The following is a 142,037-nucleotide window of genomic DNA, read 5'->3' on the forward strand; positions in this document are numbered from 1 at the left end:
ATGAGTTTTTTTTGTTTGGCATAAATGAATTATACGACATTTAAGTGTTTGTGTAAGTGTATTATAACTTAAATACAAAAATAAGTTGGGTTCCATAGCCTTAGAAGAAGCTTTCATGTGCACCACACGGTGGCCTTTGCAGCAAGAAGACCCAGGTTTGAACGAGGGCCTTTCTGCATAGAAAACCTTGGGTTTTCTCTGGGTTCTTCTGTTTCCTCCCACAGGGCAAAAACACGCAGATTTGGGGATTGGGCAAATTGAACACTCGAATTGTCTGCTTCCTGAGTTTTGTTCAGTTGAAGCAAACCGCGGCCGACGATTTTAGGTGGACCGGAGTTCGCTTCTTTGGTGAAGTGCATTCGGGGAATTCACCAGACTTTCCAAGCAAACGAACGGACTGGTGTGAAGGCACCCTGTGTGGTCCAGGGTTGTACCACGTATCAAAAGTTTGGGGAAAAACTGCTCAGATGAAGCAAATTAAGAGGATTACAAGTGACATGGGTTAGTACAAAGGTCTGTAGCATGTACTGTGCGTAGGGTTAGTTTCACTTCACAGTGTTACATGAAAACATGGATCATGTTTTGTTGCATGCTGAAAATAAACCCAGTGTGACATTTAGCCTGAGCCCATGTGATACTTGCTATGTGTGTGATTCAGGTTTACCAAAGCCATTTGTGAAACTCCTGTAACGCAGCCTGTCCATGAGATTTCCCCTCGTGGTGATGGAGCGTCACATCAGTATTGAGTTCCACGCGGCTTCACTGAAGAGAAGCGTGTGGACTAACACAGAGTTTCCCCCTCTACTTCAAGCCGTCTTTTACTCCCAACTATAAATAGGGGATTCTAAGTCGGCGTCAGACAAAGAGACAGTCGACAAAAACAAACACCAATTTTCTCGAGCCTGAATGGTGTGTGTTTTTTGTTTTTTTTAGCACGGCAGTGTGGCCGAGAACCCAGAAGAGCAAACACCAGAAGTCAAGCAAGAAATAAAAGAAAATGAAAGAAAGAAAGAAAGAAATCACATGAGAGAGAAAGAAAATAAACACGAAGCTTTAAAAACACTTCATGGATAAAAATTGTTCTCAAGACCACACTAAAATCAGATTATATCTCCCCTCAAATAGAACCAATGGGACGTTTTAATGGATTTTTCCTTTAAACGGTGTGTGTGTTAGTGTGTGTGTGTGTGTGTGTGTGTGTGCATAATGTTTATGTTGAACAGCCCACCTCTCTCTCTCCCAGTGCTATCTCTGTTTGAGAGATATTTTCAGCTGTGGGGCGAGAGAAATAGGTAATCTCCCTCATGTCACATTCACAGGGAGAGAGGGGGGGAAAAAAACATGTTCGGTGCTTTTTTTCCTCTCTCCCTTCTTTAATAGAGATGTTTAAAACACTGCGTAGGTGCATGGTGAAGCACTCCGGTTCACGCGGGGAGCCGCATAAAATTGCATGACAGTAATTACACAGATTAAATGCGACCTTCCACCAAATAGCAGGACAGAATGACGCACCGAGCCGACTCAACCTGCGCGCACTAATTATTTCTATATCTTAGTCCTCCTCTTCCCAAATGTATCACTGGTCTCCACTTTGATCTTGCAGAATGTTCTCTGGTAACATCCTCGAGTGCAGATTGAAATCTAATTTGATTTTATTACAAAAAAACAAAAACAAAAAACTAAATCATTACATTGTTTTATGTGTTGACCAGCGAGGATGAAGTGCAGCCCCTGCAGAGAGTCAGATGGGTTTTGAAACACTTGAAGGCAACTGCAAGAAAGTGCTGAACATACAGTAGTAAATGGATGCACTGATGGTGTAAATCAGTCCCCGGGGATCCTAATGCATGACAGCAGTAGTTTATAAACTGTCATGTTCTGTTTTTAATGAAAATAAAGATGGATGTTCAGTGACTCCTGAGTGTAAAATTAAACTCTACGGTCTCAAAAAAAAAGAAACCATTCCCCTGAAAGTGTGTATCCAGCTCTTGCCTTTAGCCTTCTCTGTCTGGAAACTCGGCCGACAAGTTATCGCCTTATTTCTTCAGGTTCCTGGAGGTTTGAAACGTGAAATAGAGACGTCTGGTGGTTGCGGAAGCCTCGAGGAGGTGGTGAGACCTTAACTCAGTGTGGTAATAATGTGCGGAGACTCCTCTTCAGTACGTTTAACGACACAGCTGACCTCAGGGACTCTGCAGTCGCTTTCAAGAACAAGCGTATTAACGGTGCACACAAGGCTCAGTGCAAAGTTAAATCAGCGAGAAAAGGAGGTTATTTGCAGTCGTCTGTTCCCCGTTCAGCCTTTAGATCGCTCCGGTGATGTCAAACCCTGGAGGAACACGGACTGTTTGGTCTTCTCTTCAAACAAATCAGCTCTAGTCATTAAAAAACAAGCTTTTACGAAACTTAGGCTTCGAGCAAAAATGAAAGGCCACCTCTCTCTAGAACATTAGGAGATCGTTGGCTCGTCTGCTCACCGGTACGAGTAAACGTGTTCACATCGCCCTGATACTGGCCCCACTCCACTGGTTATAGTACAGACTTTAAAATCTGATTGTTTGTTTTCAAATCCTTAAATAGGCTGGCACCTATAAGTCCCCATAAGACCAGACAAAAGACCATGACCTCTGGAGACTTTTGTGTGTGTGTGTGTGTGTGTTTTATTGTGTGGTCTACAGCAGCAGACAATAGAAATAAGGCTTTTCTATACCAGAGGAGAAATAAGAATGTTTATGAACTCAGAGTAAAGTGTTCATTTAAAGTGTTCAAGAATTAGTTATCGATTGGCCAAGAAAGTCAGACTTTAGTGAAACCTCCCACAGTCCAAAAACCTGCAGATTTGGGGCAAATTGGACACTCGAGATTGACTGTTTCAGTTCCTTAATCACAAAGGCAAGGAAGAGTCACGTAAGGGGTTTCACATTTATTTCCACATCCCTTGATGTTCCAGGTTGTGGACGACGATCTATTGATTATACATAAGTAACATCAAAAAATCTCTACACCAAACCTAGCACTTATCTTATCTATCTATCAAAGCTGTCAAAGGTATCAAAGGGTCCACAATACCCTTTATCTTATAAAAAATAACATCAAAGGTCCTCAAAGGCTGAAGGCCAACAGTTAACTGTTCACAAATTACGCCGTAACAAGTGATCTAAGGAATTAGATTTGTGTCAATATTTTCAAACAACACTTTTCATGAAGCACAAATACATGTAATCATTCAAAAATATTGTATTTTACTGAAAAACAACTTCCAGTAGAGCCTGTGAGCCTGAGTAAAGACCTTAGATTGATATTGATTTCCTCATTAAACACTGGGCAAAAGTTTTTCAAGTACTTCTTTTTTTTAAAGGTGAAAGTGGAGTTCAGAAATGAACGAGTGAAGCAGCAAAATGTCCCTCAGGTTTTGTTTGAACTGACTTCAGTGAGAGTGGAAAAATAATCTCACTTACAGGCTATCTGTCTTACAGGCTGATACAGTCGAGCGGTGAGAGTTTGGAGACATGAATTCAGCAAGTATGAATATTAAAAAAAAAAGTCACTGGAGTAGCTTATTTATTCATGTTTTCACCCATTAATGTATGGGAAGGCATTGCTTTGAATGGTAATTTAGTGTTTGGTGCAGCGTGAGCGTCTTGACTGCTTTGATCAGACGCTGAAAATAACACGCCTCGCGTTTCCACCAGGCACATTTCTCCAGAAGGAACACGGCCACTGAAAGCTGTGCTCGCTGATGGCTTCAAACGACTTGTTAAAAGCAGAGTCTTGTTAAAGGAGCCTGGGTTTATTTAGAAATCAATCTGAGGGTTTTCTCGCAAATTCATTTAATTAGGAGGTTATAAACAGCAACAGCTACGCTGGGGACTTTGGCCAGCAACGTAAAATAATCTACGACCGCGTCTGCTCACTGTCTGGCACGGGTTCTTCCGTTCTTTACCCACAGTCACTGAGCTCGTGCCCTTTGCCGACGACACAATGGCTCACAAAGAACACATTACAGTGCATCATCCATGTTCTGGTGGCCTCGTGTCACTTGTGCTGATTAATGTATGGTCGTCTAATTAAAGAAATTGGCCTTGAGAGACCTCTGATGATTGTGTCATCCAGAGACGAAGATATTTTACGAGGCGGAACAGCCTTGACGCATTAATGATGACACTTGACTCAGGAGAGCAGGTCGTTAAAAAATAACAATATTTAGCGAGGACGTCACCAGACTTATGCTGCCTCGGCGGTGGAACTCTTAAAAGTGCTTTAACTACGCTGCAACGTTTGACGACGTAAATGTCTGTTATAGTTAGAGCTAATGCGAAAGTTTCAGATCATATAAGAGCGTATGACTCACTGTTGAGAGAAAGCAAACTGTCAAGACAGGAGAACAAGACGAGACAAGAGAAGACAAGAGAACAAGACAAGGGAAGACAAGACAGGAGAAGACAAGACAAGAGAAGAGAACAGGACAGGAGAACAAGACACGAGAACACGAGAAGACAAGACAAAATAAGAGAAGACAAGACAGGAGAACAGGAGAACACGAGAAGACAAGAGAAGAAGACAAGAGAAGAAAACAAGAGAAGACAAGAGAAGACAAGTGAACAAAACAAAAGAAGACAAGGCAGGAGAAGACAAACGAGAAGACAAGACAAGAAAGACAAGACAAGAGAAGACAAGAGAACAAGACAAGGAAGACAAGACAGAGAAGACAAGACAAAAGAAGACAAGAGAACAGGACAGGAGACAAGACAAGACAAGAGAACAGAGAAGACAAGACAAGAGAAGACAAGAGAACAAAACAAGAGAAGACAAGACAGGAGAACAAGACAAGACAAGAGAACACGAGAAGACAAGAGAAGAAGACAAGAAACAAACAAGACAAGAGAAGACAAGTGAACAAAACAAAAGAAGACAAGGCAGGAGAACAAGACAAGACAAGAGAACACAAGAAGACAAGACAAAGACAGAGAAGACAAGACAAGACAATACAAGACAAGACAAGACAGGAGAACAGGAGAACAAGAGAACACGAGAAGATAAGAGAGGACAAGACAGGAGAACAAGACAAGAGAAGACAAGTGAACAAAAAACAAGAGAAGACAAGACAGAGAACAAGACAAGACAAGAGAAGACAAGAGAACAAGACCAGAGAAGACAAGACAAGAGAACTAGAGAAGACAAGACAAGACAAGACAAGACAAGACAAGACAAGACAAGACTGGAGAAGACAAGACAAGACAAGAGGCTTTGAATTGAATGGACCAACATAAGATGGTATCCATCTACTCATGTAACTCTCTGCCAAAAAGATGATTTCCCAAAATGATTCAATAATGACACGATCAAAGAAAGTAAAAAGATCCTAGAGTGGGTCAGCCTTAGCTTATAGAGCCTGTCAAGACATAGTTATTCACTTTAATTGAATTGTATTTAGGTCAATTTTGTGGAGAAACTAAACTGAAGAGCAGAAACTCTATTTAAACAGGAAGAAACCAAAGCTCACGAACCTCCACTTACAACACAATCATTCACCTTAAAACCACATATAGACACAACTGGTTAATTACTGGGTTTAAGAGGTTTCGGGATCTTCCAGACGGACTTCCTGTAGTTTCCTCCTCTGATTACAGCCGAGCTCGGCCACAGACATTTCTGACTCTTTGATTTGTTTATCAGCGCGTTAGACAAACGCCGCTGCTCGCGACAGCTGTTTATTCTGGGCTACTTTATTTCAGTCCACCCTCACAAACAGTTGTCCCCACTCTCTCAACATTCACTAACACAGGCGCTGACTGCCACAGTGGCTTTGGCCTTGTGCCGGCATGTTGTGCAGGGGTCTGCAACCTTTACTATGAAGAGACATTATTTTGTCCCTTCTCCTGCCAAAGAAATGTCATCTGGAGCCATAAAAATCAAGATATTTTTATATGTATCTATATCTATATATATATAGATATATCTATATATATGTAGATATGCTATACCTATATAAAAAACATAGTTTGTTGCATGAATGGAATCTACAGAGTACAAAATGAAAACTGTTGACATTCCATTACCTCTTTGATATAAATACTGAAAAGTGGTTTGGATTTTACATAGTTCATGCTTGAGAAGACCTGCTGGCAGAGTTATGTGGATCCAAAGATGGGGCAGGACTCTTTAATGTGTACTTCTTCACGTACAAATGATTTCATTTAAATATTTTTAAAAGAAGACTAAAAAACGTATCTTTTTACTCTAGCCTTCAACTAGCTCCTTTTTAATTCCACACATTTATTTGCATGTTTAGTTTATTTCTAAGTTAAAACAACAGGGTTTTTACTTTTTGGCTTTAGACTTTTCCTTTTTATTCCACCCTGTGTTGTGTTTTATTTGCATTTTTAAGTTTATTTTAAAGTTAAAATATGGTTTTTACTTTTTGACTTTAGACTTTTCCTTTTTATTCCACCCTGTGTTGTGTTTTATTTTGCATTTTAAGTTTATTTTAAAGTTAAAATATGGTTTTTACTTCTCTTTTGACTTTAGACTTTTCCTTTTATCTCCACCCTGTGTTGTTTTTATTTGCATTTTAAGTTGGTTAAAATATGATTTTTACTTTTTGGCTTTTAGGAATTTTCCTTCTTTTTATTCCACCCTGTGTTGTGTTTTATTTGCATTTTTAATTTATTTTAAAGTTAAAAATATGCTTTTACTTTTGGCTTTAGACTTTTCCTTTTTATTCCACCCTGTGTTGTGTTTTATTTGCATTTTTAAGTTTATTTTAAAGTTAAAACATGGTTTTTACTTTTTGACTTTAGACTTTTCCTTTTTATTCCACCCTGTGTTGTGTTTTATCTGTGTTGTGTTTACATTTCAAAACACAAGTTGTTATTAGAAAGAAATATTAAACCACTTTTGTGTATTTATAGCCTACATCCCAAATGACAACCGCGCACTTTGCAGAGGCGTCGAAGAGCCACACGCGGCCCCGGAGCCGCAGGTTGCAGACCCCTCCTCTGGGCCAATCAGCGCAACAACAGGTGAAACATGTAATGTAATGTAATGTAATGAAAGGTCGGTTACGGCTAGGCCCCCCCTGCATAAAGCCCCACAAGACAGATGGAGCGTGATGATAGTCTATACGACGGAGCTGACATTAAAACTTACGAGGAGTCACGGAGGCGATGGAGATGTCAAACTGTGATGAAATGCTGTGTCCTTGTCTTTTGTGCTCAGGGGTAATTAAACTCCCTTAGCCCCATTTGTCCTCTCCCCCCCTGCATGGGTCACTGTGAGCGAATACAGACGGATGGCAACGCGGAGATCAATCTGCCATCCATCTCCTGGAGGAGAAAAAAAAAAGAAAAAGAAATATGACACAGTCGAGTGAGACAGCAAACGGAAGAGAAGTGACAGGAATATAATGTAGTAGCAAGATTGTTTCTCTCTGCGTGACGGCGTCAGATCAAAGCTGCAGGCAGCGAACACAGCGTCGCTGCAGAGGAGTATTTACATAGTCATTAGAGCGCGAGGATGTGTTCAGTCTGAGGAGAGGCAGAAGAAGGGGGAGGATCGGATCATCCGTCTCTACTGTTTTTAAGGAGACTGTGTGTGTGTGTGTGTGTGTGTGAGTCAGTGGGAGAGCAGAGCTACTGTGTTTGCAGAAGGCGACGCCTCATCATGACAAAGACAGATATAGATCGTTTGTGTCTCAGTGAAAGTTCAATGAAAGTAGAACGATTGCTTTCTGATAGCAATCCCATTTCCCTCTGAAAATAACTGCACATGATCACTGCAGCATCCCTCACTCATGTTCTGGTCACATGACGGTCACAAGTAAAAATTCTGAAATTGGCTCAGATATGTACCCTTGACCATTCTAATTCTACACAATATATCATAGAATATTATAATACATAGATTAATGTTTATATGAAATCAGTCAAAAACTGTTGCAGACTTGTCCGTCCTCTTCCCGCGTTGTATATTATCCTTAACGTGCCTCTGCTGCTGTATCAGCCCGAGAAGCAGCAGCAACAACATCAATCATCAGCTCTTTTATTTCTCTCACCACTTAGTTATTGTCTCATCTCTTTGGTCCTTTTCCTTTTCTTTTTGGACACGAGGAGCCTTTATCGCTTCACGCACCTTTAAAAGTTTTCAACGTGGTTCCAGACTTTCTTTTTTTTTTAAAAGTACCTTCCTGGATATCTTTATTAGCCCAATAAAACGGCGTGGATTTGTAGCAGCGGTAAATGCTTGCGTCCATCGAGGAGGAGCTGGCTGTAATAGCCCATTTCCCTGGAGAGCAAACGAGGTCATTAATAAGAAGTCACACAGAATGGGCAACAGCATCCGTCCTCTTTGCCAATAATGAGAGAGCGCACACGTACCTTTGCCCGTGTTTCTGCCGTCGAGTGCGGCGATGATTTATGAGCTGCAGAACAGGACTAATGAAAACAACATGCAACTGTGATGAATGAAGACGCTATAGTTAATGCTTGGGATCACGCCGTCTTATTTTATTTTATTTTATTTTTCCCTACACTCGCCACCAAAATTGATACGAGACGAGGGACTAGACGAGCCGCAATGCATGCTGGTCCTGAGCACGCACACAGGTTTGAGGCGGTAAATAAAATGCTGTCAATTCCGAGTAAAACGCGCGGGCAAGGTTGACAAAGGGCTCGGTGGGTTTTTATTGTTGTTAAGTGCTCGCATTGGTAATGGCCTCAAGCTCCGGCAGGCAGCCACAGCGTGACTCCCTTCACCCACCTTCAGGTAAGATTTTAATGAGCCTAACCTCCTTTTATTTCAGCCGGGGGCTGAAAATATAACGAAGAAGAAAAAGGTGAGCGCGACCTGGGAAATATGAAGTCTGAGGAGCAAAGGTGCTCTGCTGCACTGCACATAAAGGGCACATGTGGCCATTGATGGATGTGTGCCTCGTTAGAAGAGGAAAACGCCGTCGTGGGAGTTTGGTTTTGTCTGATTAATTGCACGTCAGTTCACAATCTTTACTTTGACTACATGTATTGAAAATAAATAAATAAATAAATAAATAAATCTTGCACACAGGATTTATACCATGAGGAGGAGCCTAAACCCAACCATCCATCCATCCATTTTCTACCCCTTTATCCTCCACATGAGGGTCACGGGGGGGGCGCTGTGTACACGCGGCACTGATACAGACAAACAACCACCCACTCTCACACTTACAGTCACAACTTAGAGTGTCCATTTGACCTCATCGCCAAATCTGCATGTTCAAGACCCGCGTTCCAACCGGGTCTTGAACCCGGGTCAAAGCCAAATACTAATCTTAGCAGCACTGAGATTTAAGAAAATGGTTTGTTTTTTTAAGTTGACCGTTATAGAGCAGCCACCGATCCATGGATTCCCGTTTTCTGCCATTTAAGACGGAGCCAAGAGCTTCAGATGAAATTATTTTTGTCGTATCAAGTCAAATGAAAGCAGCGTAAGGCGTCGTGGCTCGTCGTTCTTTGCAGAAAGCTGCATAAACACGAGGAAACTAAACCGAGAAGAGCCTCACAAATCAGAGTCAGCCAGTGTGAATACATGCGTACACTCAACCGTCCAGATCTAAGACATAAGAGTCAAATCCCAACACTGGAGACCTTTGGCAGAAACACTACAGGATTTTCTTCTGGATTAAACAAAACAATACTGGATAGTCTGTTCTTAAATACAGTGGATGTGGCACAAAAAAACAGTAACCAGCTGGGATTATACTGTAGTTTTATCACTTTGTAGAAGCATGATGTCAGCAGTAAGGATGCAGGCCTTGTCCCGCAGCCTTCTTCTAAACAAGATGTCAACACCACTGAAAAACAAAATGTCTGTTTCTTCATTTTTCCAAAACGTGGCCATTGCTCTGAGTGTCGGTGTGACAGATTCCGGGCGAGCGATACTTTATATTCCTCCTTGTCTAGAAGGAGTCGTAGTAGCAGCAGTCGGCGCTTGGAAAACTATGACCTGGGTGAACGAGGATCTACACACGACGCATTCCCCTCCTTGTTGTGGTTCAACAAGAGGTGACGGAAAGTTTGAACCGTTTGAAGCATAGAGCTTGAAATTGGATAAAAAGAAGAATATTCACTCTCTGTCAAGTGCATAACATATCTTCCAAACCGTGATCACATGAACAGCTTAAGTGGAGACAAAGCAAGCGCTTTATTGAGTTCATTACTGAAGCACAGGTCCAGGCGCACTCTGTGCAAAGTGTTTCTGACTAAAATGTCAAGTTATGACTCCAGCATTACGTGCTAATGAGAAGCGGTCAAACTCAACGATGCCTCGGTCACTGCGTCGCCGAGTCCAGAAGGCGGCGACGTGTGAAAACCTTCACTGTGACCTTTTAGACGTCAGTGGTGGTCAGTTGTCATTAGGGCAGCTTCCATTCCTCCACACTGATCAGAGCAGGGAAGCGTCGTCCTCGTGCCAAATAATGATCAGAGCCGGGGGGGGGGTGTTCCCAGGAGCAGATGGAGATTAAAGGTCTTGCTTGTTGTAAAGGTAGAGGTGAGTGAGCTTGTTCGTTTTCCCCCTCGAAACATGTGTTTCCATTCGGGGGGGGAATTCTCATAAGAGGGGAATTAAGACCCAACAATCTGTTCACGAAGCCATTTCCTCAACCTCTAACCACAAGGACACGAGTCAAAGACGAAACACATACATCAAAGCTCTCCATTTGTTTCTTTGGGAAGTAGATTTCATTTTCATAAGTAACAGCCTCCAGAGGCGGCGATGTTTTATATTTTATAAGGGTAATAAATTTAAGTCTGGTGCACTCACTGCGATCAAGACTGGAGTGTGAAGTATGGCTGACACACACACACACACACACACACACACACACACGTACTGTGCGCCATATAAGAAAGAGACGTAGAGAATGAGGAAGAAAGAGAGAGAGAGGTATTTTAATCCAGGAGAGGTCAGCTGGAAGACTCTTACATTGCACTGCCCACACACTCCTACACGCACAACATCGCTACAAGCAAAAGGCCACGACTAAAACGAATCTCCAGTCTGAGATGCAAACAACAAGCAGAATATCCTCAACCAAAATAGACGAAAATGTGCGCGCTTTCGTTCATTTACATAATCCAATCCTGCAATTATACCTTTAATGCACGCCAGGACTGATCTCTTTATAAAGACACTCGATATTGTTAAAACGTTATAATCAGTGTCGTATCACAACATTTTTTTTGGCCTCAGATCCTAAATGAGCTCGCTCCATATCTTTAGGTCATTCCAATGAACATTTAACTTGTATCTGGCTGGACAGTGTCCAGACAATGAAAGTCGCACAAGAGAGAATAAATGACTCATGGAATGTTTATTCTCAGGATCAAATAGAGAAAATACAGAATATCCCGGTATTTTCTTTCCTATTACTTGTCTGACTGAATGAGACCAAGCTCGCCGTCAGTGACAGACGCCACTTGTCGATGTTTGAGAGCCTCAGGTCCCGCACAGGTCACCTCGTCCAGAAAGATGACACTATGTGGATGGACGCTGAGCCACTTCTTTAGAAACTCCATCTTCTCGTCACACACCCAGGGGTTTCCCGCCAAGGTCACCTGGAAAGAGGAACCCCTCTCACCCAGAAAACCCGAGGGAAGACACTGCAGCTGATTCTGATTCAGCAGCAGGAGTTCAAGGCGTTGCAGACCCTGCAGGAGGTCTGTCGGCAGACCTTTGAGTCGATTCTCCTGCAGGAACAACTTGGAGAGCTTCGGGGTGTGGGTGAAAGTCGTCGGTTGCAGGGAGATTATTTTGTTGCCGGCGAGGTTCAGCGTCTCCAGGCGGCGCAGGTTTTTCAGGGCATCGGCTTGAAGCTCCTGCACGTTGTTGTCGCTCAAATCCAAGCTCTGGAGGCGAGGCACCTTCAGGTGTAGACCAGATGGGATGGAACTTAAGCGGTTTCCTGACAGGTCCAGCAAAATCAAGCTGCCGTTGACGGAGAACCACTCGACATCCATTTCTTCGATCAGATTGTTCTTCAGCACCAGATCACGGAGCGAGCCGTGGGCGAAGACATTTGGAGGGAGACGAACCAGCCGATTGCCGGTGAGGTCCAACGTGTTCAGGTGAGGAACACCCTTCAGAAGATCCGCAGGGAGGCTTGTGAGGTTGTTGTGATAGAGCTGGAGCTTGTGTAAAAGGGGCACGGCGCTCAGATGATGGGCCGTCACGGTGCTCAGACCCGTGGACCGGATGGACAGTTGAGTGGCGTTGGGAGACAAACCGTCTGCGGGGAAACTGGTGAGGGAGCTTTGGCTGCAGACAACCTGCGACTGTTGTAAAGAGCAGGAGCACAGGACTGGACAGGAGGGGGCGCTGTGTTTGAGGGAACTGCATTCAGCGAGTGCAGTGAAGGTCAGGAGCAGCCACGGGTTCATCTTTGAACACTGTTCGAGAGGAAAAAAACAGAGGTTATATTATATATATGTTCTAGTCTGATGAACTCGTTCAACTGTAAATATCGTGATCTAAAATGCGTCGTCTTACCTGATAGACAAAGCCGGACTCCTTCTGTTTTGAACCCTGAATTCCTTTTGAACAGAGTTGAGTAGATTTGTTCCCGAAAACCAACGAGTCAGGACAAAATGTTGCAAAAGTCAAACAAAACCTAAGCAAACAAACTACTTTTTTTTTTTTCTGTGCTTTGATAAGACGTTAGCCCACAAAAATCAATATTTCTTTTCATTTATTTCTGAATAAAGAGTCCATACAGGAGTGTACCCAATTTCCAAATTCAATTTATTTCACTTTTGTACGCACACTGATGGACAACTCACTGTTCAAACACTTCACTGGTTCATATTCATAAAGTTTATGAAATGTGTCAACGTCTCAACGCTAAGTTAACGTTATACTCACATGTATTACATGTAGAATAGTGTGATCTTTTCACAATAACAAAAAAAAGACACATTCTTGTGTACTTCACTCACCATTTTTTTTATTGACCATATCAAGGAACAATCAAATAAGGATGTTAGGACTGAAGATTGAGTTCACTTTCAGTCAGTGACATTACCGAGCGTCCTGATAAGGCCTGAGGTTTGGCACACGTTATGGTCTCTGGCAGGAAAGCCTTCTTGCTGTTCTTCTGAAGCCACCTCCACAGATACTCCACCTTCCCGTCGCACAGCCAGGGGTTGGAGGTCAGGTCCAGTCCCTCGTCGTCCAGGGAGGTCAGCCGGTCCAGCGAACCTGGCGGGACGTGACTCAGCTGGTTGTCGTCCAGCGTCAGGGCTCTGAGCTCGCTCAGCTGCTGGAAAAGGTTTTGCGGGAGTTTGCTGAGCTTGTTGCGGGACAGGAACAGATAGGTGAGGTTGCGGGTGCTCTGGAACACGGACGCATGCAGGGCGTCCAGCTTGTTGTCCTGCAGGTTCAGCCTCTCCAGTTTGCTCAGCCGATTGAAGGAGTTGGCGGGGATCGCCTCCATGTGGTTGTTGGACAGGTCAAGATTCTCAAGGAGTGGCAGCCTCTGGAGCAAAGCAGCGGGGGCCTTTCGTATATGGTTTCCAGACAAGTCCAGCCACGTGAGACTGCTGTTGTCAGGCAGCCACTCGGCGTCCACTTTCTCAATCAGGTTATTCTTCAGCACCAGGCTGTGGAGCGGGGCGTGGCTGAAGACGTCCGCAGGCAGGTCAGAGATTTTGTTTCCCGTGAGGTCCACGGTGTTGAGGTGACGGACGCCCCTGAGGAGGTCGGAGGAAAGGTGCTGCAGGTGGTTGCTGTACACGTGGAGCCCCTGCAGCAGGGGTGTGGCGTTGAGATGCCTTTCAGCGATGGACGTGATGTTTGTGAACTGGATGGTCAGCATGGTGGTGTTCAGTGGGAGACCCTCGGAGGGAAACTCCGGCAGAGGAACCTCGTTGCACACCACCTCAGCTCTTCTGGAGTAGCACTTGCATAGAGCCGGGCAGGACAGAGACACGGGGCACAAACATGCCAACCAGAGGAAAGACAGAGCAGCCCAGGCTTTCATTGCTAGGAAACAGGGAAGAAGAAACACGGAGGGTTCAAATATGACGTGGACAAGATCTGCAAAGCAAATAAAACGAGTGCAGTAAGTGACATCAGAAAACTTACTCTCTCCGTTTTTGTAGCTCCTTCCAGATTCAGAGAAGCTCACTTGCAGATACTTTTTGAGTCATCTGGGGCCCAGAATCCCCCACAATGTAATCATTACATATAAAGTAAACACGACTCGTCACTATGCAAATGTTTAAGAACACACGATTACAACAGACAGGCCAGAACAAGCATCCAGTACAAGAGGGGGAACGTGATTAATCATGATTAAATACTTCACGTTTAAAAATGACAGATTTCTTTTTTTAATTTGGACACATGTGCACATGCTTCAATAACTTTGATCATTTGGTACTTTGGATTCTTCTTCCATGGGGAGGAGGTGAGAAGAGATCCTGAGGGAAAAAGAAGTATAAAAGCATTATCATCAGTTTTAAAAGTAACTTTATGCATTTTTTAATGCAAAAAAATGTGACTTGTCATGATAAAAAGTGCTCCAGGACACAAAGGCAGTGGAAATGCTGCATCAAGCAGTGGTGGAAGAAGTAATAATTCAAAAATGTTAAATAACTCCATGACAAAGTGCATTTAAACACAAACTATTCTTAAAAAATACCATATATGAAAGATGAATGAGTTTTAATTACTATAGTACAACGGATTCATTGTATGGTTAAAAGTTAGTGTTGTGTATTCAATAACAGTAACTCACCCTGGGTTTGATTTATAAGCAAATGGGCTATAGTCCAATATTTACTGTACCTCTGAAATGACATTGTAAAGATTTGATCTGTCATGATAAATACCTTATTCATGACAGTGCTGGACCCGCTTTGACACTTTGCTGCCGTGACAAGGCTTGGAAACATTATTATTATTATTATTATTATGGAGAAAATGACTCAGTGGCCAGTTACAGGGAATCTGACGTACAGAGGAGTCAGGAGAACATTTAGTGGTATCACCTCTACTGAGTATCACCCCGGTGTTTATCTAAATTACACTTATATATAATTTATTATATTTCAGAAATACGGTAACAAAATGTTCTGCATGAAAATGTCTTACAGTAAATTATTGTTAGTTAGTTACAGTCTCACATTGTAATATGGGTGGGAATCACGGGTTACCTCACGATACGATACATGAGCCACGATACCAATAATATCACGATACAAAAGTTCAGTGAAAATCAGGATAAGTTACGTATATGTGGGAAAAAAGGATTAATGAACTACATCTTTGACACCTGACAAAACGATACGATACATGATACATGGTCCACGATACTAATATCACGACACGACGATTCTGTCAAAATCGATATATTGTGAGACAATCATACGGCGATACGTCACGATATCTGTCTAACTGAAGAAAACAAAAACTTTAATGTATCGTATCGCACGAGCAAGGATGACGATATATCACAAAATCAAAACATTTTGTATATTATAAAATTATTACTAATGTATTAATGTTAATTAATGTTAATTCTAACCGTCTGCCATCTTTAAGTTTAATTTTTCACATATTCTTATGACAAGACCTCAATATAAACGGCCATCAGCCATCTTTCCAAGTTCCCCCAAGTTGCCAGGCATTTGGGCCAAATACACTATCTCAGACCTGGCACGCTGCTCGCCAGAATCTGCGATGACACTCACTCACTGTCCACATGTTAGACATTGTCTAAGTTCTCCTCAGACCTGAGCCGTCTTTGAACCCATCACTGACTCCAATGGTTCCATCATTGGTCGTGTCACCTGATAATCAAAAATCTCTGTAACAAATTCAAAATTCAAACATTTTTTACATACTTTCTATTACTACCTGACAATTCAGGATGAAATGTACATTCTAAAAGACTACGTAGGGATAGAAAAGAATCACTTAGCATGCACAGTGACGAGGAGGCGTGGCAGGAGACGGCGTGAAGTGTGAAACCTGAGGTCACCGTGGTCACTACAGTACAGTAGGTTTCATCCTCGCTGATGGAAGAAAATGGATTAGCAGATTTTAAACAGATGGGCAACATGATGAACCGTCGTGCATTATGTATGATGAGTGCCAGTTAGCTTTAGGCTGTTCTGAAAAATTTATTTCACTCATGCCCACTACACTGAGATACAGACACACACACTATGTCCAAATATAGTCCAAATCTCCTGAAATAAGAATATAGCAAGATATAATGTAGATACAATGCAAAACTTTGAAATTACAAAATTACCTTTAATTGGATTTTTTAGCGTAAATAAAAACGAATTAATCATACCATGGGTCACAGATTTTATTTGAATTTGTCATGGACGTTAAGAATAAACAACACAATTATTTCTGTTTAATTCACATTATTTTGCCATGTCTTGTTAGGATCTATCACGTGTAATTAGATATGTTCAAAAAAAAAAAAAAATCAGCATGATGTAAAATCTTTCATCCATAAAAATAAAACATAAATCATAATATACTATGAGCTACACAGTTTCTGTGTATAAAACACAGACAGACCTGTTAATATGTACATATGTCCACACACACACACACACACACACGCCTGATCACACGTCACAAAGTGACTCACTGCATCCGATAGAACAACTAACTTGCCGTAATTATTATAAAATAAGGCTTCTTTTTTTTCCAATCATACAGACGTGTTCTCTTTTTTTATCATGTTTTTTTTTATGTTTCATTGTGATGAGATTATGTTCCATTTTTTCCTCCTGGTAACAAAGTGACAAAAAAAAAAATCAGTTTCCCAGTTCTCATGACGACAGCCAGTTTGTGTCCACCGTTAGCGACGTCGACTCATTATTTGCTTATTATTTATTTTTTTCAGTCTTTCAGTCAGTCTTTCATCAGCCAGGGTTAACTGTGAAAAAGAGAGAGAGAAATGAAAATCTGGGATGTTACAACAACAACAACAAGACTTCAAAGTCTCGCCCACGCACACACACACACAGAATCCACACAGAAGGAAGATTTCCACACGATGCACACGATGAGTACAACAACAAAAAAGCACAGTCAGGCAATAATCTCAGTCTGTATGTTTGTAAAAAAAAATTGTTTTTTTTTTTTTGTTTCACAAACATCCACAACAAGATTTATTCTTGAATAAAGTGCAGACGGCACGTGTTGGTAAAACATCAACCTTATTCTGGCAACATCGAGAAACAAAAAAACACACCCAGGCTGCAAATTTTAGAAACCACAGAGAAAAACAACATGCTTCTGGTTTCATCTTCTAAAAAACAACTGAAAACTGCAAACATATGAACACACACACACGCACACAGGATCCATGCAGAGGTGCGGTTACCCGCTGTCACCCCTGCCCCCCCCCCACATCTTTCATTTCATCAGAAGAACAAATCGTCGTCGTCATTCTCGACGTCGTCCAGCGACCAACTCCAATCGTTCAGGCCAAACTCAAGCAATCTGTAACAGTAACGAAGGTCAACGAGACGTCAGGGGGCTTTTATAGGGGAGGGGTAATTCTGACCACATTCACCAGGGGGCAGTACAGAGCTGTGAGTAGTTTCATGAGTGACTAATAAGGCCTGTGGTCAGACCCGGGTATTAACATCCGTCCTCAGTGATCTGATCTCATGTGGACATTGAGCTGCATCGTGTACAGTACAGGTGTGTGTGTGTGTGTGTGTGTGTGTGTGTGTGTGTGTGTGACAGCAAAAGAAAATAAAAAAGAATGAAAGCTCTACTTTAGCTGCTGTGACATAAAATAACAGTAATCATTTCCTGTGCAATACTTGTAATTATAGTGTTCTGTGGTCGGATTGTGGTCACATGCTTAATCCACCTCTGACTGTGGTTCCTTTGATCAGATCACTCAATCAATCAGTGCAGATGTTAATACCAGGTCTGAATGTGGTATAAATGTCGCTTGTTAGAAATGAGGTTTAACAGGCACAAAAACAACAGTGTTACAGCAGGCGCACACACACACACACACACACACACACACACACACACAAAGCTCTACTACTTACAGTCTCCCAGCATGAGAGATGTTAGGAAAGGTGGGGGGTCAGAAGTGGAAAGGTCAGGAGTCAGTGGAAGATGATGCGGAGCATGGGGCCAGAGCTGAGGGGATGAGAGTGAGTGTGTGGCTGAGAGAGAGAGAAGAGTCTGACAGGCGAGTGTCACAGTTGGTCACAGAATCTGTAAGTAACACTCGCGCCGATGGTGATTAGTGCTGTATTCTAATCAACGGGGCGACAACTGATGCTGCACGAGGAGCCACTTTACAGCGTTAATGCTGCACAGACTCACACACAGACTCACACACAGACTCACACACAGACTCACACACAGACTCACACACAGACTCACACACAGACACACACACACACACACACAGCACAGACTCACACACAGACATACAGACTCACACAGACTCACACACAGACTCACACACAGACTCACACACAGACTCACACACAGATTTACATACAGACTCACATACAGACTCACACACAGCTGAGGCAAATGTTCAAAGCAAGACATTGACAGTCAGCTGCACGTTTAAGCCACATTTAACTACATAGGGAATCAGCCACATTAAGATTATACCAGATTAGCAGCCACATCATTCAAACGTGATTCAAATCGGATTCTTTACAGATCAGATTTGATGGTTTACATTAATAATTACTCGTGCCTTGCATGTGGATACAGATGGGACGATGCTTAACACAATACAGTCATTTTAGAACATTATAATGAACTATGAAGCTGTCAACAACACATTTGTGCTGAGTCATTCCAAAGACATAACTGTCCAACTGTGTGACTAATATGATTCTCCCACAAAAGAGGAAATAAACAGCCAAAACGTGACTCAGCTAAAAGGTTTTTGCTGAATAATTTGCAGATTTTTACAGTGAAGCATGCAAACATAGGATTTCTTGGATTGTATCAGATTTTAAACGCAGCCGTCCTCTCTAAAAGGTCATCGACGCGGGACATAAAGTAGGTCAAATCATTCATCACCCGTGAGGAAAACACGATCTATTGCAGTGAATTGTGTATAAAATTGTATCAACAAAAAAAGCCACACGGATTCTGATTTGGATGTTTCTCATTCGCGTCGCACGGCCACATGTTCAAGTGACACACATGTGATTTGAAAATAAGCATTCACGATCATATTACTGTGTCCAAAACGGCACCGCAACGTCGGACATGAGTCACCACAGCCTGGTAATCTGAACGCAGCTTTGGTTTGGCACAGAGTGTTCTGTCCACAAAATGACTGACACCATTGTCTAGCCCAGTTCTGGCTGAGTTTGCTGACAGTTAGCTCTGCCGAGATGAATTGGCAATAACAGCTTTCTCCACCACTCCCCTCCCCAAAAAAAGGCGCACGGCGACAAATCTGATGACATCAGGTCATTTCCCTTAGAGGACAGCTGTGGCTGTGTGTTGCACACGCACAAAAAGTTGCTTTCGCACTTGGACGCTTCACTCATTAGCCACAGTTAGGCACATGACACAGAGATCAACACAGTTCAAAGTCCCTGTCATGTCTGATAGAGCTGATGAGCAGAAAAAGATAAGAGGACCCAAACGGGCAGACGCTAGATCATGAATGTGGCTCAATATTAGCTCAGACTTTTTTGTACTTGACCCAAAGTTATTTGTGGCCGCTGATCACCACAGTTTGTCATGTGACGGTGACAGAAAATGCATCCACTCAATGAAATGCTGAAAGTAGAAAGCACAACTGAACTGTTGATACTTATAATAGAGTATGTTTTTGTTTTTGTTAAAAATGTCAATAGCAAAAGGCATTTTCTTTTTAAATCATGTTTTCTCCCCCAGCCTTTTGTACCAGATCAGAAACTATTAAAGATCATTAAATTAAATTAAATTAAATTAAATAAAATAAAATTACAAATGTGTAAGTGGACAAAAAAGGCCCAAAGGATTAATGAACTACACAGGGTACCTCACGATACTCGGCCCACGATACCAATAATCAATATATTACGAGACAATCATATAGCGCATAGTGCATCACGATATCTGAAGAAAATAGAAAACTGTGAAAAGTTAAAAGTGCATGAAGTCTATGTGTTGAACGTGGACGACATCTCTTAACGTAGCTTTCTCTGCCGTTATCCCGCTGTAAACTCAGCCAGGTAACTTCCACCCAAGTTTCCCTCATTCATTTGAGCAGAGGAGACATGAAGTAGTGACATCCAGCGTTAATTTGTTAAATAAAACATCGATATTTGCCCTGGCGTATGGATTATCGTATTGCACGAGGAAGGACGGTGATATATCACCAAATTGAATCAAATATTCAGCATTCGATACCATTTTCCTAACAGGCTTTATTTGATTATGCTTTATTAATACACTAAAATAGCAAATATAGACAATATGTAGTGGTTTTGAAAGAAATAACCTTGAAAAAACAAGCCCCGTCACTAGTGCCATTAAGAGTGTGGGCTGCTTTGTTACCTGGTCTTCCCTGACGACGACTGCTGTCTGCTGCTGGGCTGGATCTTGATGGCTCCGCGGTGCGCCGACATGCGGGGCGAACTCCTGGGTGACCCGCGCGGCGAAATCCGAGGCGAGGACCGCGAGGTGGCGTCAGGCGGGCTGTTTTGCGCGGCAGAGGGAGGACTCATCGTCTGGTGCTTCCTCGGGATGCGCTTGAGCAGGTGACTGACCCAGCGCTGCTGCTCCGCCTGAGAGTTGGCCAGCAGGAGCAGCTCTTTGGCGGTGGACATGTCGTAGTTCACTGTCGGAGGACGAAAACAAACTTTATTGTACAATGATCGAAAGGACAGACACATAAAAAGTCTAAGCTCCAAATGAACGCTGCGTCTAGAAGACCAGTCCGAGGACACTGACCCTTGCAGGGTACGATCACTTCCTCCTTTCGGTCCAGGTGGTCTTTGTGGCACTTGGTGTGGCAGCGGCGGCACTCGAGGGCCGGCGGGGGTTTGAACACGTGCCACAGCGGCCGAGTGCACGCCTCGCAGCTTGAGGGGAAGTGGTAGAGAGTCGGGATGAACTCGTGGCCCTTGTGGCTGAAGTAGGACGGGCGGTCGCCGAATGGCGTGGGCTCCACGACGACGTCCACATCCCGCTTGCTCTCACCTTCGTTGGCGTACAAAATCTGCAGAGAACGGACATGGGCGTTTGATTATTTTGCTTTGATCGTTTTATTCATGATGTATATGTATGTATATTTAAAAAAGAATTTACCTGGAATATTCTTGGTATTTCTTTGGCTTCTGCACGGTAAACATCCGTTTGAGTGACAGGCCGGGCGTGGAAAAGCTTACTGTGGGAGGAGGACTCGGGTCAACGAGTGTAATCAGTGCGACAGCTACAGACGGTTTTAAGATGTTGTAACTGCAGAGAATGACTTTAAACAGCGATCATTTACAATTTACTGACTCGTGCTTGCCCTATTTTCTTGTTGAGATTGTACCAGTTGTGTTTAGTAGTGAAGTTCATTTCAATAAAAGCACGAATGAATGACGGTAAATTATAGTTTTACTGACTTCTAACCTAGTAGTGAAAATCAAATGAATTTTTGATTTGCTTTTCTTCATTTAAACGTATATTAAAATGCTTTTTAATGCTTTTTAACTTTCACACAAAAATCCAGACTTTTCAAGGTTTGGAAACCAGCGTTTTTTTTCACCCCTTGACTATTATATGGAAATGTGATTTTGCTCTTTAACTACTGAATCATCATTATTATGTGTTTTAAAATGACTCACTCAATGTCCAGGGTCATAAAAGGATTGGCCAGCTCTCGGTCCTGCTCACTGTTATAGAAGAGGATCTTTTTACTGCTCACTACTACAAACTGTGAAAGACAAACAAAACAAAAAAAAACAGTCAGAAGGGGAAAATGACTCATTAGCAGTGGAAGTTACAAAGAAAAACAAACAAAAATTACCTTTTTGTCCCAGCCGAAACGCTTTGTGTGCTTGGTAGGAAGTGAAATCCAGCCCTCCAGCCTGGAGTCTAGTTTGCGGGGGAAAAAGAAAACAGGAAGATGTCAACACAAAGACGAGAAAACAGCTTTTAATCATGTGGGAGAAAATCTTGACATTTCATTTTCATCACTCAGAACATAAATGATCCCCCTCGTTAAAAAGCAAAAGACGCTCTGTTCTTTGTCTTTGCAACACTAATGGACTAGAAAAGGCTTCTGAAAAATCATCTCAGCAAGTGTGAACAAGTATTAAAAAAAATAGAAGAATAATCCACACAAAGCCCTTCACTCTGTATGAAATCTTTTACAGCAGAATACATTTTCAAAAAAAAAAACAGCATCGGCACCATGCTGTGAGCGTTCTCGTGTCCAGTGAACACAGAAAAGGATTAAAGCGCAGCAGAGACAGAGTCAACACGGCAGAGGGATTAACTGCAGCTTCACAGCGTCCAAACCACGGCGCTGGGTTATTTCTTTTCAAACGGAGCAGATGAGAATATTAAAATAATTCAAGGGACGGGTGAATGTGTCCAACGCGTGGGTTCCCAAACAAGGCGTCCCATGACTCCAGAGCATTTTTCAACAAAAGTGAATATGAAACAGATAAAATGAGCTGAAAGATTTGGGAAACGCTTTCTGACATACATGATTTCCACATGACTGAGATCAAAGTCTGTATTCATGCTGTACAATACTCTTCCGTAAGAATGCGATGTTAAAGATATGAAGTGTATATGTTTAATTTTATGTAATTTATAATGAACAACAATGAACATTTTCCAAACTGCATTATAGCAAATTGCAGTTCCAATTTTTCAGCCTTAACAGGAAGTTTAATTTAGCTGTAACTGTTCTAAAAATACGTAAGTCAGATTTCAAATAAAGACCACAAAAATAACAAATATACTCTCTACTTTCCGAAAAAGGACAGACAACAGATGTTAGGAGTCTGCGTTACTTTGGGAGTCAGTTGCTAAACGTTTTTTTAGAGCTTCTGTTGTTAGGGTCAAGTGCAGTTTTAATGGTTTTAAGCTCATGCAGGATCACCTGCAGGTTCAGGTTCAGGTTCAGGCTCGGGAGCCTGCTCGTAGGTGAGGGCCAGTGGACGTTGGCCCTGCTCCAAGTGCCTGTCATACTCGTCTTCATCCTCAGAGTCGGAGTCAAAGAGAGGACGAGCCGAGTGAAGGTTAGGGCGCGTGTCGATGCAGACAGATTTGTGCGTGCGCTGGTAGGTGAAGGACATTGACTCTGAAGTGTGAGAGTGAGTAATGCGCACTGTGCCGGACCACGTAGAGGGAAGAGTAGGAGAAGGAAGAAGGAGGGGAAAGGAAGAGGGGAAAAAAAAGGTCAAACACTATCAGCCTGGAAGACAAAGAGACTTGAACTGAAAACAAAGGAAACAGGAGGAATTCAGGAAGACAGCAGGAAGAGGACGTCTGCATGCAGAAGTGTACGCGTTTAGAAAACTTGGCGTTCAAACGTCGGTGTCAGATCAGTGCCGCGACGGGGGTGAGATTTTGCGAGAGCGACCTACCTGGGTATCCGTCACCCATGTCCAGGTCGTTGCCACTGCTGATGCTGGTGGAGTCCATGGAGTGGACACTGAGGGACGTGATTTGACACCGGAGCTGCTCGATGTCGCTGTCTTTGCTGTCCAACGCCATCTGAAGCTCCAAACGCCCCTGGCTCTCTTCTGCGATGCACTGAGGGACGGACACGAAACGGCCTTTTAACTCACGTTAAGCATAAAGTCTTACATAGAAGCTGAGTTAGAGGAAGGACTTTCATTAAAACCCCAAAAGGTCACTGCGAAGAACTGAAGGCGTCTTTACATTGAACACAACATTATGCGTCATCATTTCTCGTCCTTCCATCTGCACGTTGCTACATAATGTGTATTTTAATAAATAATGAATGCTAACAAAGCAGAAACACAGGCTGTATATTTGTATTCAAATGTGTTTTTTTTCTTGTTTTTTTCCATCAGTGTGTGGGCGTACTGACCGCCTGCATCTCCGTCATCTCTTTCTGGTATTTAATAATGGTGCTGTTGAGTTTCTCCTTCTCGGCTCTCAGCTCCAGCTGCAGCTTCCTGTTCTCCTTCTCCTTCCTGTGCACCTCGGTGTCCATGCTGCGGTGGCCTCCGCGCACCGTCTCCCTCCTCCGGTTCATCACCTCCGCCAGCTTGTTGATAGCCTGAGAGCGAGACGGCGACATTGACACTTTACAAAGACCTTTTTTTATTGATGAATATAAGGTGTGCACAAAGGGGGAAGCCCTGCAGCAGCAAGTGTCAGTGATGCTGCAGGGTGGATCTTTATTCTTTGAGCCCAGAGTTCACACAGAAGCCTGAAGCTGAAAATCATTCTTAACAAGAAATGATGTAATAACAGTTGTCTGTGTATGTATGTAAAAAAAAAATATATATATATATTTATTCCAGGCTATTTTAGACCTGTGTAGGCGCCCAGACACACACCTGAATCTTCAGTGTCCTTTCATTCTGCAGCTGCTTTTCGTACGACAGTTTCAGGGAGTTCATGTGCTTCTCCTCCTCCTTGGCGTTCTGGAGTTCTGTAAAAAAAAGTGGCAGGAAATGGAAATTGACTCGTACATTTTTACCCTAATGTGAGTTTTACTGATGTAATGCATCACTCATGGCACCAATTTATAGACACTCTTTTTTTTTTTTGTTAACAGCCTTCTCCTGATGAATCATGTAGATGTGAGACAGCTTTTTGACACATCTTCCTGTGCCTAATGAAATGTCATTTCTGTTTCAAAAAAAAAATCTGCCTTCTGCTGTGCTCATTAACACACAGTGACACTCACGCTGCTGCATTTCTTTCAGCTGGTTGTTGAGCTCCTCTTTCTCGCCGGCCAGGTTGGCGACGTCCACTGTCAGAGTGCGGTTGGACTCTTCCAGCTGTAGGGGAGGGGGGGGAGACAGGGAGAGAGAGGTGAGCCTCATTTGGTGCAAACAACAGCAAACAAGTCGTCTTTTTTATTTCTGTAGCAGATACGGGATGAATAACAGAGAGAGTCGGTCCCCAATTCTGTCTCCAGTTTTGTTCTTGCCTGGTCAGAGTTCAACACGAAACCTGCAGCTGAAATTTAATAGGGTGTAACTTGATATCGCCTGGCGTAAAAAAGAAAAAAACACAACCCCATAACAACTCACTTTTTAACAGGTTGATATTTATATGTGGGCCTTGAGCCGGTGACAGTAATCTACTGGATAATCAACCGTTTTAAAAGTTCCCTGTGGAGCTTTTTGACCGAGTGGCTTCTTGTATTCTAGACTTTTTACACTAACTGACTGTAAGTGGCAATACATTGTCAACAACATAAAGAAAAGAAGAACAAATGCACATACAAGTCAGCAGAAGCTAGAAAAATAATGATATGGTTGGTTTTCCTCAGCCTCTCTCTGTATTTACACTGTAGATTTACACTCAAGGCAAAGTGGAAAAGTTGTTCAACAAAAAAAATATGACAAAATATGACAAATATGACTATAATAATAATAATAATAACAATAAATCAGCAATGATTCACGCTTTTTGATCTCGCTTGCCACTTTATTTCAGTCATCAAGTTGTGCCTTTTTATTCTTCTCTGGTGATCCAGGGTTCTCGCCAGTGCAGTTGAGCATAGGGGGCCCCTACGCTGTGATTTCGATCCCCACGCAGTGTTTTTGGCCCCTACCCTGTGTTTCAACCGGCGTAGGGTGGCTTTTCTGTTGTTTTTTTTCCCTTTTTGAATCATTACCGTCGTAATAATAGCGTTACTAAATCTGGCCCTCGAAATGTAGGAAATAGTGTTTCAGAGGGTTTTAAATTTCTAAATTCCCCCCCCGGGACCCCCCTACAATACTCTAAGTCCTCCCTAAGATATTCATTCATTCATTCATTGTTCTTTCGAGGGTTTAGGGTAGTTTTAGTTTTAACATTTCCTTTTGGTAAATTATGGTTCCACTTATGATTACTTATGACTTATAAAATAAACAAAAAAAGAAAGTGGTGCTTCGGATATGGTGTGATTGGGGAGTGACGTCTCCTGATAATAATATTTTAGGATTTAAGGAAACTTGAAGCGTTTTGGCCTTGAGGAGCCAAAGAACCTTTGAGTAAGAAACACTGAATTATTTGTAGAGTACCGTCACATGGCCAGGACAATGGGACTCACCGAGCTGATGGTGGCCTCCTTGTCCGCGAGCTCCTGCTTGTGTCGTGCCATCATGTCTTTGATCTCCAGCTCCTTCATGATTTTCTCCTTCTCCAGGTCAGAGTATTGCTCCTCGGCGATGGAGCGAGCCAGCTGCTCGGAGTCAGCCTTGGTCAAACTGGCCTCCAGCTGTGTCGTCAGGGAATCCCTGCGGGGAGGAAAGCACGGCGGTTTTATCACCTCATTAAACTGGGGGGGGGGAATCTGACCCTAATGCCAATCAGAAACTGACTTCCATACACTGTGGACATACATCACCATTTTCATGAGCTTGTTTTGTGACTGAATGCCATTACAGCAAAGTGGGGAGTGAGCGAGCATCACTGGGCCGCTTGTCCACGGCAATCTGGGAACGATGCTAATCTGCTTAAACTTCTCTTGTGCAGTGAAAGGTCATAGTCTGCGTTTTGGCAGTGGGATGAATCCACAGAGGCCAAACAGCATTGATCTGGGACGCCTGTTTCAAGTACTGATAAAACAAGGACTTGCTTCGTTGTTCCTCTCCGTCACTGACATTTAACTCGAACAAAACATAGCATATTATGTGAGCTGTCAGCGTTATAATCCCGCAGGATTCCTCAGTTTGTCGGCTGTAAATGCTGGATTAAATCCTGTTGCCTTGCTTTTATGACTTCCACACTACTCAGTGTTTTCCAGAGTGGACTGAGACGGAAGTGAATGCAAACTAATAACCGCAATTACCTCTCCTCCTCATACTGTGCCAGTCGCTGCTGTGCCTGTTTGAACATCTTATTCCTCTCATCGCACTCCTCCTTCAGCTCTCGTATCTGGGTCTTGTACAGAGTCTTGACAGAGGGGGAAACACGTTCACTTGTTTAAATATCTCATTTTATGCTGCATGACATGATTCTTGACCAAAAAAAAAAAAAAAAGAATTACTGTGAAATATTGCTCTGCTTCCAATTGGTCCTTTAGTTCCTTCAGCTGGCTGTCAGCCTCCTGCTTCTCCCTGAAACGGTGCCAGAAAGCTGTCAGTCATAGCTCTGAGCCGGCGCACAGCCCGAGCCAGAGCACTTTGCAGAAATCAAACATAATAAATATGATTCAGCACAAAAACCCGCCGTCGGTTTTTACAAAAAAAACCTGGTGTGTGTGTGTGTGTGTGTGTATGTGTGTGTCTGACCTGCGTTGCTCCTGGTTCTGTTTCTCCAGGATCTGCTTCATGTCGAGCAGATGGTTGACCTCCTGTTTGAGCTGCTTCTCGGAGGAGCGGAGCACCGACACCTGCTGGTTCTGCATCTTCAGCTCGCTCTGGCTCAGGCTGCGCTTGTGAATCTCCTGCTCCAGCCGTAAACTCAGGTTCTTCACCTGCACAGAGGAGAAGTGTTTACTCTGTACACGACCTAGAAATGTGCATTAAAAGCTCTCTGAACACAGACGTTATTTTATAAATATAAGCTAGAAACCTTTGATCACTCTCTGTACGACCAAATTATTGACATTGTTTAATTAAAAATGGTCAAGCAGTGCTTTATTATAGTGTATTATCAAGAGACTTCACAGGTGCCTGGTGTGTTCCAATTAAAATATGTCTTAAAGTGGCCAAGAACGACTGAAATCAAGATGCAGCGGTTCAGGATTTAAAGTGAATGTTGGCACAGATTAAAAACGATTCACAGTTACAGCTAAAATTACGACGGACACACCTCCTCAGACAGTTTCTCCTTCTGCGCCTGCAGAGCGTCCAGCTTGTGCTGCACCTGCTTGTAGTCGCAGTCCAGAAGTGAGTAATCCTTCTCCAGCTCCAGCAGTCTGCTCTCCACCTGCAGCTTGGCGCTGCGCTCCTCCTGCAGCGTGGACTCCACCTCTGGACCAAAGAAAACCCACAGGAGAGGCCAGTCTGTTACAGCTTCTCTGTCAACTCCCTTACAAAAAGGCCCCGCTGTCCAAGGTGCGATCCATCGATGGGACCGCCACCTTCTTTCATTTCCAGGTTCCACACTTTCACTGACTTTCATGACGGATAAAACTTCCTTCTCCCTTTTGTTTACTGTCACGGTTTGACATTTTAATTAAAGAAAAAAAGTAGTCACTACTCACAGTGGGTTAAAAACTGCTCAAGCAGTACTCGCTATTAGTATATTATCAAGAGACTTCCTGACTGGCGTGTGTGTTTCCTGCTACAATATGTCTCAGAGTGGATGAGAATGACTGAACTCGAGACAGTGATGCATGATTTAACCCCTCTCACTCATTGAAATACTTGCAAATTCAAAAGTTCAACCCTGGAGTGTTACTGGAGGATATAAAAGGGACTTTTCTCCTTTTGTTACTTTTTTCAAAAAGTACCATGGAAGGTTCTATATATTGTTCCCGTCTGTGAGTATGTACTGTATATATATATATAAGAATATACAGTACAACGACAAACACAAATTAAGTGAAAGGAACATTATCGTAGGAGAATGCAGGAGAAGACCAGGCCTTTATGCTGGATCTCTGCTGATTGGCTGCGTGAAATCCATGTCCATTTATCCATGATGTCTGTGGAAGTTACCAAATTGCCCGGTTAAGGGTTAAAGTGAATGTCGGGCCAAGTGGGGAGCCAATGAATTACTTCCAAACCTCCCTACTTCCTGTGAACCTGCTCTGACCACACCCATCCTCAATGAAACCCAGCATTTGTGTGAGGTGAGGTCATTTTGAGTCTTTTTTTAGTCAATTTAGTTAAAGCTAGGGTTGTTTTTTTTGTTAAAAATCCTCCACTAACTGACCTGCCTACCTGTGCGCACCCTGACTGTGTTGCAGTTAGAGGCATATGCCACTAAAGCAGAGGCGCCAGCCAGACATTAGTGAGCGAGTCACATAAACAGAAAACAACTTCCAATGTTTTCGTGGTAGAGCTTTGATAAGAGAGCCAATGGGAGTAGGAGGTGACGTATCCCTTACGTTTCATACTGAAATGTAACCTGGAACTGTTTAGCTCTTCCAAACAACCCTCGCTTGAAACGACCAAACATTTACTGATGCTTTAATTCACTCTTCCGCCATGTCCAAACACCCTCTCCTGCTGCTCACTCACCTTTTAAAGCCTCAGACTTTGCCTCCTCGATGGACTCGTAGGTCTTGTTCTTATCAGTGAGCTTGGCTTTGGTGGTTTTGTGCTCGGCCTCCTCCTGCTCCAGAGTCTGCTGCAGTGACTTCATCTTGAACGTCAGGTCGATCTCTTGGTTGCTCTTTTCCTACAGAGTTGGATATATTAGGTTTCGGGAGAACGTTCCCTCATTTATATTCACAGAACTTACTATATGGCAGTGGCGAGAGGAAAATGCACAACATGCAAGCTCGAAATGTCAAGTTTTTTTCCAGGGAGAACACGCCGCGAGCCAACTCGAACTTCACAACTGGAAATTACGGATTAGAGGTGACAACCAACCTTGTCGAGGTCGTTGAGTTTCTCTTGTAGCTGCTTCTTGTCAGACTTGACCCGGGATATGGACGACTTCAGCTCTTTCATGTCTTCTTCCAGACCAGAGATACGTCCTAGGAACAAGAATTAAGGAGACAAGTCAAGGATAGGAGACAAAAATGGAAAGAAAATGTGATGAAAATGCACCTGAACGAAGCTTCAGAGACATTCTCTAATGCATGAAAACATTTCACTACATGTTTATTTTCCCTTTGAGTGACTCCACCCATGTGGAGAGAAAAACACACGCACGCACACACACACACACACACACACACGAGGCATCGCAGCAAACAGGCAGCGTCGTTGTTCCGACGCGTCCCCTCTGACCTCAACTGAGCGCGTTAAAGTTTCCTTTAACAGCGACTCACCATCGCTGGCTCCGCTCCACCTTTGGCTTTTATAGCCTCTCGCTCTCTCCGCCGTTTGAACAGATGTTTCCACCTATGATCAGATATTTCCCGGGGCCTGGTCCAAAGAAACTGATTCACATCTAATACCTTGTCCGGCCTCGAGCTCCGAGTTGTGTAATGCCGTTTCTTTCTGCTTTGGAGGAGATGTTTACTGCAGTGACTGTGAGCTGGTTTTATTATCTGCAGCCACTGCAGTGAATTAACCTTTCCCACTGGCAAACTCTCACCTGTTAACACTTGAATTAGGATTAAAAATAAAGGTTATTATTGAAGTGAATCTGTATTTTCTGTTTTGACTGTACCCACTCTAGTCTGGACGACCACTCGAAGCTGCTTTACACTACAGTTTTGCCACTCACCCATTCACACAGCCATCAGGAGCAACACGTCTTGCATATAGGCCATGTGTACAAATACACGTATACATTTTAGACGTATATGGACAAAATGTGTAGAAATAATAGAACTTAACTCGTGGCAAAAGTTTCCCAAACTCTTTCTGGCTCCAACCCACAAAATAATGGGGCCAGAGACTTGGGAGCCCCATTATCCCAAAACACATAAAACACATCATTATGTTTAACGTGCTGCTGTAAATTGACCTGCTCCAAATAACGCTCAGCGATCAATCTGTCATTATTACCTCGAGGGTCACACTCGGAAAGAGAATGGACTTTTTTTTACTTCAACTTACTTCAGGTTTTATTTTTTGGTGACGACTGTGGCTTTAGATAATGTTCTTATTGCGTCGCGCACTGTGGCTGTAACAGAGTGCTGAAATGTTAAAAACATAATGCACGACAGTGTGGTTCTCTCCTTCGAACAACTTCTCCACAAGAACATGGTGTTGTCATAACAGACGATGGCGTCTCACCCTGCAGGTCACTAATAGTTTCCGTCTTGACGTTGCCGTCTCTCCTCTCCTTGTCCAGCTCGCCCTGCAGCCCCATCAGCTGCTTCTCCAGCTCCATCTTGCCGTTTTCCAACTGGCCGCACTTCTCCTGCATCTCCCTGAGGCTCGCCTCCAGACCCTGCGCCTGTTTTTGCACCTCCTCTTGACTCCTCTTCAGCCGCGCCGCTGCCTCCTGCTCGGCCTGAAGAACGGCGTTGGTCTCCTCGAGCTGCGGACGAGAACGAGATATGATGCTTCTTTTTGTCCCCCAAATGCAAATGTGGGTCAATTCAGCAGCAACATTAAAGACAGTTAATGAGGGAAGAGCAAAAAGAATAATGAAAACAACTGAATATGAATGATTAAAGGGTACGAAACAGCGCTGCTTTAAGAAATAAAGATTAGTACAAGAAAGACAAAAGCTACGTTAAAAGCTTCCAGTTACCTGTTTCTGCAGTTGGATGTTTTTCTCACTGGATATCTGGGAATTCTGGTTCCTCTTCCTAAGATCTTCTAGCTGGTCCCTGAGGTTGTTCACTGATACATAAAGAAAAAGAAAGAAATCAGCATTTGGTACAGCATGAGTCAGCCACAGAAACACGGCATGTAGACATACAGTATATTAACACCTAACCCTTTAACACAGGTGAGTCAAACTGTATATATATATATATATATATATATATATATATATATTTATATATATACATATAAGATTCTGAGTCTGAAAATGATTATATTTTAAGATTATGAAAAAAAGAGGCAAAAAATGGGAACTATGCACAGACGTTTTTCCAACTCTCTCCTCTCTGGTGACGAAGACGCTGATTTGTCGGCTGCCTGCAACAGCACGAGTGAAATTACCGTAATAACCACATGTTGGCTTTGAATTCCAACTCCTCTGCTTTTTTAATACTTCAAATCTTCAAAACCAAACATCAGCTTCTTTGCAGGTACAGTATATCAGACATACTTCAGTTCTTATCTTTTATCTAGACAGGATTTTTTTTCCTTCCCAGTGCTTACATTCATTCTCCAGGCTGCGCTTCCTGTCCGTTTCGATCTCCACCTTGCGCAGGTTCTCGGCGCTCTGGTGCTGCAGCAGCGCTCGCTCTCTCTCCAGTTGCCTCAGCGAGGCCTCGACTCTCTGCCGGCTGTTCATCTAGTCGGGGAGAGATTCCCAGTGCAACGTGAGGAGAATGAAACCAGACGTGATTTATCATTCCTGCTGCCTGGATGAAATGCATTTCATCCGTTCTCGCTTTAACGCTTACCTCCTTATCTAAGTCTTTGACCAGTTTGTCTAAACGGTTGGTTGCATTTCTGCGGGGGGAAAAAAAAGGAAAAAAAAAGAACAGTTTCATTACAGACTCATATCCATAGTTCACTTCATTCAGAGGAGCTCGTCTGTTCTGCGTTCATGATCATGCTCCGGCTTGTTTCATTTATATGCAAATTTAAAATAACATTGACTCAAAATGTGCGCACACTCAATTTCTCAAACCAAACATGAGGAATGGGCTTTTGTCAACTTATTGTCTTACTGATGCAACATAGTGGAAGTCACCTTCCACTATGGATGTTTCTGTTTAAGTTACATTATTAATGACACAAAAGTGGATTCATTGAAATGACACTGTTAGAGGAGCAATTAGGTTTCTTAAAGGAATACTTCACCGATTTGCATTTAGCTTTGTACTAGAATAGAGGCAGTATTTTTTTTTAAATTGTGCTTCCCAACCTGAGTCAAGAAATATCTTCATTCTTTTCTTTGGTCCTGTTAGTGTAACTGTTAGCAAAGATGGCGGACACCTGTAGGGGGACCTCATTCCCAGAATGTAAACAGTGTCCGCCATCTTTGCTAACAGCTAAGCTAACAGGACCAAGTGTCACTGGTGGCCACGTAACAAAGAAAGGAATGAAGATATTTCTCAATTTAGGGGAAATTGAGGTTGGGAAGCACACTTTTTAAAAAATACTACCACTATTCTAGTAATACAAAACTAAATGCAAATCAGTGAAGTGTTCCTTTAGCCCTTTAACACAGAGTGCACCAAGGATGACACATTAGCGCAAGTGCACTTTGCATTACCATAATTATGCAGCAGTTTGTGCTATCGGAAAAATTCCAACTGTTTCTGACAGCTGAGAAGTTGCACATTAAAGCCAGAGTGTGGTTATTATGGTAATTTCAGTTGCGCTAGAGCAGGAAGCCTGCAAATCAGCATCTTTGACACCAGAGAGGAGAGAGTTGGAAAAATGCCTGTACATAGTTTCCATTTTTTGGCATGTTTTTGGACATTAAGACAAAAAAATCAAACAAATGTTACTTTAAATATGTGTTATATTGTTCAAATTTCAAATTGAACATGCAAATCTGGTGTTCATGTACAACTACAGTTTTTTTAATAAAACATTTTGTTTTCCTTCATTTTAAATTGTTAATACACTATTTTATCATGCAGTAAATTGTAAATAACTGGCAGATATTGAAAGTTATTCTGGGAAAAATGTGCATTTTCAGGACATTTTATGGTTTAAAAAAGCAAAGAAAGTCCAGGCAGACATTTTAAAGGGTGTTAAAGGGTTAAACCCAGAGTTTGGCTGATGAGTTGCTTAACTAGACGCTTTGTAAGGACAATAAATTCAGCAAAACATTTTTGTGCAGTTAACAGTGACACTGTGTGTGTGCGTGTGTGTGTTTTGTGCGAGTGAATTATCCAACCGCACCTGAACTTGTGCTCCAGCTCATCTTTGGCCTGCATCTCATGGTCGAGATTCTCCTCCAGCTGACAAAGCTTTTTATGAAGCTGCTCGCACAAAAGCAGACAAAAAATAAATACAGTTACTGTACCACTCTTACTCTTAACACTATGCCCATGCCACACAAAGACACCCACCTCTTTCTTACTGCAGGATTCTTTATCCTCAGAGTTTTCTTTGTAGTTCTCGATGTCCTCCACAGAGACGCTGTTACTTCCCTTCAGCAGCCTGAGAGGGAGAGGACATGAGAGGAGACGTGAGTGTTTATATCTGGGTTCACCTGAGGTGAAGGAAGGAATGGATTTTCAGCATTTACAATATCACAACATACAATGCAAACATTTGAATCTCTCCTTTCTGATGCAGGGTCAGGATACAATATGACAGGAATACAGTACAAGGCTCACGATCACAGTAATATACAGCAATTCTGTGATGACTGGCATTTTGAAGGACAATCGTATAACGATATTTTGGCAGTATTTGTCCAAATGAAGAATAAACAATAGCCCAATAAAAGTTAAAGAGCAGGATTTGGAGGTCATGTTCCTTTGATGACTGTCCATTATCAGTGATGCTTGTGAGTCTTACAATATCTAGCACCAATGTGTTGATAATCATATCAATACGAGCCAAGATGACGATATACTGTATAAATACTTTGACTTTATGGTCTTCTTTGAGGAAAAAAAAAACTTTGGGCTGTGAATATCATCGCATGACTGCAGAATCTGAGGCCATTTTTACAAGCGCTTGTATCCTTTATGACTGTTTCTGCAGGGTGAAAACAATTCCTCTCAAAAAAATTCCTAAATTAGTGGGGTAAAGATGCAGCGTATGTACAATCCAAGGAAGCTTGCGGGCAAACTTTTGATCATCTGCCCATAATGTATTCATCTCTATCTTTGGACTTTAGCTGGATTAGTTTAAACCTGGAGAGCAAACACAGCCCTGTAGGTTAAAATACTGATGACTGAAGCACTATATAACATCACACAGGTGCTGCTTTTTTTGTTTTTAATTTCTCCTTCTTATTCAAACTGGTCTTCCTAAGAAGCAGACGGCAGTCAGAGGGCCTGCCAGAACAAGGCAGCAGTGTGGAACTTAAAACAGGGATACAGTGTGTGACTGCTGCACGGCTGTATTAAAGGTACGGACGTGACGTGGTCTTGAATTTAAAGCACAACACTGCCCTTTAACTCGTTTCCTGAGTCTAGAGGCCCCGGTAAAACACCAAAACAGGACATTTCTGCTAAGATCCAAATACTGCTAATAAAAGTCTAGTGTTTTTTAACATCAGGCACAAAGTAAAATGTTCAGAAAAAGAATAAATAACTCACTGGTTCTCCTTGAAGTATGTGAAGCCGATGAATGGTAGCTGGTTGCCCACAAAGGCTCTGGGTGGAGGAAAGGTCTCAGCATCTCTTTTATCTTCCTCGATGTCGTCAAAGTTAGTGGTGTCTATGTCACTGCTCAGCTCCGGCACAACTGGAGCCACAGCTGGAAGACAGAAGGAGAGTGTCATGGAGTGAAAGTGGAGGAGGAGGAGGTGCAAAGCAGGAGGAGTTGAGGGCAAAGAGAGAGATGACGTTCTGTGTAACCTGTGCTAAAGGTATTTAGGTTTAAAATACTTTAAAAATAACAACCCATTAACAGTGAATATCCATTTTTCTTTCACTAATGTTTAATGTACTTTTTTTCTTTTTTTAACCAACCTCTGGAGGTGCTTGGAGCTGGAGCAAGCTTTCTGCAGGTTGGCGTGAGGCTAACACCACTCCTTTTCCCACACAGAGCTCGCATTGTGCCCCAAACACAGTTCCTTTCAAAAAACGAGGCCTGGACGCGCCAGGAGAGACCGCTTCCTCCACTCGTTCCTCGCACTTTTAAAAGGTCTGCACCACTGGCGCGCTAAAGAATGTGTCAACGGGCCAATCAGATAAAACGAAGCTAGTCCCTCGTCTCCTATAAATACTTCCTAATTAAGCAAAAACAAGCAGCCATTACGGATCAACTTCCCAGACCAATGCAATTCTGGATCTGAGCAAAGAGCTTATTACAGCGGTTGGTCGAGACACAACCCTCAGCATGACAAATGTGACTCAAACATGGCGGCGAACATTCGGGGAGAGATCAAGCACAGGCATGAAACAAATGAGGGGGAAATAAAAAAGAAGAGGCACAAGGAGAAAAAAAGCCAAACTGCGGTGAGACGGAGAGACACAGAGCGCTCTGTGGAGGCCCTTGTGGCACGACTTCCCAGCATGCTCTCTGATAGCGGGCGGCTAATGACAGGCAGCCGTGGCCACAGTGAGAGTGAAAGAGCGGGAGCGAGCCTCCAAACCGGGGCGCCCCTCTCATTAAACCGGTCCACGCAGCCCGCACTGCCCTGCCCCGCCCACCACTACGGGGGGGCACTGCTGCTTCTGCTTCCCATCCCATCCATCCATCATACATCCATCCATCCTCCTCTTCCCTCAACAATCCCATCACTTAATGAGCGTTATATGTATTAAGGCAAAAGAGGGCCCACCCCACCAACTTCCTGTTTCACAGCCACACACTCCGGGGAGCAATGTCACTTCTGAAGTGAAAAATGGGACGATGTGGGATGCCAGAATGGGAAGAGCATCCTGTTTTGAGCGTTTGTGTGGACGTGCACATGCAAAAACATGAAGAGCGCGCCGGGGCAGCACAGCAGTGGCACTGCGGTGGTTTCATGTTGCAGGCTGCCAAGCTCTGATCAGACGTCGTGTGTGTGTGTGTGTTGTTGTTTTAATCAGAGCCAGGTGAAGCCGAGAGACAGAGTGGCACAGAAACAGAGCCTGCGTGCAATTATACACAGACAGAGGTCCTGTTTGTGAGCCAAACACACTCCCTCCCTATGTTTTCCTTTCTTCTTTTATTTTCATCTTTCCTTCCTACCTAGATGCCTAATCTGAGATGTGATGTATATAAGGGGAGCTTGAGGCAGCACGTGTGCTAACGATGCTGCGTTTAAATGAATACATTTAATTATAAACTTAAAGAGTTGTATTTTGGCTTCTTTTTTGTGTCATCTTTATTTACTTATCACTGTTGTTAAGGTTTCTCTTTTCTATACATATTCTATAATTAGGATGTGTTGCTTTTATTATCTAATTTATCCTACAAATATGAAAATCACTATTATGGTTTTTAATCTCAGCTAAATTGACATATTTAACTATTCTTTATTTAATCCAGACAAACGTTTACTTGCTAGCATGGATGACGCATGTCTAATCAAGTGAAGTGACGTTATCCATGATATTTTATTTTTGTCAAAAGCTCATGGATCACGTTGCTCTGTGCAGCAGCATCCACCCATGCACTGCAGACATCAGTGGGAAAGCATCATGGAGAGCATGTGGACCATATATGGAGCCTTCATGGCTCAGGAGGTATGAAAAACAAGGCTGAAATGTAACAGATCTGCAGAGGAATGAGCTGATGGTGATAAGAAGCAGAGGAAAAGCAACAAGAAACAAGAAATGAAGTCACATGACCAGAGAAGGACACAGGTTAAATGTGTACCTGCACTGTGGAAAGAGAAATGTCACAAGCATGAGGACACACTCACTCTCTCTGATGTTGTCAAAGTTCCACTGGTCGTTCTTGAAGAAGGGATGACATTTGATCTCCTCCACTCCGGTGCGGCCTAAGCGGACCGTCCTGCACACAGCAGCAGAACCAAGACTGTGAGGTGAGCGCCGCTCACGCCAAAAACACAAAACACACCCCGCTCCACCCTCTCCACCCACCGTCATTACCAAACATGTCATCCCCAAAACACAGGGCAGAGTGAAGTGACCACTCGGCACTGACCACGCTGACCAACACGAAGAGCCGTATGACCACGAGTGGACACTGGATACGCCTTAAAAAAAAACCTCCTCTAATCATGAGATTATTTAGATCCAGGAGGGAGTGATGGTGGCAGGATCAGAGCGCAGGAGGCATCATCACCAAATCTGACTGCCTGACGTGCTGCCTTCCCCTGCATCTGCCCCTGCTTCTGCCCCTGCTTCTTTTTTTTCTACTTAAGACTTTGAAAGACACTTTCTTTCTCTTTCTCGCCTCCACCACTGGGTACACGGCTGGAGGGGTGCGGCAGTTTAGGCTTGCCACGTGTGGGACATTCCACATCCAGCCAAGAGGAGGAAGAGAGTGCAGGGGTGGGGAGGAAGAAGAAGAAAGAAATAAAAAAAAACAAAAAAAGGGGAGAGTTTTTAAACCCCCACCAACCAAAAAGACGTGCAACTCAGCCAGACTGACAACAGGCTGAGTCCCAGGAAAGCTGTGGGGCAAGCTAAGGAGAAAGTTACAGCAGCAAAATGAAATGGAAGGATGGAGAAATGGAAAGTGGCACTGAGAACAGGAGGAAGACGAAATGTATAATACGGGGTGATGAAAAACATGTGAGGGAGAAGGAAAGTAGAGGTGCTTTCAGGAGTTATTTGACAAGGAGGAGTGAAAGTGACAGGGCATGATGTGGGTTAAGTGGGGGGGATGATACACATGTGAGTGTGCATGAATAGCTACGCACACACACACACACACACACACACACACACACACACACACACACACACACACACACACACACACACACACACACACACACACACACACACACACACACACACACACACACACACACACGAGATTCTGCCTGTGGTGAGAGAATAGTGCGTAAGACGGTGAATCAACGGTGAGCAACAGTGAAAGGCTGCTCTGTACTGAAGCAGAAGGGGCCTGTGTTTGAGTTCTCCATGGAGGAGGAGGAGGGGCTACCAATGTAAACAGGAAGTAGTTTCTTCCAGGGGCTTGGGTCCAGAATGTGACCCACATTCCTACACCCAGCCATGTAAAAATGACCTTTGATACTTTTATTTGGCAGAGATTGAACATAAAACAATAATGTGTTCAAGTTTTTACAATACAACAATAATGTATGAACTAAAGATCTGAACCAAGAGCTCAGGCACACCTTGAGCTGAGTGACATCTCCATTCATTCTAATGAAATCCAGGCACTGTAGTTTATTTTTGACTCAGTCCCCACACATTGAAAAATACACACAAGCACTAAAAATGTGTTGAATCTGCATTTCTTTTAAATACCATTATGCCAAAATGGTTAAATTACAAGGTGAGTGCTCACAATGTAGTTTCCCAACTGTACGGTTTGGCTATAAAAGAAAAAGGACGACCAAAACGTGGCCGACTTGCCCTAAACTGTGAAATGCTTTAAATTCTTGCTGAGGCCCAAAACCCACAATTGTTGGCTTTTATTGCAACAAAAAGAAAAAGTGCCAACATGCAGACCTGTCAGTGAGGAAGGCACAGACGAGGTTTCTGGCATCCTGAGACATCTCCACATCGTCGGGGAAGACGAGGGTGTTCTTGTGGTTCATGATCTTCCCGTAGGTTCCCACCAAAGACTCGGCGTAGAAGGGCGTTTCACCTTAAGAAGCACAAGTCGCGCCACAGTTACGGCCCCTCGGAGTATTTCAGATGATATAATAGTGAGACAACACAAATTGGGGCCACTTACCAACAAATAACTCATAGATAAATACACCGACAGACCACCAGTCACATTCCCGGCCGTAGTAACCGTCGCCCCCCTGAGACTGGAGCACCTCTGGGGAGATGTAATCTGGCGTGCCTACGGCTGTGTCACAGCGTACCATTCCCGTCTGCAGACACAAACATGCACAGGATAAACTACAGAGAAGAAAGCAAGAATACAGCAGAAAAGATAGTGGTGCTTGGATATAAAAGTACTAAAGTACTAAAAGGCACCATTGCCACATTTCTTACGAGTATAAAACTGTTAAAAGCTAAAAGCACAACAATAAAACACACTGTGGTGTACTTTGTTGTTGTAACTTTCCTGTATAAAGTGTCAGTCTAGAGCAACTTTTTTGACTCCAAGAGACAAAACATTGTCTACCGGCAGATTTTTCCACGAGCCTCAATGTTTGGATCCACTTGTGAAACAGCTATTTTTAAATTGCTGTGGTACAAACAAAAAGGTGGAAAAACACTTCCTGGCTCACAGCAGCAGAGCCAGAACCTCTGCTGTGATGTGAACTGATAGTTTAGCACAACGACGACGGGGACATTTTAGAAAACAACCTGATGCAAGAGTGCGGCAGTGAGCTTGCACTTCACGGTTTGAACACTGGGTGGTGCACTAGAACCAGGAAAAAAAAACCCTGAAATGTCAAGGAGCCGTTTTCCTTTAAAGCCCTTAGATCTCGGTCCACAACCCACCGAGTCCATCTTCATGCACGTGCCAAAGTCGGCCAGTTTGAGGTGTCCGTGTTGGTCCAGCAGCATGTTGTCCGGTTTCACGTCCCGGTGGATGAAGCCCATGGAGTGGATGGTGTCCAGTGCCATCACCACTTCGGCCGTGTAAAAGCGCGCCCACTTCTCGGGCATGTCGTAGTTCATGGTGAGCGTGACCAGGTCGCCGCCGGGCATGAACTCCATCACCATGTAGAGGTGACTGTCGTCTTGGAAGGAACAGCACAGCTAGGAGACAAAAAAAACAATTATCTGCGGACGATCTGTGTTCATTTCGAAGACAACACATGATTTTTATCTCCTGTGACAGCGTTACGAAACCAAGCTGTACCTTATATTTTTGATTTATGACACTGTGGGTGTGTCTGTCATTAGAAAAAGATTAAGACTAGATATTTTGTGGGATGAGAGTGGGTGTATTATGTAATTTTATATATTAAAACCTAGAATTTAGCGCATGGATTCGACACCTTTTATGATACCGATACCACAATCTTGAGTATCGACCGACGCCAGTGTTAGTCTGATACAGTCATTTTAGACCATTTATGAACTGTGAAGCTGTGAACAACACATTTGTGCCGAGTCATTTCAAGGACACAATTCTGTGACTGTCCAGCAAATATTGTATAGAAATGAATAAACATGACTCAGCAGTCTGATTTTGACCTGAATCGACCACTACCTTTTACCCTTTAGCAATTTGATATTAAATAGAGAGAATTGTGACATGTATGTTAAGAATCTGCTCTTTTATGCCACCCTGTGTTGTATCTAACTGTTTTATTTGCATCTTTTGTTTTTATTTCAAAGTTAAAGTCATGTTTTTACTTTTTGACTGAAAACTTTTCCTCTTCATTCCACCCTGTGTTGTGTTTTATCGTTGTATTTGCTTTTATTTCATTTTCCTTTTATTGTGAAAGGTGCTATATAAATGTTATAAAAGTTTATTATCAATGTTGTTATTGTTGTTATAATTATAATGCATGCTCAACGGTGTGAAGGTTTTATTGTTTCGTCTTTATCACCAGTGTATTTCTGTTCTGTTCAGGGTTTTTCTCACTGTGTATTTAATGCTCCGGTGCATATTCTACACAACAAAATCTGGAATAATCCACACTGTGCATTTAGTTTTTTTTTTTCTGCATATATTTTACAAGACAAGACATACAAATCCATCTTCTTCATAACCGTATTTTTAATGTGTGTCGTATTATTGTGTCAAACTGTTGTTCACCTTTAAAGCTGATGTGATTTTATATAAATATTATTAAATGTTCTTAAAAATTAGCTCACAGTCAAATTTAGGATGGAAAAAGAGAAAAACAGGGTTTTTAAGGATTTACTTTTATGCATTTCTATCACCTGTATTTGTTTCCTACATTTACGGACAATTATTTGCGGCTTTACGCGATTGCTTATTTCAGTTAACCCCATTTCATAATTGGAAATGTTTCGCTTCGCTATGCTGAACAAGGGAAAGAAGCAAAATAAAAGGTCTATGATAACGACTAACACGGTGGGTGTGTCCGAAAGAGCCTGAGTGTGATGGAGTAAATGCTTTTCTCTACGTTCATATGCAAAAACGGAAACTGGATTAGACCGCGGCGCACACCTGAACCACCCAGGGGCTGTTGGAGAACGCCATGATGTGCCTCTCCTCCCAGAAGAAGGCCGAGTCGGACCGCTTGATCATCTCAAACTTGCTGAGCTGCTTCATGGCGTAAACCTTGTGCGAGGCCTTGTGACGGACCTGTCGGCGTGCAAACACAGACAACATGACATGTCAGATAAGGCCGCAAGGACAACAAGAACGGGACTGTGAGAATGTCACTGGGACAAATGAAAGCGAGAGAGAAGGATGAGACAGAGGCAGCAGCAGCAGCAGCGAGGGGAATCCATAATTATAGGACACACCCAGAGAGAAACATGCTTACACACGATTTCAAGCACAAACACGGCAAAGCCCCCATCCCTCCCCCCAGCGCACACACACACACACACACACACACACCCCCACACACCAGACTTCTTCACACTGAGCCTGTCCAGGCTTGTTCTGTCAGCAAGACGCTCGGCAGAAACCAGGCACGAGCTCCCGTCAGTGTGCAAGACAAACATGTGGAAAAACTGGAATTTTACAAGGAAATATCACTTCACTTAATCCCTTCTTTCAAACCCACAGTCGCTTCCACTGGTGGGGAAAGATGCTAATTATATGTGAAATATAAATATATATATATGATACTTTTTTTTTTTTACTTTCACATATCGTTGCTCCCTCTAGTGGTTTATATTTCTGTGGTTTATATTTCTAAACATCCATTTAGAATCAAACCCCCAACACTGCTGATTATGCATGAAAAGAGAGGAAGAGGAGGGGGGGTGGCGTCAGTCACACAGAGGAGATTATCTCACCAGCTTCACTTCTCCATACGCTCCTCTCCCGATCAACTTCACTTTCTCAAAGTCTTCAAGCTTCACCTGGAGCTCTCGCAGCTGATTCAAGGCCTTTTCATCTACAGGAGAGACACACACACACACAAAATACCATGGTGACGCAAAGGTCAAAGGTCAGCATTCTCTGCATTATCTGCTGGATCAGTGTGAGAGATCACTGACCATGTCGTGTCAAGACAGTTTCATACGACACAATAGAACGTGTGGAGTTTAAAACAAGTGGTTTCTTGGTCCCAGAAATAAATGATGAAGGAAGGAAAAGTCACCGGGGAGTCGTCATTACTCAGCCCCAACACCGATAGAAGTTGATCTCTTTATAATTAAACCGTGACAACAAACAAACGTATCCACCTCTTTCCTACAGAATCCTACAGCACTTACATCGGCTCAGGAAGGCCTCGATGTTTTTGTTTTTCCGCAGAGCAGGATAGTTCAAGTCATTCGCCAGCGCGTTCAAGGAATCCTGGACGAGAGAAAAACACAGATTACAAAACATCCAGAGTGGATTAAAGGAACATTTATTGTAGCCTTTGCTCATTTGGTACATAAACTACACTCATATCATTGCTTAGTTTGTATGAATTTGTCTTGGAGTCACGGAAATTGTAATTATGTTCCAAATGCATTTTTGTTTGTTTAGTTTTACTTTATGCAAACTGAGAGAAAGGAAGGACGGAAGGATTTCTTTTGCTCCAAAAACTAAATAAATCATTAAAACAAAACAAAACATTGGAGAACATCATAATTTCCAGGTTTGGTAAACGCTGATCAATATTTTTCAACATTTTCGGACATTTCACGGACCAAACAGTTAATCAATGAATGGAGAAAAAACGACAGCTTAATGAGATGAGATGTTACAGCAGCAAAGAGTAAAGATAATAACATCAAGGAATATACAAATCGAAAAATATCAAAGATAAAGATAATGAACAAATAGGATAGTATACATAATAAAGACAGTAACCAGAATATATACAGAATGGGCATAATATCAGCTGATTATCATGATAAAATGTTAGATAATATTAGGTAAAAGCTAAATACACCATTTAATTGTGATTCTTTACTAACATCTGACGCAAAAACAGTGAATATCAATTATGTGGTTTGCGTTTTATAAACTAAACCTTTGTTATGTTGATACTGAAGAAAATGATATCGTGATACAAACTGCTGTTGAATTATTGCCCAGCCCTAGATGCAAGGAAGGAAGGAAGGAAGGAAGGGAGAAAGGAAGGAGGGAAGGAACTACATGATTGTGAACTATTACCCTAAAGGAAACACGAGTGGCAGAGAACATGAGGCTGCTCAAGTGCCCGTTTAGCCAAGTTTGAACAATGAGGTGCCGTTGAAAAGACGCAACAAAGTCACACACATCAACAACAAAAAGCAGTCACATGACACCGTTACGGCCTCCCCCTGCACATGAACGGCCTCATCTACACCCACTGCAGCCACAACAAGGGGGGAAAAAAACACTTTCACAGCTCAGCACAGAGGAGCACGGGCAGCATCAGACATGTCATCGTTGCTCTAAACCAGCGGTGTCGAGTTTCAACAAGAACTAAAACGTCTCTGTGACCTCAACGTACGAGGACGGCAGGGCAGTGTAGCAGGTGGTGGTGGGGAGGGGGGGAGACCTTCACTTCTCTTCCCCAAAAACAGGGGGTCAGTTGGAGACATGGTGTGAGTGGGTGGACGGCGACATGTGGAACAATTCTGCACCTTTAAATAGCGGCAGTGAGGAGAGATGCCCCCACCGACTCAGATGAGTGGAAAAAAAAAAAGGCTCAGAAGCTATTGTGGGACAAACAGCTTATAGGTCTGGACTCAGCTGCGGACCACTTCAGGGTCCGGATCACTTTACACCACGTGTGTGCGCGTGAGAGAGAGTTTTCAGTCCTGGTGAACTCGTACGTAAACCGTCTCTAATTCAAACCTGTAATAAAATGACAAACTTTACTACTAAAAAATATGAAATATCTGATCAAACAAACACTGTATTTGCAAAAATGTCCCTTTATATTGGTTTCTGTGCCGGGTCATTTTTGTTATTGCACCTCTCTTTGCCATCCGACATTAAAAGCGCCTGTGACATGTGCAAATGAGCGATGGGACTCAAATGTGTTTTAAAATAAAAAAAAAACAAGGTTTCATTCATTTCAAATGTTTTCCAATCCAGAAAATCCTATATATATATATCGCATGCTTCACTATGCACAGACTGTAAAAATGTAAAGAAAAATCAGCAAAAGGGCATTTTAGCTGAGTCATGTTTGGAGTCACAGTTGGAGAATTGTGTCTTTGAAATGACTCAGTACAAATGTGTTCATTAACAGCTCCATACGTTCATAAAAATGGTCTAAAACGACTGTATTGGACTAATGTGAGTATCGGTAGATACTCGAGTTTGTGATATCGGAATCAGACACAAAAAAGTGGTATGGTCCGACCCCTGGCCCTGGTCGCACCATATCACATGAAATGGAACAGCACCTTAGAGATGCAAGCCGTCATGGGGAAGACTCGTCTCTCTGCAGATAAATAGCCGCTCTGTTACAAACTAACGACGCCTCAGAAATATCTGTTCACAACCACATTACACAGCGGGTAATATTGCACATAAAAAAAAAAAGTTGCTTATTTTAACCATAAAACGGCCAGAAAATGTCCTGTGAGAAAGTGCTTTTGCCCATCTTTTCCCCATAATAACCTCCAACTTCCTGGCAGTTATTTACAATTTCCTACATGCTCAAATACTGTTTTCCATTAAAAATTGATTTCGAATTGAAAAAAGTCAGATTGCACGTGTATCACGGTATAAAACATATTATCAATAACATGTGTTTGAGTCTTTGTCTCTCAATGTGCAAAGACAGGCCCAAAAAAATGGAAACTATGCACAGGCGTTGTTTCCAACTCTGTCCTCTCCGCCGACAAAGACGCTAATTCTCCAGCTTCCGGAACGAAATTACCGTAATAACCACATGTTGTCTTTGGCAACTTCTCAGCTGTCAGAAAGCGTTGGATTTTTTTTCCCGTGACGACAGTGATGCAAATGGGGATTCTAAGCTTTGCCTTGACGAACAATTTAATGTTTTAACACAGAATCGCCTGACGGAGCTTTTCCTCCTTGTTGTCAGGGATTTCCCCATTCAGGGAGACTTTAATTCATCCATTCATGTTACGAATACTCTAATGCCAGCAGGGAAGCGGCGGCGGTGGTGGAGGGAGGAGGGTGTTCCAATTTATGTGAACAGATAAGTGGGGTCATTGTAAATTTGATGGAAATGTGACAGTCTGAGTTTTTATTTTTTAAGATTCATGCACATGAGGCGGTTGGGATAAGAAGAACAATCCCCAATGAGCAGTATGAATGAGGAAGTAACTAATGTGGATTACAGTCACAAGTATCCAGATATAAATCAGTGTAATCTGTCTGTCTGTCTGTCTGTCTGTGTGAGTTTCATGTCAACAACAGCACGCATCAGACTAAAAAAACAATCCTTCATTGTTAGTCACGATGCTCGTGCTCTCGGCCCGTGTTTCCTACCGACATTTATTAAGGACAGTTGGTGTGTTGGTGCCTTTCTGATTTTCTGGAATCTGGACAAATCTGAACATGACTCTGTCGGCACGGTGCTCTGTGTGTGTCTGGTATTCCTTGTGTTGTGGGGACCCTAAATCTGCTAACACACTCACATTATGGGGACAAAAAATCAAGTTCCCGTAACGTAAATGATTACGTTTTAAGGTGAAGACATGTTTTAAAAGTTAGGCTGAGGTTAAGGGCACTAGTAATTAGGGTTAAGGTTACAGTAAGCAACCAGGAAATGAATGTAAGTGAATGCAATGTCCTCTGAAGTCATGGAAACCAGCATGTGTGTGTGTGTGTGTGTTCCCTCAGCACCCTTAACAACACTTCCCACCTACTCCTCTCTGAGCCGACACAGTCACATTCGGAACAAATGGAGGTGTCCTGACTGCGTGACACGGTAAAAATGTTTCTGCTATTTAAAAAACTGTTCTTGACGAGAAAGAGGCCGTCCCCCGTTACAAAGTACCTGCCTCGAATTGTTTCCTCCACTTCCCGACTTCCTAAACTATGCATTGCCTTGTACAACACTTGATCTGCACAGGTAGGTCATACATTCTTTACAGAGGAGTTGTCTCGTTCCTGTGACGTGTGTTTGCCGTCAGTCATTACACGTTTGGTTTCAGACATACAGAGAGAGAAACTCTGTGAAGTTTATAATAACTGGCATATTTGAGGCATTTTTTCAATGAGTGATTAGTGAAAAAGGGCAAATGGGGGATTAATTATATCCCATCTGTCTCTGTGGGCTCAAAAAAACAGCTATAAATGCACCAGTGATCCTCTTTTATATTGCATTACGGTGTTTAATAAGGTTATTATCTACTGCCTGTGCTTTGTCATAAGTTATGGCGTTTTATCATGAAAAGATCTGTAATGTCACAACTAGTTATTTTACCAGTCTTATTTAAATTCTCTAACCAGGAAATGCTTGAATTTAAGATCCATAATCATTATTTAAGGGCATGAGCCAACTGATCGATTGAAGCATTAAATGACAATTTCACGCTTTATTCACATTATAACGGACTTACCAACAATTTGACTCATACATAGTCAATGAACAGGAAATCAATGGTTTTCTTCCTTTCATTTTAGCAAGCAGGAATGGTAAATATTTCCTGGTTTGAGCTTTTTAAATGTGACGATTTTCTCCTTTTTAAAAGCTTTAATTCAGGGATCTGACAGTCAAATGACCTGAAAGCCACTGTGTGTGTAGTTTGGTCAGTAGGGAAAAAAAGAAAAAGACTTCAAAATAATAATATGTGATGAGATTTCACATAATTTCAAAACAAAAGTGCCTGTTTTGATACGAAACAATAACTAGTTCACTGATTGAATCTAAAAACATTAAATCAGCAGCACAGTAATTGGTTGGGGAATGTGGTCTGTGGGCCATGAGTTTGAGTTTAATTCATTTTCCACTGAACACTAACAGGTTTTTGTCTGATGGTCGGATCACGTAAGAAAAGTGCCAAACTGCTTGTGTCACCAATTTAAAAAGAAAAGCTTCAATTAACTTCTTTTGTGTCCTTGTGGACAAACAGGAAATAGTGATGTGAGGTCACCGTGGGCAGTTATCTCCGTCTCAATTGCAGGAAGTGACTTCAGCTTCCTGTGGCGGCAGCTCCAGGCATTAGGCAGCGCGTTGGTCATTGTTATGTCCTCTATACGGTGGCAATTGTTCTGCTAAAACTGAGAACGAGTGGCAGCCAAGGTGTGGATGGTGACTCAAATGGACGTGGGATTAAAGCGATGCCTTTCATGCTATTGTCTGATTACACATTTTGCACAGCACAAGTCGGAGCTGTTCATTGTCAGGCTAAGAGCAAAGGCTTTACTCTGGATTTTACTTGTGACTCATCAGCACCGAGAATAGACGCTGCAGACAGAAGAACAGGCTGTTTATGTAGGGACTAGTATATACAACATCCTTCATACAGTAGCAAGCAACTGAGCATCGACTATGAGTTTGAGTTGATGTTGAAAAGCACAAATGCATCAATTAAAACCAGCATTTTATAACATGTTTTGTGGTAAACACTTGAAAATGTGTACTCTGATGTTGAACACACTGAGTACACGCACAGTTTAATCAAACTAAGGCCATAGTCTGACTAAGAGAGGCAACAGGACAACTCGCTGAGTCCAACTCAGGAGACAGATTTAAAACTGATTTATTGGCTGTGAACGTCTGACTCCGCCTCCGTAGGTGGCGCTGTATCTCTCTACAAGGTAGTGTGTATTGAATCAGTTTTCCGTTGACCTTTACGTCACAGAAAAACATCGTACTGTGAGTCCAAAAGTTGGTCTTCTCCGTAGTTTTTGCCCGTGCCGACGTCATTGTGTTGTACAGTAAAGTCCAATTAAGTGTATACATGCAGGAGTAATCAGACTATGAATCGCATCATCTAGTTATGTTAGTCGGACTAAGACTAGCTTGATTTCAGTCCGACTAATGTGTTTACATGACATTAAGAAAAAACAAATTATGGTCTTAGTCCGACTAAAATCAGACTTATGCGGCGTATACATGCAGGAGTAATCGGACTATGAATCGCATCATCTAGTTATGTTAGTCCAACTAAGATTAGCTCTAGTTTAGCCAGACTAAGATGTTTACATGACGTTAAGAAAACCAAAGTCTCGGTCTGACTAAAAATCGGACTTTTAACACACGCGCGTAAACACACTGGGTGGCTTAAAAGTTAGCAGGGGCAATTCTCAGAGTTGGTAGAGAACATTCTTGGGACAGTTCGCCCAGAGGACATGTCACACCAGAAACACTCAACGGGAAATGTGATGGAGTGTGGAGAGAGGCGATAAATGAAATCAATGAACTTTCACTGTGTTTACATGGACACCAAGGCTCCATGTTTAACCTGAGTTAGACAACAGTCGAAAAAGAGACGGAGCATTATCTGTCCACAATTATTCAGTAATCAGATTAAGACGTTGGGTGGTTCACTTTGATTTGGTGACGAGACACAAGTCAAGATTCCTCTACAGTTTTGAATGTAATCTTCGCGTGTGAGGCGGAGGTGATTGAGCGATTCCTAAACGATGCGGTGATAATTGATTTTAAAGACATGTAACAATGCTAATTGAGTTGTTTTTCCAGTTTCCAGAAGCTGCAGCTCGACTGTAAGGGGCACATGTTTTGTTCTGACGTGTTACATTTCATATTAGTAGAGACGGCTGAGGAGACAATGCACCGCAGATGAAGTCAAATCACAGCTGAATTACAACTGAAATAAATTAAGGCCAATAATTCAATAAAAAATACATTATTGTGATAGAATTTTCAACATAGCGCAAATACAGTATTCAAACCTTTCACAGGAGGTCTTTAATTATTGATACTGGTTTGAAAATCTTTTATTGTGATCATGTTTTCAGCCATTTTTGTCCAGATTAAGGGCTGGACTACACTACAAGTCTACACTACAATAAATGGATTGTAAATGGATGATTATGAAGAGATGTTTAGATTGTTGGCAGCTCACATCAACATAGTAACCTGGATGTCTCCATGTTCTTCCCTGATAACTTCACACTGAGTCCAGATGAAGTGTCTCTGTGCTCCATAATAAAAATACCAAAGTGATAATAAACAGAGGAAAGCTGAATGAGCACTTTACAGGCAGTTATTCTCCAATCTTTCACTCATTATGGTAACTTTACTTGTGTCACTGGTTACTGTATGTGTTGGAGACATGTTGGGTGATCCTCTCCTACATTAATCTCACTCTCTCTGTCTCTCTCAGTCACTCTCATACGTGTGTGTGTGTGTGTGTGTCAAACAGACCCAGAAACAGAGAGCACATGAACTCACCAGCAGTGTTTCCAGGTTGAACGCAGACTGCGGGTTCCTCAGCAGAGACTCCAGCTTGTTGAGCCGGCTCTCCACTCTGCTCTCCGCTCCGAGCATGATTACACTTAACTACGCAGAAAAATGGTACAAATAATACACAAAATGGGGAGGGGATAACACCTGTGTAGGTGTCGCGAGGCGCACTCCACAGCCGCCCTAGCTCCTCTCGGTGAAACTACGCACTGAATGGTCAAGTTAATGATTTATCCGCTGTCTCGCTCCTTTGTTTCATTCGTTTTTCAGGTGAGAATGACTTTTCAGAGCAGGGACGAAGGCGCACTTCACCCTCAGGTGCGCCCCGTGTCTGCTCGCAGGTAGCGCGACAACAGAATCTGACCCGAGTACAACGTGTCTAACCTGTAGAGAAGTGACGGTGTCAAGCTGCGCAGAACAACACAGAGCCACGTCCGGTTGGAACTATCAAAATAATGTTTCACGTTGGAAACAAAAAAAAAACCAATCTTTGCCACAGTATAGTCTGTGGTGGTGTTTATAATTTCTTTATTTTCACAATATTATGTTATGGACATTTGTCTCGATATCTTTTTTTCAAAACTAACACATGCACTTTATTTTGTATATACAGTATGTAGACTAGATTTTTATAATAAAATAAAATTCAAATATATAAATAAAACATGACATGATTTCTGTAGTTTCACAGTAATTAATACTTATATATGTATTGTTAATTATATTATTTATTACAAGGAAAGACTTAAACATTTTACATTTAATGAGACTGGTTTTTTTAATGGCAAAGTATCATAACACACATCATGTGTAGATGTTTAAGGGAATCGAATGTTGTTGTTTGAATGTCGGGATCATTTTAGAACCTGTGCCTGTATCATAATTGAATTTTGATCCTGTATTTTTATTGGTTAGATGCTGTGTTTGATTCATATGTTGATATGATATGATAGCTGTATTATGTCTGTATCATGTTTGTTTATCATTGCATAAACCAACTGATTTCAAAATGTGTGTCACAACTCAACGCAGTCTCTGGGAATGACTGTTCAAAAAAAAATCTATTTAATATGCATATTAAAAAAATATATATATTGTGCTTTTATTTTGAAGGCAACAAAGTACATCCGGTTTGCCAGTTTTTCCGGTTTTCCTTGGGTTGCTTGATAAAAGATACGCCGCACAGTTCCTCTCGTTTACCTGCCTACTTTACCTAAAACGACTCCAGTCCTGTGTGAAGTGAGCCTCTGCCTCTGTAAAGTTGCCCCGGGGCTGGTTTAATCACAGTCGGCCTGAAAGTCACCAAACCACCGCAGCGCCCCCTCACCCCCGGACAAATTCCTGCCCTCTTATCTCACTCATCTGTTTTACCGTCACTGCACAGCCTCGACCAACTCTCAGTATTTCAGGAATGCTGATGCGCTGCATGCACAGTAGACACGCTGAAAAACTAAGAATAGACCTTTACGGGCAAGCAGAGTGTGTGCTCGTGTTTGGGGAAAGTCCTTATCTGCGACACAAAATCTCATTCAGTTTTCTTTTATCTGTAAAGGGTTAGATAATGACTTGGGCAACATTTAAAGGGACATTCCGACTAATAACAGGATGTAAACAACACGTTTAAAATACACCAGACATGTTTCAGGCTCTTAGAATAACTTTTATTTATTTTACTTTACAAACAGGTCTGCACCAATAAAGCTCTTGGTTACGGAAAGTGTATTCAAATACAAACAATCTGTGAACAGTCTATTCAGACAGAGGGGCTACATGTTTGACAGGGCAGGTGATAAAATATAATATATAATGTGTGTGTGTGTGTGTGTGTGTGTGTGTGTGTGTGAATTGTTTGTCAAAACTTTGCATTGACATACACATTGTACCACTAGCAGACATGGCAATGATTAAAATGTGCAATTAAACCAAATAAATGGCAGTTTTTTAGTAACGTCTCTCTCTCGCCGTGTGTCTTTTTTTGGCCCCCCGGCGTCAGAGCAGAGGGCCACCCCCGTTGACACAGCAGCTATTCAAACAGAGTGATGTCATAAACCGACTCATACAAGCCGTTGACTAAAGTCCCCTCCGCCAGCCAAGCATGAAACTGACATGAAGGCATGACCTGTTGTGAGGATGCAGGCTGGAATGAGTGGGTGGGTACACACACACACACACAGACGCTCACTAACACACATACACACAAATTGACAGGCATGTATTTGGAATGATGGCAAGGGGCACATTTGGGGTTATTCTAAGAGTAGGTCATCATGACCACTCTAGGAGGAGAAGGAGGCTCCTTTTGGTATCTTGGTATGACACGGCTGAAATAGGCTAAGGTTTCGGATTTCGAGATAAAATAATGGCAGCAAAAACACGGAGGAGAAGCTCAGTCAGTTGGCACCGAGTGCAGTGTTGTGTTCAGTCACAGTGTGAATGCTTGTTATGCTACACTATAATATGCGGGCCTCCTGGTCCTTTCTTGTCCTTGAAGAAAAAAAAAAAAAAGGTTGGGGGCAGGTGCAAAAGTTACAAAGTCAAACACTGCTCTCTAGTGGGGGGGACACAGTATACAGTATATATGTAGTAAGAGCTTCAGCACTCGTGAAATACAATCAGATGAAGAAGAAAAAAAACAAAAACAACAAATGAAGGAAAATAAAGCACTTTGTGTGAAAATCTACAGATGCGTCATCCCATAAGTTAATAATATCATCAAATAGTATCCGTGTCAAGTTCAACTAGAGAATCTGAAACCTTGCAGTGGGGTCAACAAAGCCTCTATATGTGATCTAGCCGGATCAAATCTCATTAGGTATTCCCAGCAGTGGGAACTGTAATACTGATCGCTGCATACTACAGCATTGGTTGATTGAGTATAATACCACATTTGGTAATATTAAACATCCCTTTTTTTCCCCTCTCGTTTTTTTTAAAAAAAAACAAAAACAAAAACAAATCATCAGATCAGACCCAGGAGGAGAAAAGATTAAAAAAAAAAAGAACGTCACGTGCCACGAATGTGAAAAATCGAAAACTGTCCCGGTGAAAAGTTAATGGCACTTTGAAACGTGATTGAAAAATTCTGACGTTTTTTTTTTGGCAGATCAGGTGACGGCGAGGGCAGGTCTGTGCGTGACACGTTCATGTACCAGCGTCATCGGGACGACTTAAGTGCAGACAGACCGTCTGTGAGCTGTACATCAGCATTCATGCACAGCTTCAATGTTTTCAGAGGAGCGTCGCCTCTCCTCGGTGATTGTGTTCTACCGTTCAATCATCCGTCTCTTAACAGCACAGACAGTCTCACTCTCTCTCTTCTCTCTCCACACACAGTGTATAAACTGCCCCCGAGGATAAAGTCTTTAATCTCAGCAGACTTTCTCTCCTCCCTTGAAGGACGCGTGTGAAGCAGGAGGGAATCACAGGCACTCGGTTGTGAGTCAAACCTCACAGAACTTGTGTGTGTGTGTACCATATTTAGATGGGGTGTGGGGGGCAGGGGGAGGTAGAGGTGGAGCAGAGAAGGTTATACTATATTCCTGGTGAAAAAAAAAAATTAAAAATTAGAAAAAAAAGCTGAAGTCTGAGCCTCCGTCAGCTAGGTAACCCAAAACCTGGAGTGGGGAGTCAGCGTGGGATATGGGGAGAGGAACAATGTGGCTCTTTGTGCAAGCCAGGCACAGAAAACAAACCGTTTCCCCTGGAAAGAGATCATGTTCAGGTTCCATCTGAGAAGACCACACAAGGCTGATCAGAGCTCTGTCTGCTGTGTGTGTGTGTGTGTGTGAAGTGCCGAGAGGAGAAGAAGAAGAAGCGAAGGAGGTGGAGGAGGAGGAGGAGGAGGAGAGGGAGGAAAAGCACATCTGGACAGCCACACACACACACTCAAACGCAGGTTAGGTATACTGTCAGACAGATCTGAGACGTGTCACATCTGAACACAACACAACACACACACACACATACACACACACACACACACGCCAGAAATACTCTTTGGTCCAGGACAAAACGTTGTGACTGTGTTGTTTCCTGCCTCCAGAGATGATATAGCCATCTGGTCTGCTTCCTGGGTTGGCACCCTGCTGGTCTACAGGCAGAGCAACACTTTGGTGGGCTGACAGGCTGAAGGAGAGGCTGGAAGGGTGTTCGCTCTGAGGTCGTCCACAAGAGGGCATGGCACTGAATCTGGCACTGCCGTACAGTGTTAAACAGGGAGCCTGTTCATGAAGTGGAGAAAGAGGGAGAAGGTGTGAGATGTTAAATATTCTGTGCCATTTCCATTTCTTCCATATCTCATTCTCACCCCCTCCTGCCCTGGACACTCATTCCTTAATCCTACGTAAACCCAGATTGAGGCTTTCAGTCCTGTCAACACTCGAATAACTGTCGCACATGGGGCACAATCAGACCGGGAACATCTGGCCCTTTTCTCTCTCACACACACTTAGACTCATTCAAACACATTTTAAACGTAAACAGACCCCCTCACACACACACACACACGTAAGGGCCAAACCAGGGTTCTGTACTCCCTCTGTCCCATTGCGTTTTAGTTTCAAATGCTCAGCGAATACCCATGTGGTGGGATCGGATTACACGGGGCTATAAAATATCCCAAATAAAGGCAAGGAAAATTGAGACGAAGAAAAAGGGGCTGTTTCCCGAGGTAAAATCCTCTACTTGGCTGCCAATTCTGTCAGAGAGGAAGGGTTTTTTTTTGTTTTTTTTAATAAGCTTTAGCGGTAGAGACAATAGAACAGGACAGAAAATGTTCTGCTCCGAGTGCAGCACAGAGGTGGCCAAGCTAAAGTCATCCGCATACAGCAGCCAGCTCCCATTACACACAACACTGGGCCATAAATCCGTCTGCACAACACAAGCAGCACGCCGTGATTTCATATGTATCGGTTGCTAAGGAGGAAGCACACAACAACAAATGACACGGAGTGAAGCGGGGAAGTCATTTTGTGAAAGGGTATCTTGTAACGCTGTCGTACAGGATAAAGGTTGAAGTTAGACTTTTGTTTCTTTTACTTATTTACTTTAAAACACAATCATTTAAGGTGACCCCTGGCCTTTGCAGGCTTGAGCGGACTATTTTGCCCAAAGCATACCAGGTGAAACACTAGCCCTCGCTGTACTATCAGCAGATTAATCTCAATGCATAGAGGTAAAAAAAAAAAATGTAACGTGATCTCTTGATGGCATGACACCAGCAGGGGTGAGGGTGATGGGGTGGTGTTACAGCCTGTTTGGACAACCAATGGGGAAAAGTGAAATACAGAGGCCCTTTTTTTTTTTTCTTTGGACTGGTGCTAAGTAAGGTTTCATTTTCTGCTGCGCTCAAACAACAACATCTGGTTGGCAGCGCGCACCGGCGATAAGCGAGGAGAAGGGGGAAAAAAAAACGGCACTGAAAGGGGAGTGGAGAGAACAAAACTTGTACATGGGGAGAGACACAGACTGAAGCCAGGACAGGGTGTCATTATGACACGTGTAATTGGATCTCTTTGGGGGTTTTTTTTTTTACCCGTGTTTTCTGCCGAGAGTCCTGCAGCTCCGTCACAGCCGAGCGCTGCCTCTCATACACGCCTCTGAAAGATGTCTGCGCTGCCTCACATTTCATACTGTGATAGAGTTTGACTTCTTCCGTCTGCCTCGCTGTCTGAGAGTCATTTTGCACAGGCCATCATATAACCCTCAAGGTCACGGCTTTGATGGAGCGGCGGCCGCTCAGACTTATCCAAGACAACGAACCTAATGCAGAATGTAAATCTCCCTCCCCGCTTCACATTTCTCACATTTTATTTTGGTTGCAAAGCCGATCCTAGGAAAACAAAGAATTGTGACTGTCAGGTTGCGGTGAAGTGATTGCCTTTCACAACGACTCTCACTGCTTTTGCCCTCCTACCTTCCCCTGTAACCTTAGAGCACTGAGGAGTGCCAGGTTACTGGGATTCTCTCTCTACGGCGCCCCGCTGTTCAGTGACCACATGCGTACTGTGAGACCTGTGATTAAGCTTCGCCCTGCGCGTGTGCATTTTTCACTCATATTTTCCAGTTCCTCTGTGAAATGACGTTTAAAAATAATTGAATCTGTGTGGAACACCGCACGGGTGGGGCTTGTCACACAGAACAAAGTCAACGCTTGTATTTGTCTGAACTGCTTTGGTTAGACTAAAACCCACAACTTGAAGTGTGTGTACTTTGCAGGTGTTTGAAGATAAGGAGGCACAATGAGGAACTTGGATATTCTGTAATAACAACTCAAAGCAACAGAATCACTCACCTCCATCCTCTATTTATTCTGATCTCGGATTCGTAGGCATCGCCTCTTCAGAGCTGGCTCCATGTCTCCAGCACTGGGCAGATTAGCAGGGCTCCGCAGGCTGCCCTTGTCCCTAAGCTTGGGCAAGAGCAGCGGGGTGGAGGTCCCACCTGTCTTTGATGCTGTGGGAAGAGCGTAGGCGTGATCCTCATCAGGAACATGTGGGTTCTCTCCTACCTCCCCGACTACTGCTAAAGGCTCCTCTGACTGACTGACTTGGCCCTCAACCTGCACTGGGCCAACAACAGAGCACTTGTTCTCTTTGATGGCCTCCAGCTCACTGACCGTGGGGTCAGGTGGTGGCGGCGCTTGCACTCTCTGTGTTTGGGAGGAGTCTGGACTGGAGGGTGTGGACGATGAGGACGTACCATTTGAACAGTGGTCCTGAGATTTCGGGGCAGAGGGTGTGACATCATTGGGATGGCTGCTCCCTGTGGGGCTGGGTGGGGTGTGTGACGGTGAAGGAGTGTGGGAGTCCTGGTGGTGGTAGACAGAGTCATGTGAGGGGGACTCGGGCAGAGGAGGAGGGGTTGGTCTGATGATGTTGTGGAGCCCTGTTCTGGTACCCTGCCCAGTCATGGACTCCCCCTGCCCCGATAGGTCCACCACTCCATTGGCAGTGGGCTCCAGCTTCACCTGGGTCCTTTGAAGAACCCTCTGAATGACTTGTCGCTCTGACTGCTGCGGTTTATAGTCTGTCAGTGACTCTGGCGTTGCGCACAGGGAATCGTTATACTGTGCTCTCGGAGAGGATGTTGCGCTGTTGAGTGTGGACGTTGGGGATGGGAATGGCCTCTCTAGCTTAACCCAATCTGTGTCCCTAATGTTAGCATCACTAGGCGAGGGGAGACCTTGATTCAAGATTCCACCCAATTTGTTGGTGAACAATCTGCTGTCGCCTTCAGGGTTCCCTGGAGACGGCAGCTTGGTAATCCTGGATCTACTCCGGTCTGTCCCCTCTGGCACAGGCTGGATAACTCCACTGTGACTTGGAGTTTCTAGGGTTGACTTTGAAGGGATTGGAATGGGAACAGGAATGGGTATGGGAACAGGCAGGGGAACAATGATGGGATAAGGGACCAGGACAGTGGGCTGAGGCAGAAGAGGGCTAAAGGAAGGAATACCAAAGTTCATCATGGGAGGCATTGGGACAGGACCTCTTGGCATCATATTCAGAGGAGGAGAGTGTAAGCCAGGGAAGTAGGCTCCGGGAAAAGGATGCATCATTCCAGGGGGATTCATGGAGGATGATGTCGGGGGCTGTAGGCGAGGAGAGTGAGCAGGTCTGTGGATGGGACTGGGGGGGGGGCCTGGGTGTCTGGGCATATTGGCAAGGGGACTTTTCAGGCCCTGAGCATGAAGGGGTGGTCTGATGAAGGGGATCTGCATTTGAGGCATGGGTTGATGTTCCAGAGGGGGGCGAGGAGGTGGAGGAGGAAGTTGAGCAGGGTGGGGTGAGACATTCATAGCAGGCATAGGTGGAGGAGGCTGGATGGGTCTCTCAAGGGTCCTTAGCCCAGAGACAGGGGCCTTGGTGGAAGAAGATGATGAAGAAGAAGAGGATGTTTCCGAGGAGGAGACAGAGGTGGATTCTGCTGATCCGTGGATCAATACGGATCCTTTAGGTGAGAGATTTCTGTGACGGGTTTCCCCAGTGCTGTTGTTGCAGTTCCAAGACTCAGGAGTGAGTAACTTTTGGCCAGTGACACTGCTTTCCGCCCTCGACTCCTGACTGGTTCTATTCGGGCTGGAGCTGGTGCTGGTAAGAGCTGCACGGGCTTCTCTGTAGAAAACGTCCATTTTGTACTGATTCAGACACTTGGTGCTGCAGAACTGGAGCCGTTCCTCTCCGGAGCCGAAGTCCAGGTATTCTTTAGTATGACGGACATGCTTGCACCAGTCACATACCTGTGGCACAGGGGAGAGAGACTACTGGGGGTCACTATGCGTAGAAAATAAACCTCCATAGGTAAGAAAGCAGCGTGTGTATACAGTCATTTTAATCTGGCAAACTTTTACACCGTCAAAGAAAAGATACATTGATAGTGTCCTCTTACTCTGACATTGCTGTTTATTTTCAACACCAGTCTGGGCGAGTCCTCTGGGTGGGGGTGCTGAGGAGATCGCTCACCGTGGAGGTCTTCATCTCTGGCCTGACAGGAGAAAACCACAGTGTGGCACACACACACACAGATAAACCACTGTGAAATGTTCCCCCCAACATTTGATGCAGTAATCCTTCAATTCAAATTAATGTAGCTACAGTTGCTAAAAGTCAACACTGGAATCATCCTGTGATTATCAAACCAAACATAAGTTTTAAAAAGCTCATCAAAAAATGTGCTGTCATCGTATTCATAAGCAGATCGAATAACTTCACTGATTGTACCAAACCCTGTGGGTCAGTGCAACAACGGCAAAATGATCGTGTTGTGAAACAGATATGATATCTACAACCGAGCGGGGGGGGATAATGCAGGTGATGTATTGTCATATTATAAATGGCCTTGCCAGTATGAATGTAGGAAATTCCTCTTGATTCATGTAAGGCGATCTGTTGTGGATCTGAGTGCTCCCACATCTCTGTGACCCATCGAGTCGTGTTGAGTTACGAAACATGAGGCAGCTGAAGGTAAGGTATGCACTGAAAGTGGACACCTCTCCCCAGGCCTCCTGGCCTTCCTCTCAGACAAGCAGTAACAAGCCAACGGCAACGCTTTTCCCTCCCCGCCTCTGAAAAACCGGAGGGCTTGTTGCGCACAGATTGTTAAGCTAAACCCCTTTTGTTTCTGCCGTCATGTGAATAAACCGAACACAGTCAAAATGACAACCAGGGCGACAGGTGATATAGGTGCATGCTACCCGACACCAAAGTGGGTATATCCACGTTGTAAGCAAAGCTGAAAAATCATGGCAGTGTGCATCAGGAGTCACTGCTTTCCTGTCCTCCAGACCGAAGCCACTTAACATCCAGCCCCTCCTCCATTAACGTGAAACTGATACTAAGTGTCCTCTACAAACTTGGACCTGCCTTGTGCCATTCCTGCACTGGCGTCTCCGTGAAAACTATAAAGTGTGTTCTCAAAGACCCACTCCTCCTTTTTAAATTCCTATAAATGAATGCGTCAGCGATGACCTCACAAGATGAGGGGTATCAGTTTCTGAGGGTCTGTTTACCTGCCAGAAAACACTCGATGCTTGGCTCTCATGTGTACGGAAAGTGACGAGGACTCATAGGAACTCGCTCCATATGGACTATCTGTACGTGTATGTGCGTGCTTGTACGTGACACACTGAAAACAAAAAATAATCTATCGATCAGCGATTACCACATTAATCCCAGGATGACTGAACAGCAGAACTGGGTGACTTGCGACAGCCGCTCACCTTATTGCGCTTGAAGTAGGCCCGTCTGCAGGCGGCGAAGCACTTCTCGCTGCAGAAGCTCTTGAGCTCTGAGCCCATACAGAGAGAGTAGCGTTTCACGCCTTCCTTCTGGCACCAAACACACACAATCTGCACGTTCTGCACATCCTCCACTGTGGGAGACAATCAGAGGAAAAGAGGATAATCAATCAGGGATTTCAACAACTCGAGAGAAGTTAACGGATTCGTCCAGTGAGTCCAGATGCGCTCCTGTTGTCCCTTATTATCGCCCTTGTGTACATGTTTTGTATTGTTCTGGCTCAGGACTGTGGCTAACTGAAGTAAAATGAAGGTTTACAGGTTGTGCTTGCTAGTTTTACTTAAAGGAACACTTGCATTTAGCTTTGCATTACTAATAGGGGTAGTAGTTTTGAAAAATTGTGCTTCCCAACCTCAGTTTCTCCTGAGTTGAGAAATATCTTCATTCTTTTTTTTTTGTGAAGTGCCCACCAGTGACACTTGGTCCTGTTAGCTTAACTGCTAGCAAAGATGGCGGACACTGTTTACATTCTACGAGTTTCTAAGAGTGGGTCTAAAAAAGGCGGAATTAGCGTTGCACTTTCAAGCCTCGGACCAAGTGTCACTATATCAATGCACTCACCTTCAAATGAAAAAGAAAGACTTGATTGAGACTTGTACCTGCTGATGGCTTTATTAGGGGAACAATGACGGGCGCACTTGTCGCCTTCGGGGTGGTCAAGGATGAACTTGTGGATGAAGAGGAGGGCGACGAGGAGGGGACGCTCGAAGACTCCCTCTCTCCGCTCTTCATGGCCAGAACTGAATGACTAACCTTGGCCTCCAGGCTTTTAACTTTTGGCAATGAGTTTTCTGGAAGAGAAAAACACCACATCGTCATGTAACGCAATTGTGCCAAACGAATCCTGTGTGTGACAAAGCGACACTGTCCCGTCGTTTAATCCCGTGACAATGCCCTACACGGATTGTCGACACGAACATGTTCAGAAACAAAAGAGGTATCTGAACGAATGAAATTTAAGAAGTTGCATCTACAGGAAAGTGTGTCTCGCAAATTTGAACAGTGACTCAACGTCTGCATCAAAAAAAAACCTGCAGAACCTGTTGTATCGTGTAAACTCAAGAAGGCTCCGTTCCAGCAAAGGAACCGTCGACGCCTGCCCTCACCTTTTAGCACAGACACATGCTGACGCCGCTCTCTGTAGTTTCTGATCTCGTTGGCCTCCGAGTCTCTGAGATCTACCTTGTCGTATCCGTACCATCCCAGGAGCTCGTTCATGGTGCTTTCTGCAAATGTCTGCATGAGAGAAGAGAGGCAAAAAAAACAAAAAAACAACAAATCCCTGATTAACATTCTATGTAAAAAGATATGGTGAGTGAGCGTGCCTGCAAATGGGAAACTGTGACTGTAGAACATCTTAGGGTTTGTTAGTGGAACTTTTTTTTTTATCCTATGTTAAACATAATCAGACCTTACTACTCTGAATCAATGTGAAGGATTCTTTCTCCGTCCCGGCCCTGTTGGAGAAATGAATACGGGCACAGTGGAGTACAGTATGACGCTTTTTTCCATGATGTATTTAAGTTGTTTACTCTTGCTAAATCTGAGACGGAAAGGTTTAAAACCTAACACCAGTGTGAAATCTATGAATCATCCTTTGTTTATCTATTTTAATTGGAAAAAAGAGGGAGAAAAGAAAACTGTTCTCCACAGATGGGATGTGTGGTCTCTCTACTTTTTTTTTTTTATTACCACCAGATGAAAAAAAAACAAAACACAAAGGTCTCTCTCTCTTTATCCACCCACCTCTCTCTGTGGCTTTGGGAGAACCGGATTGGAGGAGAAACCTGATCCGGAACGGGCAGAAATCAGAGCGGGACACCCTACACCACAGCGAGGTCCCACGGTTCTCGGAAATGCCCCACTCCTCTCCCTTCTTCTTTCTCCAGTGTCCACCTCTCACTCTCTCTGTCTCTTACCCTTTTTTCCAGCTTTCCCTGTCCCTCCCCTTTGCCCCTTTCTCTCTCTCTTCTGCCCCCATCTCCCATCTTCACCATCCTCCCCTCCACCCCAGCACCTTCCAGCCCTGACACCCGACACAGTGCTGCCTCTCAGGTTTCACCCTTTTCCAGCACAGCCAGTCTGCTGTGGTGGTGCTGTAGTGCTGTAGTACTGACTGCACATTCTTTCCCCTGCTTTCCTCACTTCGACCTCTGCTCTGCACTTGGGCCTCAAAGAAAATGGATCTCTCCCTCGCTTGCTCACTTTCTGCTGTGTGTGTGCGTCTGGGAGAGTATGTGTGGGTGAGTGCGAGCAGTGGTATCATATCCAGCTAAAAATGCCTAACGATGATTAAAGTTCGGTATCCGATGTCCAGTGCTGCGCTCGGGTCTGACGTGGAGGGAGTAGGTCTGAATGTGGTGTTGAAACAGATGTATTACAGAGACAACACTGGGCTGGACCTCAGCTGACCAAGGAATCAGTTAGTCTCCCTGTCTTCCTGTCTCTCACTGTCTTTCTGTGTGTACTCTCTCATCATTGTAAAGGTGCTCATCTCCAATTAAGGCTTTGTATATGGGGGTGTTGCCAGAGGGACAATACTGATGACATCTCTCCTATAGCTCACTGTCATTTAGACTTTCTGTTTTCTTGTTAACCAAAGACAGGCAGGTTTTTTTTCTCTCCTTCTTCTTCTTCTTCTTCTTCTTGTGCACCCACCCCTCCACTTCCCACAATGTTGTTTTTGTTTCTTTTTGGCAGTTCAGACAAACATCTGCTTTGTGAGAGTGACAAGCCATATCCCAAACCACAGGGAGAGTTGCAGCCAAAGGCAACAAACTGGGGCCGACCCTGAGATTCAGCCCAGGCAGACTTACATCAAGCGGGGATAGCGTTTCACGTGTTTTGATTAAAATTAGTTAAGTTGTAACACTACACCTCTCGTGGATATCAAACGATACAGTCCAAACCACTTTTACAAAAAGAGCACATTTCCTCTCTCACGAAAAGGCCAGAATCACCCCCTTTGAAAAAAAATGCTTGTCTTTTTATATTTCTCAGCTCCTGCTTGAAGGAGACTCAGATATCCCTTACCACCACAGTCACAGTCTCAAATAGGCAGTGTCCAAACCCAAACAAAGCAGACAATCCACGGATTAGTTTCCATGCAGTAATAGGCTCATAATGGTGGGAGGGAATGATGTCTGTGACTGTGGTTTAACTTCTTATTGCCTGTGAACTAGCTTTGTTCAAAGCAAGAAAGAGGAGATTAGTGGACAGTTATATTCTGAACACGAGGGATTCTACTCTCCCGTGATGTCCGGCGTCCAAAAAAAACTTGGTGGTACATTAATATTTTCCTGAGTTTTCCGAGGAAGCCTATTTAAAGGATATAAATGCCTCCTCTCTTTAGGAAGGCCACGGCAAAAAAAACAAAAAAAAAAACCTGTGTGGTACAGCAAGTGTGCGCACCGCAGGGGCAGCGGGGAAGAAGTGACGCACATCTGGATCTGCGCTGGACATCAGAGTTTGCGCGTCCGGCCACAGCTGGCCTGACATGGCGTCATTACAAGGCAAAGGAAAACCTACTTACTTTCCTGCGGTGCAAATATCGACAATTAAATCCTCCCATTCGCTCAGAGTGTGAATATGTGTGAGACGCGTTCAATGTTGTCTGATATTATGGATTTGTGAACACCTTCTTATGATATCCCAAGAGGCTGCGCGCCATTACGCAGCGTTTTATTCAAATAAAAGCCTGCGCTTCAAGTGATTCGAGTGTCGGAGAATGTTTTCGTCGCTCATATAAAAGACACGAGGTGAAAACTCATTAAAAAAAATCTAACAGTATGTGTGAGATTATTCCCAGCAGTGATTTGTGCGCAGCTGACTCTCGCTGGCTTCAGCACGAGACGTGTGCGTAAAAAGTTATCAGTGGGTCAATAAGACGCCTTCTCTCTGTGTATCAAGTCATGTTCGGGAGTGACACACACACAACACACTCTCACCTTCATCTCCTGGTTGATCTCCCTCTTGACGGGGTGCGCGGGTTTCCTACTGCGTTTGTTTTCCGGTGGTCTCCCTTTCTCCATCTCTGGCATAGTCCTGGTCTGGCTGGATCCAATCCGGATCAGTGTTGGGTGTCAGCTGGAGCAGCTCTAGTAGAGTGGGTCAGAGTGAAAGCTGTCACTCCCAGTGACAGCGGCTGTCATTCCCGGACGTCGGGGTGCTTCATCTGGGGCTTCGCACCATACGAGTCCACTGAACATGCGTGCGCTTCAGGCTGGAGGCTCCGCTGCCTGAACAATCCCCACTCTCTCCGCTCCACCGCTGTCAAGTTTATTTACAGGTACTCAACACATGGCTTCCGGTCATGACTTTCAAAGTAAACCCTCACTCGCACACTGTTTAAAATGTTGCTGTTAATTCTCACAGGACAATAAATGTTTAACAAATAAAAACACGACTCATCCATGAGGACAACGCAAAAGAGAAACTTTAGGTTGCCTCTGTAAACGTTTTGGAATGGGATTCAAAGTGTGGGAAAACAGAAGCCATAACAACATATTTTAATCTCAAATCTGTAAACACATAAGCACAGAATGCTACTAAAGATACTAAAGATAAATATAAAAGTAAAGCACAAAACTGGCACAAATGCAGCCATCTCCAGTCTCTAATAGCCCTGGGAGGAAAACCTGAAGTCTGTTCATTAATAAAAATATTACAACCTAATCCAAAACATCTGGATTCACTAACAAACAAGAAATTGTAGTATCAAACAACACAAATACGGATCACAAAATACTGGAGGATAACGCTTCTTCTGCCACGAAATCAAAGTGATTAAATCAAAGTTTATATAATGCTAAATATTGTTTAAATACACGAGGAAACCCGACAAATATGTACAGGTTTTATTTAGAAGCATTCATATTTGTCAGCACTTATAGCCACAAAATGGCATTGTTCAATTGGTCAGTCTGTTGGTTTTGTCAATTTTTATCACAAGTAGAAGTACTGTTTTCTTTTTCTCCTAACGAGGATTCATAAAATGTTACTGGAAAGTATTGGATGAATTGTCATGAAATGATGTGGAGCAACTACTTTAACCTTATCCCAAGTAAATGTCGAACTCCAACCATTATCATTACCACAACTTTAAGCTGAAATGTCCTCCCAATCATAGAAAGACACACACGCGCGCTTTTATTCTGAAAGACACATCCTTGGCTGTCAGTCTCGCTCCTGCTCCCGCTGCGTAACTTGACGCCCCTCTTCGGATTCGGGGGAAGGGAGGGCCCTCTGATTTGGTGTAATCCAAAACCTGGCGCCCACCCCTCCCAAATCTCAACAGATACATTTCATAAGGAATGCAAAGACTGTGTTTTATCTGAGGGGACACAGTACAAACACTGTCTCTACACTCTTGTCTTAAAATAAAGAGATGAAAAGAGCGCTGTGTGACAAACGATACCATGGCTGAATGTTTGGGGCTTTCTCAAATGGCATCTGTTTGATCGCTGCATGTGTGTGTGTGTGTGTGTGTGACAGAAACACCTAAAACGTTCATATACATGCCCATGAGCAGGGTTTACTTTGACACAGGTGTGTGTGTGTGTGTGTGTGTGTGTTGTTTGTGAGCTTTTAACTCATACTTTTGTCCCAGGGCATTTCTTTGGTTGTAAAGGTCATGCAGCGGATTTGTTACAATATCACGTTTCTCTGCTGGTGATGAAAAGATAGAGTTAAACATTGGGAAGAAGCAGATGACAAACTGCTTTCATTTGGTCATATGCAATTAAACGCCCCAATTGTGAGCGATGTCAAGTTAATCCTCCCACTTCTTGTGATTAATTACATTCACAAAGAGGTCATGTCCATGTCTTCTTCACCCTAACAGATTCCTCTCTCTCTCTCTCTCTCTCTCTCTCTCTCTGTTGCTGGACTTTCACTTCACCTCATGCAGCGAGACAGGCAGGTATAGAGACAGACACTCAGGACAGGAGGGCTGCCTCAGAGCCTCTTTCCTCTCTGTTTCCAGCCTTCCTTGGTCTCCTCTGGTTGGAGGAATCCAGGGACCACGCTCGTGTAAACAGAAACCCGATCCGGAGCTCTGGGCTTGGGTTTCGCCCCCTCATAGACCTGCTGATGATACTCGATCCGAGCCGGCTTTGGGAACAGGGCTTATCTGATGCCTCACAAAAGGCCCCTCTCTCTCCGGCTCTCCATAACAGCTCACATCTGGTGCCTCTGCAGGGAGCACTGTCCCTTTTGGGTTCCTATGGGGTGGTGGGGTGAAGAGGGGGGTGAAGAAGACGAGGATATGACTGTCTTACAAGTCCCTAGAAGTCTACTTACGCCATTGTCAGAGAGGACGAGAGACAGCGTTCAGTGTTGCAATCCCTAACATCTGGAGTGAATCATAAACAAAATTGGCCACTTTATGTATCATGTCTTGTGTTATTGTCCGTAGTCGCATGATTGCAGGGCGCTTATCGTGCCGTTTAGAGGAGGATTGGAAATGCTGGCTGTCTGTCTTCAGCATTACAAGGATATGCAGTGTGATCCCCTGTGTGGTGGTGAACAGTGATGTAATGTCACCACCAGGGGGCGACGTCCATCCCGTTTTTGAATCGCCTGGTCCTGTCAGTGAATTTAGAACCGGGTGTTTTCCCTGCATCGTATTACATGCAAATATAGTCGTCGTGCGCGTGGCCTGACACTGACCACATGATCCGGACTATGAGGGTTAAAATGAAAATAAAAGTTTAACTTGTCGTTCCATTATTTGAATTCATTTCAACAAAGGCCTTAACGTTTGGATGTTCATACACAGGGCAACTCAGAGTGCTTCACAAAAGGCACAGGAAATAAAAGACAAATCACACAATAAAAGCAAGACGTGAAAATGACAATAAAATTAAAATAATAAGAGAAAAAAAGTGGGATTTGCCAATAAAAGTTAATAACAGTGATGTGTTCAGGCCTGATTTAGATGCACTGACAGTCTGAGCAGACCTCAGGTATTTAGGAAGTTTGTGCCACATGGGCAAGGAGCAGAATAACTGAATGCTGCTTCACTTTGTTTGGTTCTGCATCTGCGGGAAATGACCTAATAGGGCTCTGGATGCTTCATAGGGAACTAAGGAGTCTATTGTAATAAAATGGACCATATCACACCTGTCCTTATATCACTGCACTGGCTCCCTGTGTGTCAAAGGATCGAGTTTAAAATCCTGTTACTGGTCTACAAGTCACTGAATGGTCTTGGGCCTAAATACACGTCAGAGCTGCTCGTTGGGTATGAAGCATCCAGACCCCTCAGGTCATCAGGGACAGGTTTACTCGGTGTCCCCAAGGTCAGAACCAAGCAGGGCGAAGCTGCATTTAGCTTCTATGGTCCTCACCTGTGGAACAAGCTCCCTGAACACCTGAGGTGTGCATGTTTAAATCAGGGGTGAAAACATTATTGTTTACTGTAGCTTTCTGATATTGCCAATGTTAAATTTCACATCTGCTTGTTTAAATGATGTTTAATGATTTTAAATTATATTCCGACGTTTTATTAATTTTAAGTTAACTTGCTTCTGTAAAGCACTATGAATTGCCTCGTGTAAGAATGGCATTATACAAATAAACTTGCTTTGCCTTCCCTATATTTTGGTCCAAGACCATACAGTGCTTTGTCGACCGAGGACTTAACACAGTGGGATACGAAAAGGTAAAGACTGAAAGTTGAAGTGACAGAACATAAACACATAAAATCTGAAGTGCATCAACGTAAGCATGATTCTAAAACTGTGCAAATGTATGCCAGAGCTGCTCAAATGTAGGCCTTCAAGTCACGTTATTGTTCATGTGCTGAGTGAACCATCAGAGCAAAAACATAAACAATTTAGTAAGATAAAAAAATATGATTAAATTGTGTTTTATTATAAAGTTCACCGTCACTGATTTCACAGTTTTTGTGTGTGTGTGTAAATGAATAAACCTATAGTTTATGTACATGTCTGGTTAAAGACTATAAACAAGTCTCCACACATTTTAATGATCTACACAATTAAACATGTCTTCTCATCTCGAACACTAGAGGTCACTGCTGCCACACAAATAAAACCTTCCCCTGCACAAACTGTTCAACAAGTTGTGTATCCACTTCTCACTTTGACATGTGTTTTTTTTTTTATTCCCCAATTCGAACCCAAATTATACTTCTATGGTATAATTTCACACCCCACGTGACTTTAAGGACTTACAGGCAAATCCGATTTACAACCTCAAACCAAACAGCTATATGAATCATCATCACCATGGAGACATAATAACGGTGGGTGTATTTCCATGATTATTTCGTTGTTGTGCGTAACCTAAAAGGTAAATATTGTAGATAAAGAGAGTCATAACGATGATTTAAAAACAGGAAAATCAATTGGAATAAGTCAGTGATGCCTTTGTGTGCGCTTCTCTTTTTGTCCAAACAGCCTAAAGCCACTCGTTATTGCCACAAGTGTACATGCGTGCGATGGAAACTAAACTATGCCCCACTATTACATTAGACTTCCGTGTAAAAAAAAAAAAACCCACAGAGTGTCCGTGGTTCTGTCAGTGAGTGTCCTGTAGCGGCGGTTACGTCACAGACCTGCAGCTCATATAAAAGCTCCGAGTGATGCAGCGTCCACATTAGAGAGAAGCGCAGCGTCTGTGGGAAACCTCCTCTTCTTCCTCCTCCTCCTCCTCCATCTGGGCCAAATTTCCACAGAAATAATTATCATTCAAAACATTCTTTAAAGAAAACAGAAAACATGATGTCCAAGATGACGATCGTGCAGCTTGGAGTGATTGTGTTCGCCATATGTTTATCAACACAGGTAAGATGACATTTCTTCAGACATTTCTGACATAAGTGATGTTAAAAGACTTGGATCGAGGTGTTAATTGAGGCTCATCGTATTTATTAAAGCTTGATATTAAGTGTTAATTTAATTTGTATACAAGTGTGTGATCCGCTGAACAACTTGTTAGGGAAACTAATTCAACTCTAAAAATCGTAATAGAGTGGGTTTAATTACTCCACATACGCAATCATATAAAGTGTTTTTTTCCCCATGTATTTTTTTTGCCTGTTATAGTTAGCTACACTGCAGTGAATTAATGATTTAGGTCCCCGTGTATTGTCCACCTGAGAATCTAAAGTTTCTTTTTGGTGCAGTGAGCCAAACGAAACCTGACACGGGCGCGCGAGCACAGAGACATAGCTCTCTGTTTTCTGTTTTACTGACCAAATTGAGTTCATCCTCTACAACAGTGACACGATGACTGGCCGAGAAAAACCTAAATGTGGACATGAATTAAAACCTGGAATGTCCAAGATCTTACTTCGAAGTGTTTTAAGGGGATAGTTTTGCCTTTTACGCGCAGTCTAACTGTGCGTAAAATAGTTTTTTTGGGGGGAACCATTCTCATCCATCTATCCTGCACTAACAGGTGCTCTGCCAGAACAACACGACCCCCATGTCGGGTAACTACACCTCCAGCCCCATGAACGTCACCGTGACCTCAGACGCCAACAGCACTTGGTCCAACACCACCGACCCCACCGGAGCGGGCGTCTCGCTGCACGCAGGTGCCTTCCCCTTCCTGATCCCCGTCATCACGTCAGCCACACTCCTGCTGCGCAACTGCTGAAGCTCAGACAACCCGCAGCCTCCACCCCTCTTCCTCTTCTGCTTCAGCATTCCTCCTCTTTCCCCCTCCAGTCCAGCTTCCTTCTTCGTCATCATCATCATCATCATCATCATCAGTCAGAGACCACAGGACGAATGGATGGATGGAGTCCACAACCTTCTTCGTCCTCCTTAAATAAATGTTATAATCACGTGTAATCCAGGACATTTCCTTAAATTAAAGGGGGGTTTGACCTTTCATCTGGAGATCATCAACCCCACCCCACATTTTTCAGCCCCTTGCAGCAAATCAGCAGGAACGTCGGTGCACTATAAGCTTCTCTTCTGGCTTGCATTTCCATGATCACATCACACTGGAGATGCCCACAGCTGCCTTTATCATGTCACATGTCTTGATTGAAATGTGGACTACTTGAGTGTACGTATGTATGCTTGGGGGATCAACATCGGAGTGGTTTTTGTCTGTAAAAGTAAAGACTGGGAACATCTTTTGTTGGAGTTTTCCATAACTGTCAGTCTTTTTTTAATCAGACATGTCACGGTGTTGGAGATGTGTGTAGCAGTTAAGTTGCCATGCACGTGACTTGTGTCAGTTTTGCCTTGTGATTTTTATTGGAAGAGTTGTTGGTTCTTTTAAAATGATGGGTTTGAGTGACACCCGCTGCCCTCATCTTCATCCAGAGGTTCCACCCAGGAAATGACTGTACGTGTACGCTTATGGGAGAGGGGGGTAGGGGGGGTCTGCTGTTAGATTTATATTCCTCCCCCCCACCACTACCTTATAGTTTATATTTTGTATAAATCAAAAATGTTTTACTGTTTATTAGTTTGGGTATAAGGCAATGAATGAAATGACGTTGTACAATAAATTATGAAAAAAAAAAAACACCCTGACAGCTGTACATGATTCTTTGATTCTCAAAAACGGACTTGTTTTTCCCTCTCTTTGCAAATTGACATGGATTTCTATTAAAAGAAAAGAAAAAAAGGTCCCGGTGGCTCATTGAAAGGGTGTGGTCATCAGTACCGAGCTGCCAGGCAGTCTAGACAGGCATCTGCCAAGCTAAAAGCCAGATATGGACTCAGCATTCTCTCTGATGCCCCCGCTGATCTCCTCTGGATTAGTGCCAGAACTACACTGACTGACCGACCGATGAGATAAACAATATGAGGCTCTTTGGTAACATGGTGATGTGAAGAAGTCTAAAAAAGTCAGAGTACGAGTAGGAAGTCATTCTAAAAGGAGTGACAGCCAGTAACATGTTCTTATCACTTCCCGCAACTGGTGTTGACTTTAAAGAACTCCAAAGGAATTAAAAGTAATATTTGATTTAGAACAGGCTTGGCTTTGGACTGTGACGTGACACAGTTTGCTTTATGTCTTAACCCTTTAACCCCTCAGCCTCAAAATATCCCTCTGGACTTATTTTTCTGCTCATTTTAACCATAAAAGGGCCAGAAAAGTCCTTTTGCCCATTTGTCCAGAATAACCTTCAATATCTGGCAGGTATTTACAGTTTATTGCATGTTAAAATGTGTGCGTAAAAAAAAAAAAGCTGTATTAACAATTTACAATGAAGAAAAATGAAAGAAACATTTGTTTGAGTCCTTGTCTCAATGTCCAAAATGGAACAAAGACGCCGATTCTCCAGCTTCCTGCAACAGCGCCAGTGAGATTATCGAAATAACCACACATGGGCTTTGACGTGAAACTTTTCCCCAGTAGCACAAACCCGTTGCGTAATTGCGGTATTAAAGGGTGCAGTATATAACACTACAAACGCTCCCTTTATCCCTCCTTCAGTTCAAATTTTAAACAAACAGATGAGAACGTAAGATAACGTCGTGCCGTTATCTGCTATTATTCCGGTTTTCCTCTATTGTTATATATTGACCAAGCCAAATTCTTCCCAAGGGAGACACCATAATAGAATGACCCTTGATCCTGATCTTGATCTTGTCCCCACCCACTCTTATGCTGACAGTATACAGACAAATGGTCTGATAGTATTGCTTGACACCATACAAATCATGTTAAATCATTTTCATCATGCTTACAGAAACCACACAGATGCAAAATGATAATAACTATGAATAAAAAAATGCACTGCAGCTGTACTGCCGTCAGGGAAGTAAAAGCTGATAAAGGATTAAAGCAAACATTTCTCCATACGAGTGATTGTACATTGTGATAGAGTGGTGCAGCTCGGAAATGCCTCACCGTCATGACTCATCTTCTTAAGCTAGCCTTTTTTTTCTTGATCCATCCATTTACTGACTCCATTTATGCAATGAAAGCATCCCACATTTAGAACTAATTCATTAACATGATTTTTATCATTAAGAGCCCCATATATATATATATTATATATATATATATACATATATATATATATAATATATATATACATACACACATATATATATAATAATCAGGCTGTTCCACAGCAATAGCATGACAGTGCTTGAGGATACTCCGGGGAGAGCACAGAATTTAAAAGCAGCCCTTTTCCTGTGTCACTCCCAAGCTGAAAAATGTGGAGCACCAACCATTTCAGAGAGAGAGAGCTGATCAACTTAAAGTCAACGCTCCTCAGTAGAAATGCTTCATTAAAATAATTTAGTTAAACAAATGTGCATGAATAAAGAGTCAAGTCATTCAGTCCCGTGTTCATAATCGTGTTTGGGCTTGAAATGAATATGTTAATGACTTGTCAAATACATTATATCGACCATGTAATGGAGCAAAGTACAACATTCCTGTATCGGTACATTACTTTGTTATTTATTACAAATAGTAACTTTTACTAACTATCTTTTTTTACAACCAAATAAAATCAGAAGAAGAAGTTGCTATTATGGTCTGTATTTATATAGAGCTTTTCTATTCCTGATGAGTTGCTTTACACTATAGTTTTCACCCATTCACACACTGCAACATGGGTGTTAAGTGTCTTGCTCAAGGACACATGTAGACTAGCAGTGCCGGAAATTGAACCCACAACCTTCCAGTTGAAAGACAACTCGCCCTACTACTGAGCTACCATGGATCAATGCTAACTCCTCACTATTTTTTAACACTTTTACTTCTAAAACTCAAGTATATTTTATATCAATAAAATTACTCTTGATACTTAAGTACAGTAAATGTCATTTTTTTAAGACTTTTACAAAAAAGTTACTTCACCTTCAACCAAAGTAAGATACAAGTATCCCTTTAAGGTACTTTATACACAAGACTACATTATATAGCATTAAAACAATACTGCATATCCCATAAAAGTAAACAATGTGTCAGAGAATTGTGGGCCGACCTTCATCAAAGTGTGTAAAAGACATTGTTTGTGCTGTCGTTGCTGAATTGACTGGACGGGCCAACAGGTGTCTGCTGAATCCCAGCTATTTTCAGGAAATGTACTGGATTATGATGTATTTTTTTTCGTCGTGTTCATAAAACTCTGTCCAAATTTCAGCTCCTTTAATTTGCAGGTTTTCAAAGGAGAGTTGTCTTAGAGTATACAGTTGTGTCATCAGCATACACAGAGACTTCCCTGTAAACATCCCAAAGCCAAATAACTACTTTTTACGTACTAATTGGCAGCACTGTTACACACCTGCCGCACCACTTGAGCAGAAGAAATTGTAGACGCAGTTGCGTACTTAACTAAATAAATATCATTTCAATGTTAGACTAGAATTACTGGTTGGTTTGGTTAAAGACAAATATGACACTTATCTGTATTAGTATTATTATAATAACCTACTGCCAGTGAGTGACATGGCAATGACTGCATGTCACAGTAAAATGCCGTTTTTGTTTTTTTGCCTTTGTCAAAAGAACTTGAATGTGGTAACAGGTATGCTCATGAGTGAGTTAATGATTTAATGTACAGAGGCAATGTATCGATTCACAGAAAAGTGGCTCAATAACCACTTTTCATCCATCATCCTGTTTTTCCGCCCTATTATCTCAGCACAGTATTTGGCTGAGTCATTTTTTTTTTTTATGTAGAACGGCCTCGTGCCGCTTCAGTTGTTCTTCGTCAAGACTTATCTAGCCCCCTTCAACCGCTAATTGCTGAAAACGTTCACATGAATCCCCACCACTCAGTCAGAGAGGAGGCATATTTGCCCAGCGATGAAGTTCCACTCCAGTCCCTTCTGACTGTTCCCAATAAAAGAGCTCCTGCTTCCAGTAACGTCGGCAACGCACCACTTCCTGGGAACCAGATCTTTTTTCTTATTCTTTTTTTTTTTCCCTGGAAAATCCCATTAGACGCAGACTATTAGCAGCGGACATCTGTACAAGCGACAACTAATCATACGGGAGAAGTCAAATAAACTCAGATCTCCCAGAGAAACATGTTATAAGTGGATGCTATTCCATTTCTTTCTCCTCTACATTATCCACCATACTGTGCCCATACACCTGGATGACATACAGTCACCTCTCGTCTGATGTGAGGGGTGACACCCAGCAGACCTTTAATCATTGATTGGCCCTATAAATTATTCAGATGGCCGCCAGTGTTGCGGGGACAATGTCTCTCTCTCTCACAAACACACGCACAGATAATGCTCTACATAACTCTGTGTGCTCACCCTTCTACTGAACTGAGGGCCTTTCACACGCTTCTTTGTTGGGTGGTGGAATCACAAAAGAAGAAGTTTGTCTGTGTGTTTAACGTCCATCATCGCGCACAAGTACAAAAAAAAATGCACCTTTTTGTTTACTGTAGTAAAAAGTGACACTGGATACTGTTGTCGGGTGTGTCGGTCACGACGGACTGAGCCCTCCTGACTTGTCTCAAGTTGCAGGGACGCACTAAGAGTCAACCGACCTATACTGTATGTTCATCTTAGGGTCAATAAGGAAGCTTCTTCGGCGACAGAATGTGTATAATTTACCCGTACGTGACTCTAAAATGAAATATCCCTCACGCTAAGTCCACTCTAACTGGCCCTCAGCTGGCTCGGGAGATTTTTTTTTTTTTTCCACCCTGTGTAGGAGTTTGCTTTGGGCTCATGAATAATCCAGTTAACACCTCGCTCAGATGGGAAGCTCAGTGTCGCACCTGCACACTCCGGAGCTCGTTGCCTGGCGTACAAAACTCACTCATAATGAGGTTGATTCACGGAGAGAAAGTCCCCCCGACTTTAAGGGTCTAAGGTGTCGTGAAGAACTGCTGACTGCTGATGACAACTAACCCTTAATTTGTACAGTAAAATAGCAGCAGTAAGCTTAAAGAGTTTGCGTATAATTGTTGTCTGAGATTGCATTTCTACTTTGTTAAAACACGGTCATTAGTGTTGTTAGTAGAGGGATATTGATCTTTATGGTTTTTTTAAGTGCTCCATCAAAAGCACACAGGAAACGAAAGACCCGCACCTCATGTGCCGATGTCGACGTCGCTCAATCATTTACAACCCCTTCCATCATTTGTAAATACGTTTCCGAATCCGATCAACGCATGACACAGTTAGACCACAACAATATAGACAATCATAATAAAACACATACAACAACAACTATCCGTATGCTGACCATTTGTGGATTTTACAGCTGAAGAGAGAGCAATAGAAAGTCATCACGGCACAAAACACACACAGCTTGTGCTGATGCATAAATGAGTCCCCTGGATCCCTTATCTGGATTTTATGGCGTATGGAGCAGCACTGACGGGCCCGTGTCTGAGCTGCAGGGTGTGTCCCGTCGCTTCCTTCACCACAATATCCCGACTGTTCTGAACAAGCAGGCCTACGTCACTGAGCTCTTCAACTGTAATTGTTATTGATTCAACAACAGACGATGGGGACGAACATATGACACGGTTTTACATCACTCGAAACTGTGAAATGAACCACATAATAGTAGCTTTAAACTTAAAATCAACTGGTTCTTCATGGACAGGGAACATATTCCTGAAATACAATATTTTTTTCAGAGAGAAACAGGAACATTTTCTCAACACTATGACCTTAACTAAAGGAAGGAAACGGGAAAAAGGTGGACAAAAGTCTGAAAAATCAGCTGAACGTTCCTTCCTGTCAGATGGTCTGCTGTACTTATTTTTCTGTCGCAGCCGTGTTGTTGCTGCATCGACACAAAGGGCGGCTCCCCTTTGCTGCCAAACCATTAGCATAAATGGAAAATACAGACATTTAATAAGCCGCTCAGTTTCTCTTATTATATTCACAAATCACATGTGGCTCATCAATGAATCCCATAAGTGGGTATTCGGTTGCCGACTCCGGGTGGCTGCGGTCGCTATGGAAACCGTGCAATGGGCAATGGAAAGATGTTTGACAACAATGCTGGAAAGAGTGTTGTAAAGCTCTGCACGTGTCCGCAGGTGTTTTCTAATACTTTCACGGACCGTGTAGGCGTGACTGACAGTTTTTCATTGGTGGTCAGAGTCGTGGCATCAAAGATTCCCACCATAGCCACGCCCCTTTTCAACCTGATCAGGTCTAGTAATTGAGGTAATTGAAGACACCTGTGTGGGTGTGAAGAGGCATTCAGGGATCAGGCCAAGTGCGTAGAACTGAGTGGCATCTAGTGGTGACATTGCATTATGCCAGTGTTTCTCAATCCAGGATGTCCCCGCTTTAACACACCTGATTCAAATGGTCAGCTCGTTATCAAGCTCTCCAGAAGCTCTGCTAATGACCTGTTTATTTGAATCAGGTGTGTCGGAGCGGGAAACCTCTTCAAAAAAGAATTCCAGGACCAGGATTGAGAAACACCGCCTTATGCAACCAAATAATTGTTTGCCTCCACCTCCCCTTTCAACCACACAGGTAAGTCGACAATAAGCTTCTCTGGAGCCAATGTTTATTTTGTCCATTTTGGACTACGGGACAAATATGGCAGACTCTAACCTGGGCCTTATACAAGTCACATTCACGTGACTGTGACAATAGTGACACTAGGACACATATTTCAAATGTGGAAGAACGTTTTCACATTTTTCAACAGTGCAGTTGCTTTCTAAAGTATGTAACTGGACGTATGTAGGCAGGCAAATAGACAAAGTCTCTTTATGTACACAAAGGAGCTGAAGTCATAAAATAAATGACCATGGTGTGTCATTAGAGATAAGAAAAGAAAGGTCTTAAAATACTTGGCAACAACAGTAGAAAACAGATGATTCGTCATTTAAAATTTTATTTTGTTTATATTGCTTATATTGTGGAAATAAGGTATAAGTTTAGATTTGGTAGGTCTGTCTTTCAGTGCATGCAGGATTGGGTCCTCAAACTCTTTTTTAAATTAAATAATGAATTCATTTTATTTCATTCTTGAAAAAGAGGAAGGTAAAAAAAAGAAAGAATCCAAAACAAGAATGAAACAGAGCAGTAAGAAGATAGATCTCATATGAACTGCCCCTTAAATATGTAGATTTTCTTTAGACGTTTTAAACTCTATTACATAAGTGACAAGATAAGATAGTGCTTTATTCTTCCCACAATGGGGACATGTTATACATATAAACAGAATAAAGAAAAGTATTGTGTATATTTAGAGAGAAGACTAGACTTATTACAGTGTAAATACTGTACAGGACTGCATATAATATGAGAGTCTATATTTAATATGAGTAACAATGGTGGTATTGCACAATACTGGATCAACACAAGATGAGTGACGTCCAATAAGTCTTTCTTGAGTCAGATTCTTTTTCCTATGTTTGGTTGGATATTTAATTAAATCCTCTTTGTTGACGAGCGGGTTCTGCAGCCATTCAAAGACTCGTCCCTTTTTATTTTCCCGGCTTGGTGTGTTTAACTGAAGTAGAGCTAACCCGATTTGTCGTTGTATTCCACTTTCAAAGCAGCGGCGTGCGTCCCTGCTGCCGACAGTTCACCAAACTCTGACCGTCTTTTGAGAGCAGCTTTCATAGAACTAACTCCATATCTAGGACAAAGCCGTCCTCCTCTCTTGTGTTTTTGTCTCTGTCTTGACGTCGGAGGGACACCTGATGCCACATGATGGCACCTGTTGGCTGGGAATAGCTTCCACACTCATGAGGCTACATGAGAAGGGCCCCAAACAGTGGCCCACAGTAAATTCAGTATATACGGTAACGGTTGATCACACTGATGTATGGGAAGGAGGGGGAAGTGAAAAGAAAGAGAGAGTCTGTGTGTCTCTGTACCATCTGCTCTATGTGGCAACAGTTAAAAGCCTTTTTTCGATTAACCTCCACTTGCCTGTCGCAAACATCTGACATCAAACTGAAAGCTGAGTACAGACAAATCCAAGTCGTTGAAGACTTTTTTTTTTAATTAAACAAGAACCAAAAATGTTCTAAAATCCTAAAATGTTCAGTCATAACATAAACACACACACACACACAACAAGGAGAGGAAGGCATAAAGAAGAACTGGGAAAAAAATAGGGAGGCCATGAACATGAACCAGAGCTCAAGCAAACAACAGCACGAAAGTGGACAAAGTGATCCGAAACTAACGAAGCAATGAATACGCAGGGGAGCACACAGACTAATTACACCAGGAGGCAGGGATAATCAAAGAAAGATGAAACTAATAAGACACAGGTGAAACACAACAGGGCAGGGCGGACAATTAAAAAGGGAAACTTGACGAGGACCACACAAGGGAAAAAAAAAAAACTCCATAAAACGGAAAACAAGGACAGAAAACCAGACGTCAAGCATTTGTTGATTCATCTGAGGCAAAATGGGGCATCAATTCTCTGACAGATCTGTTGTCTCTGACATATTCTGGAAATGAGCTACAATAGTCACAGCTCTGATCATCACTCTTTTCTTTAGTTTACTCACTCACACGCTGAGTGCTGCAACACTATCTGCGTGATGTCCAGGGTGAGCTGTGAGTCACATCCTACAGGAAGCAAAAGGGAATCGGTTCCACAATAATGTCCGAAGACGAGCTCGGCTTTAAACGTGTCTGTCAAATTATGTTTATTTACTATTAAACCTCACAGATCACAGGCACAACTTTGCATGGAATTTTAAGAATTTAAAGAAAAAACAAAGCCCAGTAATTGAATTCATTTTGAATCTGAAGCTCCTAAAGGTGAAGACTTCTCACCATTTGTTTCCCATAGAAGTTTACTACTAAACATCCATCCATCTTCTACCATTTTATCCTCCACATGAGGCTCGCAAGGGTCGCTGGTGCCAATCCCAGCTGTACTCTCACGCCTACAGTTAATTTAGAGTGTCCAGTTGGCCTAATCCCTAAATCTGCATGCTTTTGGGACAACGCCGGGGTAATCACTGTCATGCAGGAACACATTGTTTGCTCAAGAGAACTATTCTTTCTTGCAGTAACCTTCTCTGATGGGAAAGGACCTCACTTTCCCCTTCAAACTGCATGCCACATGCCCATGTGATGATGAATGAACTTTAGTATAAAAAGGATGTGGGTGAAGAGAAACACATAAACACTGCTGGGGGGGAAAAAAAAGAACGGCGGCTGATTGTTGACTATAAAAACCAGGTGTATAAAAGCTGTAATGATAGAGGTGGAAATGGTTTACAGTTACAAACACAGTGTGCCTCATTATATCGTACACTCAGTCACTATGATAGAAATGTTTCCTCTTTAAAAGGACAGAGCCTCCTCTGTCCTTTTCCTTGATGATTTCTCATTAGCAGCCCGTCAGCTCGATTCATGCCCCCTCAACTCCACTCCACTCCACTCCTCCCCCTCCTCCTCTTCCCACACTCCACCAGTAGGCACTGACATTTGTATAATGAATGTGGCTCATTTTCAGACGGCTGCCCAATTAGGTGCCAGACACCGAGGACTTGTACGAGAGTGTTGTTGTCTTTGAGTTAATGCAATGTTCTCTGGCAAAGCTGAGCTGTGAGGATTACATTTAATCAGGTATAATGTGGAACTACAAAGATAGTGACAAACTAATAGTTTAATAGTTTGTCAACGACACAGTGACGGTGCAGAAAGACAAGAGCAGATGGTTTTACGGTGCATTCTGTGACCAGCATTTGTAAAGTGTGGACATTTTAAATTCTTTATCTCATCCAAAATAATTGCTCTGGCCCATTGTACAAATATTACATGTACAATCTATTTAAGAGTAGGTTTTTGTGTGACGTGATATTTAAATTCCTTTCCCCAGCAGAGAGTTACATGATAACACTAATCCAAACAAAACTCTGGGAGTTGTTGCAGGTGAGCAACTATTATCTGAGTAAATATACTTCAGTTTCTGCCTGTTTAACTTTGCTTAAAGCAAACTGACTCGAGAGGAAACAGAGTGAGAAAATTCCACGCGAAATTATATATGTGATGAAGTGTGTGTGTGTGTGTGTGTGTGTGTGACGTGATATTTTAATTCCTTTCCCCAGACAGAGAGATTATTCAATTCAATCCAAACAAAGCACAACTCTACCCTACTTTTCCTGCTGTATGCGTTGATGCTTGAGATCTCCTCTTAACTTCCTCTCTGGCCCCATGATCATCACACCCAGAGTGTGACAGACACAGCCACCATTCTGATGCTCGGTTAAAACATCAGCAGGTCTTACTGACCATGTCTGTGTACCAAGACAGTTGAGTTGCTGCCATATGACTAGCTGATTAGATATTTGCATTAACAATCAGTTTAACAGGTCTACCTAATTAAGTGGCTGCTGTGTGTGTGTGTGTGTGGCCTATTCAAGAACAAAAATGGGGCAGTTACCAGGGAGAGGAAACCAATCGTTCTAAAAGTACATGAACGCAGCTACTATAGTGAGAGGTTGTGGTGCACTCTTGTTCCTTTCTTTCTTTCTTTTTGCTCATATCTAGACAATCTGGTTTTTGACATGATAAACAAAGCTTGTACGATCATGATACAATCAGATTCCGGACGGTCCTTTCCCACAAGACTAAATGAAATCAGAGCAAAGCTGTTACTTTTTTAGAGCAATCGTATGATTTTTGGGTCACAGGTCCCAAGATGAAATGGGAGGCCTAGAAAAGCGATGTGCTGTGTCAGAACGACTCTCCTGAAAAACATACATTTAAGACAGATGCTGCTCCCACAGTGTGACCCAGTCTAAACAAAGCACCCGATTCCCAGTGCGTCCTTTTCCCCTTGGGAACAGTGTTCATTATGACAGCGCTGTCTGTTGCTTGGTTTCATGCTGAATCATGATCACACACACATAGCCACATGCCCGAATTCTCTGCCTTTTCTCACTTCTCTCCCTTTGGTCCCTGGAAAACAAAAATCTATTTGCACATTATGTCTTTGAGTGATTTGATTTCTTTACATGATTCTAATATCATGGGGACTAATGAGAAAGCCACAGTGCTCCTTCCAGGCAGTCGTATAATGCCTCAGTAGCAGAGCAACTGTTTCCTTGAAGACCAGTTGCCATTTTGCACGTTAAATGGCTTAAAGTAGCTTAGCAAGTCAAAAGACCACAATGCTAAGTTGTGGTTTCTGCATCAGGGGCTTCTTGTTAGTAACCACATTCTCCAAATGAGCCCTGCAGTGGGAAGCTAATGTCATATTATAGCTGTAAATCATCATGCAAATACTAACACAAACCACACACACCGCCTCCTCGGTATTACTCCAGCACCAAAAGAGAATATAATATCTGTCCATTATAGTTTTTGGTTATTAGCTGATGTTACATGCATTAGTATGCATAAATACCAACAACAATAATAACAATAATAATAATAATAATAATAATAGTACAGAGATTAGATACATTTAGGTAATTTCAACAGGTAAAATAAAATGCAACAAAAATAATAGTTCTGAATTGTCAATAGTAAACCAAACATATTTACACCTACACCTCTTACCACACATAAATCATCATTTTCACAAAAGTGTGGCTATGACAATGAAGTTGAATTATGCTGATATTTATGTTTGTACTTTGTTTTAATTTAACCATGTGAATGATTTTGTTTTTAACAAAACTATATATATTCAATACAATGTACAAACAGTAGAGAAATGACAGGTGCTCAATTTAAGAGCACATACAATGCAAATGATTCTTGTGATCCATTTTTTTGTGGTTGTGGTTTTTTTGTTGTTTTTAAATCAGGGAAATTCCTTAATTATAAAACCAAACAATATAAACAACATTCTGAACTTAAGTTGTTTTTTTTACACAGGTCAAAGGTCGTTCACGCCCATTCTCGTTCTCTATTGGCCAGAATATTTCAAAGCTGAATGCTGATTGGCTGTCGCTGTATGCAGTCAGAAAGCATGTCCGACAGACTTAGCTTGTTTTGTAGCCTCTGAGCTAGAAACGTGTGTTATCTGCGGACGTACATAGTTCTTTAATGCTAACGTAACACTTGATATCGCACTTAACGTACGTAGAGGCGTTTCCGGTTATTCATGTTACCTGTTATTTGTATTAATGCGCATTCGTTTGACCATTTTGGCCATGCTAATGTTAGCCGACTAGCTAGCTAGTGTGACAGCCACCTAACTTTGTGACAAAGTGGTCTTCCAGAGTTGTGATGTCGCATGAAACGCTGACCTTGTAGGCGAAACACTGCAGAACGCGAGGTCCATTCACACGGGTTTCTGTCAGGTGCTATGGCGTCGACCAGGCTCCTGTGTTCGTTCACAGCTAAAGTTGCAGGCTTGACCCAAACATTAGCCCGGACAGGGTGGTGTCGTGTGGGCTGCAGGAGACATGTCTGCAGTTCACCTTCAAGACAGCAGAGCTGCATGTCGGCCTGGGTCGTTGACCAGTATGGAAGCAATGGAGTTCTGAGGTACACAGAAGAAGCCACTTTGCCTACTGTTAACTCTCCCAGTGAGGTGATGATTGAAGTCCACGCAGCCAGTGTGAACCCTCTTGATATAGCCATGAGGGGTAAGTGTTGGACCTCTGACAGTAGTTTCTTTTAAATGTTTTACTTCAATAACATCCGGTCACTTTCTTGACATTTGCAGCTGGTTATGGAGCAAAATTGCTCAAATTAAGAAGGGACCCAGCGTCTGTGATGAACAGTGACAGTGAGTTTCCTTTGATTCTGGGCCGTGACATGTCAGGTGTAGTGGTGGACTGTGGATCTGAGGTCACCCAGTTTGTTCCTGGGGATGAGGTAAGAGCTGTGATCTACCTTCCATTAGTGTCCATTTTTATATGACAATGTCTGTCCACCACTCTAAATTGACCTTAGGTGTGAGAGTGAATGGTTGTTTGTCTCTATGTGGCCCTGTGATGGACTGGGGACCTGTCCAGGGTGTACCCCGCTTTTGCCCCAGCTGAGATGTGGATGATAAAGCGGTAGAAGATGAGTGAGTGAATGTCTGTGGACACATGTGCCTGGCCACTTTATTGGGTACAGTACATTGGTAAAATAAAAAAAAAGTCTAATAAACAACTCGGTCAATAAATTCTACATTTTCATAGATACTCATTTAGGAAGAATAGCCAACATATAGCCTCAGGACACCTATAGGGACATAATGTAATTTCACCATATTTTTCTAGCCATCTCATATTTTCAGGATTAAATTGGTCAACTTGAGATAATATGTCAGCTTTGTCCTGAAGTTTTTATGTGTGCTGAATGTTTGCGTCATGGTGATGGGCATTATACTGTAATTTTATGACTTTGGTTCAGCGTCATAAACAAATGAGGTTCATCTAATATTAGAGTCAATGCTCAATATAATGCAAATCAAGACACTTCCATGACGAACTATAATCTCAGTCATAAGCATACTGTTGTATTAATACGATTGTGTTGGTGTCATATAAAAAGTCAATATTATAAGCTGCAGCTGTTGCATTAAAATGTACAGTATGTTTAACTAATGTGGTGGAATAGTAGAATCACAGGTAACAGAAATTTCAGAGGATATTTTTTTTTAATTGGATGGAACGCGATAATAAAATAATAATATAAAAAGAAATACATAAATGAACATACAACATTCTCTTAGAGAAAAGATCAAGTTTTTCTGCTGACTTGTGGTATCATAAGACATTTAGTTGTGTTGACTGTCTCCAACATTTTGACATTATTTTTTTCCAGTAAACAGACTCGCAATCATGCAAATTCACCTTAAAGTCAACGTGATTAAAGAAACGAACCCATTTCCACATTTTGGTGCTCTTGTAATCATGTTCACCATTGGTTTAAAAATATCCTTGGAAATTATTTAATGCTAAGAACAGGAGGGAACAGCTGACTATTATTCTAATAGGCAATTACCCAGATTCAGGGATCACGAGTAGGCGGTTAAGTGGAGTCGTGTTCGGCATGTTAACTGTCATATTTATGTTCCAGGTGTGGGCTGCTGTTCCACCATGGAAACAAGGAAGTCTGGCACAGTATGTGACTCTAACGGAGTATGAGGTGAGCTACCCAGTCAGTAGAAATGTATGATTGTTGTATATACTGTATATATTATATCTTATTAAATAATTGGAAAGATTTCATTGAGAGCTCTTGGGTAAATGATAAAGAATATAGTTTGGAGTATAGGTTTGGAAAAAGCACACCCTTTAATGAGCATTAACTTTGCCTTTACAGCAGCTCTGATGATTGGACTCACTTTTTAAAATCTAAGTTTTAAAAGCACTATTGACCCTTTTTCAGATTTCAAATGTGTGACTTTGTCCGTGGGGCCACACGGTGGTATAGTGGTTAGCACTCTCGCCTTGCAGCGAGAAGACCCGGGTTCAAGCCCCAGTTGGAACAAGGGCCTTTCTGCATGAAGTTTGCATGTTCTCCCCGTGTGTGCGTGGGTTCTCTCCAGGTTCTCCGGCTTCCTCCCACAGTCCAAAAACATGCAATGTGGGGATTAGGTGAATTGGACACTCTAAATTGACCATCAGAGTGAGTGTGAGAGTGAATGGTTGTTTGTCTCTAGCTGTGTGTGGCCCTGCGATGGACTGGCGAACTGTCCAGGGTGTACCCCGCCTATCGCCCGATGTAGCTGAGATTGGCACAGCACCCCCCGCGACCCTCTGGTGGAGGATAAAGCGGTTAGATGATGACTGACTGACTGACTGACTTTGTCCGTGTTGCTGTTTTTTGCAGGTTTCCCATAAGCCAGAATCCGTGAGTCACACAGAGGCAGCATCAATCCCCTATGTAGCCAGCACTGCTCTGTCTGCACTTGTCTGTGCAGGTGGTCTTTGCAGAGAGAACTCTTCAAATAAAAGGCAAGCATCAGCCCAATACTATTTGTATCAAATCCCCTGCCATCTCAGCATGAAGCGTTAAGTCTGAGTCCCTGAAAGTATCACAGACGATGTAATATGTTGTCATCAAGGCTTGATTGAATTCTCGTACCTCCTCTTTTACTCCCGAAATGTCAAGTGATGCAGACCTTTTACGAGACACATTTAACCGCGTTCGTTTCAGTGGTGAAATTTGCCACCTGCTTAATTTCGATTTGTATGAAATGGGCTCGTAAACACGTCTTTAACTCACACAGACTAAAAATTAACCTGATGTGTAATCTAACTCTGCCAGAGTTTTGATCATTGGAGGATCGGGAGGTGTCGGGACATTTTCTATTCAGGTAAGGCAAAGTCTAGCTGTACTGGCACGTTTTGTGTGAAGTGCCACATGAATGTACTGTCGCTCACTCTGTCTTTGCATTGCCAGTTATTGAAGGCCTGGGGGGCCCATGTGACTGTTACCTGCTCCCACAATGCAGAGGGCCTTGTGAGGGGTCTGGGGGCTGATGAGGTGGTGGACTATACAGGAGGAGACTTTGCTGAACAACTAGAAACGATGGAGAAGTATGTGTTTTTGCATCGGAAAGCGTTTTTTATAAGTAACTAGACTAGAGCATGTTCAGTGCAGTGATAACAGATTAAGTATGGAGTGATGATATTGTGTTATTTTTCAAAAACAGATGAGCAGAATGTTTTCTACCAGCCCTAAGCTGGTGATAGTAGTTCAAGAAAGCATGCTACCATGGTAAAACACTGTGTCCCTCTTCCCCTTAAACACCAACTATGGTAGCCATCTTCCTATCAGCACTGCCTGCTGACTCTCATCTAGTTTCCATGGATACCAGGGCTCAAGGCCTGAGTAGATGCTAGTCGACCCCTTTCCCCATCCCTGAAGAAAAACCCTGGCTTGAGCTCAAAGACAAAACAGTGATCTTTTCCTTTCAAACGCTTCAAAGCTGAGCTCTTACCTGAGACGGTGGAATACTAACTAATACACTCACAGGTTGTGAGGTGCATGTATTATTAATTATTCCTCTTATATTTATCATGTGAGATAGATGGATAACAATTTGACGAGCTAATTTCGAACGCCTGCATTCGCATGCTCAGGTTTGACGTGATTTTGGACAACATTGGTGGAGATACGGAGGAGTGGGCGATGGGCCTCCTGAAGCCGTGGTCAGGGGCGAAGTACACAACGCTGGTCACACCTTTACTCCTCAACACTGATTCCATGGGCCTGCTGGACGGGGCAATCAACGCCGGAGTCACCCTGTGCACCAAGGCCTTACAGGTAAACATGAACAAAACAGACTGGTTTCAACACTCAACTCTGACGTACCTGTTTACAGCATCATCACTACCCTGCTGTTTGTCTTCATTAAATGTTTTGACCCTGACACTATTCATAAGCCTGGGTGTGGACCACAGGTCCTCCCAAAACGAAATGTCCGACGTGATCCTCAGCGGAGTGGAAACAGTAAACACCCGTTTAAGCCCCAGTGTATGTTTTTGTTGTGTGCAAGTTCCAATCGGAGGGAATAACCTTGTAGTAACTTGACTTGGCTTTCATAGCTTCATATTTCCTTGATGTGCACGTTTGGTTTATGCCTGAGCTGTGGAAATATACGCTGCACGGGTGTAATAAACCTGACACAACGCGGAAGCAGAAGGACCTTTGGCATTAAGTGGATTAATGTTAATGTGTGTGTCCTGTTTCTCAAGCAGCTGCCTTGTTAGTGGAGTGCATGTGTAATAATGAAGGTAGTGGGTAAATAGACGAGGGCAGGGTGGAGTTGCTGCAGGAACTGAGTCAAGTTGTCCTGAGCAGTGGTGACAGCATGGCTGGCAGGCTGGGCAGTGTGTGTAGGGTGAGTTGTGTCATCTAGACTGTGTCTCTGTGTGTGTGTGTGTGTGTGTGTGTTTGCTGCTGAACACGCAGTATTCAGGTGTTTGTACAGATTGCGGCCCGACTATCGCCCTCGCCAACGCATACCAGCGTTTGTGTGTTTCTTGCCAACCCTCCGGCCTCTTTGTTCACAAGCTGGAGAGGCCAGCTGGTCAGTTTGGTAGCGTTCAGTGGCAGCAGTCACACCCCGAGTGCTGGGTTCTGGATGGACAGCGTGACGTTTTCATCCTGGAGATCACAGTGCAAATGAGCCCTCTAGTGTTAAACATCTTGGCAGCACAAGTCTTTTTTTTCTTCTTTTCTTTCAAGCAAGTGTAGATGTACTGAAACCTAAGAAATGACAAAGTAAAACTGCATAATAATATATGATGATTATGATTAAAAATGTCATGTAGTGTTGTTTCTTGTTAGTTCTTGGTTTTCTTTCTTCCTATTCTTTGCTGCATTAAAATTTGAATAACAAAATTAGAGCTGCAACTAACGATTATTTTCATAATGGATTCATCTGTGAATTATTTTCTCGATTAATCATTTGGTCCATAAAATGTCAGAAAACCTTAAATGTTGATCGTGTTCAAACCTGGAAATGATGATGCTCTCAAAATGTCTTGTTTTGTCCACAAACCAAAATGATTTCTTTGTTATCCAGAGCAAATAAATGAAGAAAATATTCACATTTAAGAAGCTTAAACTAAATTGTTTCAGCTCTAAACTTGTATGTATGTAACTATATTTTCACTTTGCGTAAATATTAGTGGGGAGAGATAACACCACTGATCTGTTTTTCCTGTCAGACAGTTGGCCGCGGTGAATGTTTCTGTTCTAGTGAGATGACTATCAAACTGAATAATATATGTACTGAAAGAAAATCTCTTGATATTCATCAGTGCAGTGGTCAGTGGATTAGTTTAGTAACAGCCATATCAGCACAAGTGTTGCACATGAATTTAATATCTCACTGTGATCATAGATGCCTTAATTCCCCATTTCTACGTGAATATACTATAAACATTCAACTTGAAATGTTGGCTTTACAGAAAATTCACATTTTCAGATGTGTGTGTGTGTGTTTTAGTAACAACTCTTGTGTGTTCTTTAACTTCTTTTGACGTACAGAAGTGTCAATGATCTCCTCCTCTGTTCTCGCCTCAGGAGGTCATTTCAAATGGAGTCTTCTACCGATGGGGGTTTTACTTTCCAGACGGCCCCGCCCTCGATCAGGTCGCAAAGCTGGTGGATGCAGGAAAGGTACAGTACTGCCTCAATTTCTCACAGTATATAAGACACTTGTCATTCAGTTCCCCGCTGAACGGAGGAGGTGAGGAGATGTAAATCCTCTCATTTGCACATCAGTCACAGCCTCGGAGCTTGAAATTGATGCAGGGATCGAGATCACGCGGCGCTGAATATGAACATACCATGGAAAGCACACATGCCTGTATGCATGCAAGGCTCTGCCTGTGGTTTTGTTAAGGAGTTTCCACTGTGCCGGTTGGTTGGTCGGTCGATCATGTGCACAGCTGACTGCTGGGCAATCACGCCAGGCGCCAGGAGATGGTGAATGGATTTATAAACAGTGCTGAGCTGCCATTCGCAAAAAAGCAAATGCAAACCTCTGTCCTTTTGTCCTGGGGCTTATACCAAGCGGGACACTCAGACCAGTGGCGGGAAGCTGTGGACACATACTAACCCCCCCCCCATGCTCCATGCACACGCTCACACCCTGTGTCCTATTCTCAGTGAGTAAGTGTGGCTAGATTCCAGGGTGACGCCACTGCACTCCCGATTCATTGTTAATGGCGAGAGATGCTGACCACAATAACAAGCCAGACTAGCACAGGATTGTTCAGTCTCATCACATTCTGAACCGCCTTTTGACATTTCTGGCTATAAAAGTAGTTATGTGGATATTTAGTTGTTAAAATGTATTTGTAATATGGCGGGGGTCATTATACTTGAATTTCCTAAACTTGCATACGTACAAAGGGGTGGTTACACACAATTAACAGGCATAGTTTGAGATAAGAACAAAGAACAAAACAAACACTAACAACAATCACAAGAACACAATGTCCGATGTTTGATTTCTGTGCCTCTGATGACTTGGCAGCATATTGTCATTGCTGATCAACAGTTTTAGACACAAATAATTAATCGTCCTGCTAAATAACACTGTTTTTTGTCAATCCTAATGGGAGTAAAACTAAATCTCGTCTATATGCCAGAATTGGAATAGAATATTACATTATTTTTGCATGTTTGGAGAAATTAATAGTTTTATTTGTCTTAGAAAACTGTCTGAGTCACATCCTCACTGACGCACTTAATGCTTGTTTGACCTTGTAATTGTCTCCCGAGTGCAAAGGCATTCTCCTCCAGATGCTTGGCATTTGTTTTTGTTTTGTGTTTGTTACTGTGTCATCACAGATCCTGCCAGTGGTGGAGGCCCAGTTTCCTTTCGCTCAGGTGCCCCAAGCTTTTCAGAAGTTGGAGCACGGCCACGCCAGAGGGAAGACGGTCGTCCAGGTGGTTGAAAAGGAGGACAGACTGGAAGAAGAGTCGGTGCAGGGCATCTGCACAGAGGCTGTGGAGTCGGAGCAGGGATTTCAAGGAACATCTAAGCAACACTAAAGAGAATAAATCCCTCTGTGAGCCCTTCTCTCCACCTCGAGACGACGGTATCATGGCCGCATCTGGCAAATCAGAGGTGATGCCGTTGTGAGGCAAACGACAAAGTGTGAAATGAACATGCACAGACGGCGTGTCAGAGGCTGTTGTTTTTGTTACAGCCTCACACCCTCTTGTTTTGTTTTGTGTTGATGTTTTCATAAGGAGGCAAGAGTTATGCTGTGTTCATGTGACGGTGGAGCTGTCATAATTAGGTCAATATGTTGCTTTTAATTACAGCTAGATCTCTCTCGCTCTGTCTTTCTGGGTGCTGTATTCTAATTTCCAACAGTTACATGTTTCAACAAAGATGATATACAAAGATAAATAATGTTTGTCAATATTGTTTATGTCCAGTGCAGTGCTGGGTCGAGCAGACAAATAAAAATTAGCATTATTTTTAGCATTTGCACATTCTCCATGTTTTGACAATTGCACATTATATATTTTCAACAATCACTCTTTTAAATCTGAAACATTTAATTTAGTTTCAACAAGTGCAGCATCTCATCTACTGTACAATGTACAGGACATTCATAGACAAAAATACTTTTTATTTTGTTTACAAAATACATTTGCGTTGTAGTGATGATTAAATTGGTGGTGAAAGACATTTCGGGGGAAACACTTCTCTTACTGTTTCCTCCTGTTTAAGAGCAGCTGGACTAACATGATATATAACATGACATTGCATAAAAATACGCGAGAAAAAAGTGGTAACACTGTTTTAAGTAAATTAACATCAGGCGGAGAGATTTATTCAAAGAATAATCAAAACACAAACCTTTTGGATATATTACTAAAAGTGTAAAATATGAGTTATTAATGTTGCATCTTTTCAGTTGATTGCCGTACATTCGTACTCGCGTATGTACATCACTCCCTTGTGCGCCTCCTCAATGGAAATTATTCAGTTCTGGTTTTTCAGCGAAGGTTTACTATCTGTGGCGGCGTACCTCAAGCATAATTTAGTGTAGAGCGGAGCCTTTAGCGGAGCCGCACCTGATGACCTGATAACGTTGTGATCCTGTTCAGCAGCTCGGAGGGTTTCAGAGAACCTCCACGTCCCACCTCTGTTGGGGTTTGTTGGGATCGAATGAGTTCAGAATGACTAGGCTTTTGTCAAAGTGGTGGCCCCCTGAAAGAGAAGGAAGAGTTGTCATTCATGATTCTTACAAATTGTTGTTTTACGGGTAGTTAATTTACATTTTTCTAGTTGGTTTATGGTTTTCTCTATGCTTATTTGTACAGTATTTCAGTACACTTGAATGTAGAGAATAATGATTTGCACCAGAACCTTATTTTGTCCACTAGGTGTCACTAATTGACAGTGAATAACCACAAGAGTGACATCAATGTGTACACCTTGCGTCCTAGGCAGTTACAGTATATATTCTGTAACTACTTCAGTGCTATAATGTACAATATACAGCATGATAGGCTGTATATTGTATAAAAGTGGACATAGTCTCCCGTTTTAAAGCCTTCAGATCCACAATTTGACCAACAGTGTTTGAAACTGCAAATTCAGTTGCAACCAAGCACTTACTGGATGATACCATTCGTTCAGTACCAATTTGTGAAGCTTTATCATCTATTTTCCTCCAAATGGGATCATCATTTACAAATGTTCTATTGGAGAAACACTGAAACGACCATTGTCAAGTAAAAGAGCTCATTTTATGACTTCTACTCAAATGGGAGTCCTTTCTACAGCTCGGGAGCCGCTCCGCTGGTGTTTTACTGCTACTTCCATTCTTCAGCTTCCCTTTCCAAATTGGAAGGCTGCATCCATATATGCATCTGGCAGCCTCATCCTACCTACAGTAGCAGCAAGTAGAACCTATATAGGTAGTACGATACCTAATGCCAGACACAGATTCTCACCTTTGACTTCCAGAACCAGATCAGTGGGTGTGTAGCGGATAAAGCCCTCAGGGGTGATACTCCAGAGGTGAATATGCTGGTCTGGCTGTGGGGTGAGACCTAGACGGCTTCCTGCCATGGTTACGCTGCTACTAGGATACAAACAGCACTCCTCCAGCAGCTAGAAACAGAAGAACAGCGGACGATTCTTTTCAGTGGTGACATTTAGATGAACACAGAGATTTGGGTTTTGTCTGAAGCCCCTTTCAACACACAAAAAAACACCAACGCCCACTTCTGTCTTCAACGGGAAAGGCTTTCATTTTCAAAAATTTTAAAACATTTCAGGAAAGAAATTGGCTTTCATTCCTTCCAGCAGGATTCAACAGTGGCGGAAATTACCTGACAAACATCTGCCCGATTGGGTTAGAGTTAAGCCTTAAGTGCGATGATAAGTAAACACTATATAAGCTTAGATTTTTAAATTTTGAATATAAAGTGTCCGTTATATTCATAGCACGGTGAAATATGTCCACATAATGCTCCACGCCGCTCTGTATTGTTCAGTTCAGGTCCGCATGACTCTGTTTTTCTCAATCTAGCCGTGTTTTGATCTCATTTCGCTCGGCAACGTTCCCACGCTGCACGCGGGCCGTCTTTTTTTCTTTCATGTCAAGAAAGATGAAGGCAACGGCGACTTTGTACCAGTCGGAGACAAAGCTTCTTGTCCCTGCTCCCTTTTGTTCTGCCAGAGTATACGCACGTTTGTGTTCGCGAGGACCAAACAGAGGTTGAATAATAACATGAGCGACAGAAAGAAGCAGGGTTTGGAGGTGTGAACCATTCATGTCTGCATCAGTGGACAACAACCTTTACCTCCTGTAACAAGTAGTGTGAGCTCATGACAAGGACATCCACAGATCGCGTTTGTGTCACTGTTGCTATCGTTTCTCTCAAAACAGAAGAACTAAACACACCCAAAAATACAGTATGTATGTTCTTTTCAGGCCGGACACAAATTTACAAATTCAGTACCTTGCAGTGGAGATATCCATTGTGGTAAAACCAGATCTGCTCAAATCCATTGGTCTCCTCCATTTCTTGTATCCGCATCAATTTGACATCATCCATGTCCCCGGTTACTGACATCATGAGCCCCGACTGTCTGTTCCTCAGACGGAAGTGCACTTGTTTCTACTCGGGCAAAAAAAAAAAACCCACAACAGCAAATACGTGAAAAACAACAAAGAAACGCTGTTTGTGAAACAGACGTGCAATTACGTTTGGAGAATGCTGCAGAGGTCAACAATGTCATGCAATAACTGCTTTTTATTTTTAAATCCAAAATGTCAATTCAAAGTACAGCCATTCGTCTGGATTTCACCTGTGTCAGAGGGCGGAGGGACCCAATCTTATTCCAGCCGCTGAACTTGCGCCAGTCGACAATCTCGCCAGGTTTCAGCAGAATCTGAGCGCCGAGATAGTTGATTCCCTCGTACAACACCCACCTGACAGTCAAAGGGAAAGACAAAAACACAGTGAACCTCCACATAATATTCAACAGATGCAAAGCAGCAGAGGATAAAAAAAAACATCTGAGAGTAGATTATTCTTTTTGGCTTGTTATATTTTGACAGTCAGTCAGTGAGTGCATACATTTGAAAGCAAAGCACGACGTCTGAAAGAAAAAAAAAAGGCCTGTCTGTATTTTTTTTTTCACCCTTCCCTTCCTTTATGTAACGGTTGATTCCTCTGTCATTATGCTGCTATTTTGGTAATTGTATTATTATAGCCCGTGGAGAGCATCCTGATTAAATAGAGGTTGATTTTAAAATACACTGAAATCACAGAAAATGACTTCCATGATAAGAAGCAACAACATCCGGTTATTATATCAGGCCGTTCTGTGATTTGGAACATTCCCAAAAGTCCATATTTGACCTGTCCAAACCATACTTTGAAGCCAGCAGAGGCATTTTTATGTCCTCGATTCTACAATGGCACTTTGCCAAGGGCTCTTTTAAAATGTGCTGAGCCTCGCAAATGGCCAAATTCACTGTGACACTGAATGTTTTTAGCTCCGTAGCTCTGTTCTCTGGCCGACTGCCCGTCTCTCCTGCGGTAGGAATGTGCCACTCCAGAGACGGCTCTGGCTCACTGTGAGCCCTTTATTTCCTCGGGCCGGGGACTCGCACCCACAGCCTGAATCTCGCACATCAGCAGCAGGTTTCCATCATCGCCCCATCTGTCAGCTTTGTCACACGGTAGATGATAATCCGCAATGCCGACTCTGCAGTCTGCGTCCACTGAATGTGAACCCTGAGAAATATGTAACTCAGGCTTGTGTTGATTTGTCTCAACTCAACAGAAGCTACTTGCGCAAACGCTCATCTTTAAATCGACTTGTTTTATTATTTCTGAATCTCTCATCATTTTCTTTGTCTGCTCAGATTAGATTGAGATCACAATCTGTCACAACCATCTCTTTCTTATTATTACAACAGTGGCACACGCACACGGGTGTGGTTTCTTCCACCTTGTCAAATAAAGAAATCGGCATAAGGAGTTAAAAAGACATCGTCAACATGAAGCTGCTGACAAGTGGTCTCTCTGCGGCACGTTATTCTGTTTCATGTGATCCTTTCACATCACTGTGGTTTTCAGAAACCCAGAACAGAAACACAGAAAGAGGGGAGCATTATGCATGAGCCTGTCAACTCACACTGACAGGGGGAGCGACTTAGGTCACTGATTCATGTCCCCGCGGAGCAAGTTGCCATGTACTCACATGCCTCCCTCCACGACCACCGACTGGACTCTGCTGCAGCCTCCAGCCAGCTGAAGGTTGACTGAGCCGTCTGTCAGAACCACCCTCTTCCCCCGCAGACTGCAGCGCTCAAAAAGCGTGATGGAAGGCAACGAGAACTCCTGTCAAGTGAGAGAATGAAAAAGACGAGAGCGAGGGAGAGACAAGGCGGCACATTAGAGGAAGTGGTGGGCGAGTATAGACCTCTGGAAAAAAGGACAACACTCGCACACCTTCATCAAATTTGCCCTTTTCCACCTACAACAAACTGCTTGTTTTCTAGGTCCCCGCTCATGTAGTGACTCATTCAGCATGAAAAGGCAGTTTTTATGTAATGTAAGCAAATATTTAAAGCAACTAAGATGAGATATGCTGCATCTTCATGTGTTAAATCACTTTGACCAGAACTAACTAACTCAAAAACATGAACAGGCAACGTATTTAGTGATAAAGTGAACCTGTGTTTATGAGTCGTAATCTCCCGTGCTGGGCATCTGCAAAACCTACGTGATTGTGGTTTGACTTCTTTGTGTGAACTGGACACAAGTGGTAAACACAAATAATAACACTCGAGACGCGGCAGGCGATAACGCGCATTAGCATTCATTTGGAGAGACTTTCGTTCTCCAGATATCTCAATTGAGTTTTCATCATAATAACAGACCTTAGAAACGTACCTTTAAGCAGTCCGTTTAGTATAAGTGACAAATCCTTTCAAATTCATTGTCTAATTTCAATTTTCAAAACGTGAGTGGATTTTTAAGTGGAAAAAGCATAATAAAAAGAGAAACTTACAAAGCCAACAGGCTGTAGTGACATGATGGATGAGCCACCATTATCGCAGCCCATTGCTCTCAGGTCTGAGTAGCTCCCCACTTCTAGCACGTACATCCTGCCAGTGAAGTCCTCGCCCTCAAATGCCAGCCAGCTGAAAGTCATTTACATAAACACACACGCGACAGGGAAAGCACAAAATGAGACGACGGCCACTGAAAACTGTCTGTATCATTACGAGGCTAACAAGTCACTGTTGATGTATACGTTCAGTTAGAGTTGTTGCAAGCGCACAGTGAGTTATCATATAGTATTCATTCTTAAAGGAACACTTCACTGAGTTGCATTTAGCGTTGTTTTACTAGAATAGAAGTAGTAGTTTTGAAAAATTGGGCTTCCCCTGAGTCGAGAATTATCTTCATTCTTTTTTTTGTTGCGTGCCCACCAGTGACACTTGGTCCTGTTAGCGTAATTGTTAGCAAAGATGGCGGACACTGTTTACATGCTGGGAATGAGGTCCCCCCAGAGTGTCCGCCATCTTAGCTAACACTTACGCTAACAGGTAACTGTTAGCAAATTGTTATGGGACGTGTTCCTTGGACATGGACGTTCAATAGTTCTGTAAAAGTCCATATTAACAATGTAAAGCAGTTCTTACTGAGCTACAGTATCTGTATCTTAATTGGGAATTTAATTAACGCAGTGAAAACCCATTTTATGAACTTGACTTGGAACATTTCACATCTTAAAACGCCCAATAAGCCTCAACAGTGTGAAAGCAACAGGATTTAGACTTTGTAGGAGTTCCAGTTTAATTATTCATTAATTAGGCCCCACATCTCATTATATTCCTTTTTTCTTCCTCGATCATCAGCCGCCTTTGAAAAGTGTCACACAGAATGTCTTTCTTGGATATTTGTTCTAATAACTGGAGCAGGTAGAAGGGCATGTAAACAGACCACCCGAGGCCCACGCATAATATACATTCGCTATTCGACTCCATTTAAAATCAGGCTTTTTTTTTGCACAGTGACTCATCTTCAGCTCACCTGCCAGCCACAACCTTACATGAAGCCACAGGGAATTCATCTGGCAGGGAGGCCACGCTGTCCTCCAGGGAGATGACGGGGCCTTCAAGGTTTGAATCGGAGAAAAGCTGCACCTGAAGTGAACATGATAATGCACGTGAGTCATCCACTTTGAGCCCCACACACATCAGATAAATATTCATCAGATAAGACGACATCCTACCTTAAATTTGGCCGTGCTCTCAAAATCATCCTGAAAACAAACATCATGAGTACGATTAGTTTAAAAGACTTTTTTTTGCGTTAACTCCACACTCATCTTAGCTTTAGAGGCAAAAAACCTTGACAGTCTTGTCATCATGTTGTCCAGAAAGCAGCGTAGCTTCACGATGACTCACCATTATTATCTAACATGTTTTCACTTCCAGTCTTGTGACAAATATTTTCCCCTCTGTGGATTCATCTACTCGTGTTTTCCCGTGCGGCCTTGCGGCCTTAATGATAATCTACTGGACGAGAGGTTCCCATCGGTCCAAATAGCTTTTCGTTTGGTCACAGAAAGTATGAATGTTGTGAGTGGTCACGTGCAAAGACAAAACCAAGCAAAACTGTGGTTGTGTATCTAGGGAAGTGAGAATTCTCCCGGTCCTTCAATGTCACTGAATTCTTCAGGAAGCAATCAGGGCAGACGAAATATGACAAAAATGGAAACGCTGACCACTGCGTCTTGTACAGCACGACACACAGTTAGAGTTCATCTTTAATCACAAGCTTTCTGAGTCATTATTTTTACCAGCATAACAGGCATCGCCGAGGCAACCCTGGGCTGCAGCGCGCCCCAGTCCTCTGGGCTTCCATACAGGCCCTTCTCCAGGATGTAAGACTCACCACAAAAGCCTGGCTCTTCAAACACAACCCAGCTGCGAAGGAAAACAGAGGGAGGGAGAATAATTACCCTTAATGTATTCTAATTAGCAGGCGAACAAAAGACCTTTGTTAAAGTATTATTCATTTCCTGCATGTCAAACGTTTTTGGTCAGAGACCCAAGTTGACAGTTTCCTCCTCTGTGATGGTATCTCAACAGTCGACGCGTTGTTTGTACTCCTGCAGCTAATGTGGCATGTCTTGGGTTGCCGTGTGGGCGTGGGCTGTCCGTTGTTTCTGCTCCTCCTCATACAAACAAACAGACAGGGGACGCGTTTGTGGGCCTGTGTGTGTGTGTGTGTGTGTCGTAACCCGCGAGACTACGGAACAATTGTCTCTCCGTTAAAGCAGCGCAAGAACAACACAGATGGGCCAAGTGGGCGCTCAGAGGGGGTGGCGGCACAACATGGGTGAGGCTCCGTGTAATGACAGGCTCGCGGCACCGCCAGAATAAGCCGTAAATGTTGAAAGAATCCTGCCTCCCAACGAGAGACAATACGTTCCAATCCACATGATTCACCGACTTGTTAGTCCCTCCCTTGGGTAATGGCACATCAACTTTTCATGTTCTGCATTTCATTAATGTGATTTGCTTCTGGTTTTGTTTACTCCAGCTGAAACGGAATTACAATGTGAGAGGGAAGACACACTCTTTCACTTTTCCCGGCACTATATATAACGACGCAGATGAGAAAACTTATACATAAACTTTTGTTTTTTTGGTTCAAGATGTTTTATACTCTAGGTCACATGCAGGTGGGTGACAGAGATCATGTTAAAGCCACAGTGTGTGGTAAGTGGTAATTTTGTCGCTCATGTCAATATTCTGCCTCTGTTTTGTCTTAAAGAACAGACACCCTAACTGTCATTATATGACTGTTAATAAAATAAAAGTTTGTTTACTTCTGGTATGTGCTGACCTCCGACATGAAAGCCGTCAGTCACTCAGATACTGTAGGAGAGACTAAGATAGTAGCTGAAGATGGAGAGAGGTGAGGGATTGTTGGGCATAAGGTTTTCATTTTAAGAAGCTGAGTTTTGGAATTTGCGATCTTGCCTTGACTGTCAAAAAAACAGTTGCGCAAAAAGTAAAGTGGCAAACTGAGGCACTGATAGGGTCCATGATATGCTGGCAGCTGCCCGGCGACTTCTATTTGGACACCTATCCCCTGCGTGGCTGACCGTGCTTCCGTTCTCGCGCTCTTTTGTTGTGACGCTGACACGTGTTCTTGTTGCATACGGGATGGCAGTCATCCATGTTAAGCCTTTCATTTTCATATGACCTGGTTGGCACTTGATAGACCTTGATAGAGTCTCTTTGAAATCACATGTGTAATTCTGTGTTTAAGAAGAAAGATACAATCAAACAGCGCCGTCTGAAATGCACACTGTCTGATTACTTGTTAATTAAGTCATTCGACGAAAAGCGAACCTTCAAAATGTGAGATTAATTAGTTGGTGGGGTTTTTTTTTATCTATTGACAGCCCTAATGACTTTATTTTATATATGGCTTGCATGGTTGTGCATTTTTATTTTGTAATTTTATCTTGCATTACATTTTCCCTTGCGTGCCTTGAAAACCTTTTAGTGTCTAATTATTTTTCCATCTATTCTTCTTCTTCTTCTGTTGCTGTAACAGAGAAGAATGTTCCCCCTGAGGGATTAACGTGGCGTGTTCTATACCGTATCATATTAGTATGAAATTATGTCATGCTAGTATCCTATTTATTCCCTCTGCAGAAGGGTGTGAGGCTGGGCATGAGCTAAGAGCCAACTTTCACTGACAGAAAGTCAGGTATGACAGACTAAACATTAGTGAACTAGGTTATTTGTCTGGACGTGTCAGCATGGGCGCGGCACTCTAACTGCTGCGCACCTGAGAAGGAAAGAACGCCAGTAAACCGCAAAACCGCCAAATCTAATTATCAGGCTGAGGCTTGGGACTGTGTTCTGGGCAGTTCCCGTTTTAGTGTCGTTGCTGCATGAGCAGGAAGTCAGCACAGAAGTGTGTTTATAGTCTCTTCGAGTGGAATTCAACCAAATGAAAGTAGTTCATTCAGTTTACTTTATCATCCGGAGAGATAATGATATTGTGAACCACTCTGACCTTTTCCCTCCGCGTTACTGTCCACGCAGGAGGCTTTTTACGTATAAGTACGATAATTGTCACTTACACGCCACTAATGACGTCAATTGACTGGGTCTTCGTGCCATAGCCGGTGTCATCCATGTTAATGACGGGCACGGTGAGGTCAACGTTCACTCCCAGCTTGCCAAAGTCTCGTTCGCTGAACATTTTCAGGTGCGGCGACATGAAATCCTGCAACCAGAACAAAAACACCTGATTAAAGTGTCCACCTTTTTTTAAATACCATGTCTCATTTGGAAGCAGAAGAATCATCAAGCGCATTTATCGCCACTACAAACCAATTACATCTTTCATCAAGGATTAATTGCGGATTACTGTTACCGTGTATTAATATCTTCGAGAAGATGAACTAATTGTTTCGATTTTCCAACATTAATGGAAAATCCAAAGTTAATGTTTTTGACATCTCCACTGAAAAAAACCCCAGATTTTTATCTTAATTTCTTTTCTTTCTGTTGCCTGAATAAAACTAATCAGATTCCAGTTAGCTGTGTAAATTAAGCATTTTCTGAGAATAATGAGAATAATGTCAATTTGGATTCTGACACTTACATGTTAAGGTTTATGAAATACAGAACAATCTGAGACTCAGCAGTGTCCATTTCTAACATATTTATATATACATATATGTGTGTATATATATATATATATACATATATATATATATATATATAAATTATTTAGATTATTTAATGCTCTCAGTTTCAGTTTTTGACCCTTAACTTTCTGTTTTTATGCTCTTGATTCTCATCCCTGTCCCTTTGTAAGACTGCAGAACGCCACATTTAAGGATTACTTGACATTTCATAGCAAGTGCCACCTGAGAAAATACTGAGCTCTCGAAGTAAATACGTCGAGCAAAGTCGGATTTTATGCCCAAAATGAGATCATTTGCTCTCTCGTCATCCTCCTCTTCCTCACATATACTTCACATGCTGGTATCGTGAAAGTAGATGAGGATGGAACGACAGATGAGGTGACTTGGTTTTGATGCTAAGGGTTTTGATGCTAAGGGTTTTAAGGGTTTAAGATAAACAACTCACGAACACCCAATTGCTAACCACGTACAGCGTCAGCGCTGCATGAACAGACAACCTCTGACTTGATAAAGCCCATGGTGGTGAAACCATGATCATACATCACACCACGCTCACTGTTTGTCACCTAACTGATGAACAGTGAGTCAGTGCAGTGTTGTACTCACAGCCAGTATCGGTCGCATTGACAGGAGCTGCTCCGAGCCTCCCCAGTCACTGCAGTCCAAGAACTCTCCTTCCTCCAGGATGTGCTGTTGGCCCTCAAACCCAGGCTGGCTGTAGCCCACCCAGCTGGAGCGAGAGAGGAGGTGCAGAGATATCAATCAGATTACATAACCTCAAAATGCCCATCTGCCAACAAAGGCTGGCCCTGACCAAGGTTTATTTTTTGGATGCAAATTAAATTGTGAGTCGAGCACACACGGGCAATAATTAAAAAAGAAAACTCACAGTCCTCCAATGATCTTTAAAGAACCCACGGCCTTCACTGTGTCAAGGTATGCACTCTGTGCTTGATTGTCCTCCTCACCCTCACAAAAGCTGAACACGTCACTGTCGATTTCTAAATAGGAGCCCTCAAAGCCCGGTTTTTCATACAACACCGCCTAAGACACAGAAAGGAAATAAATTAGACCTGAGTCATGAGTTATTTTGGCTGTGTTTGAACAATCGGCCTTAAACTTCAGCCACATTCTCGAGTTACCCTCAAATGCACTTTTCTTTCTTACAATGACAGTCGGCAAACACCGTATTTCATTTAAATATCTAATAAAGTTCAGTACATCTCTACTTGTACAACTGTTGCATCCCAGTACAATTAGCTTTAAAAAAATACCATAATCAGTGGGGACACAGTGTCTTCAAGACTTCACAAAGAACTGAAGGCTGACTGTTAGACGGCATTTTATGAAGCAAATCATCAGAGTGCTAATTTAACACACTAGTGTAAAATAATGTAAAATAAATATAAAATAAATGATTAATACATCAATGCAGCTTTTCAGGATAACAACTCTACGTACCTTGACTTCACTCGGATTCTCCACTTTAAAACCGCCCTGGAACAGAGATTCATCATATTCATCAGTCACTTCTTTTTCTTATTAAATGTACACAAAAAACACAAGACATATGGCATTGAACGTATTCTGTGTACCAGTGAAAAAAAGCCAAAAAAAAAGGGGCACTGTTCAGACTTTCAGACACATTCACAACAAGGCTGCAGGAAGCAGAACACTCGCCCAGCTCCTCCTGTCGCACTCTCAGATGATCTTAGACGGACATTTAACCTGAGATTATTCACGGGAAGCAGGCAGTAAAAACTTCACAGAATCTCTAGAGTGACTTGTGCGTAAGATTTGCTTTCACACGCAGCCACGTCCATAAAACCTCTGAGGTTCAGTGTCGGAGAGCAGATTTACACTCATAACAAGCTTATGAAATTAAATCCTGTCCCTATGGCTCACTAATTGTTGTTAATTTACATATCATCGGTATCTGCACATGCAGAGAAGCCATGAACGCTTCACGAGGCCTGTGGATTCAGCCTTTCACGAATGTCTGTGCGATCCAAACGTTCCAAAGGATTTTTTTGGACTGAGGAAAAGACTGTGGCTCAGGAGTAGTAACTGGAAGGTTTCTGGCTCGATTCCCGCCTCCTGCAGCGGTGTGCGTGTCCCAATGTCCTCGAGCAACGCGTGAAGAGTCACACAAAAACACACACCATTTTAAGTGGTCTCAGAGATCCCACGAAGGGCGACGGAAAGCCCCAGGTCTCGGGGAAAGGGTACACACCCGGATCCAGCACAGTCAGCATCCCCTGGAACCCTGGGTCACTGAACAGCAGCCACCTGGCGGATAAACAGACACCCATGTTATGTACAGCTATCCCTATTGCTCAGTCATTTCATTTCCATGCATGATTTATTACTGACGTCCGCAGCTACTACGTCTTCACAACCCAAGACAGTGAGTTAAACTGGCTTTTTCGAAAGCTATTTGTTTTACAAAACCAACAGCCTCTTTTGGGAATTGGATGCTCCAGCTCAAAGCATGTTTTCTTAATGATTCCTTTACAGTGTGGGCAGCCTGTGTTGAAACTCTGCCTCACCCTGTGATATTCAAAGCCATTGTAGTGCAACACAATGCTTCATACCAATCAAAGAAAAAAAAATCCCCCCAAGCCAGTGATACCAAAAAGTGATGCCAGGCCTGTGGTGAAAAAAGACATACTAACGGGATCATATGAGTCACTCTGTGAGCTCGACCTAACAAGTTTACAGCACATTTGTCACACACAAAAGGTGTGTTGAACACCATAAAAAGAGCTGCTGGAATAAAAACGGCCAGCTCAGATGTTGAGGAATGCTGGAACACTGTCCAACATGTTCGGTTTCTACCAAAGGTGCCAGGGTAAACCTGCAAAAATAGCTGTGGGAAAAAGGCCTGCTGTCGTTCACTTCCTCGGGGGCAGCGAGGACACAAATGTCCTGAATGCGTCTGCCTTTCGCGAGAAAAACAACATTCTCCCCCTTGCCAAATTCCCTCCACACCTTTAATAATGTCTTTCTCACACACCGCCTCGCCACGTTTTTCAAGCGTCTTCCGCGCAAACTCTCGCTCTTTTCTAACATGCAAAGACAGGAGGGACATTCCTGAGCAGGGAAATGGGTGAGTCAAACCAAAGGCAAAGATAAACACTGTGGGGAACTGAGTAATGATTATTATCTCTGAGCTATTTGTCAAAGCCAGACCCAGAGAATCCCATTAAAACGACAGCTCTTCAATGCATTAAACAGAGCAGGCAGGCTCTCCTCCTCTAATGGGCCTGGCTGTCAATAGCAATGCAAAAATCATTGCAGACACCTGAGATTGTCTCATTAGCTGCACTTTACTTTCTTTCATGCCCTCATTTTTAAACGTAGAATAATATCCCCTGACATCTTTTCACCGTTCGGATCAATCGCGATAAGTAGAGCGCGCGTCTTGACAGCGATGAAGCTGTGTCCGTCCGTTTGTGGAGCTAACTGACCAAGATCTGGCTGATTGATTTGTTAATAAGAGCCATACTTACACCCCAGAGTGCACCTGGATGGAAGCGGTGCTCAGTGGGATGCCAAATGAGCCCGTCTCTATTGTGTCATCGTGGAAAGGCGATACTCTTCCGTGGCCCTCGGGTTCAGTAAACAGATCAATATGGGGTGGGCTGTAATCCTGCAGAGACATGGAAACAAGCACCTGGTTTATTAGCAGTGGGCTAGCACTAGTCCTTAAATCATTTCGCCTGATAACGTCTTAACAAGCGTCTTGTTCCTCTCGGTTCTGAGTAGGTCTGAGCTGAATATCAATAAAGTAATTAGCTACCTTCCGCATGGGCAATATGAAAGGCCAACGAGGTGAAAGTGTACTCACCCAGACTGCCAGTCGAATGGAGCCGATCTGCATCGGCGGAGCGTTCTGTGGCTCCGTCTCCACGTCGGCCTCTGCCCACATGTTTGCCAATTCTATCCCCCCCTCCTCTAAGGCAATGCAGCGTCCCTGGAAGCCGGGTTTCTCGTGGAGCACCCAGCTGTGGCGGAGACATACATGCTGAGAACACATCCGGCGGCAAACACTCGTACATCTTTATTTCCAGTTGCACGCTGCTCATTATTACCATCCTCGGACGACCTTCACAGATATGAGAGGCGAGAGCTGCATAGACGTAGCATCTGCTACGTCCCTGTGAATCTCGTACGCTTGGCCGCTGAACTCTGCCTTCTCAAATAACACCATCTGTGTGAAAGACAGGGCACATTAACACGTAAGCTGTGAAAAGAAAAGAATATACTGTACATATGTGTGCGTGTGTGTGTGTGTGTGTGTGTGCGCACTCCTCTATTATGCCACTCTAGATACTTTTAATTCAATTAAAACAACTCAAAATACATTGAAGTGTATAAATTATAGCATATTGCATTAAATAAAAATAACGTTTGAGGTGTTAAACGCGTGGCTAATTAACTGTAAGAACTGGGTGACTGGAAGCGAGAAGCTAAATGTGTTGCACAACCAAGGCAGAATGAAGCTGTACAATGTGGCAAAACCGCAGGTCTTTAACTGCGTTGGCAGTACTGTATTACTGTGATTGTAATCACATCCAGCTGTGAACTTGCCTAACACTGCGTTTTTTGTTTTTTTTTAAATACTCTGTTTACCCCCAAGAACAGCATATGAAAAGCAGATGTTCTCGGAGAACAGAGGGTTGTCTGTCAACATTCCTGTCTCCATCTTGTTTCTGTTCAGAGTGGGCAAGACTGTTGCCTACTATACCTTTCCTGGACGCTTGTAAAATCCTTTGGCAGCTCTCACCTACAATGCAGAAACACACACACAATTATCACCGTGGCAAAGACTTGCAATGCATGACAAAGACGCATCCTGGATTTCTTTTTTACCTTATACATTATGACGCTCACGTAAGTGTTCAGAACACTTTATACAGGATTTAATGACTCTAAAGTCTCTACTGTGTTTCATTCAATTGTCCTCCAGTATATAATTATTCTAAATCCCTGTCTGAACTTAAAAGAAATGTGCAAATTGTGTTTTAATGTGTAATTGGTGGCGTGGAAAATGGAAAATGAAGCATTACCAAAAACAACTTTAGCTGCAAATTAAACAACATTTCAAATGAAGTCAAAGGGACAAGGATCCCGAGATTGTGTCTCAGTGCACATGCAAATACTGTAGAGAGAGAAAAAAAAAAGGAAAAACAGGTGGAGTTTTCCATGGAAAACAGGTTTTGGGAATAAAGGTTATACACATGGTTTCTGCTGATGCAACAAGCAGACCGGGTTCTAATGGGATACAACCGATTTGTGACACTAAACGCCGACTTCTCCTTCAATAGAGTGTATGAGGCACACTTACATGATTGCCAGTCATCTTTGTTGGCAGAGACACAGGCTGCTCAGGCAGTGGAGAGGGCGTGTTTGGAGGAATGACAGGAAAACATGGAGGCGCAGCAGCAGCAGCAGCAACATCAGGAAGCACCGGAGCTGCTTTTACAGCCGGGTCTACTTCACCTTTACTTGTCATGATCTCAGTGACCTGATGAACATTAAACAGCGGGTACTGTCACGTGTAAACACTGGAAAACGTTCATTTTCGACAACAATTCATGCACTGATTCTCGTTGGTTTTGGTGCCGGCTTTGCTATGATTCAACTTGTCCGTGCATGTGAGAGGAATGTCACCAGTGAAATCTCTGTGTTAGGAGGACAGCAGCACAAACAGCCACTTCTTCTTTTCAAAGTGCAAGACAATATAGAAGAAATATAGAAAACTAACCTTGGTATTGACTTTCTCCTCTGCTTGTGTGCTTTGCACTGGTTCTCGGTGGAAGTACTTCTCTAAATAGTCTGGCAGCTTGATGTCGTGGAAGGAAGGAAGTGACGGTTTTGAGTCACTTCCTTCAGGGATACCAGCCTCTGCAGCCGGAGCTTCGTCTCTGCCGCTCAGGGCTGGCATGTGTATGATTGGAGCTAGGCCAGTCGGGCTTGGAGGGGGTGGCTGGGTTAAAGGTGGAGGACTTCGCTGGGGGGTTCTTGTAGGTGAGTCCTCCTCAGAGCTGGAGGCTTCTGCCTCAGCACGAGTTCCATTCTTCTTCCCTTTAAAACTGGAGGTGAGGCTGCTGAGGACACAGCTCCCCTCCAGGCGAGACTTCACCTTCACCTTAATGTCTTTCTCCTTCTTGGCGTCCACCTCATCGGGAACATCTATTTCCCTGAGTCGGGACTCTGTGTCAAGGCTACTGAGCAGCATGCTCCGATTGGCCAAACTAGCCCTCGCAGGCTTCAGGCCAGATTTAGTCTCTGTGGTCTGGAGTTTGGCTAGAACACTTGGCGACGTGTCTAAGCCGAATTGCTTCTTTTTACTCAAGCCGAACTTAAACTCGTCCGGGTCGAAGGTCTTCTCAAAGCGGGCCTCCTTGATAGCCGGCATCGCGAAGGGTGGCTGAGGTGGCCGGAAGTGGTTGTGTTTGCGCGGTGGGAGGGAGAAGGGGGCGCAAAGCTTCTTGATCCTCTCAACAAAATTGTCGTCGTCCAGCTCGTCAGAGGCGTCCAGAAGGTTGCTCTCACTTCCAGACGAGGTGAGTTTGGCCTCTGAGACTTTCAGTTTCCGTTTAGGAAAGTCTACATCCAGCCAGCTAGAGGGAGCGTCTTGTTTGAAAGCATCGTCTATGATTAGTCCTTGTGGCAAGTGGAGCTTCTTCAGCGGTGAACGCTTGGTTGGTTCTTGGCTCGGCTTATCAGCCTCTGGGGAAGCGGGCACTTTTGGAGTGCGACTCGGCTTGTTGTTATCGTCCACTTCCTTTTTGACAGTGGGCACTTGTGAACGTGACAAGATGTCGCCATTAGGAAGGCTCGAAAGTTGATTCGGTAGTAAACCAGTCAATGTTTTCCCTGTCACGCGATCTGTGGCTTTAAAAGCGTTGCTATCAGAAGGACACTGTGCTGGTATTTCTTCAGTGGCTGTGCTTTGTGAAGGGCTGGAAACACGTTCCCTTACATCTCCTGAGATGTTGCCCTCTGAGGGCACTGTTTTGACAGTTGTACTTGTTTTCCCGTCATCTTGCTCTGCTCCCTCGCTGCTCGTAGATTTAGAGACAGGAATAGGAGAGGACTCTTTAACGGACAGCGCTTTCTCTGCCACACCGTCTGCCTGTGCATTCATCAGCGCTGGAGAGTCATTAACGGCTTTTACAGACTCTTCCCCAACTGCTGCAGTGGCTCTGGTAATAGGCTTGGAGCTGGAGAGCTCAACACCATTAGCTCCACGTGCATGTGAGTCATCAGGCGAATTCCCCATTTTTTCCACTGATACAGAATTAGACTGTGGCACAGATGAAGTGGCCACAGGCTCTGTGTCTGTTCCACACATTTCCACTGGCTTTGTTTGCAAGTCAGGAGTCACTTCTGCTGCTGTGGCTTTTGTCAATGGCCCTACATCACTCTCTGCATGACTTACAGCATCATTAGTGCTGGTGACAGCAGGAGCAGCAGCTTCTTCTGGATGTGTAGGACAGACCTGTTCAGGGAGGTCCACTGATGAGCGGGGGTCTTTAGCTTTTGCCATGTCTGTAATAGGTACTGACTCCTCTTTCTTTCCTGCAGTGTTTGTTTCATCAGGCTTAGCAACACTCGGCTTTTCCACTTTGCCTTGTTCGCTCTCTGAAACTGTGGAATCTGTGGTATTTTTATCTGGATGCGGGAGTTGCTGTGGTTTTTCTTTTGCTTTCCTCTCACTCTGATTTGTTTTTCCGATCGCTGCCTTTTCTTCTTTCCCCACATGCTCACTCTCAGACGTTACTGGTTCTGTGTCTTTGTTTGAAGCTTGCAGTTTTACATCTTTTGGACTGGGCTGCTTTTCTTTTTCTGCCCTTATTGCTTCAGGTTGCACTGAAGATTCTTTATCTGATTTGGGGGATTCGACAGGTGAAACCTGCTCTTTTGAGGAACTCTTCTCAATAGGCCGATCAACTGGTGTTGAGGGGGATGAGTCTGAATGTCGTCTGATGTCCTTTGAGGTCTTTTCTCTCTCCTGTGTGAGCACAAGGCTGTGACCCCCTGCCTTTTCATCCTTTTGGGCTAAGATAACGGGCTCCTTGTCAATGGGCTTCTTTGTTCCACTCTTATGAGAGGCAGTATCTGGTTCATCTCTCTCAACAGATGGCTCAGGCAACTTGTCCTTCCTGTTGACGGATTTGTCAATATTCTTTGTGAATGATTGCCCTATCAGTTTCTCTTGGTTTTCAGACACTTCCACTTCCTCTTTAAAATCTTTTGGTTTAGTGTCAGCCTGTTTTTCTGATGTTTTCTCTGTTGCTTTATCAGATGATATTGAGACTTTGACTGTGGGCTGTTTACAGGCAGACACTGTAAACACTGTATCTTCTACCTGATCTGGTTTTATATTTGTGACCTGCGGCTTAGATGTTGCTTTGTTTTCACTGTTTGGGCTTGTGGGACTGGCAGGTTCTTTACTTTTCCTTCTTTTAGAGCGAGAGCCTATTCTGCTGGGACCTTTGGACTGTGGACTCACGTCACTTGTCACCTCTGAAGAATCACCTGCTCCTTTAGTGGAGACAGCGGATTCACATTTTGTCTCCGGACCGTCTGTTTTCGAGGTCACTGTGTCTGCAGGTTGTTGTTTTGAAATGGCAACATCCAACCCTACAGACGTGGTATCTTGATCATCTGGTTTCAGTGTAATTCCTAACATTGCCTTTGTCTTTATCAGCTCTTTAGCATCCAGTTTACCCTGACCGTCCAGTTCCTTCGGATCTGATGGAGCAACCGCCACAGATGACGTAGATTTTTGCGGCATTCCAGTCATGGCTGGCCTCTGAGGCCGCGCTGTCTTCGCTTCGGATTTGGATGCCTCTGTGAAATTCCTTATTCGCTCCTTGATCGTCATGGCTTTCTCCGCCACAACTGGTCCGGATCTGGCCGGGCTTTGACGTTCGGCCGATCTCGACCTCTGGGCTGGCGAATCATATTCTTTCAGCCTCTCCGTCACTTTCCTGACTGGAGAGACATCGGCACTTCTCGTGGTCTGAAAGGTGTCCTTGTGGATCCCCATCACCCGCTGGCGCTCGAAGAGGCCGATTCTATCTGCAATCCTGCCAGTGACTGGCTTAGGCTCCTCATTACTTTTCTTCACGTTAGGTAGTCTGTGTATTAGAAGAGGTAAAGCTTTTAGTTTTTAATTATTTTAAACATTTAAAGTTGTTTTAGGCTTATATATTGTATATTATGTACCACCAGAGAGCTGCGCGTATGATCTTTATTGCAAAATGTGAACTGAACTATATTTTAAAGTGATCTGTATGTGACAATTGTCTATTTGAAGCACACGGCTGTACTTTGTATTGTGACTCACTAACCTTGCAATATAACACCCATAGCAGTTAACATTCCTTGTCATGCTAGACAAAAGCTAAACACGTAAAATGTTTGCTAAGTTGCACCAGTCGAACAATAAAAATCCATTCATTCACATTTGTGCTATTCCTTTAACTTTAACTTACCTTGCATCGACCTCTGTTCTGGGCTTGGTCTTTTCTTCTTCTTCGTCTTTGGCATTTCTTAACGCTGATTTGAATTCCTGCTTGTCTCTCGTGGGTTTCGGCCCTGGGTTCAAAGGCACATATTTGGTAAAGAGCTTCACTTCACTCCGAGACACCTTGATACTCCTGCGCTTGGACTCCGGTGTCTCCGTCTTCCTTTCCACTTTGTAAACGCTGTCATCGTCCTCCATGTCTGCGCCCTCATCAACTGCACATGCCAGAGTGTCTGCCGTGACTGTGTTTGAATCTTGTGTGTTTGCCAAGTGCTTGTCCATATCAGGACAGGGAGTCTTACTTTCCCCTCCCATAGGTGAGGCCTGTGAGGTGAGATTGTGCCTGGGGGAGGAGTTTTCAGATGACTCTCCCATGTGAGTGTTTGGACTTTGGCCCTCAGCACTGGTGACTGAGTTATCTGATGGAGGGAAACCCTCTGGGGCAAGTTGCTCATTGGGTGGCGTTTTTTCTTGGGTGCTGTTCCCCTTGTCACTCTGAGAGGTTTTCCTGTATTTCCGCCTGGCTGCATTTTTACGCCCCATGTTGTCTGTCTCTGTTTGTTCTCTATCAGGTTCAGGCTGTGACTGTGGCTCTTTGTGTGATGTTACCGACACTCCCCCAAGAGTGGTGTAGTAACTCTGTTCACCGACCGCACACTTAACATGTGTCTCTCTGCTGCGAGCACGTGCTGAATCAAAACCTGGAGAGGACTTGGTCTTTGTTAACGCTTGCAGGCTCTCTGTGACTTTGGTGCGGATAACTTCCTGTCCAATACAGATGTCTTTGCCACAGTGAATCACGCTGGTTTCCTCCAGGTACACATGCAGCCTCTTGCCTGTCTGGACCCGTGCCTGTCTCTGTGCCTGGGCATGGGCTTGGTCAGCGCCCTGTTCAGAAAAGGAAGAGTGATGTGTCAGATGACTGGCATTCTTCTCATGATTCCCACTCACTGAGGAACTGCTGCTGCTGCTCTCCTCCCTCTCCTCTCCCTCTCCCGCTCTCTTCCCCCTGCACCCAAACTCCACCTCTTTTGAACCTCCCTCTCCAGTCTTAGTGCTACTCACAGCAGAGTCGTGTCTGTGGGCAGACTGCGTGGCGTCCTTCTCCTCACAAAGAAAGCTGTCTCTGGAGAAATCCCGTGGACTGGGGTGGAAGCGTCGCTCCTTCTCCTCCTCCTCCCAGCGTTGGTCCCCCACCTGGGGTCTCGCAGATTCCTTCCCCTCCTCGACTCCCTCTGATTTCAGAGCCTCATCAGTGGTCGGGGAGTCATTTTCAGTGGGACTCTTTGGACCCTTTCCCCTCCATGGAGAGAACCAGCTCCCGATGCGACCCAAGACCCCAGTACTCGGCTGCTCCTCGGGGCTCTCAGACTAAACCAAAGCAGAGAAATAATTCACACAATTGCCTGCTAATAGCTACAGCTGCCATTCATTATACATGCATGTTTCAAAATGGTGCAAACTGGTTTACATAGACCGACACGTGACAGTGCAAACAGCATGAATTGGACTACAGTATGGACAAAAGACATGGCAGCAGGCTTGGCATCCAGAGTAAATATGAGTAGGAACTATTTGTTCATAGACATCTTTTAGTATGGCCATGCATCTCTCAGCATAGTGACGACATGCAAGGGCTTATAACCGGTAAGCTTACCGTGGAAAATACCATATCATTCAGACTCTTTACGTAGGTTGTGAACATGATTTTTGGTTTAGAACAAAAACTCCTACAGAGCATAAAACAAACACAAAATCACTCCACCAGGACAATCAAAACAAAGCAGGGTGAAAGAGCAGAGGTTCACCATACAAGATATTTTTGGCCTTTTTCTAATAGATCCGTCCATGATTCTTGTATGTACATGTGACCAATACTTTTATTTTTGGCTGTAATGTAATGAAAAAAAAACAACAACAACAATAACTCACCCTTAATTAGACATTGAAGAAAACTTTGCTCCTCACTACAGCGCGCGCACAGCCGTCACTTTGTACAAATTAGGGATCCACACCATGATGCATGTCTATCACTGTGGAGGTTAATCCCGCTCGCATCCACTTCACGCATCCAAACACGCGCAACTTCTCGAGTGCAGTCTGAGAGAGTGACATTAGAGATAATGCGCGCTGCTGAAGTTCTGCCCCTCCAGCGGAGCGCGCACAGCCCCGTAATAAAATGATGCATTCAAGTGCTCCTCGTAAAAACTCGTGAAGAAATGTGGCGCAACTTGAAAGACAACAATTGCTTTTCCCACGTCACGTCAGCCACCCGACCGTTGCTGCTGTCAGCTGTCAGGCTGTTTGCCTGACATAAAGTATATGCTTTATGTAAAGATAAGATTAAGATACTAATTGTCGCTATGACACCAACATTTCCTTCCTTGATCCACAATCTACACACCCAGAACATTTAATCAAAACCTGTTCTTATCTTTTTTTGCGGCTCACAAACAGACAGATACAGAAGAAATAAATGTAAGGTGTGGTAGAAATCTGTAGGGACAATTTCAGGGCCCAGGGTTTGGGTTAGCAACAAAACCACAGAAAATGTTATTTATAGGCTGTAAAAAGACACCTCTCTTAACTATCATCGCAAGTGTACAAGACGCAGTCTCAAAACTTTAATTGAGATCAATGAAAGAATGAGTCGGAAGATGATATATATGAGTATAGACGCTTAAAGACGTTTGTAATGCGCCTGCGGTGGAGTAAGTCCCACGTCTACTTAACCCTGCCTCTGATTGGGTGACATTTACACACGGAGAGCCGTGAGTGCTTAGCAAAGATTCACATGTTAAATTAAAAAAAAAGAGAGACCGGGTAAAGTAAGGATCACATGTGAAAATGGCACATGCAACATTCTCCTCCTCTCCCTCCTCGTCCTCTTTTGCCTCTTGTGAATTTATTATCCCTGTTGCTACAGGAAACAACAAAACAACAACAACCTCAGTGCTATGGCAACCAATATGCATATGTATGAATGTGCAAGTCTGTGTGTGTGTGTGTGTGTGTGTACACAAGATATCTTGTCTGACAAATAATGTAATAATGTATACGTTTGTGTAAATGTACATAAAGTATTAATGTATACGCATAGGCCTATGCATTAATGCAGACTGTGTCTTGGTGTTTCTTTCTCCTGCTGTGGAATAGGCTGTGGAGAACAACCTCGGGTTATGGCACAGCCGAGTGCTGACATGAATGTCACAGCTTTTGTGACATTTATAATCATTCATGTGTCAAACAAGGGAGTCCAAAATAATAATAATAATAACAACAAAATAACTTTCATGACCAGTCTAAGTTTCAAAGGACATTACACGTATGCACGTAACTTGTGCATATTAGCCCTATAGCACATGCAGACATGTTATTTTTAAATGACATAAGACTGAGTAAAGTGAAGCTCCACGGCTGCCCTGACTTTTGCTGAATCACCATGATCCTGGTCGGGTGACGGGTGCCCATGTGAAAATTCCCACACTTATTTCTGCACTTGAAGGCACCGAGAGGCCATGTCCAAACAAAGTTTTCCAGGGGAAATGACGCATCGACTCTGTGGGCTGCAGGGCCTGTTCAATTCAGCTTCTTTTTTGGGTTTTCACAGACTCAAGTCAATCTTTCCATGCTGCACAGACAGACTTAACCCTTTCACTTCGAAGTCAATCGTTTTTTTTCTTTTCTGTTTTTGTTTTTTTTTAAACATGATTTACGGTGAGTTTTAATTAAGGTCTGCTCTTTGTTTGTTTGCTTGCTTTTTTTAAATAACTTCAGTTTGGCACATTAACTCCACCCTGCCTGTAGGTGTGGGAGGAACCTGGGTAATTAGTTTTTTGAGTGTGAGAGAGAGAGTGAGCATATTGTTTCAGACATGAAAGCTTGACTTGTGTGGTAGTTGTAAACCCTTTGTCACAAGCATACATAAAAACACCCCCCCGCGCCTTAATCTTATTTGAAATGCTCTTTTTAGAACAAACCACACGTCTAACGAGTCTCAACGCACACGCACGCACCGTAAAACCAAAACAAACATGGGTCCCAGGGCTTTTTTTTTTTTTACACTGTTATCCAGGCAGTGAAGAACTCAATCAGACCATCGATCGAAAACTCCCACAAGTCCAGAGTTCATTTCATTGCAAGCACATCCACAGCACGCACACACACACACACACAGAGAGAGGGGGAAAGATCCTACCATGGTTAGAGTGCTTCTCCTTCCTGCGTCTCGGAAATAAACCAGGCAGCTGCAAAAGCCCTCAGAAGAATGACGCCCTCCAGTGCGCCTCCCTGAGGTAACCTGTCCTCAGAGGGAACAGGGGAGTCTCAGGCGGCACTCATTAATTAATATTTAGTGTGGTCTCGAAGCATCGAGGAACGCTGACTCCTGCGGGAGGCAATGGCACGCAGATGTCATTGTAAATGTTGAGTTGTTGTGTTTTTTTTTCTCTCTCTCTCTCTCTCAAGAGGGGCTGAGGTAAGAAGGAGGAATCTGGCCGGGCCAGGTAACGCTCCACTCTCACACCCTGAGGCTCTTTGCATCATGACACAACACCCAGCTTTGTTGTGCGTGTTGAGTCAGGGCCACAGGTTTAGGCACAACGGGTACAGGCCAGGTGCATGTGCTTGTGTGGTTTTAACACCCGTGCTTTGTGTTGCAAAGAACGCCACTGGACAAGAGTTCAAATGTCAAAGGAAATCATTCAAACGCACTCAAATGGAGTTGGCAAGTCGCCTGTCAGCCATTTTCGTTTTTTTTGTCAGCGTGGCCCGCCTTCCACTCCCCACCTTCAAAACAAACAGGTATTCATCGTCAAAGCCTTTTTAAGCGCTCACTTTCTGACACGCGTCACGTCCTCAGCTGCGTCCTCCAACTCTGTGTGTGCTTTACTCATGACTTATTCATGGGCCACAGAATCTGAAACCGGTCTCGGCCTATGAAAAATTTAGACACTTGCCTTTCATGTGTTTGTTTTTTTCTCTCCCTCCTCTGAGGAACAGTAAAACGGTTGAAACTAAACGGGCATGAGGGAGCGATGGTTACATGCCCACCAAAAAACAAGTATTTGCATGTCTTTACACCTCTGTAGATACAGTACATGGGTTTTAATGCAGCGGACACCTCGAGAACAGAGATACAGCTCCAAACAGCCAGACCTCATTTGGCCAGTGTTTATTAAAAAAAACATGTCATTTCCTTCTACAAAAGGAAAATAAATGAGTCCGTTTATGTCATGTTTTCAGGTATAGCAGCTGTACGCTAACCTGTCATCAACCGTACCAATATTGGGAAGCAGCACGTATAACAAATGATGCCATTTTCCTCAATAATCACGCAGAGGAGAGAGGCCGTTTCTTCACATCTGCTGGTTCCACTCATTAACCAGGGCAGAGAGGCTTTGCTCAAGGGCTCATTATGCACTGGTAATTCAAATGAGTCCATGGGTGAGTCACGCGCTCGACTCCACCGAAGCAGCTTTTGTTTGGCCATTTATGATATTAATTTTAACGCCGTGTGCACAGAATTGATTTGATGCTGCCTAGTGTCACACTAACACAATTACAGATGTTGCTGCTGCTGCTGCTGCTGCTGATGAAACAGGCAGGCTTTTTTTTTCTGTTGAGAGAATAGAAAGTGTTACCAAGATACTACTGGGCTCAGATTTTTCCTCGCTTGGCTGAACATTTGAATTTACAGGCTGCTGAGCCCAGGCAAAGACCTGTGAAGTAAGAATAAGTTTCAGACAGAGCTTTGGAATTCAGACAGACTCTGAGTTTTCAAGAATGATTATGGATGGCATGGCGGTAGGCAACGGTGCCCGTGCATTTATATAGCACTTTTCTCGTCTAGCTTCATACCCATACCCAAGGGCCTGGAATCGAATCCACAACCCTTTGAGACGAAAGACGAGTCGCTCTACCACTGAGCCGTCTCTTGTTTCAAAATCCTTTCCGTGTGGAGTGTTCAATCCGTCCTGAACACGTTCTCAGCTCTCACTGGGGGAGCCACATTCTGAGGTGGTTAGAGGACGTGGTCGAGAAGCCGTCCTCGGGAAGAATTGGAGACCATCTCGCCGTCGGTTCCACGGCAGTTTCAGCTTCTTTTATCCGTCCATCTATCTTCTACCGCTTTATCCTCCACATGAGGGTCACGCGGTGTTGCGGTGTTGCTGAGTTACACCCTGGACAGATCAACAGTCCATCACACTCACGGTCAATTTAGAGGGTCCAATTTACCCAGACCTGCATGTCTTTGCACAAATGGGGAGAAACCCCCATGCAGAAAGGCCCTTGTTCTGACCAGGTCGTGAACCCCGGTCTTCTTGCCGCAAAGGTAAGAGTTCTAACCCCTACACCAACCGTGTGGCCCAGCTTCTTTTCAGGTGTGTGAGTACAACTCTCACGGGCACGCCACATCTGTACACTTGATAAAAACACAATTGTGTTCTTGCAAACAGTATTGCTCAACAGTGGACAGCAGTCCCGCTTCAGGCTGTGCTCACTAAAGACTAAATGTCTTTAGTGAGCTCCAGGTGTGAATGGAGCCACAGACTGGGATTAGATTAAGTGAAAACTCTAAATTCACGTTGGGTGTGAACGTTTGTGAATGACTCTTTGTTTCAGGGTCGGCTCATGACCTGTCCATTGTCAGTCGATTGGCTCCCGCTTCAGCGTCAGATAATAATGAAGACGTGGAGGTATCATTTTGAATTATGTTAACATTTAACTTGAACCACGAGTAGCAGATCCACCCGGTTTGTAATTGAAAGTAAATTGACCCGGAGACCATACGCGCCACCAAAAAGCATCAGGCTTTGTGTAGTGAGTCACCTGCAGTTGCTTGTGTTGTGCTCAGTTAATTCCTGCCCCACCACTGATCAAGAAGCCAAATCAGGAGGTGGGCGGTTCATATTCATAGTGCATTTCCACTTCACTGTGAGATTAATGTCCTTGGTAAATACCATGGCAGCCAGTCATTTCTTCTCTTTTCTTGTCTTCGTTCAAACAAATATGATGAAGTACCACTTCATCATGTTGATCATGGGATGTTGGTTCTCTGCATCAATGTTTTCATGTCTCTGCGTTTGTGCTTGCACACGCCACACACAGAGCAAATGGCAGATTTGTTTGTGTGGGGCAACTCCACTGCCCCACCCACTGGTTGCTGACTCTTACTACACCGATGGAGGCTATTGGTGTCCAGATTTCTTCCTTGTATGGTTCGGGTTTTTGGATCCATTTAAATGAAGCCACACGACGCTGTGACACACTGAGTTGGCACCAAAAAAGGTTTCACTTTACATTAAATATGGTAATTATCTCGTCATAATTCTGTAAAACAGTGGTAATATGTTGGATAATCTGTCTTGTTTCTATAGTAATCACCTGGTGATAGCTTGGTAACAACTCCCCAAAAACGTGTGTGAGACACGAGGAAGAATGAATTTGAAGCTACACCGATTATCTGAGAACAATATTACCATTTCAAATAAGATGGTATCACCGTCCGTCACATAACCTTCGTATTACCGAACTATAATATGCAGTGTTCAAAAACATTCATCATTTGAACCATAGCTTGACGACCACAGCTTCATGACTCACTCGATATTTACAGCAGTTATTGTTTTTCTCTGTGTTTTTGGTTTTGAAGTGAAAGAGAAGAGATTGTTAGAGATTATAGTTTCCTGTTTGCCAGTGAAACTGTCTGAGTTGGAAATTGTCCTTTATTATTTCTACAAAAACACATGTTTTATGAACATGACACCTGCCTATAAATCCTTTTTACCAACCCAGCAGTTTCGGCACAGTTTGCTGCTTTCCACCAGTGTTACACAATTGCCACTGCTCTACTACTCAACACCAAAACCCAGACGTCCCAGCATAGTTTTTGTTTTTATCATCCAAAAAGCTCAATTCATTTGTTTTGAGTGCAAATAGCCTGTCAAGTGTCTTGTCTTACACCGTCCCCGCTCTCCGCCTCATCGTCAATCTAGTTATTCCCACATTCCCAGCCATCCCCAGTGATGTGTAAATAGATTTATTTTATTTTTTTTTGACATCCTTCCATTCAGCCAGGTTTCCTTTCTGGCTAAATGTGGTTGTTTTTTGAGCTTGTTTCTCAGTAACCGAGTCCAAAAAACAGGCTTGTTCATAAGATTGCACATTATTATTATTATTATTATTCGCCGCTTCATTTCACATTTTCTGTTCTCCTTCCCTGGTGTCACAAGAGATTCTGAGAGTTCTTTATAAACATGTCTCTGCCGTGCATGTTAAGCGACAGTTTAAGTGATTAGTGGGTCGGCAACACTTTCATATACTTTATCAGCCCGGGGACAAAGTCATAAATCATACCACCAGCTCCAGATGCATTACGTTTTCTATAATGCACTAAAATAATAATCATCTCATTCACTGCAAAAAAGCCTTTCCTGGTAATGGTTCTGAGCAATGAACGAATCACATTTGTTCAGCTCGATCCCAGCGATTTGTTTTTTTCCCCAAAAATAATGAATGGGCTTTAAAAAATCGCCTGGAGACTCATTTGGTGAGGTCAGCACTGTGTTGCTGCTGATAGACTGCCTGGTATTCAAGGACAGACTTCCAAATAATGTCACATAATGTCTGCCACTTGCTGACAACAGTAGTTCCTCCTCGCATAATCACCGCCGCCTCATTTGACTCAAAATTGATTACGTTTGTGCAGATTTCTCAAGGAAATTTGACTACAGTTGAAGTCATACTTTGCTTTACTGTGACCATAGACATGAGTATAAAGAGCCTTCTAAAGATATTTGAGGGTAACACTTGTTGCTGTTACACAAAATTAACATTTTAATATGGATTGTGCGTTGAAATCTCCTCTTAGCCCTGTTTGGGTCTCATATTCAGCTGTTTGGATGCAAAATGTCCACTGTGTGAAACCCGAGTTATCCTATACCCTTTGTTTTGACTTGCTTAGTCTGGGAAGAGCACTTCACTGGTTCAGTAGTGGACCATCGAATCAAAACAGTGAACCAAACAAATGCTGCAGTGTTGGGTGGAAACCATTGGCTAGTTTTAACAAAATGCTGCAAAACAACAAGCTTTGAGTTCATTTCCAAGACCACATCAGTCTTTATTTGGGGCCAACACCACGGAGCATCAACAGGATGTTGATGACTAACTCTTCATCATTATCCAGGGTCTCAGACTTACATTCACTGTAAAGAGAACAATGGTATGTTCAGGGGTTGTTTTTTTTTGCCACTAATTTAAGATGTTTGTTTTTTTTTCTTATATACAGCATTCAATTGTCAACCATCCATCGTCAAAATGGCCCTGACGGGAACAATGTGTCTACACAACATTATCTCACCTGGTGACCTTCTATCTGATCATCTTGTGCAGGTACAGTACAGACACACGCTAAAGTGAAAGACGGTATTGCCTTCAGCGTGAAAATGTCCTTTAAGAACTTTTAGAACCCCTTAGTAGGGAGTTGTTGGCCTCTTTCTTGCTCGATGGTAAAAACCTAAAAACACTTGAAGCTTCAGAAGGAAAAAAAAAAAGGTAGATGTGTGTAGCAGCTGACAAGGATTTCTCCCCGTTAGGTCACAAATGGCCTACGAACGTAATGCAAATAACATAACAAACACCACTTTGTCCATGTAGCTGCAGCAGCCTTAAGGGATGTCACAGTGCACATCCCTGGAGTGCGACTGGTGCTCCGTGATGACGGGCGGCTCATACTCCAAATCATCCTCCCCCAGCGTTGAACTGTGCTCCAAATTCACAAAGTTGGGGATGCTGAAGTGAGACAAGGAGGCGTGTTCTCTGTCTCTCTGACTTTCCCCCTTTAGGCCCTTGTGAGTTTGGTGTCCACCACCTTCGTCCACATCCTCCTCCATATCATCCACGCCCAAGCAGCTGATTCCTCGGGGTTGGCTGCAGTTCCCCTGCTGGGCTCCAGCCCTCGTGTGCTTCCCGGCTCCCTTGTCCTCTGGCTTTTGCTTCCCCTCGCACTGATCCTCCTCGCTGATGTAGAAGTGAAAGTACGAGCGTGGTGCCGTGAGCAGCGGCTGCGAGAAGGCTTTTTCGTTTTCCTCCTGGGGGCCGCCGATGTCGCCCAGACAGTTCCCGGGTTGTTGTCGCTTTTCGGAAGAGTCTGGATTTCTGTGGAAGGAAATTAGAAAAGAATAGCTGGTAAAGAAATGCCCCAAATGGCTTGATTTGTCTAAACAAACAATTCTAATAAAAGACAGTCCATTATTTTCCTTTGGATGAATGAATGGGGAGAGAATGTCACAGGCCCATGTCTACTGCCAGCCAATAAATCCTCTTAACTTAACCCAGGTGACTTCATTCTCCACTCCATCCAACTCAAATATCACATCTGCTTTCACGGCAATGACCGGCGGCAACCAAAATGAAAATGCCTTACAGCTGAACGTACACAGAGGAGCTCATTACAGCGCCGTCTCTCTCTCTGAGGCTTTGCTCACATCATGACTCTGCCCTCAGATATGAAAGCTGCCCCATTTCTGAGATGAGAGGAGTCGGAGCTGAACATCGTGCCAATTCGTTGGGTGTTGAAATGATGGTGTGTGTGTGTGTGTGTGTGTGTGTGGGCCCTCCCCCCTTATTATACTCACTCTTGATGTGGTGCTCCTGTCTTGGTGAGCAGCGTGAGCACAAAGAACATGAAAATGACAAACACGGCGAGTCCTACCCAGAAACCGATGACAATGGAGTCTGAAATGTCAGAGAAGGAGAATTCATGTTATTGGTTTGGGTTCTCAATTACTGGGTTTTTCGGCGTGGACGTTCAGTTTTTTTTTCCCCCCTTTAATCTGATTAGAAGGAGCAAGCAGCTGCCGACTTATCTGTTATTTGCCAAAAGCTTATTTCTGTTTTATTAATTGACTCGAGCCTCGAAGCAGGAGCACTTCTGGGCATTTTTTTAACAACAACAATAATAGTAATAATAATAATAACACTAATAATGATAATAATAAACACACTGAGACTAAACCATTCAGTACATAGGGGGTGAAAAAGGCCATCCTTTGCCATTACTGGTTACGTTAATATTAGAATCATCCACGGCTTGTCCTTTTCTGAGCGTGACATGAGAAACCCATCTTGTGAGGGTCCTTATATCTTCAACAGTTACTTTTGCGGTTGTACCGACTATACATTGGAATTCTCTTCCTTTGGATTTAAGGTCAAATGTGGACACTGTTGATATGTTTTTTATTTTTTTTAAAAGAGCAAATCTTAGTCCTAAACTCAACCAATTTCTCAGGACACAGGTTTTGGTCCCCATGAGGACAAGTCCTGAAAAGGTCGGTGTTTAACACACGACCTAAAGAGGTAACAAATACAAGTACACACACACACACACTCTCATGCCCACTGGTGTTGCACTGCTGACAGAATGATTGTTCGCCAGGGATACTGAGTAAATCATAGTGTTAATTAAAGCACACACACACACACACACACACAGCATTAAAAAAAACAGAAGGTAGTGTTGCCTCAGTGAAGTAAAGGCTTACATCTGTGCGCTTTAAGACCTTCAAAGGACACGGGCTCCTCGTCGTCATAATATTCATACTGCCACACGTAGTCTCCCCGACGTGCGCTGGTTTGACTCCGGTTGTGGAAGTCCGACATTTCAGACCTGTGCTTTGCGCCTTGACAACAACACTCCAGCAAGAAATCCCTCGTCAATGGTCCGGGCTGGCGTGCATGCGTAACGCGTGAACTTTACAAAGCACAATTGAAGAAAACGTAGTGTTCTGCGCGCGGATTTGGGAATCCCAGGTGTTCCACGCGTGTTCAGGAATTAGGAAACATGCCGTAATAAAGAGCAGGGAAATCCATGGCTGCACTGTAGCGCAGAAACTCCCTCGCAGTCCTCGGCGCTGCTCAGTGCGCGTCACTGTTTTCCCAACATCCGCTTCTCTGGTGGCTCATTAAACCGCTGGGATACTGAAACATGCGCTCCACCAACGCTCATTGGAAGCAGCAGTAGTCGAGTCTGCTGTGTGTGTGTGTGTGTGTGTGTGTGGTGTGAGGAGGGGGGATGACAAACGCACATCCTCCCACACAAGATGTGCGAGGTGCTTCCTGCAAATCATCTCAAGGAAGGTCTCTGTGTGTGTGTGTGTGTGTGTGCTCTAATTAATCAATTAGAGATCATTTTCACACACATAAAGCATTCAAATGCACATTTAGGGGTGAAAAAGTTATTCAGTTTGATGCTTATATAAAAAAACATCACTTTTAGTTGCCCCTCCCTAAAAAAAAAAAAAAACATTCTGAAACGTGGCAGACTGCAAATATAGATAAAGAATAAATAAATAGGAAAAAGTCATAAAGTGGGAGCTACAGTGTGGCCATTCTTCTGCTGTTACTGTAACACTATGAATGATGCTTTGCCGCACAGAGCCAGCACTATAGCTGCTAATCTTTGGCAGCTCATTAGTCGTCATTGTTCTGATTCGATGACTTAAAGGAACAAAGACGCACATTACAATGATGCATGATGAAATGTGAAAATGAATTATCATTTTAAAACAGAGAGCCCTTTCATGGGGGGGGGGACTGATATTCTATTCTATGGGATTATTATGTGGACGGACAAGGTCAAGATTATTGGACACACGTTGTCACTGGGAAAATGTGCCAGCAAGTGCAACACTACGCCGCTTTTTTATTTGTAAAGAGAAGATTCACATTTGGTGCTGCTGTAGATAATGGAGTCAGACAGTGCGCCGTTCATGAAAAATGCTCACACAGTGGTATTGGCCTGCATGCTGCAGAGAAACAACTCAAATCAATCTTTTTGTGCATTCGGTGGAAACTGTTTCAGTTTGGAGTTAATCTCTATCCACCATATATGACTTGCAACCATTTTTAAACCATGTGCACTTGGGAGGTTTTAAAATAAATACACTCAAGTGACAGGCTTGATGCGCCCCTGCATTGCTTTCAGTTTTGAAGAGCTAACAATGAATTTTCCATGGTCTTGATGACCACCTGTGGCCAAGAGGAAGGCCATTTCTCTTGGTAACTAGACGGTTGCTAGTTCAAACGATATGACAGGGTATGTAACTTCCATTGCTGGCAGGCACAGATTTATACCGCCCACTGCTCCCCTTTGGACATTGTACATTCTAATCAGGGTCATATTAGAATGCTTGCACAGGGCTGCCATTGCATTAAAAATGTACTATATTCCCTAAAAGTAATTGGCAAATACAAGAAATTCTAATCATAATGCTTCCGCCTCTCTGTGCGGGGGTTGTTATTGTTCCCTTTTAAAAATCCACTTTGGAACCATCCATGTAGTTTTAAACATAACCTTGTGTCCATGTTGAGAATCAAACAGACGACAGCATGCTGATGTTGGTTTATTCTGTTGTTGCTATGACAAATATTAGCCAGTTACTGTCAGACTTTAAGAGTTTGGAGAGTGAATAAAAGGGGAGCTGAGTGTTGAAATTGCGATTTGTGTCTTGTGATGTTATTGTAATGATACACAATGAAAATAAGGTGCTCAAATTTTGGAGCACACACTGTAGGTGCCACCCCAGCCATTTTTATTTAGCCAGGAAGGTCCCATTGAGATACAAGAGCTTCACTTCCAGGGAGTCCTGGCCAAGACAGCAGCATAGATTGTACAACTAGTTACAGAAACGAGACAATTTACAGAATATAAAAGTTAAGAGGAGGTCTTTAAAAGAGATTAGGCATGAGTGTCGCTATTGCGAAGGATATACCAGTTGGTGGCGATAACGCACCAACACGTTGTTGTTGTCAACCGCCAATAAAATGTAGAAGAAGTTCTGTAAGGCTAAGGAAAATATTCAATCAACAAAACCTCCTCCAGGTCTCATGAAATGCACTACTATATGCACTTACAATATTTTGTTTTTTAAAAGTTACCTTGAACATGTACATGGCCCAAGGACACAGATATTTTTCTATGTAGTCCGTGAGTAATGCTAAGTTGAGTCGCCCTGCGCTAGACCTTTAAAAGTGGAAAAAAAAGAAAAAGACAAGAAACATAATTTAATTGAACACATTTTTCATTTCTGGGCTCCTGGTGCATGTAATGTCAAATTCACCCCCCTCTTTTAAGCTCTATTTCTTATCTTAAACACCAGAGGGAAGTGGCCTAATTAGCTCCACTTAATGTTCAGCTACAACAGCCCCGCCACACGCTGCTCGGTAATAGAGAAGGTATAATTAGACTGTTGTTATTTACTGCTTAAGAGTTACATTCTTAATCACGTTTCCACATGTAAATACACATGATTTGACACTGGGACTGTATGGGACCCACGTTTGGCAGTCACTGCATGGTCTTCTTGAGTCCAAACTGATGTGAGGCGTTGTTTCTGACCTCCTTTGAAAGCGCTGCGGTGCATATAAACGACCCTGAGCGCCGGGTGCTGTGCTCTCTGACTCACCGCTGCAGGGTCAGTGTGTGTGAGCTTGAGCAGATTCCAGCCCATTCATGAAACCACAGAAACCCTGCAAGAAACTGGAGCTTATTTTTCTATAAGCAACAATAGCTGGATGGAGTTTCTATTTGTGCACACTCGTGCTCCACAGTTCTAGTCACTTGCACTTTCTCTATTTGCACAAAGCGACCGCCGACCACTGCACTGATTGCTCTGCGGAATATGAAATATCCCAAGTCTCTGCATCAGAGTTGTTGTTGTGTGAAAGGCATTTGCAAACAAATGAACATCTTCTCCTTGAATAAAGAACATCTGTGTCTGTAGTTCACTTTCCTTTCCTTCTATCTAATGACACATCTGCTGCATGACATTTCTCATGTGAGCCAATGGTATGGACTCATTTTCAATGCCTGTGGTATCGACTGTGCATACTGTATAATCATACCTTTCCTTTGGCGTAAACTCGCAGGCTCTTCCCTCGCTCTGCGACTGCAACCCTCAGAGACAGTCTTTGCTGCCTTTGTTATCTGTATGGATTTTCACAAGTGGTGCGGGCTATTTTCCCAGCGCTTCAGCTGCGATCGAGGAGCCTTCTCAATCCGTTTCTCCATCAGAAACTCGACGCAGTGCCGCATAATATTGAGCAGTTGGGAAAGTTAATCCCGGTGCGTTGGAAGGGGGGTAACAAAAGGGACACTTTCTATTGAACCTTCTCCTTCTGTCTGCTTTTTGAGGTCATGACTCACTGCCTGAAATAAAATAGGTAAAAATAGTAGAGAAGGAGTAAAGAGAAGAAATGAATTATCATGTATTGTGTCCATGTTTTCACATTAAACAGTTCTCTCCAGAGTTTGGTTTTTGGTTTCCAAGGGAACACTGGAAACTTCAATTACACCGGGATTCTGAATCAGTCTGACCTTCTGGGTCGCCGTTTCTCAGAACCCGGCTCAAATTTCACAGAGAGCCATTCAGCCAGTCACTGTCATGGTCACTCATTCACTCATCATGGCATGCAAGGTTGTAAAAACATTTTTTTTAACCCGTAGACCAATCTTGAACGAATTTCAACGTGAATTTATAGAAGTTTAGCTCCTGGTGGAAATGTTCTTTTTCTGCTTGGTGAGCGGGGCTCAATACTCCACCTGCAGGTGATGCGGAAGTTTGCACATGCGCTGTCCATGCACACCAACGTGCGGTTCCAAAATCTGGAAGAAGAACCTTGGGTTCATGTGCGCCAAAGTGTACCAGGGCCTTTAGAGATAGGGTCGGAGGTACGCAGAGAGGAGGTCGCTGCTCCTTCACGTTGAGAGGAGTCACTTGAGGTGGTTCGATGCCTCCTGGCTGCTTCCTATGGAAGGTGTTCCAGGCTCTGGGCAGATCCGGAACACGTCGGAGGGATTATATCTCTCAGTTTTGTATTGCTTTTTACCTCTTTAAACACTTTGATTCTTCTTCTTCTTAAACTTTTGGTCACCTTTTCCCTCCCTCTTTTAAACAGAGTATTATTAGGATTCTTTTTCTTCAAAAGTTGTATTGATTTTTTTTTTTTTTTTAATTCAAATTCCGTGTCTGTGTTGCTTTTAAATGTGCTGCTTCTTTAACATTACCACTTGTGCGGCACGGAATCTGCCTCATTTGTGAGAAATAAACATCCTTGCTTTACCTCTGGTGAGACTCCATCAGAGGAGAGCGTGACCTCTGAGAATGTTCCACCACTGTATCACGTATGTATATATATATATATATATATATATACATATATACATACTGTATATATATATATATATATATATATACATATATACATCAAGATAAGGAAGACGTACTTCTAACACCAACCTCTCAATGTAGAGAATACAGATGGAGATGTGAAGCTGGGAAGAGTGTTAGATTGCTTTGGAGCTCGATGTAGGCCCTCCCTCCCTGTCATCTTGAGCTGAAGAATTACACAGAAATTAGGGAAGACAAAGGTCACTGCTGCTGTGCCCTGGAATACATTCGCCAAATAATCTTGTGTTACTAGAGCTGCTGAACTGATTGCAGGGCCCGATCCAGGATTATTTTTCCCCCGCTCCTCCTCTCCTCTCCGCTCCTCTACTCAACGATACAGCCTATTTCATTTATATCACATTCTAAGGGAATAATGAAAGGAAATAATGTGTACACCTCGGTGCGGAAGAGCAAAGATAGTCACGGTGTTGAGATTTATGAGTTTGTACAGTTGGGACGACTACATTTTGTGTCATAACAGTTTGGCGTTTGACAGTTTTGTGTGTACTTGTACAGGACACTTATTACCATTGTTGTTTTTTGGATTTGAATGATAAAGACTAATGAGGCCTTTATAAATACAGACGAGTTCTCCATTTGGACCAGGGGGGGGAACTCAGTGACACCCAACTGTTACAGGCTTTTATTTATCTGTCGGCGTGTGACTGCAGCAGGGTGGAGAGACAACAGAGTACATTTATAAGCGCTTTAACTTTGTCTCAGAAATAGTGTATGACTCACTGTCTCTAAATATCTGTGTAGATTCAGATGTACTTTGTTGCAATGTGAGCCAAGACAATATCAAGTTTGTTTAACCTGTATTCCATTTCATTTAACTAATCGTCATCGGGACCCGTACGATTTGTCGGTTTACAACCCAACTACCCAGCGTGGGAAATAAAACTTCATAAAGACACTCGAGTTGCTTTCCAGAGGGGTTTATTGAGCTGAAAGGATTTCAGTGTTTCGGCTTTTTGACTCAAATATTAAAACTGAAACATAGGACAAACACACTTAACTTAAGTGGAAAGGACCTGAGACAGGTCAAGGAAAGCATCACTCCACTGCTCCTGCCAATGCTTTGTGTGTCTTCCCCATTGTGTACATGACTATGACCTTGGAATGATGGGAAGGATTATCTCCGGGAACACTATATTTTAAAGAGTTATTAAGTTACGTCAGTCATGCAAATTCAGCCTCTGGCCTCACTGACAAAAGTCAAAATGTTGAAAGTACTGATTTTATAAAAATTGTATAAACCAAATCTCTTTACTTTGCTTCATTCCTGCTTTCTTGTTACTCATAATAATACTATGTTCAGTATTGCACAGTGATGGGTGAGTGAAAATATTAAAGCTGGCTCTGGCATTGGGCATGACATGATATTTTTGGCCATGAATGCATCAGACTTGAGTCATTTCATCCCACAATATAGCCCCACACTGCCCCCTAATGGCGCACTTTGAGAAAACATCACTTGTTTTAAATGAATGAGCAGAAATTGAGCTGTGATGGAAGTTAATTAAGAGCCCATTATCTAATGTGTCCCTTGGAGAGAAGGGTTGGTGATTCAAGGTTGTGCATCTGCTGAGGTGCAGCTTCTTTATGAGGCCCTCCTGCTGTTGTATGAATGAAGGGCTGACGCGTGTCAACCCCCCCCACGCAGTACACGAGCTTTCCCCCCTAGGGCACGTGTTTGTTCACACCTCACATCCCCAAATGGCTCAGGAGAGACAGAGAGATGGTGAAAGGTGAAGAAGGGGATGAAGAGTTCAACTACTTAAAAACAACAACGAAAAAATCATATTATTAATAAAAAAAAGGGTCAGATTTTAAGAACTCTGTCCAAGTTGCTGTTTTTGAATTGGTTCGATTAAAACTATTACATTCAAATGACTTAGGATGAATGTAATGAGCATTTAAAGTTAATGTGACATAAAAAAAAAACAAGTTTAAACTGGAATAAATAGGCCAATATCTACAGAAAACATGTTCTACTAAAAGTATTACGTGCTTTCTAGATTCGTTATGAAGAAGAAGAAGATAAGAGACCAAATGCTCGGAGTTTGCTGAAGTGTGACCTCGCACCTCGCCATCGTGGCGCATGGAAACACTTGGGGACGCGTCAAAGCGCAATTTGGCACCGGCATGCCATGCAAGGACTCCGATAAATAGGAGGTTCCTGCTCTGCATCGGCACATTCTCTTGAGGACTTTAAGCAGAACTGACGACCACAGCGGAACCATGGAGACTTACACTTCTAACGGATTTACCTCTCTTTTCCCTGGAAACAACAATGTCACCCAACAACAGTCCCGTCTGTGGAGACCGTGGACTGGGAAAGAGGAGAAAACGGACGCGCACACGGTACGTTTGGTTAACGTCAAGTCCCGGAGGCTTTGCGTTGACACTATTAATAACTTTTAAGTGATTTAAGTAAAGTCTAACGCGTTCATTTTCTACATTTCAGATTCACTCGGTGCATGGAGACGTTTGTGATGCAAAGAGCTCCAAAACTCCACAGATCTCACACCCAGTCAAGTAAGTTTGGTTTATTTACTTTACTGTTATTTCTTATTAATGACGTGTGTAAACTGTGTATCATATCAATTACTTTCTCATAATATAACGGGTTTTCTTCTTATCTTTTCAGGCTGTATTGGCCAAAGTCGAAATGCTTCGACTACCTGTACCAAGACGCAGAGATGCTGCTGCGCAACTACCCGGTCCAAGCGACAATCTGTCCCTATGAGGACTCCAGCAGCGACGAAGACAGCGATGAAGATGACGATTACGATGAGGAGGAGATGGACAAGGAGCTGAACTGAACTCTTTGGAGACCAATGTTGTTATAATATATTATTATTATTATTATTATTTTTCCCTTTATAATTTATTCTTGTAAATATATGTAAATATCATTTTTAAGGTTCTCCTAACAAGAATGTAAATGCTTAAGTTATTGATTTCACACTTTTCTACCTCATTTGTATTTTGTTGACATTTTCTAATAAAATACATGAAATATACACATATTTGTCTTGGGTCCTATTTGGGATGCAGCCTTTTTTAGAACGTGTGTCTATAATTTAAGAAATAAGTGAAAAGCAAGGTTTTGAAACGGAGTTTTCTTGTGAGTAAAGACGTGCCTTGGTGTTCACTCGTTCATTAGAACCTCCCAAACTCCCCGCAGCTGTTTTCCTTGAGTGCTAAGTGGTAAACTCCACAGTTCCTGCGCGTTGTCGCCTGGAGTGCGGAAACTGCGTGACACGTGGAAGGTGCTTGACCTCCTCAGTGGAGAATACACACACACACATATGGACTGAGATAAACACAGAGAAAACATCTGTAGATCTTAAATAAAAACATGGTAAAAATGAAAAATCATGGACTAGAAATAGTTGATGAATAAACTGTGAAATACCAACATCAGGGCTGTTTCTAGCGTTGTGGGGGCCCTATGCAAGATGCTGTTGGGGGGAGGGGGCCATGTTTGCTAAAGATGCCACATTACACTTCACAAGCAAAACAGGCTACAGTCATGATAACTATACTCATATTAAAATGAAACAGACCTGTCCAACAATTTTGACTTAATTATGCCATAAGAACACCAGCCACAGCCGATCATTGCAGCTAATTTATTTATATACTACATTTATTTTTAAAGCGTATATAGGGATTTATTAAACACATAGTTCACATATAGCAAGAAACGACTATGACCGACATGACTTAGTACAGAAATAAAGTCAAATATATTCCAGTCCAAACGTGTGCTCCGGTTAAAAAAAAATTAAAATATTGTAATCCACAAATTAGTTTCAACTTGACAAAACAAAACAATATAATGTATAATAATCAGGGCTGCATGAAGCCCTTTTGAGGCCCAGGGGCACAAATAAGCTGTCATGGCCCCAAATTCTCACTGTGCACATTCTGTTCTTTGAATATGTGTCTCTAAATATGAATACATTTGAATATTACATGAATATCACTTTTCACTTAGAAAGTCTGTCAGTCATTTACATGCATGGCCATTTTTTTGCTAATTAAATAACAGGAAATGCCACATTGGCGATCTTCAAACTGATTAGTGTAGCGTATGATTACTGAAGAGAAAAGGAAGGGAAATGCACTCAGCTCATATTCTACTGTTCTGGGGTTTTGTTTTTGTTGTTGGAGATTTTTGAGGCCACTCTAAACAAATAAATTACTCATTATAAACCAGACACACCATCCTACTGGTGGATGAACATGAACCATCTCTCTAATTCACATACATGTATACATTTGACTTTTTTATTCAGTTTTCTTCCAAAGATTCAAAGAGAACGAAATTGGCCTTCAAATAATTTCTTGTAAATAGTGTTTTTATTTTTGCTCTATATTTATTTATCTGTGCCATCAAAGGAGTATGTACTATAGATAGGAGCTTTATTGACTCACAGAGGTGGGACCTTCATTGGTTGTAAAGTCGCTGCAGATTTGAAGTGAGGTTTATTTCAGACATACATATGGATTATAATCCTCCAAATAATCTCCATGATCAGTTAAAAAAGGTGTTATGTCCCTGCATTTACACAAAGAAGTATATGGTGTTATAGGTCAGTGCACATGACCTCACAGTAAATGCCATTTAAAGTGCTGCACACGTTTGCTTCTGCAGATATCAGTGATATAATATCAGAGGGTTTTGTGTTGTTGACTTCTTAAACTCTCTCTGGTGCCGAACACTGTCAGGCTCTCCTGTGGGAACCTTGGGGATCACCTCTGGGTGTCGTGCAGGGTGCAAAGTCTACACACCTCGGTGCTGGGAGACACCAGAGGGCCAATGCACTGCCACTGAACTCGTGACCTCCACTGGACACAGTTTTAAACCGGATTGATTTTTTTAGTACATTTTGTTTTATTGACGTGGCAAACACACATTTCATCCCTCACACTGGAGGAATAACAGGAACATGTGTGGCGTGGCACAATGTAAAGAAAACGAGGTTGTATTTCCTGGAGCAAGTTATTTATAATGCTGGTATATAATAACATACAGATTTGAGCATCAAAAAGACATTATAATGTCCACATGTAGATGTACAGACGTTGTAATGAAGCTCTGATAACCTCTTGAACCCTGGCCTGGACTTTCCCAGGGTGTGGTGCCAGGACTCTCAAAGTGTCACTTACTTAGGTGTGAAATTTGCTCACCTACAGAGTTAAACTTTAGGTCGAGTGAAGTAAAAACTCAACACGTTATTCCTATAGAAACTGGGTCAAGAGTCTTAGTATATGTTTAATTGTTTATATGTTTTAAACAATTATGCATAAAATTGCGTTTGGATTCATGACACATTAATGCATAAATGTGCTCATACTGCAAATCGGGTCACAACTAAATGGGTCCACATGAAAACAGTTGTTTTAAACGCTCTTTTACTGGGTTCATTTACAGTATATGGCCATAAAATCGTTCAAATAGTTTCAATAGTTAGGTGATGTCGGCAGAATTCAGTCATGCTTGTTGGTATGTGAGTGAATCACTGTTGGTTCTTGGAAAATTCTGCGGTGGCATGAGACATAATGACTGTTTTCTCCTGGTATCCAGGCACTATGCGGGAAAACACATGGACATAATGTGATCAAATACAAATAACAACCAGACCTGACCTCCATGTAGAAGCATCTTACCAGAAAATGACTTTGGTAGAAGTTGAAGTCACTTTTTTAAATATTATTACTTAAGTAAAAGTCTTAAAGTGTATGACATGTACTGTACTCTTCTGATATAAAATGTACTCAAAGTTAAGAAGTAAAAGTAGCCATGGTGGCTCAGTGGCAGGGTGAGTTGGTTCAATTCCTGGCTCTGCTAGTCTATATGTGTCCTTGAGCAAAGACACTTAACCCCATGTTGAGGCATGTAAATGAAAGATGTGTGAAAGGGTGAAAAGCGTAGTGTAATGCAGCTCATCAAGACCAAAAAAGCTCTATAATACAGACCATAATACCAACTCTTCTTCTGATTTTATAGGGTAGTAATGAGTAACACAGATAATTAGAGGAACTATAGTGGAGTAAAAGTAAAAGTTGCTAGAAATATAAACACAGTACAGATACATGAATTTTGCACTGAAGTACAGTAACTAAGGTCAATTTGTGGCCCTGGCACTTTATATACAAATGCAATTTGATTTGATTATTGATTATTTTTGTGTCTTTTTCCAACGTTGGCCATTTCTCACGTTCTTGTGTAACCGTGTGACCTCTGGTGAACTTTACAGCGACATGTTCTCAACTCTTCAGACTCTTAGGCTGCGCCTTTTTTCCCATGAGCTTGTGTGAATGTGGGTGTGAAGGACGCACACCTCAGGGTTTGGACAGTGTTCGGTCCCAACTTTGACCTCTGTGTCACAACTGCCACTCACCCTCTCTCACCTCTTCATTCATGCACCATCTTCTAATGTCAAGTCAAGAAGTTGTTTTTTTTTTCCAGTATAAATGTAAAAAAAAAGGACAGATGCCAGTTTCTTTGTGGTTAAGTCTAATGTGTGTTTAGTTCTACCTTTGTAGGATTTTATAATCACCTGAAAACGTGTGATTTCATGCAAAGTCATTTTGTCATGATTTTGTAACACTTTTATCACTGGAAATATTAGGGGGTTTAATTGTTTTTATATTTAAAGAGAGTGGTGCCTGCTGTCATGACCCTGGGAATTGTGTTGGAGCTTTGCTGGACTGGAGCTGTGCTGGTGTGATCCCAGACACCAGAGAAGGTGACGAAGTGTGACTCATCCGAGGTGAGACCGTCAGTTCCCACAGTCACACCTCGGCTCGTCCCTGGCTCACAGAGACCTTGTTTTTCCACGCAGGACAGTGTTCGTTATGTAAAAAGATTGATTTTTACAATGTGCTTTACAAGTGTAGTTCAGCTGCCTGCCACAGTGGGGCGCTGTGGTTCCGCTCACGCACACGTTTGAGATCAAAAAGAACATGGCGGCAGGAAGCAGGTTTTTTCTTTTTTTTTAATCACGTAAAGTAGTAAAGTTTGGCGTCTGTAGAGCTTTTAAAAGTGACTTCCACGAACTGACTGATGATGTTGTCACAGTAAGTACTGTTCTTTTCTACATGTTTAACTTAAATTGTGTTATTTATGGGTTAGGAAGGATTTAATTAAACTTTTGAGGGGATTTGAGGATTTTCGCTCTAAGATATTGACAAATATCTGTTTGTCAGCGTGACACAACGTAGTATATTGACTTTACTGGCAATTGTGGAAGTGGTGAGTAAATAACACACTTGTTTGATAATATTAGTGTCAGTGTTTGTTGTAAACAGTGGTGCCAGTCACAGGGGCTTGTTTTCAGTTGGAGCCGTTTTCCTCATTTACACTGAAAACTACAAACATTTGAAGGGTTGTACAAATATTTTTAATTTAGTAATAAAAAAATGTATAAAGAGGAACAAATGATAAAGTATGCATTGGGAATTTGACTGGATGTTTTCAATGTTGTTGTTGTTAATGATGTAATCAAGGGTGTAGCTAACTAAGTGTAAGACCATCTAAGATGTATTGTGTTTAAAGTTAGTGGCAGACGTAAATAAGAATTATATGCTCCTTTCCAATCATGAAAAGTGTTGTCTCAAACCTAATTATGGATCTGTGTAACATTGGACTGTGTTGTACTCTGCACTTCAATGAAAGGAATGAAACAAAAAGAAAGAAAGAAAGAAAGAAAGAAAACTGCAGTCAAACAGATGGATTTAACTGCCATTATTTCTGAAAGACAGTGAGATTGTATTTGACCAGCAGATGGCGCAAAATAACCAAAAGTGACCCGTCAACATGGGCTTTGGTGTCTGTGGTGCAACTTTGCAAAGCCGCCATGTGGGGGCGTTGTTGCACCTGCTTAGCAGTAATCTTCAACTGCAGGGAAATTCAGACACCACGTGTTTTGTCAACTTAATTATTATTTGTCAAAAATAATATAAATACTGACAAATAATATTATTTATTAATTTATATGAAATACATATTTTACCAATAAAATGCTTATTTTTTTAACTCAAAAGTAGAGGATTTTTACATTTAAAACAAATTATTACAAATGACTGAGCAGATAGTAAAGATATGACCACAATTACACATTTTGTGCTCATTAGAAATAAAATATCTTTGCCTTTTTAATCTTGTTTTAACTGAATTTCAACCAGTCATATTAGAATGAAATAAAAAACAAAACAAGGTGTGCATCTTATCTTAATGGCTATTTTATTGTATGTTATTTATTTTTATTATGACATGGGAGAAGCTTTTTTTCTGGTACTGTTATATATCATTGAATTTATTTGTATGTCACCCCTCAACTGGCAAGAAACCCTTTATAAAACACTTAAAAGTCTGTTTAATGGAGCTGCACAGGTTCCTGTCATCCCTGTGTTGTGATGCACAAGCGCCAAACAGGTGTGATCAGTCGGTTTAATGAAGCAGAGAAGAAGAAGAATAAATAAATGTGTCACAGAGTGGACTCCTCCGTAGTATTTCTCTGTTGAGCTGAGACGAACCACAGTGTTGCTGTGGCTCCTCTCAGCACATCAACATTCTGGCTCATGCTGCAGCCTAAGATATATAGCTGTTGTGCTTTTCTACTCCTTGTTATCTCACCCTCCACTTAAATAGTTAGTTTGGTCTCCTCTCTCTTTCTCTCTCTGCGATGTGTGCAGTGGAGATAATTACAATTTCAGCAGCGTTTGCCAGGTGATTACCTCATAATCCCCTATTTCATTTGATAAGTCACGCATTGATTTAACTCAGAGTTGGACCTAATGGAGTATCTTTTCCACTGCCACAGTGATTTGTATGCCGGGGCGAAAGGACAACGGCGCATTGGAAGCAGAAAAACAGTCGCTCGCCATTCCTGCTCACTCAGTCACGAGTGAGAGATGAGCAACAAAAAGGCAGGTTTAATCACAGCAACCTGAATGCAAACACTAAATCACTACAGCGGCTGATACAGTAACATGTGGTGGCGTTTAAAATGGAACCTCTCAGATGAAAGCTCCACGCTTTCTCTCTTATATTCTCCCCTCTTTCAGGTGAGGGAGGGGCGCGGAGTGAGGAAAGCGGTGCATGAGAGATAAGGCGAGCGAGGGGAAGGAAGACCTGCTTGGTATTCACCTGTCTCTCTGGATCAATAAAGGTAATTTGGGCTGATTCCTCCCTGTAGGCCTCTTAGCAGACAGAAGGGGAGAAGGGTCAGCCACTGCTGAGCTGCGGGAGCTGGAATAACTTAGAAACACACTCTGCAAATTACTGCCCTTGTTTGAGAATCTCTCATTCAGCTATTCCACCGCCGCGACAAGAGCGATGCAGAGTGTGAACGGCCCTTTTATAGCAGATGCCAATGTTTCGTAAGAGCCAGGCTTTGTTGGTGTCGATGGCTTTCCTATAAGTTTACGACCGATGTGAGAATTTCATAAGAAAAAAAGGCTAAACCTAAGTCCTAACCTTAACCCTGACATGAAAAAAAGAGAGAGGGAAATGTTTTTTAGTCATGACTATCGCGTTCCACATTTGTGATGGCGGCCGTGCAGTTCAACATGGGGTTACGAGACCCACGGAGAGGACGGGAGCTTGGTGTGTTCAGACTCGCAGGTCAAGCCTTGTAAATTACCATGGCAACAGGGATGTCAGGTGAAATAAAGGCAAAAGTAAACCCGATGGAAGATCAAAATATGGTTATTAGTGATGTGTTTTTTTTTTTTCCTTGTTTAATTCCGCATTCCACTTTATTGCAAGCTTTTGAAATGTTCCTCCCTCGCATTCCTGATCACAACCTCGGCCTTTCGGTCTCTTGAGGCTGCATCGGGTCTCATCAGTCGCTTATAGGCATGGAGGATGCCGTCCGTCATGTGGGGTCACCAGTCCGGCAGGAATGCTCTCCATGTCAGAGATGTCAGCAGTGGAAAGCGATGTCCCAAGGGAGGCAAAGCTCACAAAGTGAACCCCACCTATTATCAGTTACTGCTGCTATCGCCTACGTAAATACTTCACACACCTGTGTGTGTGTGTGTGTGTGTATATTTTATTTATTTATTATACAGATACATTGAGATACATATATTATTAACAGATACTTTGAGATTTAAATCTCTTTTACAACGTAGACTTGGTCAAGATAGCAGCATAACAAAATACACACTTTTGCTTATTTTAACCATAAAAGGGGCCAGAAAATGTCCTGTGAGTAAGTGCAGAATAACTTTCAATATCTGGCCGCTTATTATATTAATTTGAAATTTGAACTGTATAAAAAACATTTAAAATAACATTTGTTTGAAGGTTTTTGTCTCAATGTCCAAAAACAAACCAAACAAATGGAAACTATTTACAGACGTTTTTACCACCTCTCTCCTGAGGCTGCATCACAAATGAAATTACCGTAATAACCACATGTTGACTTTGATGTGCAACTTCTCAGCTTCTCAGAAACCGTTGGATTTTTTTCCGATAGCACAAACCGTCGCGTAATTGCGGTGATGCGAACGTGTCGCCTGCGATGCGCTCGGTGTTAAAAGCTTAAAGTATAATATCCAGTCAGTATACAACATACAAATGAGCCATGATATCAAGAACAAGTACTAACTCTAAGAACATTTGCATTAAATGTCTTTTTACAAATGATTCTAGGAAGCTTCACGCATGCTTCACCTATTGTGAATTTTACGTGGTTTCACACATGAAACTAGTTGTCTCTTAACAACAGCTCACTTTGGGGGTTTTATGCTTTATCACTTATCCCCATGTTTAGTTTCCAAAAAAAGTCAAATGTCATGTAGTCCTGCAGCCTGGAAAACTCTTCGTATGTGGGGGTGAAATGGGATCCAGATTGGCCTTTAATGCAATGCATCAGACAGAAAATAAAGTTCAAGTATTACCATTCCAGAAGGTGTGGTTGGTTTTTGATGTTACATTGTAAAATAACCAGGAAAGTCTAATTTGGATAGATAAATAATTAGAAATGCTGTGTTTTTGAAACACACATTAATTTCTGATTCCCTCAGTATTTCCCATCAGATTTTTATAAGGCAAATGTAAGAGAATATAGCACGTGTAACATTTTACAAGCCTTAAGGACGAGTTTTGCCGCCAACCCTTTCAGACGACGCCTAATTCCACTGTAAGAACCCTGCGAAGACATCAAGTGTCTCGCATAAATTGTATTAATTCTCTACTTTTGCCTTCCACATCCAGCTATCCAACTTCCATTATCTTTTGAACATCATTAATTGTTTCTCGAGGAAGCACATATTGATAGTCCAACATGTGCGGAACTGTTTGAGGCTGACTAGTTATTTCCATTCTAGTACCCTGACCTAATCACCATATCTTATTATCATTCACATGAAAACACTAATTACAAAGGCAGGGTGAACCTGATTTATGCTAATGGAAACGTGAATATGCGACGGATGCATTAATCTAGAGTATAGGACCCTGCGCTGGTGTTAACTGTGATTAGCATGTGATTACCATAGCATCGGTTATATCTACTGGAAGCCCTGCTTCTGATGGGGCTGGTGGGAGAAAAAAAAAAAAGAAAAAATCTCTCCACTCGCTGGCAGGGAATGAGACTGTGACTCTTCACAGCATGAGGAAATAACATTAATAGTGCAAAATGAACAATTTTGTTTGTTTTCACCCGCAGAAATATGTAATTAGAAGGCAGTCGGCGTTAACACTTTCTGTTTACAGATGAGTGCGGTGACTCAGACGCGTCAGAGCTTTGTGTCATTTGTGATTTACGGGGATTAGGGGAGAAAATGGAGTTTGAGTGCCAGCGAAATGAGGGTCAGCTCTCCCGAATTCCAAACAAAAGTCGTGTTTTTGTTTGTTTTCTCTATGTCAGGTTTTTACTTTCCTCTAAATGCAACAGTGGTGCAACATTTCAGGGTGTTGAACGTGTAAAAAGTCAACTCAAGCAACACTTTTTTTGCATAATTCATCCGTTTTTTTGTTAATTGTTAATTATTGTTACTTTGATTTGTGTCAAATGGGACGTCATTGTGTTGGAGGCTGTTTTAAACGGCGGGTTAAGATACACTTGGCGCACTGTATAAAGTAATGTAGTGTACGTGCTGAGAGACCACACAGCTTGTGTTTATTTATGACAAATGTATTCGATAATCTAGGTCGGATTTGTGTGGGAACGGTATGAAATTGACTCAGAATAACTTGTCAGTGGTAGTGAAGGAGCAGGAGTGTGGCCTGTGGCAGATCAACAAGTGTTGCGCCACATGTTGTTTTCTGGTCTTTTTAATTGGATTTGTTGACCAAAAAAACAAATTGTGATGGAATCAAGTGACTTGCCATTCAGCACCACAGTATCTGATTATTATCTGATTATTACGCACTGTATTGAGAGACAGTGTGACTCTTGTCTGATACTGTATATCGGACAAAAAATATATACAAGTATAATATCACAACATTGTTTGATTGGTTGTTTTTAACAGTAAAACAAATATTCTGCTTCTCTAAAGATGTCCTTATCTCCACTCCAGTGATTTTCACTAGTACCAGATAGGGCTGCAAATAATTACTATTTTGATAGTCGATTAGTCATATGTAATAGAACTGGTTAATCGACTAATCTAATTTACTCGATGCATCTATTTAGTTGCCAGCTGTTGAATTTAGTTTGTGGTTGTTTTAGGCATGTTTTGTGAAGGGTGATGTGAGCTCATCATAAGAAGACCATATTAACCACCAACTTTTGCAGGAACTTTTATTTGTGACTCGAAGTCCTGCTGGAACTTTTCCTCGAAATGACCGATGGAGAAATGAATAAGTTCTTCTTTCTTTGTCTTCTTTTAAAGGTCTTGTTGCAGCTGCGCTGGCTTGACCAGATGCAAAGAAAGTGTTCCACTGATCAGCGTTCTTCAGCACACAGCCCCGCCCTTCCAGAGTTCCCGGTGGCCGCGTGTAAGTACTTCTTTCTGTGAAAGTTTGGGGTCGAGGGAAAGTTTTTTCCCCGGGTAATGTCGATGGAAATGCGCTCAGGTTTCTCAAAATCCCAGCTAATTGAGGAAAGTTCCTGTAGTGGAAAAAGGGAATTTTGATGTTATGTTGTTTTGCTCTGCCCTCATGTTTTTGGCTCCACCAGAACTGAGTCAGTGAAGGCATCACATGCAAGTATCTGTTGTATCAAGGATCTTAGCGAAGATAGGTAGAAAATGAGATGACTCACTCCATAAAAAGACGATGTTCTTCCTCTCCACAGTGTGAAAAAGGTGTACGGTGATAGAACAACCAGTTATTGACAATCAAAATTAGTTGCCGACTTATGATTGCACCACTAGTATCACACTGATACAGATTATTGCATCAGCTCATCCCAAAGTGAGAACGTGCCGAGATGCTTGTCATTTAAACACCATGCAAACATGTGGATGTGCTGAACACGACACATCCTCGCGCAGAGTGCAGGTGTCTCGCAGTGGCAGTCCTCTGCACCATCTGTTCCCGCTGGCCGGACCTCCTCATGCGGCTTCCACTGGACAGGAGGATGTGTTTGTTTTGGGAGACACAGGAGCACAAAGAGGAGAGAACGGGGGGGACGGGGCCATCCCTCTACCCCTGCTTTGATCCCTCCATTGAGCGGACCCTCGCTCCGTGTCCCCCTGGCTTGTGCCTGCCCTGGATGTCTGGGTCTGAAGGCTGAGGCTGTGGGGCCGACACTGTGCACATGGCACTCCAGCAGAATGAGCCTATTGACGAGGCGACAGATTGGCTTTGAGTGTACCTGACGGTTATCCCCCCACACTTCTGCCTGCTGGTCCCCCTTCTCTCTCTCCCTCCCTTAACCAACCAAAGACAATCCCCGCGTCTCCATCTTTCTAATACAAATTGCCAGTGTGTAGTGGATTTAAGAGAGTGGCAGAAGCCATTGTTGGGTAATCTGTATCAAAAAGGAGAGGTGATGTCGAGTGTGGTCCTTTTCTTAGTCGGGATTAGGCTTGTGTTTTTTCTGTTAGCCCACTTTGGGTGATACGTTTTGGCTTCAGTCGTAGCCTGGTAGAGATGGAACAAGTCAGATTGTTCAAATCTGATTTATAACAGATCAAATTTGACATTTAACATACATATCTACAAGTGTCTTGTAGCAGCATGTGTGTGCGCATACGCCTTTTTGCATGCGTCGCCAGCAACGACAGAAAACATTCGCTCGGTACTGAAGCAGGAGGTGGATAAGATGAGATAAGATGAGATAAGATGTACCCTTGTTTTTTTTATCTCCTATAGGGGGAAATTAGGAAATGGAAGGCACTGTCCTTGTCCATGCTATAAGACCAGAGAGATCAGCGTGTATGTGTAGGCCAAAAGGCTGCATTGATTCTGACACGCATCAGATATAAATCTGATCCAGGACAACATGCTGAAGTAACACTAATCTGATTCCAAAATTGTAAGTGATGAAAAGATCAGATCTGAATCACAGACAAAAAAAAAATCAGTTATGAGTTTTATCAGCAAAGCAAGGGTGTATGTGTGTGTGTGAGAGAGTGTGTGTGTGTGTGTGTTTGGGGAGGGGGATTCATCATTAGCCGAGCAGAGGGTCATCTGGCTTTAATGGGTGTTCTCAGGTGTTGGTTCTGATGTCTGCGGCAATGGTGTTGTTTGCTGTTGGGAATCAGATCCTGGCTCTCCCCTTCCCCCAGCGCCGTCCCTCTGCCCCGCTCCCGTCCCTCTGCAACCCAGCTAATACCAGGCTCATTACACCGCTATCGATCGGGCCTCGCCGAACACCAAAGGGCAAAGAAGTCTCCTCTCTCTCTGTCCTCCCTTTCTCCCTTTTGTCATCCTTCTCTCCTCTTTTACCCTATCATAACCCGCTCTCCTCTCTACGTGCCCTTTCTCATCCGCTGACATTCTCGCGCAGAGAGCTATTTCCTCCCTGCCAATTATGTTTTCTTGTCGCAGAGAGATGAACATTTCAAGGAACTGAGACTGCGAGGGGTGAAGGCTACGGCATAGTAGTAAAGCAGCGGCGGAATTATGTGGAAATGATATGCATTGGACGGGAGGAAAAAACACTTTCCGCTGTGTTTTAAATGTGTTTACAACATTTAATGTCCCAGGTGGTTGTCTTCAGCGATGTATAGAGAGTGATTTTTGACAGATGCTGAGAGAAGATTATCCAGACTCTTACTTACCACCCCCAATCCCCCCCTTTGCTTCCCACTTCTTCCCCTCAGGTTTTTTTTCCTCCTCTCTCTTTATCTTGCAAGAGATTTGGTGTCGTGTGTAAAATAACACCCAATTTATTATCCAAATCTCTGAAAGTATGCAGGGCCTTGTGTGGGGCTGAAAATGTAAACACTGCGAGGGTGGCTTTAACGGAAAAGGAAAGACGGGCGTTGAATTACAACACTTGTACACGCGTGTAATGCAGTTGGTGCAGTGAATCACGGCGGATTTGACCGCCACGCACAGATGCACGCGTTAAATCTGTACGTGCTGAGATTAAAAGGTGATAAGGAAAATGAGGTTGGGCCCACATTTTTTGGATCAGACAATATTTGTATAAATACAAGTCTAAATTAATTGTAAAAGACATGTTTTCCATGTCTGTATGGTAGTAGAGATCAGAAGTGGATCCTGCACAAAGTGATTTTATGTCACAAAATAATTGGGCGTTATTTTCTTCTTTGGTACAAGTTAACCACAAACGATACCTTGTTATGGATAGAACAGTAATTAAATTCAATTAAATTATTTGTATATACTGGATAAAGCGGTAGAAAATGGATGAATGGATATATAAACATTTATTTTACTGTATTTACATACATTACATGCACAAAAGTAGTAATTCTTATAATATGCAACAAAAATACAATGACATTTAGGACGGATAATGACAAAATCACATTATGATTTGCCTGAATACATTGACGTGATGTTGACACTGTAATGTTCTTTTGATTAATTAGAGCTGCAACTAACTAACTGTTATTTTCATGATTCAACGATCATTGGTCATTGGGTCCATAAAATGTCAGAAAAAGTTAAAGAAAACGTCAGTCTGTGTTTTGTCCACAAACCAAAATGATTCCTTTGTGATATGGAGCAAAGAAAGGAAGGAAATATTTACATTTAAGAAGCTAAAACGATCAGAAATCTTGTTTTAATCGTGAAAAAGCTTCTAATCAGTTTACCAAAATAGTTGATAATCGATGAACCGAGTAATCGTTTTGATTTGTTTCACAAATTCTTGACAAAAATTAGGGAAAAAAAGCACAAAAGAATAAAAGATACACTACAAAGAAATTACAGCTTATGCCGAAGCTGCGAGTATAACAATCCTGTTTGGTCCTTTTTTCATTCATCTTTTGTCAACCTTTTAAACTTTTTTATTATTTTCCCCCCGTCATGTTGAGTAAAAGTGCACCACGAGACACATCTTGCTGCGGCAACCCTTCCCTTTGTGTTGACAGAATTTATTTGAATTTTCTGCGGCTACAGTAACTCAGCAAGGGGTTGTGTGTCCTCTGACCTCCAAGCACACAAGCCGCATGGCATGTTTAACCATAATTGTTTGCATACCGTATTACAGCATAATTCTCGACTTTGCAATAGTGTCCTCTAGCGCCTGTGGTCTCACACACACACACACACACTGTGTATCCATCCGTGATTGCACCCATTTTTTACACCACCGTTTTATCATAAGTTCAGTGCCGCGATGCAGAGGTTGCGGCGCTGGGTTCTCCCCGTTGTTAGCCAGGTTAGGGCTACCTCTGACCCCCCGCTACCTCTACATCTTTGTTTCACGGCTGACAGAGGGAGTGCCAGGGCTCCTCAAGCTCGGGTGATTTATGACCAGCAGCTGCTTTTGCAGCACATGGCCCACACAGCTGGGTGTC

The 142,037-nt window shown here is 42.9% G+C and overlaps 8 protein-coding genes across 16 annotated transcripts; 2 read left to right on the top strand and 6 right to left on the bottom strand.

Annotated features, from left to right (window-relative positions):
* Window positions 1-11,331: 11,331 nt before the first annotated feature.
* On the bottom strand, window positions 11,332-12,690 carry LOC122784024 (leucine-rich alpha-2-glycoprotein-like). Its single transcript, XM_044049076.1, has 2 exons — window positions 12,526-12,690; window positions 11,332-12,425 (listed from the first exon to the last, which is right to left on the bottom strand). The coding sequence occupies exon 2, from the start codon at window positions 12,414-12,416 to the stop codon at window positions 11,406-11,408; it is 1,011 nt and encodes a 336-aa protein (XP_043905011.1). The 5' UTR covers window positions 12,417-12,425; window positions 12,526-12,690; the 3' UTR covers window positions 11,332-11,405.
* Window positions 12,691-12,760: 70 nt separating this feature from the next.
* Window positions 12,761-18,138, bottom strand: LOC122784025 (leucine-rich alpha-2-glycoprotein-like). 2 transcript variants are annotated; one of them, XM_044049078.1, is made up of 3 exons: window positions 18,078-18,138; window positions 14,119-16,939; window positions 12,761-14,016 (listed from the first exon to the last, which is right to left on the bottom strand). In XM_044049078.1, the coding sequence occupies exon 3, from the start codon at window positions 14,012-14,014 to the stop codon at window positions 13,016-13,018; it is 999 nt and encodes a 332-aa protein (XP_043905013.1). In that variant the 5' UTR covers window positions 14,015-14,016; window positions 14,119-16,939; window positions 18,078-18,138; the 3' UTR covers window positions 12,761-13,015. The 2 variants fall into 2 exon arrangements, with proteins under 2 accessions (XP_043905013.1, XP_043905014.1); XM_044049079.1 differs by having other exon boundaries at window positions 12,761-16,939.
* Window positions 17,334-50,150, bottom strand: LOC122784023 (rho-associated protein kinase 2-like). 3 transcript variants are annotated; one of them, XM_044049073.1, is made up of 33 exons: window positions 50,005-50,150; window positions 42,953-43,034; window positions 42,530-42,630; window positions 41,727-41,864; window positions 40,079-40,339; window positions 39,354-39,498; window positions 39,125-39,263; window positions 37,378-37,469; window positions 35,120-35,279; window positions 33,917-34,007; window positions 33,747-33,826; window positions 32,291-32,339; window positions 32,043-32,178; window positions 31,462-31,553; window positions 30,999-31,245; window positions 29,679-29,785; window positions 29,325-29,484; window positions 27,949-28,109; window positions 27,426-27,610; window positions 27,182-27,251; window positions 26,984-27,087; window positions 26,243-26,429; window positions 24,887-24,980; window positions 24,534-24,628; window positions 24,059-24,250; window positions 23,589-23,757; window positions 23,102-23,329; window positions 22,016-22,083; window positions 21,834-21,922; window positions 21,310-21,388; window positions 20,953-21,220; window positions 20,557-20,839; window positions 17,334-17,508 (listed from the first exon to the last, which is right to left on the bottom strand). In XM_044049073.1, the coding sequence occupies exons 1-33, from the start codon at window positions 50,098-50,100 to the stop codon at window positions 17,430-17,432; spliced, it is 4,527 nt and encodes a 1,508-aa protein (XP_043905008.1). In that variant the 5' UTR covers window positions 50,101-50,150; the 3' UTR covers window positions 17,334-17,429. The 3 variants fall into 3 exon arrangements, with proteins under 3 accessions (XP_043905008.1, XP_043905009.1, XP_043905010.1); XM_044049074.1 differs by lacking the exon at window positions 23,102-23,329 and having other exon boundaries at window positions 17,337-17,508; window positions 50,005-50,149; XM_044049075.1 differs by lacking the exons at window positions 17,334-17,508; window positions 20,557-20,839; window positions 20,953-21,220; window positions 21,310-21,388 and having other exon boundaries at window positions 21,840-21,924; window positions 22,017-22,083.
* A 3,739-nt stretch (window positions 50,151-53,889) lies between these two features.
* Window positions 53,890-64,081, bottom strand: LOC122784165 (sine oculis-binding protein homolog). Of its 5 annotated transcripts, none has more exons than XM_044049303.1 (7): window positions 63,761-64,081; window positions 60,920-61,049; window positions 60,413-60,604; window positions 59,735-59,886; window positions 58,405-58,500; window positions 56,309-58,255; window positions 53,890-54,236 (listed from the first exon to the last, which is right to left on the bottom strand). In XM_044049303.1, exons 1-6 carry the CDS (start codon window positions 63,851-63,853, stop codon window positions 56,318-56,320), a joined length of 2,601 nt encoding a protein of 866 aa, XP_043905238.1. In that variant the 5' UTR covers window positions 63,854-64,081; the 3' UTR covers window positions 53,890-54,236; window positions 56,309-56,317. The 5 variants fall into 5 exon arrangements, with proteins under 5 accessions (XP_043905238.1, XP_043905237.1, XP_043905239.1 ...); XM_044049302.1 differs by having other exon boundaries at window positions 56,309-58,276; XM_044049304.1 differs by lacking the exon at window positions 63,761-64,081 and adding an exon at window positions 61,560-61,744 and having other exon boundaries at window positions 56,309-58,276.
* A 17,555-nt stretch (window positions 64,082-81,636) lies between these two features.
* On the top strand, window positions 81,637-89,600 carry LOC122783845 (reticulon-4-interacting protein 1 homolog, mitochondrial-like). The gene is made up of 9 exons (XM_044048737.1): window positions 81,637-82,293; window positions 82,374-82,525; window positions 83,720-83,788; window positions 84,476-84,600; window positions 84,914-84,962; window positions 85,049-85,185; window positions 85,732-85,915; window positions 87,683-87,778; window positions 88,958-89,600. Exons 1-9 carry the CDS (start codon window positions 82,011-82,013, stop codon window positions 89,159-89,161), a joined length of 1,299 nt encoding a protein of 432 aa, XP_043904672.1. The 5' UTR covers window positions 81,637-82,010; the 3' UTR covers window positions 89,162-89,600.
* On the bottom strand, window positions 89,526-113,327 carry LOC122783844 (beta/gamma crystallin domain-containing protein 1-like). 2 transcript variants are annotated; one of them, XM_044048734.1, is made up of 24 exons: window positions 110,821-111,015; window positions 110,546-110,618; window positions 109,954-110,259; window positions 108,857-109,776; window positions 105,115-108,499; window positions 104,695-104,874; window positions 104,095-104,133; window positions 103,439-103,557; window positions 103,195-103,351; window positions 102,857-102,996; window positions 101,507-101,633; window positions 100,806-100,841; window positions 100,234-100,388; window positions 99,951-100,074; window positions 98,772-98,917; window positions 96,465-96,591; window positions 95,895-95,924; window positions 95,693-95,805; window positions 94,665-94,797; window positions 93,852-93,991; window positions 92,448-92,571; window positions 92,099-92,257; window positions 91,085-91,244; window positions 89,526-90,335 (listed from the first exon to the last, which is right to left on the bottom strand). In XM_044048734.1, exons 2-24 carry the CDS (start codon window positions 110,591-110,593, stop codon window positions 90,247-90,249), a joined length of 6,957 nt encoding a protein of 2,318 aa, XP_043904669.1. In that variant the 5' UTR covers window positions 110,594-110,618; window positions 110,821-111,015; the 3' UTR covers window positions 89,526-90,246. The 2 variants fall into 2 exon arrangements, with proteins under 2 accessions (XP_043904669.1, XP_043904670.1); XM_044048735.1 differs by lacking the exons at window positions 110,546-110,618; window positions 110,821-111,015 and adding an exon at window positions 113,087-113,327.
* Window positions 113,328-117,978: 4,651 nt separating this feature from the next.
* On the bottom strand, window positions 117,979-120,909 carry LOC122784178 (melanocortin-2 receptor accessory protein 2A-like). The gene is made up of 3 exons (XM_044049326.1): window positions 120,432-120,909; window positions 119,526-119,625; window positions 117,979-119,046 (listed from the first exon to the last, which is right to left on the bottom strand). The coding sequence occupies exons 1-3, from the start codon at window positions 120,547-120,549 to the stop codon at window positions 118,557-118,559; spliced, it is 708 nt and encodes a 235-aa protein (XP_043905261.1). The 5' UTR covers window positions 120,550-120,909; the 3' UTR covers window positions 117,979-118,556.
* A 6,360-nt stretch (window positions 120,910-127,269) lies between these two features.
* On the top strand, window positions 127,270-127,950 carry ripply2 (ripply transcriptional repressor 2). Its single transcript, XM_044049944.1, has 3 exons — window positions 127,270-127,484; window positions 127,588-127,658; window positions 127,771-127,950. Exons 1-3 carry the CDS (start codon window positions 127,362-127,364, stop codon window positions 127,943-127,945), a joined length of 369 nt encoding a protein of 122 aa, XP_043905879.1. The 5' UTR covers window positions 127,270-127,361; the 3' UTR covers window positions 127,946-127,950.
* Window positions 127,951-142,037: the final 14,087 nt, after the last annotated feature.

The sequence above is a fragment of the Solea senegalensis genome, linkage group LG17 (assembly GCF_019176455.1).
Source record: "Solea senegalensis isolate Sse05_10M linkage group LG17, IFAPA_SoseM_1, whole genome shotgun sequence".
NCBI lineage: Eukaryota > Metazoa > Chordata > Actinopteri > Pleuronectiformes > Soleidae > Solea > Solea senegalensis.

Bases quoted from the DNA above. Each gene is read 5' to 3' on its own strand.
- LOC122784024 (XM_044049076.1), bottom strand. From the start codon at position 12,416: ATGAACCCGTGGCTGCTCCTGACCTTCACTGCACTCGCTGAATGCAGT.
- LOC122784025 (XM_044049078.1), bottom strand. From the start codon at position 14,014: ATGAAAGCCTGGGCTGCTCTGTCTTTCCTCTGGTTGGCATGTTTGTGC.
- LOC122784023 (XM_044049073.1), bottom strand. From the start codon at position 50,100: ATGCTCGGAGCGGAGAGCAGAGTGGAGAGCCGGCTCAACAAGCTGGAG. The intron at 40,340-41,726 runs GTGTGCGCCGCG...TTTGTCTCCTAG, and splicing joins ACAGCCCCTGGGTGGTTCAG to CTGTGCTGTTCCTTCCAAGA. The intron at 17,509-20,556 runs GTAACAAAGCAG...TTACTGTTACAG, and splicing joins TCGTCGTCAGGGAAGACCAG to ATTGCTTGAGTTTGGCCTGA.
- LOC122784165 (XM_044049300.1), bottom strand. From the start codon at position 61,169: ATGTTCTACAGTCACAGTTTCCCATTTGCAGGCACGCTCACTCACCAT. The intron at 60,605-60,919 runs GTGAGGGCAGGC...TTTCTCTTCCAG, and splicing joins GCATGTGTCTGTGCTAAAAG to AAAACTCATTGCCAAAAGTT. The intron at 59,887-60,412 runs GTACAAGTCTCA...TGTCTCCCACAG, and splicing joins CCTAATAAAGCCATCAGCAG to TGGAGGATGTGCAGAACGTG.
- LOC122783845 (XM_044048737.1), top strand. From the start codon at position 82,011: ATGGCGTCGACCAGGCTCCTGTGTTCGTTCACAGCTAAAGTTGCAGGC. The intron at 84,963-85,048 runs GTAAGGCAAAGT...TTGCATTGCCAG, and splicing joins TCGGGACATTTTCTATTCAG to TTATTGAAGGCCTGGGGGGC. The intron at 85,186-85,731 runs GTATGTGTTTTT...TCGCATGCTCAG, and splicing joins CAACTAGAAACGATGGAGAA to GTTTGACGTGATTTTGGACA.
- LOC122783844 (XM_044048734.1), bottom strand. From the start codon at position 110,593: ATGTTCACAACCTACGTAAAGAGTCTGAATGATATGGTATTTTCCACG. The intron at 95,925-96,464 runs GTAAAAATAATG...GTTTGTTTTCAG, and splicing joins CGGCGATGCCTGTTATGCTG to GATGATTTTGAGAGCACGGC. The intron at 91,245-92,098 runs GTACTGAATTTG...TTCTGTTTCTAG, and splicing joins ATGGATATCTCCACTGCAAG to CTGCTGGAGGAGTGCTGTTT.
- LOC122784178 (XM_044049326.1), bottom strand. From the start codon at position 120,549: ATGTCGGACTTCCACAACCGGAGTCAAACCAGCGCACGTCGGGGAGAC. The intron at 119,626-120,431 runs GTAAGCCTTTAC...CTGACATTTCAG, and splicing joins AGGTCTTAAAGCGCACAGAT to ACTCCATTGTCATCGGTTTC. The intron at 119,047-119,525 runs GTGAGTATAATA...TTCCTTCCACAG, and splicing joins ACAGGAGCACCACATCAAGA to AAATCCAGACTCTTCCGAAA.
- ripply2 (XM_044049944.1), top strand. From the start codon at position 127,362: ATGGAGACTTACACTTCTAACGGATTTACCTCTCTTTTCCCTGGAAAC. The intron at 127,485-127,587 runs GTACGTTTGGTT...TCTACATTTCAG, and splicing joins AGAAAACGGACGCGCACACG to ATTCACTCGGTGCATGGAGA. The intron at 127,659-127,770 runs GTAAGTTTGGTT...TTATCTTTTCAG, and splicing joins CAGATCTCACACCCAGTCAA to GCTGTATTGGCCAAAGTCGA.